The following is a 121,896-nucleotide window of genomic DNA, read 5'->3' as shown; positions in this document are numbered from 1 at the left end:
GAGACAAATTCTCCTGTAAAACAGTAGTTGTATTATGTAGTTTAGTTTTAAATGTGATGTTTGGCGTGTAAGGGCAAAATGCACAATATCTGTTACCTATTAAGCAAAAATAAGTTGCTTCAGAAAAAATTAGGCATCATTCAAAATGTCATTGTAACTGCAGTGCTCATTACAAACATAGTGGAGTAAATACATATACTTCAAAAAAGTAGTGAAGTAGAAAGTACAGTAAAAGTTGCTAATATCTTTCAAGAACAGTACATTTATATACAATAAAAATATGATGGAACAAATAGGAAAAAAATTACTTTTACTTTATGCTAATTATATTTAAAATTTTACACCAAATGTCTCATACTGTAAGTAAGAACAGATCAAAAGTACTAATTTCTTTTTACAAACTTTAATCCTGTGATTTTAAAGGCATAGTTTATCCTCAAAAATAATTATCAGCTACCATTTACTCACCCTTTACCTTTTCCAAACCAGTTAAATTAGTTTTTTACTTAAAAGAAGGTATAATTAAGAATGTTGGAAACATCGTCACCTTAGAATTATAAGGTCCTATTTGGAAATGTTGTCAAAATTGAGTTATTCACAAATTCTTATTAAATGACAACATATTTCCATTATGTGATGTTTTTATAAGTTGACTTTTCATTAAAACAAAAACAAACAAAAAAAAAAACAGTTTATCTACAAAGTTGATAGCTTGGCTCTATAGGGTCTGTGAGCCTATCAGCATTTTTAATGCATGCACAAGAATCAATCAGGATCAGCTTTCTTTGTCATTTCGCCGGACTGCTCCATTGACAGCTGGAAAGACCAGAAAGACAAAAATCACACAAAATTAACAAAAAAAATAAATAAATAAAAGAAAAAAAAAAGAGAGAGTCGACTAAATAATGCTGCACCACACCACACAAAATTGAGAAGAAACCTGAAACTAAAAAAAGATGTGTGTAAATGTGATGATTTAGAAGCATTTTTTGACATTGAGATGAAATGTTAAATTTTACACTGTTGGAAAAAAAAGGTAATTAAAAAAGTTTTATTTGTGTTTTGTATAGTTATTGAAACATTTTTTTCAGTGTTTATTAAAATCATTTGCTCATTGTCTTTAAATTGGATATTAAGCCTTGAAGGGCAAATACTTAATTTTATTCATGGGGCATATAATTCAATAAATATAATTCAATAATCCATATAAAGCATACAATTTAATAAATGTTAACACATTAATTAGATAAGATGAACATCTGCACTGGACAAAATACTTAGCCCAGCCTTGTATGATTAATTTGAACAAGAAAAAAAAATATTCCTCCTAAAACTATCCTGTTATAGAGAGCAAAAATTTACTTTCTCAAGCATCAACATATTGTCACAACACCAAATTATATATATGTTTTATTGTATTTCTTGATAAGTAATGCTTCCACGAATGATCTGCCAGATAGAAACTTACAATTCCAAGTGGAAAATGACTTTTCAGAATTAGAAGGTTCTATCTGCATTTATTGTTTTTTTTACTCAAATTTGCAAATGTAAGAGAACTTTGATAATTTACAAACTACATTTAGTGTCTCTGTCATGTTAATGTATAGAAGAGAACTGTTACACACATAGTGTTTGCTATATGGAATGCAAAAACGTTGAAGCCCAGTATCTGGGCTTATAATAACTTATAATTTCAAGATGACGACTAGTACTATGAACGTCACTGGTTACAACATCCTTCAAAAATGTATATTTTCGTGAAGATTAAAACAATCTCAAAACTAGAAAAACAACACCAACAACCTCAAACTGGCTTGGAGCAAGTAAAAGAATGAATAAATAATGACTGGATTTTCATTTTTGGGTTAATATCCTTCTAAAATCTGGTGAAATCTATCCATTGCAGACCAATAAATAAAGTAAAAGACCAAACACCAGGTTGAAATTTCTTCCACACACTTCTTTTTTTATTTGGAAATAATAAAAATGAACTTTTTTTCTCCATTTTTTAAATATAAAACATACACATCGTATGAGCCACACCTGTATACAAACAGAAATGTTGCAGTGAATACTTTTTCTTTTTCATCATCTCAGTGGAACACATACTAGAAGTTGTAAACAGTCAGCATTGTTTTTCTCCTCTACTCGAGAATACTGATCAAGTAAAACAAACAAACCAAACAAAAAACCTGTCTCTCATGAAGAAAAACAATCTTTTTTTTTTCAGATTTTGTGTTCATAGCAGAGGTGAAGAGGTTTGGCTCGAACAAAAAAAAGCACAGAGAAAATGAGGATCTGGCTACAGCTTTAGAGCGGAGTGATCGAGCCCTCTAAAAGTGACAGTGAGAGCTCTAGATTTGGACCCATATGATAAGAAAGGTGTCCGCTCAGCGGTCCCTTATATCGGGATGGTTGTTCTCAAAAGTAAGCCTTGGCCCCTTTGCAAATATGGCTTAACCACACGGTTATCTCATATTTACAACACATGCGCTAGTAAGTCTCATCTGCATCTACATTTATATTCGACATGGATACTGTTATGTATGTATGTATGATATATTTCCTGTTTTGAATAACTTTATGGGACGTATACACATTTTATAGGTTAATTTCTGTGGTTTTGAGGTAAATTATGATACAGTAAAATCTGTAAAAGAGGAGGGAGGTTGGTTTTTGTTCAGTGTTACAGTACAGCACATTTGCCCCAAAGAGATATGTATAAAAAAAAACAATAATCTGAAGAAAACAAAATGTATGGAAAGTAAAAATGTTGCAACATTCAGCACCGAATGGAGGACATGGACTAGTTGTTGTTTTTTTTTAGCTGATCTGAAAAGTCTGAGTGAAAGCAAATGGCTTCTTTTTCTTGATTTATCTCTTATATTCAAGTACAAGCAAACTGTACAGGTACATGCAACATACAAGCTGGCCTACAGTATGTTGAACTAACACATATCTATTTCTGTTACTTTTTAACATCTGTGTAGTCTGTTTTACAAAAAAATGTGCATGCAGCTGGGAACTGATCCGAGTCATGCTGCTCCGTCGCACTGGAGGAAAGTGGCCTGATAGATGATCGGTGGTCATGTTTGCGATGGCTAAATCTGATTGGTCACTTCACCATTTACTGAGACACACAAGAGGAATTTGCATGACTTTTTTGTTTTCTGTAAAGTACACAAAGTGGAAATTAAATTATGCTTGTTGGCTTGACTTTTTAAATATATATAGATTTATTTTTTATTTTTAAAATCAAGCTTTTGTGCTTGTGTTCTTTATTCAAAATAAAGACTCGTGTGCAAGGGCTTGTCGCAGAGTTGGTGGCTTTTTCTAAGCCACGTTAAAAAGGAAATGTACGTCTATTCAAACACTTACCATCAATGAAGTCAAAAAGTTACACTGCAAAAAAAAAGGTTTGTTCTGTATTTTGTCATTCATGAGTTTTCTTCATTTATTTATGCTTTTACATTACATTATGCAATCTTGATCTTTACTTTAACAACTTATGATGTTGAAAAGTATGTAAAAGTGACTTTTATTTAAACGTTTTAATAGTTTGAAGTAGGCATGGGCCGGTATAAGATTCTGATGGTACGATAACCTTGGATAAAAATATCCTGGTTTCACAATATTGTGCTCTTTGCTCTAAAAGATATTCTTTTTAAATGTCTGGGTAAAAAACTAAAACGCTTTTCCCCTTTGAACACATTATATTTTATTTTGAGAAACGTTTAAAATATTTTGGAGCAGTAAACATGTCAGGCTAAATAATTCAAATGAATCATTGACTTCTGCTAACTTCATTAGTTTCAAAAACACTGATTTCTTTTACAATTTTAAATGGCTTCTTTGCATATATTTTCATCTGGAGATACTGTTGTCCTAAAAACTTAAAACAAAACGGAAAAAAAACTAAAAACTTACATATACCTTAGGGACACTATCGTAGAAAATTTTGGCGGTTTTAAAACCTTGACTGTTACAAACCGCTGTACACCTTGAAAACGGTTATCGTCCAATGCCTAGTTTGAAGTGATACATTGTCTAGGTTGGTGGTGTCGTACAAAGACCTGGTAAAAAACTGCCAGTACTTTTTATCTGTTATTTTACATAATTATATATACAGTTGAGGTCAGGATTATTAAAGCCCCTGAATCATTGGCCTCCCTTTTTATTTATTTTCCCCAATTTCTGTTTAACAGAGAGCAGATTTTTTCAGCACATTTCTAAACATAATAGTTTTAATAAATCATCTTTAATAACTGATTTATTTTATCTTTGCTATGATGGCAGTAAATAATATTTTACTAGATATTTTCAAGACACTTCTATATAGCTTAAAGTGACATTTAAAGGCTTAACTAGGTTAATTAGGTTAACTAGGCAGGTTAGGGTAATTAGACAAGTTGTTGTATAACGATGGTTTGTTCTGTAGATTATCGAAAAAAAATATATAACATAAGGGGGCTAATAATTTTGACCTTAAAATAAAAAAAATAATAATAATGAGCTTTTATTCTAGCTGAAATAAACCAAAAAAGGCTTTCTCCAGAAGAAAAAATATTATCAGACATACTGTTAAAATTTCCTTGCTCTGTTAAACATAATTTGAGAAATATGTAAAAATGAAAAAAATTCAAAGGGGGGTAATAATTCTGACTTCAACTGTATGAAGAGTTTAGATGAAAAAACCTCTAAATGCCATCTGAAATTTCTTTCAAAAACAAGCATTTGTCCTCAACCTCCTATATTTATGTTCAGTTTTTTTTACTTTACAATGCAATGGAAATACCCTATTCATCAACATACATGTGAAATTACTGAACCCACACACAAGAGTCTGAGAAAAATGCTCATTCTAAAAGAAAGCATTTAGATGTTTTTGCATCTAAACTCTTCAACATATAGTTTCAAGCCACGTTGTTAAAAAGCAGTGTCGACTGTTTTCAACATCAAAAGTTACCAAATCAGGGTTTAAGGTCCCATAATGAGATTCATAGCAATAAATACACAGAAAACACATGTAAATAACTAAATTCAATCATTCATTTTCTTTTCGGCTTAGTCCCTTTATTAATCAAGGGTCACCACAGTGGAATGAACCGCCAACTTTTCCAGCATATGTTTTACGCAGTGAATGCCCTCCAGCTGCAACCCAGCACTGGGAAACACCCATACACTGTCATCCACACACACATACACTGTGGACAGTTTAGCCAACCCAATTCACCTATCCCACATGTATTTGTGCTTGTGGGGGAAACCGGAGCACCCGGAGGAAACGCATGCGAACACGAGGAGACGTGCAAACTCCACACAGAAATGGCAACTGACCAAGCCAAGGCCAGAACAATTTACCTTTTTGCTGTGAGGCGACAACGCTACCCACTGCATCACCCTGAATAACTAAATACAGAACAGAATTTTTTTGACAGTGTAGTTTAGCATCTGAAAAACTCTATTATATATCAAGATTTATGAAAACAGATTATCTTTACTCAAATCTGGAAATTGCACAAGTACAGTTTTTTTCGTGAACTAAATCTATACTTTTCAATAGCATTTAATGATAAGTGTAAACATCTAAAAATGGAACGTACTGAATAAGATTATGTATTGCAACGTACTGTAGGATAATGAAATAGTTTAAGTTACTAAATGTGCAAAGAAACGTGTTTTTCCAGATACGTCTTCAGTTTAGCATTTCCTCTTTTTTCACAGTACACTGGACAACACAAACCTTTTGTTTTCAATAAAACGTGCTAGACAAGTTTCTTTTTTTAAAAAAGGCAATAAATAAACGTAAATAAAAATTAATTTGGCCTCCGTTAGCGGTCACAAACATTGAAAACAGAGGAACTACATGATCTTTTTGTTTGTTTGTTTTAACTAAACTGACCATGGCTTTGGGTCCTCCAGGTTTAGGCACCAAGAAAGGCCCTGCCCTTCCGGACAACCTCCCCAGGGGACACCCTACATCTTTCCAGTGCCTGACCTTTGACTTTCGATACAAACAGGGTTTAGACAGGGCCTCAACTGAAACCCCACAATCCCTTGGTCAGAGGTCACCTTTGTTTTTGGGTTAATACATTCTGAAGCTCTGTTAAAAACTAGCTAACGTACATTATTTCTATAATGAAGACTTCATCACCTTGGAATTATAAGGTTTTATCTGCGTTCTGAATGATTCAGAGATATTGAGCTTCAAAATATTTGCATTCCATATAGCAACAGTATATGTGTAACATTTGTTTTTTAAATAAAAAGTCTTAAAATGTAAACAAGTTATAAAAAACATCCCATAATGTAAATAAGTTATCATTTAATAAGAGTATGTCAATAACTCAATTTTGACAAAAGATAGAACCTTATAATTCTAAGGTGATGACCACCCTGCTTTCTAACGTCGCCCCCAAAATCGGTGCTTCCCACGTTCTAGTGAAGACAGCCCTAAATCTCAGTGAGAGAAACGAATGGTTTTGTTTAGGACAAACAAATTTGGCAGAACACGGGCTACCCACATAGAGGAGACATAAAAACAAAGTCACAGGAGTGATTGTCAGATTTGAACAAAGCTTTGTGTTATTTCATCGCATTTTCTGCCTGGCTCTTATTGTTGTCCCGTTGTCTCTCGGCGTGTATTGAATGTGCTTTATTTTTGTTAGTCCACTATGATCGGACCCCTGCAGGTGCCGGTGAATTGTCCTTGTCCAGGGATGACTGAGAAGCACGTCGAGTTAGAGAGGCAAGAGTCGGGTCGACTAGGGAAGAAGGCGGGAAAAGTTTATACCAGCCAATCACGTTGCTGGAGAGGTCCAGCTCTTCTAGTAGGATTTGTGCAACTCCCATGAAGGATTTGTGGTCCATGCGTCCATAATCTCCCCAGACTATTACCTAATAGGATGAAAATCGACACATTTGTTTATTGATTCATCAGTGGATGCTCATCTCGGTTCACATAATCAAAGATAATGATATCTGATCTTGCCAATGTGATCTACAGTGCAGGGTGGGTGAAAAATAATGACTCTCATGAAAAATACAACAGTTTAGTAATGTATCGTAAATACTATATCGTTTTTGAACCATACTGTAGGGGAAGTAACAACGTACAATTACTTTGTTAATGCACTTAAGTAGATTTTACTGGTGTCAGCACTTTACTTCAGCGGTTACCAACCTGGCCCACAAGGGGGCCTCAGCGAGCTCTGTGGGGGTCGCGTCATATTTTAAACAAATTTTAGCTGTTGACAATTAGGAGAATGATTATGTTGCTTTAGTTCATTTTATGCCATAGCTGACCAAAAAATTGACAAATTTGTAATTCATCCTCCACAAAAAAACAGTCTTACTGATTCGCCTTCAGACACTGGACCCATGTGATGAAGCTCCAAACATTTTGGGTCACATCGCTAGCAATACTGGAAAAACGAAATGCAGGAAGTACCAAGATAGTTACCTGAGCTAACATTTTATTCCCCTTTCTCTGAGCATGAGGCCATCCAAATTAATAAGACATTTGCAGACGACTCATCCCCAATACCGCAAGGTGTACCCAATACTAATGGCCTACTGATGTTTTGCTTTTATATTTTACATTTGGCTATTTTTTGTGCATAAATATATCATTTGTTTGAAAACAAAAATTGTTGTCATACCTACTGCAAAACTTATATGAGCGATAATATCATTAAATGTGGAGGGGGCCTTACAATATTTTCCAGCAAAAAAAAATTTGGGAACGACAGCTTTACTCCACTATTTACAAACGTGTAGTCAGTACTTCAACTTTTACCAGAGTCGTTTTCGAACCATTACTTCTACTTGAGTAAAGGCTGTGTGTGCATCTCTGCTGTAGTAAAGTACTTGAATTAACCTGTTGTGGTAATTGTATAGTTGCTGTGGTAGTAATAAAATACTATAGTACATAGTAATAGTATATTAGTATATCATAAGTAAAATACTATAGCATATTATACTAAAATACAATCAATACACTATTTTCTGTAGTAAAATCTAAAGTAGCTACAGTATTTATTACAGTTTATCAATTCAATATATGTAGTTAATAATTCAGTGTGTTCTAGCAATCATTAATGCATGGCTGTCTGGAATACTTGACTGTGATTGGTCAGTCCTGATGTTATAATGTATGTTATTCCAAGATGAAAACCGCTAAAACTAATGACAAAGGTTCATTCAGGTAAATAATTCTTTGAATTATTTAGTGAATATGTTCACATCCATATTTATATGTCTGTCTTATCACTGATTTTAACTTGGTGCCATCATGTTAATGATTTATATGTAGGTTAGTGTATGCTCCTTTCAGCCGTTTTCATTTCTGTCAGCATTTAATTAAAGAATTAATAATCTATTACAATGTGTTGTGTCTGATTTTTAGGTTTAAGTAAGTAAGTAGTATTTATGTAATAAGTGGGATATACTGTACTACACCCAGTGAGGAATTTACACAGAATAAAGCACATTAAACTTTGTGTCCATCTGCTGATATGTTTATTCTTCAATAAAAATAAAAAAAAACTCCTGGATGCATTTTATCCTTTACTTAAAGAGTTGTAAATATAATAAAACATTCAGTATAATACATTTAACTGAAGTATGGCTAATAAAACACTGTGGTATTTACTATAAATTACTATTTCGTTATGTGGGTAGGCATTAAAAAAATTATAATAACGTCCATATTTGTAATACTTCCTATCATAGCCAATGCACATACTAGCGATGCAGGAAATACTGATTCCTATTTACTATTGGCTATTTAGCGGATGTTTTTATCATGACTTGTTCTATAGCCACTACATTTGGCCTACTTACTTTTCACCCACCCTGTATTTAAATGTAGTTTTCTTTTTCAAACAGTCCTTGAGAGATTCAATGACATTTTCTCACACCGGATTGAATCTCTAGAGCTGTGAAATTAAACTAGAAGTGTAGAACAAAAAGGTGAATAAACTCAATGACTCACTTGTAACACTTTTCCCTGCGGACTTTCTTCAAACTGTAGCGTCTGCTGGTACAGTGGGTCGAGTGTCTTGCGTGCAATTTTCGTCTTCTTCTTAGCTACATATGCCCCGTTGTGGAGAAGATAGACTTTGACGTATGGAGCTGTGAATCAATTTAGGCAGTTTTGAATACAGTGATGTTACTAAACAACCAGACTAGCTCTGTTTTGTTTTTGCTTGATGAGTTATGTTGTGACTAAGTAATATGATACATATGGAGTTTGAATCACAAGCAGTGAGTTCAGAATAGAGCAGAAGTGACTCACCGGGCAGGGATTTGGATCCTGGTTTTTGGATTAGACCTCGTGCTCTTATCACCTCCACCTCCAGCTGGCCTTTCTTATTCACCATGCCAATCTGAATGTCACCTGGACACCACATAATAAACAAATATAATATGTCAATTTTATTTATAATTAATTTGCTTAAGGGATTTGCTCAAATCGTTCATGCTGAAAAAATCATCTGACATACTGTTGTTTCCCTAGCCTAGGCAGTTAACCTTACATTTTGTACTGAATATCAAAGCGTGCTTTTACATCTGTGGTTCGGTTCATTTGGTCCGGACCAAGGGCAACATTTTTATGCTGTTTTGGGGTCTTTTTCAAACCACACTGATTGCTTTGGTCCGAACCAATTGAAAAGAATAAAAAATACAGTCATGTGACAAAATCCACATCACTCATTGGCCAGATGTTATTGAACGTATTTCCTAAATTGCTTTTCGATTGGTCAGAATTAACGTGCGGGAAAATGCCAAAGGAACTCCCACAAGTAAACAAACCAGCAGACACAAAATGTCGCTTTTTACTATGGAGGGATGACTGTGCTGGCTGACTGTATCCCTGGTCATAGTATACTTTTTAGTTAGTATACATCACTTTAGACAAACTATACATTTTGAGATTGAAGTGCGGCTGCGACTGGAAAACAATGTTTTTATGCATTGCAAATGACAAAGGCGCATCGCAAGTCACTTTAGGAGGAGACATGAATTAATTTAGCTAAACTGCGACATGGTCATCTTCCGAAAATATTACCAATGATCCATCAGGTAATGTTTTCCCCTCTCTCTCTCTGTGTTTAAAATTGTTGGTAAAGCGCTGTTAACAAATATTTTTCCTCCACATACTATAATGCACACCGCATTGGACTATCGCAGCTGGATTAGTCCAAAAAGGCACAGTACTTTTTGCGGTTTAGTCTGTTCTAGTTCATATCATGTTCTTGCTACAAAGGAACCACTACAGGGTTCGTTTGAAAGCGTACTAAGGCCACCTCTTCAAGGAGGTCTCGGTACACTTTTTTGGTTCACTTTCGGTGCGCACTTAAGTGCGTCTGCTACATTCACACCTACCCAAACGAACCGCACCAAGAGGGAAAACAAACTCTAGTGCGATTCAAACGAACTAAATAAGGCAAGTAATTTAGGGTAGTAAATTTGATATATTTTGTAAAATATAGACAAAAACATGACACTGCATTTAGAGCACGTCCGAATTAACTTTTGTTGTTTTAAGGATAGGAAAAATGGTTGGCGTGCCCAGCACATGGTCTAAAAGGGTTGTTCTTATGCTCTTAATGAGTTATGGGTGTGTTTTGGGCATCAAATCAATCAGAGTCTCATCTCCCATTCGCTTTAAGAGTGAGTTGTGGTCATGTCATTGTTCATGTGATTCATATTTTGTACTTCAGAACTTCTGATAAGGGAATATAGTCAGAATATATATATATATATATATATATATATATATATATATATATATATATATATATATATATATATATATATATATATATATATATATATATATATATATGGTCTTTCAAACCACCCGAATCCCCCTGGCTACAGGCCTGATAGTGATTCCCTGATTTTTTAGTCTGCATTGTGGGATGAAAAGAAAATGAATAAGAATAAATAAGGAATAAGAAAATGTAGAAACTAAAGAAATAATTTGCTAATTTAAGAAATTTCTTATAACTTCAGAAATTAATTTTAACGGTGGTTTGTTTTGTATCTTGAGTGTTTACATTTTTTTACATATACTATTCCAGCCAAACTCAAATAATTATGAATTTGTCCAGTAAAATATAATAGGTAATCATTGGGAATCTTTTGGACCTTTCATTTGGGAAATACAATATGAAAATAAATTAAAAAAATAATTCCTAATTAGTTTGTCTTCAACCGTAAACAGTTATTACGTAAGTAAGTTAAAATTTGTAACTGATTAACAGCAAAAGAGATATGGACTTGAATGCTAAAAAAAAGCTTTAAAAGTTTCACAAATAAGCCAATCTTACCAATTGCTGGTGTGGCAAGGGTTTGTCGACCAACCAGTTGAGCAGGGCCCAGGCCATCCAGAAAGTCACTGAATTGAGTCTCAACTCGAACTGCTGGGAAGATTGGACTGACCAAGACAAATATGAACATAAAACACTGTAATCATTGTTATTTTTGTCTTATAGCAGATTAAAAAGTAATGGAATCTGAGTGTTACAGACATAAAATCCACTGTTTAATTGGTTTTGTCACAATGATCCTGCATGACCCAAGGCAGGAGGATTTTCCCCCTGGACACCAACAACAGGCACTACATCATAATCACACCCCCCAAGAGCAAGCTCCCGATTGGTTAATGCGGCGCGAATGTCCGCTGAAGTTCAGATTTTCAAACTCGAGCGAATCATGCAAAACACTGAACTCGCGCCGCTTTATTCACGCAAATCGCGTCATTTGCACTGCCTCATTTGCGCGTATCGCACCACAGGATGTCTATTTGCGTCTTTGCATTAACTTAAAATGTAAATCACTCGCACTTGACGCTTCTGCCGCGTCTGGTGTGAACGCAGCATTAGCCATTTTTTTCCTGCACAATCAAATTTAAAATCGCTCAATCTGGCAACACTGTTCATGAAGTTTACAGTAATTCGAGAAGGCTAGGTTAGGTAATTTCTAAAAAAAAGATAATAATAAATAAATAAATTTATCAGTTAACCTGTTCAAGAAGTTCATAAATTACACAAATTTGATCAATTTGAGAACTGGACTGAGATCTGTTCACGAGTCAACAACTCAATTCAATTTAATTCAAATTCAACTCAAATTATCCATTCAGAACGAATTCCCAGTAAATGATTCATAGATTCAAACAATCTGTTCAATTAATCTCCAGTGAATGATTTACAGATTTTATAATCTGTAATGTTCGCAGATGTCTTCAATTAAATGATCATTAATTATCAGTGTGGTTATTGCAGCATTACAAGTTTTAGGAATTCAAATGAAACATTGATCAGTAAGTACATTTACTACTTAAGTCAATTAAAAATCAAGTATTTTCCCGCTTTGACTCAAGTAATATTTGAAAGGAGGACTTTTCACATTTTACATTAACTCCATCAATGTCACAAACTGGTCAATCTTTCTCAGGCATGTTTATCCATAGTGGCAATGCATGACTGACAGTTGTCACGGTAACAGGAACTGCACATAAGCTGGCTGCTATTTCTAGACAACAATAATCCTGGTTTTAGATGGGAAATTCTATAATGAAACAAAACATGCAAAATGTAAAAGTATGCTGGATCAATGTAAACACACAGCAACAGGAAATTGCTCCAACCGACCCCTGGTTTGGAACAAGCACGGACACACAAGAACTGGCAATTGGTAGGAAATGATAACAAGAGCAAATCTTTCAGTGTTGTTTTTAAAAATGCTTAACAGATGTTTGGAGAAGCATGCGACCAATGAAATGCACACAACCAAAAACAAACATTTATGTAACGGCACACAAATGAGAAGTATATTTACCTGCCCTCTGAGTTGTAGCTATTCGTGCTTCCGTTGTTGGATTCCCGGCTTGGCTGTCGACTCATATTCCTCTGCAATTCCACAGCCATTCCAGTCTCCTGACTGCGCTGGATTGTTCCTTGACTGCCTTTCGACTTCTTATTAGACGCTTCTGGAGGTTTCAGAAACAGGTTTTTTTAATCTGTCCTACATAATTGTCTTTTTAAAGAGTTTTAAAGAATCAGCTCAAAGTCTTCTCTAAACAGTACTTGGTCAAACTATCAACTACCATTCTACATCTTTTTTGATGTTGGAAGCAAAGAGCGAAATAATTTGACAATGTTTTTAGCTCCTGCTGGGATGGACACTAGTCATAGTCTGTTAACCACCCCCTCTTTATCCCTCCTAAAAGACAAGAACATGTCTTCTTATCTTGAGTCTGCTTACATAAAACTGAGAGAACCAAATGCAGTTTCCCCGCAGGTCTCAGACTCCTCTAATGTGCTTTCAAGATTTTTTTTTTTTCAAAAGGAACAAGCTCTGTCGCCTGATGGGAAGTCATATAATATCAAACAATGCAGAGTCAGTCCTGATATCTGAAAGTACTAAAATGGCCACAGGTGCCTCTTTTTAAAAATATGCTGTTCAGGTTTTATGAGGACAAACTTGGGTTAAAAAAATAGGCTTTGACTTGTAGCGGGATACTGATCGAGAGGAAGTGAAACAGGAAAGCTGGGCTTAATGTTTATGGCACTGCATGTTGAGTGCCCTCTTGTGTTGTCAAGTGAAAACACTTAAAATATCATGGAAAAAACACTCACTGTGGGAATTCTAAATGAAGTGGTAGGAGGTAGAAATGTAATGCAACAATATACTTTACAGTGATTTGGAAAGCATTTTAAGCTTTTTTTATTAAACTGTTAAAAAATAACAATAAATTCTTTAAAATACTAATAATGTGAAACTATTCTAAATCATATTATCATTTTGAAAAAAAACTTAAAAAGAATATTTAAACATTTACATAGGTTACTCATAAACAACTCATATATGACTCACTTATAATATTTTATTGCATTCATTTCAACATTAACTTGTTGAGCTTTTTCTACATTGATAAACAACACAATTGAACATACAAATCTATAAAGAGTTTAAATAAGCAAATAGGTAAGTAAATAAAATTAAGGACTGTTATGTTCTGACAATACACTACCATAACTATAAAATAACTGTACACATAACTGTATATAATCAAAGCAAAATCAGAGTAAACTCCCTAAAGTTACAATTGCCAGTCAGTGTTTTTATACTGTATTTACTGCATTATATATATATATATATATATATATATATATATATATATATATATATATATATATATATATATATATATATATATATATATATATATTATATATTATATATTATTATTTATTTATTTTTTCTCAGTAAACTCACCACAGCTCAACAAATATTGCAGCTGTTAGACTACATAATGTACTTTTGAGACTTTTTTTTAGGCAAGAATGTAGTTGTTTAGATTGCATCTATCCAGTTTATTTAAAAGGACAGTGCCTATTTTAAATATTACTAATTTCAGAGATACAGTGAGTCAGCATCTATTAGCCTGTCATTAAGCGGAGCAAAGACGGTTGACGTTGTCCATCCACATGGCGACAGAGACTGCATAATAATCCCTTAGAGGAGAAAAGATTGGCGTAATTTCAAACTGCAGCTGATTAAAACATTATAAAATTAGTGAGTGACATTTCAAGTCGATCTCTCTCTTTTCTATGTTGCAGTGCTATATTTATACTACAGTAATTGTAGTGTATTGAGTGTGAGATGGGACTTGCATATCAGGAATGTGTGTATTTTGTGCTGGCCACTCTTTGTATATCTCTGAGTTACTTTTTGGTTGGCCATCTGTTTGTTTTTAATGAGTTTCCTGTTTTTGTTACTGCAGACTAGTTCAGTAAAAAGAAAGAAAGAAGAAATGCCCGCATGTGTTTAACATTTTTCCTTATCGTAAACACAACAGTAATCTGGTAGTGTTTGTGTTGCTTTGGCTTTTTTGGGGTTAATTATTGTGATATCCTGATTGCAACAGAGAAATACTTGGAAATCTCTGTAGACTGATGACATTTCATGCCGTTCAGCCTCATAATTTTAAAATGTAAGAAAAATCACCTGTTTTGTCATCATTTTAAACATTACACTAGATAATCATTCAAAAACTAGCTCTAACGTGATGTTTGTGACGTAGCAACGGTTTCTGCTGTTCTGACGTCAGCTGCAGATGTGAATGAATGGCGGAAGAAAGTAAATCCTCATACAAAAAGATTTTTAGACTCTTCATGTTTTTCATTTTTTAAAATGCACGATTATGCCATCGAACTGTTGTATAAACACAATATCACACTCGTAGCAGTCACTGGTGGGACACCTAAGGCAACCCATGCCTCCCACCTGTGCCGATATACAGCCATATCGCACTGCTGCTCGTGTGATATTGGTCATATACATAATATATATATATATATAGTTGAAGTCAGAATTATTAGCCCCCCCTGTTTATTTTTCCCCAATTTCTGTTTAACGAAGAGCGGATGTTTTTTTCAACACATTTCTAAACATAATAGTTTTAATAACTCATTTCTAATAACTGATTTATTTTATCTTTGCCATGATGACAGTAAATAATATTTTACTAGATATTTTCCAAGACACTTCTATACAGCTTAAAGTGACATTTAAAGGCTTAACTAGGTTAATTAGGTTAACTAGGCAAGTTAGGGTATAGGCAAGTTTTTGTTTAACGATGGTTTGTCTGTAGACTATCGAACATTTTTAGAGCTTAAAGGGGATAATAATTTTGACCTTAAAATGTTTTATACTATGATCTTTCATGTGAAGCTGCTTTGACACAATCTACATTGTAAAAGCGCTATACAAATAAAGTTGAATTGAAAATTATTAATCATAAAAAAATTAAAACTGATTTTATTCTTGACAAAATAAAAGAAATAAGACTTTCTTCAGAGAAAAAAAATATTATCAAACATACTGTATAAATTTCCTTGCTCTGTCATTTGGGAAATGAAAAAAAATTCAAAGGAGGGCTAATAAGACCTTTTTTAACTAGTCATGTGTCAAGGTTTGTTATTATAAATATATTTGTCTTATTAACAGTTAAAGACACAAACCTGTTTGACTGATTTGTGAGGTGCTTCGGCTGCGACGGTTTCCTACAATAGCCACGAATCGAGCATTAAGGCTGGACCGGCGTTTTTTGGCTCCGGTTCCAACTGTTCCCAGAGCAGTGTCAGACTGGCTGCCGTCTGTTCTTTCAGATGTGTTGATGTCACCGCTAACACTTGTGCTCTTCAGCATACTCCGACCAGAAGAGGCTCTGACTTGACGACTGAAGACAGAAAAAAGAAAGAGTAAAACACAGATGAAGAGTTGACATAGTGTATTCTTTATGAACATAGCAGTGAGGCACTAACTATTGAAAACTATTTAAGGTGTTAAATGCTTTATTTTTATTTTATTAATTAAAAATATATATATATCTTATTTATTTTATTTTACAACAGAACTTATAAACTGCTGATTCTAAACTTTTCACAAAATCAAAGCTGATCTTCAGTCTAATCAAACTATTTTTACAGTCTAGTATAGAAAAGAAAATACACAAATCTGTTGTTGGTAAACAGCATATATTTTATTGTATATAAAAGTGGACTGAATCATAACACTGTAAGAATGAGTCAGACAGACTTAAGAACTTGTCCATTTCTCACAATAGCAAGCATCCTTATAATGAATCATCCTTTGCTTCAATTATCTCTAACTGTCCTGAAAAAAAAAAAAATAATAATTCCATTCATTTTTTTTTCTACAGGACAACTGATATTGAATGATGACTGTTTTAAAATACACCACGAACTATGAAGTTACTAATTGATTATGTAAGCTTATGTTGAAGCTATCAGCCAACATTATAACAACATACTGTGTTAGTTTTGTCAAAAAACAAAATAACCCTTATTCTGAAGAGCAATCTCAATCAATCAGATTAATCACTTTATTGCTCACTAAATCACTTCACTCTCATAAAGCGCTCTCAAGATTCAAAAATATTGCGACTTTGATAATATGCATATTTGACAAACTATTTCTAAACAGATGATCAAACATCTTTAAATAGTTTTAAATCTACATGTTTAGTGTTATGTTCGTCTGGTTGGCATGGGTTTTATATATATATATATATATATATATATATATATATATATATATATATATATATATATATATATATATATATATATATATATATATATATATATATATATATATATATACATACACCATGCAGTTATTGTATCTGTATTTTGGGTAAATTACCATGAATTTTTGCTACAGCAAGCAAGATGACACTTATTTGACCATAGTAACACATTTGTGCTTGAAATCTGTTTGAAAATGTTAACAAATAAATCAGGTCATTAATCAAGTTAATATAACTCATAAATTTGCAGTTTGCGCAAATGTTGCAAAAGTTAGCTAAACATGAATAAGTTGTTTGGGATAGAAAATGTGTAAATGTAGCTTTGAATTAATCAGTTGTGTTTGTGTGTGTTTTTTTTTTCTTTAGCAGTAAGTGTTTGTAAGGCTGTTTACATGCTAATTTGATTTTACACTACAACCAGGGTACAAATTACATGGGGGTTTGGGGGTGGGGGAGGGGGTCTGACATCCCCCCCCCTAAATAATGCTTGATTCCACCCTAAAGAACATCAAAACAAGATATAATAGTTTGCTCTGATCTTTATTTTAAATAATATTACTAATTAAAATAATACATAACGTAAATATACATTTAACGACCCCTATAATGGTTCATACGAATGTGAATGCATGTTTGCGCCAAAAATATTAATTCAGCGATTTAAAACCGGCAAACATAGAGCACCAACAGTGTGAGTGTTCCAATACATGTTTCTTGTATTATAGGCATTTGGACTGTAGGTGTACATATAACTAGATGCATAGTTTGTATTTTATTAACCACTTGCTCGCACATGGAAGTTAAATAGTAAAATAAAAAATGCATGTAGTCTTTCATGGGCATCCATTAATAGGTACAGGAATGCAAACCTGTCACTGTTTATGTAATATCCCAAATGTCATTAAGAACCACTCAATATCCCTCAAAACAAAAACAAAAGTTTGATTAATAAATTAGATATAATTGAATTAAAAATATAACTTTGGTTCACTGAGGCATATTACCGAACACAACATAACCACTGATCGTCAATGTATAATTCGTATACCCTGACTGCAACAGTAAAAAAAACACCCCCTCCCCAAACAAACAAACAAACAAAAAAATTGACAAAATAAAATTTATTACTAGCAAGGCATACCTAATAAAGTGTCCGAAGAGTGGCATAAACTTGTCTAGTAGTACACTAGCATTTAAGAAAAAGCCTCAAAGCTAACAAAATGACTACAAGCTACTAAAGTGTCAATTTGATTCAAGAGGTTCTTAAGACTAGCTTTATTCTATTGTTTAAAGTAGCAACATGTCCAATTTAGATGTTCAAACAGTCTGAATTATGGCACAGCAGTGCACTATTACAGTGCAGCCATGTCCTCTGCTGCCCCCTGGGGGTTCGGAGGAGCTGTCGTGTATCTGTCTCAGACTGAGTCAATGTACTGCAGGACTGTCCCATTGCACTCTCCCCATCACCTCTACACCCTAACTTTCTATCTGTGGGACGAAGGGTGGGGATTGGGAGCATGGAGGTGGGTCTCTCTTCCACAGGCTGAAGAGCAGACAGGACTCTGGGTTTGGGGGGATCCAGTGCTGGCTCAGTATTCAAGCAGGGAAGGTATGAGGCGAGGCATGCAAAGATGGCTCTAACACACACAATACAATACACAGGACACACATAAACACAAACACACAGAATTGTATATGAATGAAGCAGAATAAAAACAAGTGAAATCAAACACAGCATGCAGTCTGTAGGTTGCAGGGTAATTGTAACAAACAATATAAGAGTATAATAGCACAATAGTATACAGTAATAATGGTTAAAGCCTAATTTTGGAAAAAAAAGTTGTTTATTATTAAAAAAAGTAAGACATTGAGGTGCATATTTAAAAAAAACTGTATACTGTATATTGGTAATATTATATTTAGATGTTTTCAGATAGAATATATTATGTCATACTATGTGCATCAACTACCCAAAATGATTTAATGTCAACTACCCATGTATGTTTGAAAAAAAGGCCTTTATCTATAGTAGCAGATTATCTATAGTAGCAAAGTTTCAGATTTAACTGGTTAGTAAAGCCTAAATGCATCAAGAAAGAGACAGGGCCGGAAAAAAATGAATCTGTGTGACTCCCAAATTATTCTGATTAAAGAACCAAAACAGTCCTACTGTCAGTGTGAAGTTTTTACAGCTTTTCAAGTATCAAGTAAAGCTTTTTTTTTGTCTCTCTAGCACAGAGATGCCCAAAGTAGGGCCTGCAGGCCAAAGTTGGCCCATCATTCTGAAAAGAGAGTGAGAAGGGTTGGAACGAATGCCTTTGACCGAGACCGTCATTTTGAATTTAACATAACCTTTTGTTTCTTTGTTTTATTGCTAAGCTACAAAAAAGCCAAGTGAAATTAAATGATTCAATTAAAAGTTGTAAATGAATCAGACTTTTAAAATGTAAATACTGTCACTTGACAGATAAAAGACAATGCACAAGTCATCTGCGAGCAAATCAAGGTGTAAACAGGAGCAGCTCTTCTAGTGTGTTCAGCATTGAACTCCATTGTGTTATAAATGGAATTATGTTTTTACAGTAACAAGTTCATTATAAAATGAGAAAAGATAATGGGTTAGTTATTATGATTTAAAGCAATTTTTCTAGTTTTTTTTATATCACCAAATAGATCAGGAAATTTCCCTTGGCAAATTTATTGTAATATGGTTGGGTATATATTCGGCCCACAGCCCTCAATCAAGTTTGTTTTTTGGCCCTTTACAGGAAAACATTTGGGCACCCCTGCTCTAGCTCTTTTCACAGTTGATGTTGTCTCAGTAAGATTTTACACTTTAAAGATGTAGAAAGGTCAATACAATAATTTGGATGTTTAGGTTGTGTAGGGGAAAAAACTCTAACTATAAGAGAAAGCACAATATATTCACTAAAAGGGAAAAGTTTTATAGTTCACCCAAAAATGCTAATTTCCTCACCATTCTCTCACCCTCAGGAGTTTCTTTCTTCTGCTAAACACAAAAAAAAAATATTCTGAAGAATGCTGAAACAAAAAATACTATGGAAGTCAAGGTCTCTGCTGTCCAACATTCTTCTGCTATCTCCTTTTGTGTTCAACAGATTAAAGAAACTTAAACAAGTTTGAGTGGACATAATGACACAAATTTCATTTTCAAGCCACACGAAGCCACACAACTGCTTTCTAATACGTACAATAACAACAGAGAAATATAAATAAATTAAGTAGTAAAACGTTTCGAGCTCTACTGTGTCTAAGCTTTTTAGTCAAAGTTGATTAGTTGTATTTCTAAAGCCAAAAATATAATTATTGCTTTGTCTATGAATTTACTGTATTAAACGAGAGGCGCAAAAAAGAGTAAAGCACATTTCAGATGATCAATTGTGATTATTTACTTTCAGTCTTTTCTTTATCTTTTATTTTGACTTTAAAGCGAATTTGAATGCACTTTGTCAAACTAGGGCAGAAAAACTGACATTGGTAGTCCACATCAAAGTACTTTACAATTCTGGATGGTCTTTATTATGACAAGTGGTCTAACAAATGTATTAATCACCAAGAGTGAGAGTCGTAGGATTTTAAAGAGCATCATAGTCAGGCACTCTGGATGGTTGCCAAAAGGCATCGCTGGTGTGTGTAAATTTGAAAGAAGTACACTAATAGAAAATCTGTTTAAATGCATTCACTGAAAATATGAAAAGATTTAAATCAAAGATTTTTTTTAAAGGCAAACTTTGAAAGTCCAGGGTAATGATTAAATAGACAGATTAATAATAAATAACATTGTTTTCTTTTCAAGTTACATTTATATTGATGCATTTTGCACTATGTCTAAACTAAATGAATAAAATGTATACATTGAGGCTATAAACTTAATTTTATAAACTTAAACTAAATTTAAATAAGTCTTATCATAGAATATGCTATTAACACAAAAATACAGGGATTGTTACTTAGGTATTACATGATTATAACATATGGTAAGCAAGAGCTAAAGGGAAGTTGATTTAATAGAGATTTTAATAGAGATTTTCAGGTGGTCGTGGCAGCTGTAATTCATCAACTCAGGATCAAATGCCTGTAAAGAGCGCTATAGCTGGGCATTTGTCCAGATGTGTGGTGTAATCGAGCGCACTTTTTCCATTTTAAAGAGCTGGCTATGATCTTGACAGATTGTGGTTGCGTGCCATCCTGTAAGGTGAGGAATTTTGTTAATCAATGGTATTGTTTTTCTGATCAGCACTTTTGTAGTTCAATCAAAATTCATTTGATTCATTTAATATATAAAAAATAAACAAATAAATAAAAAAATCACTACTCAGATGTGTAAGTATCTGACTGAGGACACATAAAACATAAACTGATTCTTATTGTTCGTTAGTGTGGACGCAAATATATTTATTGTTATGTTGGTAACACAAAAAAATCATTTAATAAATAGTTTCTTTATTTTAACAAAACGCTCTTTACCATAAGAAAAAACGATTGTTTGAAAATAAAAAAATAAAAAAAATTCAACACTGCTGTAAAACTCCTTTAATTTTAAAAGAGAGTTATTTTTGTAGAGGTTGTTATCTTGTTGTTTCAGATATTAGGTAAGGATAACGTTTTATCCAGTGGTGGTTGAGGTTAAAACTTGGACAGGGGGATCTGGTCCATGTTACCTCACATCTCCAGCCACCGTATGCCTTCTGCGTTTAAGCTCCTCAGAGAAGCGTCTCTTTCCCAGACTCCTCCTGTTGTCTGTTCCATTCACCCCCCACGAAATCCTTCTTTCTTTCTTTTCTTCTCCTTTACAACTTTCCAATGACTTTGACCTTTTGACCCCCAATTCAATACGAACGCATGCAATAGAGCACAAGCCGTAATAGCAAGAAAAGTAAATCATGCAGAAAACAATAAAAGAAAAACATGCAGAAATTAATTAAAGGATTTTAACAGCAGCAAGCCATGCATAAAACAGACATCTAGCATGCAGAGATCAAGCTAATATAAAAAACTTAACACTACAACCTCAGCATACACATAACCTTTTTTATATTATATTATTATTGTTAGAAAGGGAGATAAATAAGCATTGCAAAGGAATCATATTAAGGTGATTGAACAGAATTAGATTTTTTATGAAAAAAAAAAAAACCCAGAAGAGAATTAAAGAAAGTGAAAGTTCAGGAATTATGCGATATGAAACTTGAATATCATAAACTATAGTTGAAGTTAGAATTATTAAACCCCCTTGAATTATTTGCCCCTCTGTTTATTTTTTCCCCGATTTCTGTTTAATGGAGAGAATATTTTTTCAACACATTTCTAACCCTAATAGGTTTAATAACTCATTTCTAATAACTGATTTATTTTATCTTTGCCATGATGACAGTAAATAATATTTTACTCGATATTTTTCAAGACACTTCTATACAGCTTAGAGTGACATTCAAAGGCTTAACTAGGTTAATTAGGTTAACTAGGTAGGTTAGGGTAATTAGGCAAGTTATTGTATAACGATTGTTGGTTCTGTAGACTTTTGAAAAAATCTAGCTTAAAGGGGCTAATAATTTTGAACTTAAAATGGTTTTTAAAAAATTAAAAACTGCTTTTATCCTTGCCAAAATAAAACAAATAAGACTTTCTTATTTAAAATAAAAATATTTTAAAAAGAAAAAAAATGAGGTTTAATAATTCAGATTTCAACTATATTCATGCATTTTTTATTAACTTTGTTTTAAGGTATACATTACAATCCACCATATAAAAGACCTACATTTGAGCCTGCTAACATTTTTTAAATGCTTCTGAACTTATTAAAAAACATATTGTCAAGTATTTTTGCAATGTGAAAATGTTTGCTGTTTCAATATGTTATCAAAATGTAATTTATTCTGTTAATGGCAAAAGCAATTCTCTGTTTTTTTGTTCCTCTACAGTGTCACAACATTAATAAAAATGATTTCCAGTTAGGTACATATTTAATTGTCCTCATTTGTAAGTCGCTTTGGATAAAAGCGTCTGCTAAATGACTAAATGTAAATGACTAAATGTAAATTATATATTTTTAATATTTCTTATTATTGTTGATGTTAATAATAGCTAAGATGCTTATTTTTTATATGAATTTTATAATTAATGAACCAAAATTATTTCTTTACAATAAACTTTAATTAATGTATAACTTCAGGAAAAAAACACCCCTAAAGTTACTAATATTTTACCATACTATATATGTCTATACACTACTGGTCAAAAGTTTAGGGTGGGTTTTTTTCATGTTTATTTTTCAGAAAATTCTTCTGTCCATCAAGGCTGCATTAATTTAAAGTAAAAAAATGGTTAAATACTTTTTTATTAACTATTAAATTATTACTTATTGTAGTTTCAAATAAAATTATTAGTTCAGTCATTATTGCTTTAATTACTATTACCATCAATAATAATATTAATAATAATAACAATAATAATTATTGTTGGAGTGATTTCTGAAGGATCACGTGACTCTGAAGTTCTAAAATTCATCTTTAAAATCACTGGAAAAAGTGATTAAATTAAATTATAAACAACTTTTGAACAGTTATTTTATGGTGCAATAATATGTCACAATTTTACAAAATTTTTGATGAAATAAATGCAGCCGTGGTGAGCAGAATAAGCTCTCATCAAGATATATAATAATAAATGACAATCATCACAGGTTGTGTTACATTACGCTGTTACTAAGTAGCTTCCTTACAGTTTAAACCATGTACTATGTAATAGTTTCTTCTACAAATTTACTAGTTAACTTCAATGTTCGTTCATTTTTACAAAGTTGTGTAAAAACTGTATAGTTTCTGTTTCCAGGCTCACCTGATTCTCCCGTGTGGCCTTTCAGACTGAATGGACATGTAGCTGGTGGCGCTCAGCCGTGAGGCACTGCTGGCATGAGAGATGGCCGATACGTCGCTCATGTCACTGTCTGATGACCTTGCAGACATGTTGTCACAGCTCCTCCGCTGGTCCTTGTACATCTAAACAGTGGAGGACGAAGTACACAAATCAAGCACTTGCATACAAGTACAGATAGCCTACTAAAATAGTACTAAGATAAAAATGATTAAGTATTTTTTCCCAATTACACTCGCGCCAAGGTACAATAGCTACAGTATCTGCTTAAATATTAAAGCGATTAATTATTTCAAATGTTGGTACTCCACTTTACTTTAGGTCACAGTTCACAGTATTAACAAATCATTAACCAACACTACTAGTTTAATAATCTACTAATTAGCTGTTTATTAATAGTTAGTAAGATAGATGGTTTAGGTTTTGAGTAGCATTAGAGAAGCAGAATAAGATCATGCTTTATAACTACTGATGAACAGTTAATATCTTAATATTTGGCAGGTAATAAGCCAGTATAGTTAACAGCATGTATTGTGGCCTAAACGAAAGTGTTAGACAAATGGGTATTTGCTTGGAAAGAATATTATTGATTTAATTACCAAAACTTGGCATGCACTGATATACACAATTAATAACAAATAAAATAAAGCATATAATTTAGTACATAACAAAAAAGAATAAAAATGATCAGCCTGAAAGCGATTTTTTTTAAGTATACAATCATTTTTTATTCTTTCACTTTGCTTAATGTATGAAATGCAATGCAGTAAAAATACAGTGTTCAGTATAAATGAATCCAGCCCTCACAGTTGTATCTTTTAATTTGGTATTTTCTATAAGATGCTTTACAACAATATAAGTGTGCTCATACATTAGATTAGCCAGGCAATACAAATAAAGTTTAATTGCATTAAAGGCTGCAGTCAAAACATTAGTATGACTAAATAATATGTTAGGAAAAAATAATAAATAAAATGTTAATAAACAGGAAAAATCAAGAGAAATAATAAAAAACATATAAAATTTTGTTGAAATGTTGTGGCTTGAATTTTATTTTGCAATAACGCTTGAATTTAAATGTATTTGCTTTCTATTCCTAAAGGTGTTAGGTGACAGAACTCTTACTTTAATGAATGTAACTGCTGAGCACGGTACAATATTTTGCCTTGAAATGTGTTTTGTCTTGAAAGAAAACGTAAAATTTTCATTTACAGTAGTAAAATAAATATACTTTAAATTTAATTATTGCAAATAAAAGATGGCAGACACAAAATATTTAGAGGCATCCATAACAGGACAGCATATCAAGCCAGGTTAAGACTCACATCTCTCCTGTTCTTGAGCTCTGCCTCTGGATCATGAGCAGAGTTGGCAGAAGAGCCCGGCCGATATGAGTGCACTCTCATCTGCAACTGACGAGCTCGTTCCTCTACTGCTAGAGCTGCACAGAGACACACAGAAGCAGAAAATGAAAAATGGAGCAGGAGATAAAGTGGTGTTCTTTAAAGTAGAATAAAAAGAGTGTTCATTCAAATTAAATAAGAACAAGTTGACAAATGTATCTGAAAAAAAAACTGTATTTCAGGTGGAAATGCATATAATTTAAAATCTCCAGTGCTTAAAAATTCAGCTCAAAGCAAGACAGCAGGCAAAGTCATTGCTTTTCATGCATTAGATTAGTCAGTTTGGTAATATCTTGTATAAGAGTGCACACTATTATAAACATTTGATTATTGCAAAACATGTCTTTTTCACCACAGAAAGGTTCATACAGATTCCGAAGGCAGATACTGATAAGATCAGGACCTGGTTAATATCTGTGTGGACTTCGGGGGTTTTACGATGTGGATTAGTTTGTATGTCTATTTGGGCTTTGATCACATGACCAAGAAAGATACAAAATAGGTGGTTAATTTTGCTCTTTTACTGCTCTGCTCCTCTCCTGCTCTAGAGTCTATCTTCTCTGACTCTACTGCTATCAGGGTCTCTTTGGGGCCTACTCTCTGTTCTTTGTCTCTCTCTCTCCCTCTCTCTCAGGTATCTTATTTTACATTTAAGCTAGGTACAATGAATATCATATGTTTTTATTATTTCATATTTTATCACTTTATACAGCATTAAATCATTTCATTTTCAAATATTCAGTGAATTATTTTTGATTTATCTTAATAGTTAATTGCTCCATATTGCAATATAATACAATCACATAATAGCAATGCTCTCCCACATTTATAGCTATTATAACTGCCTGTATTTTCATTTTTGGTATAAGATTGCAGAAGGATGGTTTGACTAGACACCATCATACTGATAACTTTTTAGTCATTTGGCAGAACTACAGTTTGAACCGCTGTAGGTTAAAACCCATCACTGCACTTGCTTCCATAATGTTTTCGTTCAGACAAATGAAAAACATTCAAAATACACATAAGTGCATTCATGTGATTAGACCCTATCTATATGCATATTTAAATCATTTCTAAATCATTTTTTAACTCAAAATGTGTGTTTTTCCTCCAGTAATGTTTTTTACAGAGTAGTTTGTTCATTGTTCAACGTTTCATTTTTGTATTTTTTTTATAACATTTAATTCCAAAAGCATAGTGATTTTTTTTCTGAACTTCTTAATTTAATAGTTTTAATAGTATAATAGCATTATTGATTTATGGAGTGACTTACAAAATAAACATCCAACATTTCTTCTGTACAACACTATCCATAACAGTGGTTCCCAAAGTGGAGTTTGGAACCCCCTGGGGGGTCATGGGACAATGACAAGGGGTCACTTGGTGATTTCCAAAAGTCAAATAAATTTTATTAAACAATTTGAATTACCATATTTTAACCATAACCAACAGAAAATAACAATAGTAATTTTAATAGCAAAAAACAAACTTTAAATTGCTATTTTTAATAGGATTGGTGTGTTTACGTTAGATTAACAAAACAGCAATAGCGTGAGCTGCAGCAGATTGATTTTATAGCACCAGGTTAAACTTTCTGACATGGCAATCAAATACATTAAAAATAAATACAGGCCACAACTGAATGTTGAGGATGATCTCTGATTGGCAGGCTCAAAAATCAAACCAAGAATAGACTTGGCCTATAACATGTTACCAAAAAAAAACAATTTTAAACCTGCCTTCCCTTACAGATAAACCACATGAGCTTCACATTTGCATCCACATGTTAAAATCACATGTAAAATACGTGGAACATATGTAAAACATACGTAGAATGTGATTTTGGACATTTCCCTTTGAAAATTGTATGATCCAATTCTGGACATGTGTAATCACATGGGTTAAAACCTTACAGGAAAGAAAATAAATGTTCCAAAACTATACTTTTAGATGTGTTTCACATACTACATGTGTGATTTTAACACCGGACTGCACTCGAGGCTCGTGTTTCTTTTTTCTGTAAGGAATTATCCAATGCTAATTTTTTGTTTTAGAATTTTTTAAAAACTTTTAATTAGATTATATAATAAGTCTAACTGGTCCAAGCAAGTTATTATCTTTTTCAAGTTACTAAAGGATGATGGACCATTAAGACACCAGCTAAAGATTGTGAATCTGAACAAAGTTTCTGGTACACAAGCCATATTTGATGTCTCAAATATTGTGGAGATGGAACAACAACACACTACTAATTAGGTTCAATCTATTTAGACAAGCAAGTGATTACATTTATGGCAAAAATCTGAGGATGGTATGAGATACCTGAGTTAGGTTTCTCCTCAGGTATACGGTTGACATGGTCTTCGTGAAGATGGGGTTGAAGTAATGAGGAATGACATGAAAAGAGACAGAAAGGAGTAAGGTAGAAAGATCTACATGAGTGATCTTGCAGAGAACATGAAAAGAGGCTTCGGACAGAGGAGTCATGAAATTATCTGACATATATAAAGGCAGCTAGTACTGAAATACATTCATGAGCTTGAGTGTTTGATTTTGAATGGTAATACATTTTCAGATTTGATGCTGTTTGATTTTGTGAGTATATTGAGGGAAATGTTGAAAGTGTGAATTGCTTACCTTGTTCTATACTGCTGCTCTTTGCAGGGAGTTGTGGCAGCTGTCGTCCCCTGCGCCCTAAAGATGTAGTCCCTGCTGGAGAATAATGTCCACCGTGTGGAAGATCTCTGAAAAGAGACAAGAAAAAAAACTTTTTAATTCAGCAGGAAAACTGATTGGTTACTATTCTCTGATTTGATGAACCCCACTGTAAAAAATGCTGTCCAATTTACAGTGTTACTGGCAATTTTGGTTGCCAGTAATACTGTAAAAATTGCCAGTAATACTGTAAAATTTACAAGCGCACTGTAAGTTAATAATTACAATAGTGGTGTAAAACATTTGTAATTGTTCATTTACAGTGTACTTATCAATTTTACAGTATTACTAACAACCAATAACGCCAGTAATGCTGTCAATTTTAAAGCATTTTTACAATGCAGGACTTCATTCAGATATATTTAATTTTGATTACCCTTCCTATTACTAGAAACTTTTTCACATCCTGACATCATAAAATAACATCATATAAAAGGGATCATTTAGATAGGTGTTTTTGTATTGCAGTGAGAAATGAGAAAAGCAATCTATATAGTATTTATTATACTCTGTTGAAAAAAAGTTGTTCGGAACATGTCAAGGGTGAGTAAATGATGACTAACAGTAGCTATTTATTGCTAACAAATGATACATTATTGTAAAGTTTAAGGCAAAGTTCACCCCCAATTGAACATTTCTTGATTATTCACTCCAGGTCATCTAAGATGTATATAGCTTTCTTTCTACAGCTCTAATAAAATTAACATCTTGGATGAAAACATTCTAGAATTTTTCACCAGCTAATGTAACCAAATGGAGCTCAATATAATCCAATTTTATTCAATACATGTTCACCCACTAATCCACACAACAACAGCTAACAAATAAGGATCCATTCTAGTGAAATAAATCATAAATACAGAGCTCAGCAAAAATAAGTACACGCCTTACAGATCTCTCTTTTAATTTAATATTTTCTATAATTATTATATACATATATACACACACATACACATTTATATATATATATATCTTCTTTTTTTTTTAAGACAACTTTTTGATGTCGAAACAGATTTTGGACCTCAAATATGATTCATGTTGCATTAGATTGAGAAAATCATGTTTTTTTTTTTTTTTTTTTTTTTTTTTTTTTTCAAAAAACTTAAATTTCTCCTTGACTGAGGAAATATATTACATTCTGGTGGGCCTGGGAATGTTTTTTGCACTTTTATGTGGACTATTCTTTAACATTGTCAATTAAATAAGCTAATCAGTTAATTGTATCAGTTAAATCAGTACAAAATTCTGCAAACAACATTTTACAGACAATTAAGACATCAGAATAACCAGCAGTTCTCAAGTGAGCTTTGTCTTAATCATCTGTTCAGAGGGTCTCCAGCATGCACCTGTCAGCTCGAGGAGAGTTTGGGCAGGAACCCCCTAAGCTGGTTTGGCCAAAAGGCCTGAGGGTGGGCTCTCTCCTCCTCCTGCTGCCTCTCAGGATAGAGGTGGGCTGAAGTCTAAACACAGCCACAGCAGAGCAGGCCAGGGGCAACAAGAAATTAAAAGAAGATGATGTCATGCAATTACCCAAAAAAAAAAATACAAACAAAAGTGAATAAGCAAAAATAGATGTCGAAAATAATAGAGAGATAAAAGAAGATGTGATACTGAGATGTTTGTTATGAGATCTCACCTGTCACCATCAATGGTTTTCTTGTTAGCTATCTGACAGCTTGGCCTATCCAAATTGCCAGAATGCCTGTGAAATGGAAAATGACTGTTCCGGAAAACAAAGGAGATTGGGGAAAACAAAGAAAAGAATGTGACAGCTAAATGGAAAGTTATGGAATTCAAGGCCAGGATGGATAGAAACATTAAAAGGCTGAGATTGCACAAAAGAAAGCTGAAGAACACTGGTGTTTAAAAGTTTGGAGGAGGTAAATATTTGTAATATTCTATAAGGGATAGTTCACCAAAGAATGAACATTTTTGTGGATTATTTACCCCTCAGAACAGAGCATATTTAGCTGAAGATGTGGTACTTGGTGATTCATAAAATGTAAGTCAATGGCTACTGCATTCCAGTTTTCTGAGATTAAGGAAGAAATGTAATAGTGTTATAAATAATGTTTAGTTTCCTCCACAGACCAAACAATTAATTTCATAAGACTTTTGTGTGTATCATCAGGCACATCAGACACAGGTATTTATTTTGTTTTGCCTGAATATGTTTTTTGACTCTCAAATTTGCAGTAGTCATTGATTTGTATATTCTCAGTCCACCAAGGACCACAGTTTCAGCCAAATAAATAAAATAGCAACAAAGGCACTTAAATCTTAGATTACATCTGAGAATGAATGAATTTACTGCAAATATTCGTTTTGGGGAGAGCTATCCTTTTAAGTCTATTCAAGGCTGCATTTATTTTATCAAAATACAGTAAAATTATGACTTAATAATTTAAATATTTGTTTAAATAATAATAATAATAATAATAATTATTATTATTATTGTATTATTATTATTATTAGTAGTAGTAGTAGTAGTAGTAGAGGCAGTAGTAGTAGTAGTCAGCAGCAGTAGGTTTATCAATACATTAATAATTAAATAATCTATTGTTGTTGTTGTTGTACTTTTGACCAATTAACAAATAGTTTGAATAATAAAAATACATAAAATAACTTGTTTTAATAATAAAATTTTAATAATAAAATAATAATAAAACATTTTACCCAGATGTTTAAAAGTTAACCAGAGTTGGCTGTGCAGTGAAATGAGTCTGCAGTATTTGTGAGAAATTCCACTTACCTTTCAGGTGAATGAAACTCTGGTCTCAAACAAGTTGTGCTGGCACTTCTTACTCTGTCTAATGAAGGCTGAAGATCACTGAAAGAAAGAAAGAAAGAAAGAAAGAAAGAAAGAAAGAAAGAAAGAAAGAAAGAAAGAAAGAAAGAAAGAAAGAAAGAAAGAAAGAAAGAAAGAAAGAAAGAAAGAAAGAAAGAAAGAAAGAAAGAAAGAAAGAAAGAAAGAAAGAAAGAAAGAAAAATGCATGATTAACCATCATGGTAATGTCAGTGTATACTTTGACCATGTCTCTTCCTCCTCCTCTTTACTTACAAAATCATTACATTATCCTATTTTGGTTTCTCCCTTAGTCTTAACACTACCTGAGGGTTGGGAGTGTCATCAGTATTATGTCAAATTACTATTACTAATATGATAGTTTGTTTGTTATATATGCTTGTTATTTTTCAGTCATTTCTGCTTTCATTTTTGACTAGTTCACTTCTTCTCACAACTTATTGGTTGTAGAGTTATATCTTTGGATTTAGTCAGCTGATCATGGGCCTCTTACCCAGAGCTGACCTCGTCTGTGAACCTGAGAATGCGCTGTGGAATGGCACTAAGAGGGACAACTTCATCCCTCTCTGTTCGTCGTGGTGCTTTGCTCTTTAAGCATGCAGGAAGGGTAGAGCTTAGCATGGAAACAAACAAAGAAATAAACAAAAGCATGCATGCAAACTAAAAATCTGCTAAAAAATGTAGTAAAACAAGAGAGATGAGTGGAGAAAAAGTACAAGAAGGGGGATTACCAAAGCTCTAAGTTTAGTAAATGATAAAGAATAATCTCAGCAATGACTTTAGCAATGGGGTGAAAAAGGGACACTTGGGTGAAAACAAGAGACAGTATAAGAGTAAGAGTGTTAGTAGTGTAGTCAACATTTATTGAATGGTTGGGAATAGTGAGGGTGATGAGGATGGACCAATATACACTTAAAAAGCAGAAGGTTGTTTTATCACCCATATTTAGGGGGACATGATTTGTTCATATAGGAAATAACAAACCCCATATTTACATCCAGTCTGCATTTAATGCACATCTTTGTCTCATTTCAAATTAATTGTGTTGGTGTATGGAGCCAAAAATGTTAGAATTGTGTCAATGTCCAAACATTTAACATTTAAAAAAAGCACAATGAAAGGGAAAGGAAACAACCTACAGTATATAATTAGAGGCGTCATGTCAATTCCCATAAAAAAATCTGTGTATATATAGAACTGTTTTCATGTGTTACTAAAATTATTGATGTCATATTTACAAGCTGATTGGATTTTGAATGCAACTTTTAAAAGATAAAATGTTCGTAGTAACATTTCATAATTAAGTTTTATGATTGCTGAAGGCAATCATGTCAATATATTATTATATTTACAGAGAAAAAATAAAAATAAACCTGCTCACAGAGGTGTCTTATAGAAGCGTTTATAGCATCAGTGAAGTTTGCTGTTGCAATGTAGCCTACAACGCAATGGTATAATTTTTTTTTTCTCAAGCCTTTTCTCCATTCACATCCACAAAAAACAAGGTGTCTGTCTTTGCAATAGTCACCCACACTGACGAGTGCTTGTGTGCGAGGGGATTAAAAGATAACAAATAAGCGAACACAATCTGTGTGAGAGGCACGTTGCTTTGAAGGTCTACAGAGAACCGCCTCTGATTCACACTGTGCTTGTGCTGCGTTTGTGCTGTCAAACACACTGATACAGTATGGAGTGTTACAGTCCTATTTTTTCTATAAATACAAAAAATAAAAGCAAGCGCATGACGCCCCATCTGTAATCACTAAAACAGCACATAAATCACACAAAGCAGGAAAATTCTGCATAATTTCAAGGGTCTGAATGGTTTCACTAACAGCAGGGGAATTTGCACAACACTGATCCTAAGATAGTTTCAACCAGCTTACCTGTAAATATCTTTATGTATACCATTCACTAACAACGGCATCTTTGGGGGAAGTGTGTTACAGTGCCTAGTTAATTTCCTAATTACAATATCACAAATATGCAAGCATAAAAAAAGAGCAAAGGAAAAAAAAGAAATTATTACTAAAACAAACACACTTGCGCATGCATACACACATATTTAAAATTATTTATCATGGCAGGCATAGACAGAGATGGAAAAAATGTGTAAATTAAATTAAAAAAATACTTTAATCAGACATAAAATGAAAATTTAATTTAGTCAGTTACTGTACATTCCAGAAAATAATCATAACCAGGGCTCTACAATAACACCCGCCAACCCGTCAAATGCGGGTAGATTTCAACGGTGGCGGGTAAGACGTACACTCCCATTAGCCACTTATGCTGGTTGAAAATAATTTTCCCAGATAATAAATCTTAAAAGCAGGGTTCTACAATAAGGATGGTCCAATATGCATGCAGTGCATGACTGTTTATAATGCATGTGCTTTCCCGTTTCCTTTTGAGAAGCAACTGTGTCTAGAAACACAACTGATGCGATGGGTTCCCTTTCAAATAGACTAGATAAAAAGTGATGAACATCACCCACAGTCTTGATGCTTTCAAGAGTTCCAGAGTTGACTTATTGTAAGCAGCGCCAGTTGCCTTCGCTTTAATCATTCTTTGACCAGATTGTTTATGGGTCTAACATTACCCGTGCGTGTGATCATCCTTTCATTATCACACAAGATGTTTTTTACCTACTTTCTTTTGCGTTAATATGGTTTAATTATCATTTTTTACAATAACATTGCTTTAATGGGAGATTAACTCCCTATTTATGTAATTAACTGGTGATCTGGAACCTTTAGCCAGGACAGATTACTGTGCATATGTTTTGTTAAATAAAAAGTATAGTATACAGCTCTATTTTGCTTGTTTTGACACATTTAAATTTTGTGGCTAAGAAATAATCTATTGTTTATGTTTGGTGTGGTCAGAGATAAATTTTGTAAATCCTTCATTTTGAGCTCTAAAAATTATTTGAAATAAAAACTAATTGTAATACTATAAAACGCTGACCCATTTGCGCATGATTATTGAGCAAGCTCATACACCACACACAAAAAGTTAAATAAATGAGGAGGCATGTGAAGATAACGCAAAAAATCTAAATCAAGTAATTTTAGCATGTCAAAGTAATTTGTATGTGTATAAAATATATTTTCCCAATAGTAAAATTGTGGCTAGTGAAAATGGCGAGTGGCTAGTAATGTTGGAAAACTACTAGCCACAGTGGCTGGTGATCAAAAAAGTTTATGTCAAGCCCTGATCATAACTAAATACAGTTGAATTCAGAATTATTAGCCCACCTTTGATTTCTTTTCTTTTCTTTTTTAACTATTTCCCAAATGATGTTTAACAGAGTAAGGAAATTTTCACAGTATGTCTGATAATATTTTTTCTTCTGGAGAAAGTCTTAAATGTTTTATTTCAGCTAGAATAAAAGTGGCTTTTAATTTTTTATAAAATATTTTAAGGTCAATATGATTAGCCCTTTACGTTAAATTTTTTCGAATCTCTACATACAAACCATTGCTACACAGTAACTTGCAAATTTGCTGAGATAGGATGAGAATGTGCCACTATATCAAGTGCATTGTAGATAGCCAGGATAAGCAAATATTTACAGCATTTTTAAACAGACCACAAGTACAGTCACAGAATTAGTGATGCAAATATGGATAAAACTCAATGCTAATACTTTTGAAAATGTTCATATGTCATATAATTTTGAAGTCTAATCTAATGGTTGGAAAAATATATGTAAACAGCCAAGAACGTACTGTAGGGCTGGGCAATTAATCGAAAAGTAATCGACATTCAGAACCTATAATCAATCTAATTTTTCCAGGTTGATTTTTTTTTCATTTACTTTCACTACTGTGTGTAGAGTCTTGTGACCCCACTCTGTTAGCTACACTTTGCAGACACATCTGATCTCTGGTCAAGTAGGATGATTCTTGAGCCTTACTTTGCATTACATTGACGATGAATGGAAGCTGCATCAGAGATGCCTTGGGACAGCATATTTTCTATTACATTAAAATAATTATTTACATGAAAATATGCACTGTTTAAAATATTATTTACAGGTTATACAAGAGTTATTTTATTTAGAAGAGATGCTGCTTATTTTCTTCTTTATTTACTTAAAAATAATTTATTTTGTCTCCAAAAGTGCGAGTTATTTATTTTCACTTTTTTATATAAGAAAAAAAGACTGTTGGTTTTAGGCAGTGTGTGTTTTAATTTCAGTTGTATATAGTTGATGTTAATAATCATAGATAGTAGATAGTGTGTGTTTCCTTCAATTATTTTAAAATCAAGTAATGCACCCTTCATTCAGAAATCTCTGACTTGTAATATATAATATTTTACTGTACTATATTTACTGTACAAAAAATTGAGGGCCCTAACAAACTGTAGAGGAAACTGATTAATGTCAAGTAGCACTCACTGTGAAACTAACAGATAAATACTAGTAACTTAATTTAGCTTAATTTTGCCAGTTTTCATGCAACTGAGCCGGGGCTAAATTCAGCCAACTTGAAAATTCCAGCTTAATCCCATATCTTGCTTTTGTGCGATATCCCTCTGCATTATATAAATAAATATATACATTAAATTGGTCTACAAGTAATTATTTAATACTGAAAGATTATGAAATAGGCAACATTATAAACCTGTATCTCTGTTTCTCACACTCCACATCAAATTCTGTAAATTCAATGCTACTCAGATGCTAAAATTAAACGTGACTATAAACAGACATTATAATTGAATTGAAAATTGGAAATAACCTATTTTCAAGTCTAAATGTATTTATTTAAAACGAAATTCTCTCAGTCGGCATCGGTCCAAATATGTATGCGATTTATGGATGTTCCGCTTGCTTTATGCTTTATTGCATTATATAATCTTCTATGCATTTCATATCATAAAAAAGATGTGATTTATATTCTTGTATGTATATATGTCATTAACATAAAATTTGCATGCTATAATTAGCAAGACATAACTGCAAAAAACTAAAGAAGACTGAAATATGGTATACAGCTAACAACACAAGATCTACAGAGGCAGTCATTTTGACCATTATTAAAAGTTTAATAACTTTGTTGTTATAACTATAATAACTTGACTTTTCCTAATATCCTGTGTGTATTTCATTCTAACATTGTTGGTTTATTAAAATTACAAAACACAAAAGAGCTCTGAGTATTTCTACCTTGACTGCCCATAACAGTCCAATTGACTAAACAAATTTCAGCATCTGCTACATTTTCCCATTCCATTGAATGTGCTGGCCTATATGAAATGGTCATTCCCAAGGTTGATGTGGATACGAACTATATTCTATAACCATATTCATTATAGCGTATAATAATAATAATAATGGAACTTTGCCACAGTACCATGGCTGCAGCATGCAGGTGCAATGATATTACGCAGCACCTAAAAATAGTCCCTAGATAGTCAACAGTGCTACATATTATCATTGTGCCTGCTGCAGTCAAGGTATGGTGGCAAAGTTCCATTATTATTCAGTCAGAATGAGACTATAGTTCCTAACCATATTGACCTAAAAAATAGCAACTTTCCATTTTACGTCGGTCTTAGTACAACAATGTAAAAGAGTCAAGCTTTTAATAGAAAAATTAAATCCTTTTTTATTTAATTTATTATTTTTATTTTTATTTTTTTTGAGTGAGATGCTAATGATCTAATCTAATTAAATGGTTTATGCTAAGCTAAGCAAAAGGTTCTCCCGCCAGACCCAAAGATTTGATGAATGGATTCAAAAATGGTAAAACTCAACTGTTTAACTTAATGGAAGTTGTAAAATGAACCTATTTCCACCCAGAAATTGGAAATACAAAATAAATAGATTTAATATTTAATGTCTTATAAATGGTCAGAATGATTGCTATAGCTAACGTAATAGTTAAAGAACATTAGGTAGTTCCAGTGTTAAGCTTACATTATTATTTGTTTATTTATTTTGTTTACCTGTTTGTATGCAGGCACTCAGCACTCCCACCTCGGATTGATCTGTGCATCTCCAGGACCTCGCTGTAGTTGACGGTTGATGGAGACACATTGACAGTTTGACAACCAAACATAAAAGAAAAGTAAGAGGATGGTGAGGAAAACCAAAGAAAAGAAAAAACAAACACGTGTAACAAAAAATAAACGACAGACATGTATTTAGCATTATTTGTACTTTTATTAATGGGAATGAACTAAAAACCATGACTGTTAGTCATATTAGTAGTATTAGTATTTAGTAGAGTAACAGCATAAAACATTTTGTTGGCACAGTATAAAAATCACATCAAACTTCCTTAAACATCCAAGATTCCTCATGCTATTTATCATTAATAATAAAATATGCTAAAAAATGATACAGTCTGATATAGAAAGTACTCTTTTAAATAAACTGCAAATATGCTAAACGACACACTTTATTTAAAATGCAGTTATAGTGGTTAAATAGTTATACCTGTCCTCTGAATATTCATAGTCGGAGTCTCCGGATCGATGTTCCTGGTGGGAGTCGTGGTAATGGGAGGGAGAGTAGGAATGATGGCGGTTCTGGTGGATCTCATCCAGACTCCTGATGAGAGGATGAAAGGTGATGAGTCGTACAGAACACATAAATCATCCTCTAGAGAGGCAAGACACTTCACAGGGCCGGTATCACCCCTGGCATTAAATTCATACATTATAACACTTAGGAAAGAAAGTACGACCTCTGCATGATAATGCGTCCATGAATAGGCCCTATGAAAGAGATGGACACTGTACAAAAATTTGAGTTATTATAACATTATGTTATTTAATTTATTTGAGTAAATTTATTTGATCATTTCTGAGCTTTTGTGTTGCAACTTGATTTTCTGTATCAGTAATACAGTTCATGTAGTGGAAAAATTCCATTGAGTTTATTACCTTATTATGCTGAAGTTAATACTTTGGCACAGAGTTGATTTTACTTAAAGTTTTAAGCAGTAACATTATTATTAATGCTATTATTATAATCAATAATAATAACAATAATTTTATTATATAAATAGAATAATATTAGAAGTCTCTTCCATTTACAAAGTATGCATTTAGCTGAAAAAAATACAATAAAATTCTTATTATTATCAGTGTGCGAACATTGGCAATCGGGGGAGTCAACTTTTTTGGTAATGTTAATTTGTGATGTACATGCATCAGTGAATCAAATGTATGTGTTTATTTGAATTACATCTAATTTATACATAAAATTTATTTAAGTTTTCAGTGGTTTTTTTTTTGGGATAGGCTATTTAGTGTATTATGACCTGATTAGCAATCTTGGCTCACTTTAGGACAAACTATGCAAACAATGCATATAATTTAATGTTACCTTTAGGCAATACATAGAAAAAAAACACCTATTTTATGAGAAAACATGTTTTTTTCCACGTCTTGTGAATTTTTACAGTGTCTACCAGTGCTCTAAATCCGCCAGTGTGAGACTGTTGAATGACTTTTTTCTCACATAGACTAATTGGCGCGATTATTTACAATGGTAAGATCCAACCGTTTTAGGGGTGGTCAAATGGATATCTATTATTTTATTATTAACATTATTATTAAAAAAAAATTATTAAAAAAACAGATCAGAGAGAAATTTTTTCTCAGTTTCGAAGGGCTGACCACCCCACAAATCATGTTTTGACATCCTTCAGGGGGGATCAAGCCTTAATTAGGATGGTCAATCCCTCCAACCCTCCCTGTAATTCACACTCAGATTACTATCGTATATTTTAATATGTCATTTATTTCTGTTATGGTAAAGCTGAACTTTCACCAGCCATTCACTCCACACTTTAGTGTCAGATGATTCTTAGGAAACTAATATTTATATGTTCAGGGACAAACAGTTCCCGTTTCTGTGTACGTGATGTCATTTACTTCCCCATTCTTTATATTTTTTAAGGCCCGTACTGGCCCAATACAGACCTATGATTTCCAATGATCACTGACATGTGCAGGAACCACCAAAATTAATTACAGCAACCTAGACCACACAGAACCTAAAAGGTACACTTTCAAATTTGAGTTTACAAAAAAAAAACGCCTTTTTTGAGAAGTTTATTATAACACAGACAACATATACAATTATTTTAATCACTTTTAACAGTATTTTATGAAAATTTAAAGGGTTTTCTTTAAAATGATACCAATTTTTTGCATTTATACCTTTGCATGTGGATTTAAGGAGCTTTTTATTTGAGTAGGCAAAATCCAGGCGGAAACCCCAAAATAGCACTTCACTTAAAGAAAATATTTCTATTCAGTAAAAAATTATGTTGGAAAAAATATCACAGTTTAAAAAAATAAGCATGTATAACATTGAAAATGATAACTATTATTAATGACTGATCATGAATCTAAACTGATAATAAATAAACAACAGTAGAACATTATAATATATTCTGAAAAAATCATTTAATGTTAATAAACAAAAAAGGTATTATGCATCATAGAAGAATCTCACCTCTGCATAGGGATGTGTGCGGGTCGAGAGCGAGCTCTACACTGGTCTTCCCTGTGCGGAGAAACTGACCGCGAGCGATGCTGTATGGCCGCCTGTCTCTCAGGTACAGTCAGTGTGCTTGACCTCTCTCTGTCTCTGGAGTTCCTCTCTGCTGCTTTAATACACAAACACTCTGTGTCATACAGTGGTTTTATTCAAAACTATAACTACAGTTTCAGACATTAGAGAGCTACAGTAACACACACATCCACACATTTCTAAAACTACTACAACAATTCATGCCAAAAGATTGTGCTGAAGCACCAGCACAATTGCTACTCATCTACACATGCTAGAAAAAAAAAACAAGTGAAAAAAGCAGTGTGATTGTACTATTACAAAAGTTAATCAGATTTTATTATTAAACGTGTTCATTATAGATTGGTTCGGATTTAATGCAGAACTTAAATGTAAACTGGACTGTAAGTGGTACAATATTTTTGTGACAATCAAGTGAATGTTCTGTAAAAAATACAAAGTGGATACGGTAAAGCTAAAATTATTAAATTGCTCTTAAATATTTGCTTTTAGACAAACTTTGAGAAAATTTCATTCTTCTGCACGATTTGTGTGCGTAGCCCCCGATTCGAATGTTATCACTCGATTGAATGGGCATTATCAGTGGTTATTAGCTGATATATATGGGACAGTAGGGGCCTTCTACACCTACCGGTAGGCTCAGAAGGCTGTTTTAATCCATCCACATGGTTAATCAGCTATACCAATGGAGATGACTCCAGATTCAGATCTGTTTTTACATTACTGTGACGATTGGTTTTAGGGTTGGGGTAGAGGTAGATATTAATAAAATACAATTAATGGAAAATTTAATAAACAATATAAATAATTCTCGTTAACTTCCAGCCGCAGCCGTATGTGATCTATAGCTGATTAACCATGTGGATGGATGATAACAGCCTTCTAAGCCTACTAGTAGTTGGCTTCTACTGGCCCATATCGATTATCTGATAATCACTGATAATGCCCATTCAATCAAGTGATAAAAAATCGGCCGACGTACCTAAAAGTTTTACATTCTAATTTTTGCTCCCGTCTAAAATTTTTATCATCATTTACAGTATATATATATATATATATATATATATATATATATATATATATATATATATATATATATATATATATATATATATATATATATATATATATATATATATATATATATATATATATATACGCAGTTAAATCTAAAATGCAGATTTTGTAAGGAAGTGATCAGTCTCCCAGTCAGTGTTGAAAAAATTTTGTGAGTGGATAAACAGTGGATTAAGCACTATTGTGACACTACTATCACCCATCCAAAGTTTCACCCAAACAAAGTTTTAAATATCAAAATACACAATTGATGGATTACTAAAATGGCTATTTTTCCCCGAAATAAACAATTAATTCTAAATGCCTGAAATGAGCCATCAGTAATTATAATGGTAAAGGAAAATAGCTCACCAAAACCTTAAAATCTGTCATCATTTGCTCACTATTCACTTATTCCAGAGCTGTTTGACCTCCTCCATTTTTCCACAAAAGAAAAAGATGCGCATACGTTTTTAAAAAGTGCAACAAAAAAAAAACATATGCGCATAACTGAGTAGGATAAACTTTTTATTTGATAAGAAAAGATGCACATAAACTACAATGGAAACACTTTTACTGTTTCACTTTTACTGTTACACTTTTACAAATTCCAGTATGCGCATTAAAAAAAGTCATGTGATTATCTTATAAGAGATCATGTGATGATAATAATGTGTGTGAATGGACAAACCAGCAGACTGAACACATTGTAAAACATCTGAAATGTTGTTTTGGTCATTCTAAACTGCCTTAAACATTTCAGTATTAGTGTTAGGCCTATTATATTATTAATTACCCCCAGAATCAAGAGCATCTGTGCTCTGCATCTCATGCCTTCAAACGCCACCACACGTTCATTGCAGAGGCAGAAAAGATTCACGCTTCTCCTACCACAGCAAATTGCGTTTTTACTTTTGATATTTGGTGCCAGATCTTTTATGCGATATTCATGTTTTGTGCATCCAAATCAAAATTTTGCATCCAAACCTTTGGATGAAACATATCTAATGGCTACCAATTTTCATCTATCTTCAAAATACCTTCTTTTATGTTCTTTTGGGAAACTCATGAAGGTTTGGAACCACTTAAGGTTGAGCAAACAGTGACTAAATGTTCAGTTTTGGGTGAACTAATCCTTTAATTCCTGCATAAACCTATAAAGTTTGTAACAAAACATGTTGAGATGATGCTGCTTCTGCGCTGCAAATGTAATTCCACTTTGCATTCAATTCCAAAGGATGAAGTAAAACTGAAACAATTGTTACAGTTCATATCATCAGGTTTATAGAACCCAGTCAAAAATCCCAAGTTCAGTTATTGGTTCAGGCAATTCAATGTTTACCAAATCCATCATTCCAACAAACATTGGCAATTGATGGAACTACACCCACAGACACATAATCAAATCCTCACTATTTACATGACTGCTGTTTATGAAACAACTATATTGGTGCAAATATGACAAAATATCAATCACATCGATTGTCCAAACATCAATCCTTGGATTTTATCTTGGATATCCAAGATAAATGGCAGTTCACAGTGTTTCCTGCAGGTCTGATGACTTGCAGTACTCTTGTGTTCAATATATGCATGGAACACAGTAGAAAACATCAAAATATCAGCCACAGCATTTTTATCTTCTACACTCTAAATACTACAGCAAGCTTTTCGGGCATGCAAAGGAGGTGACATCCATTGTCATAAGACCCATATTAATCCTGTTACATGCTGTCATACGTTAATATAATCTCTTTATAACCACTTTCTGTTCCAGCTTGACAACAAAATTAAACAGGTCTTATGATAAAAAAGTGTGTTTTCATAGAAAGTAATTGACTTACATAGTCATTCCTCCACAGTGTCCATGCACAGTTCATGTGAGGTGTTTTTGTGGTTCAGTTTGACACTCTACAGCCCAGCACAGGGGGAGAGAGACTCCTTTGTATACTTCAGAACCTAACATAACCTTCTTTCATAACTCATTATTCTATTTTATTCATACACAGCCATTTTGAATTTTTTTTTGATCTTATGCTTTCATCTTTGTGCCAATTAAGAACATGTATTTGTTTAAGAATGAATAAGCTTGCAAACAACAAACAGGATTAAAGGAACAGTAAGAAATAGATGCAAAAACAATACAGTTCAATTAATGTTAGCTTTGATATTACTGTAGCTTTCTCTCTCAGCCTGTGTTGAGTTTCTACTCTTCATACAGAGTAATCATTGCCCTCACCCACCTGAGGACACTACTGTTAAACCATCATCATAATCTGTTTCAATGATGCGATGAGATCCTGAGACACACACACACACACACACATACACAGCATACAATTCAACTGCTGAATATACAGTACAAGAAAAACATATAATTGTAATGTAACTGGCATTTCAATTTGACCTTTTTTCTTCATCTTATGAAGACGCAGCAATTCAATTTGGTTTCTTTCAACATTTTTGCTTTGTTTCATTGCTTTAATAGCAATTGTATTTCTGTGTGTGTGACAAACTAGCTCTGTAATCTCATTTAGTCTCTTCTCAGTGTCAATGAATAATTAATATGGTTGTGATGTTTAATCACTTGCTCGATTTATTTATACAGTAGCTGTTGATTTTGTTCTTGTGTTTAGTAACATCTTGTTTAGTGATTTCACTTTATTCCTTTCCTCTAAATGATCTGTTAGCTGCATTGCTGCATTGAGATTGATTACAGTGACCTTTTTAATTAAGATTAAGATTATCATTTAAAGTAAATATTGCAACAAAAGCCAATCAAAAACACAGTTATCATTCAAAATGAGCTCACAACATTGTATTAGAATGGTTATTATAATGCAATTATAAATATGCTTTTTAAATAATATATAAAATGTTAGCTAAAAATAACATTAGTTTGAAATTATACGGACTAAATAGTCTGACTGGTGTTTATTAGATGTTCACTCATGTGAAGTTGTTAATAGTTTTAAACAAACACTTGCCTCACATTTCAAATGAATGAAACAGATCACATAACACTGACCAATGAATGAAGGAAAATAGTAGCATTTTAGAGCATTGGGAAATCTTAAACACACTTTATCTAAACTGTGAAAATAACGATTGGATGAATAATAAAGGTCATTTAAACTGGAAGTTTAAGACACTGGCTATTAATTGTCCATTAATTTACAGTTCAATGTCAATGATACTCACATAGTTATACGACAGGGAACATCAAAAGTATAATCTGAGCAGAGATCAAGGTTCCATAATTCAATTCACAAGCTAGGAGTGTCAACCGCATTTACAATTTCAAACAGTGCACAACCAAACAACTGGTTTATGACATATCTAAACTTTTACTATGGTGTAGATGTGACTGTATGTAGAGTGCAAGAAATCACATGAGGTGAGATAGGTGGAGACTTGTTAGCATCTGTAGATATTGAAAGCTATTTTAGACAATTAACAATTGTATTTAAATGTGGTTTAAAGTTTACATGCACCCACTGTAAGCCTATTATTTACTCGTTATTAAAATTATTACATGAAAAAAGCCTAGCAAAATCTAGCCTTTAATCTATATAGCCTATCAACTCCCTTATCATTCTTTATTTCTACAGTTGTAAACAATTGATTCTTTTTGAAGAAAACATTCCAGGAATTTTCTCCATTTAATGAACTTTAGTGGTGCCCATGAGTTTAAACCTTACCATTTACATTTTTAAAGCAACTTCAAAGAGCTATTTTTTTGTTTTTCTTCTGTTTCAGAAATAATGTCTAAAACACAGAAACATGAAAAATGTAAAATTGTGAACATGATGCACATTTGGCTGGACCGCACTGAAAGTCGGAATGGGTACATTTCACTGCTGAAATTGATTCTCACCTTTGATTATGTCTGGAAAACAGCATAATATTATTTATATGTTTCAAATAATGCTTCCAAAGCATACAGATGGACCATTTAGAACAAACTTAAAGTCTTAAGTGTTCCTTTATCATTTTAAAAGTTGGTCTGCTTTTCTGTTGATTTGTCCTACCTTGTTAGTTTGTCCTATACCTCCCATCTAAAAATGTAGGTAGCACATTTTGATGACGCAATATGCTACCCATCAGATTTTACAATCTTTTAATGTGGAGTAGTGTGATATGAAGCTGTAATATTGCCCTAACCTACCTAATCCCTAACCTAAACCTCAGAACCATTCAAATACAATGTTGGCAGCATAATCTGATGGGTAGGATAAAATGTCAGGACACCGGCCGTGCTGAACTACAACAAAATCACTGGCAACAAACAATCAGTAACTTAAAAACTGAATCGATTTTTAGAAAATGACCTACTATTTTGCTAGGCGAGACCCGTATTCCCAGACTGGGATCTTTTACAGCTTTTACAGTATGTTTTGAAGCTGTATTTAAACTGCAGTTTAAATGCCACCACTGAAGTTCACTATTTGAAGAAAATTTCTGAAAAGTTTTCAGCAAAAACCTAAATTTCTGTATGACTAAAGAAAGAAATTAAAGTCTAGGGTATTTTCAAAGAGGTGTGTAGGTTATCTTTCAATTTTTGTTCTGGAAGTGAACATTTCAATTCATCAACCACCTTCCTCTTCCTATTGACACACAAACACACTACTGGCACAAATACACCAGCTCACACTTACTTTGCAGTTTTTTACTAGGACTGTCTCCATGAACATGTCTGCGCGGGAGGCAAGGGGATGGTTGGGGCAGCGGTAACGACGACACGTCATGGGTCTGGAATTTGTACCAGTGTGCCTGATCATCCAAAAGAGCTGTTTCCAGCTCAATCAGAATCTAGAAAAAGGAGAAAGCCAGAAATAAGGATTTGAACTATGCAAGAATAATTATTTGAAGGGCAAAAGGACACAAAGTCTACCAGAAAATCACTATACCCGAAAAATAAGACAATCTTAAAAGCATGCAAACACAATAACTTCAAAAAACATATTACTTCAGAAAATGCTGTGATAAAACTGCCTTGCACATGAATACTTGAACTGCATTAAGGTTTTACTTTTTGAAATAAAATGAATCCTTTCAAGTATGGGAAACCAGGGGGCAATTTTTTTACATTTTCCTACATAATTCACATATTATTTGTCATCTTTTTATACAAGATACAAATACAGGTGCACTATTTAATAATACTCTTGATATATTTCACTAATGAGGAAAAGACTATATTAAATGGGATGCAAGAAGTCAAGCTGTTACAATCACCTCCTTGGTGAGCATTGTTTTGGGGCAATTGTAACACTGAAAAAAATATGCGATATTCACTACCTCAAAGTAAATACTGATGTAGTGTCTAATAATGTTACTTGAATTTTTATTGTTATACACTGTAAAAAATATCTGTTCATTAACAGCTTCTATCTTTTGTGATTCACAAGTGTTTTCCTTTTATTTACAGTTGTGAATTGCATTATGGGACCCTTAATCTAGGCTCTGTCGACTTTTGATGTTGAAATTCAGCTCTGCGGTTTATCAAAGTAACTTTTATTGACATTCTAGTAGTTTGAAATAATATAATGTATAATAAATTATATATAAAGAAATAAGTATGCAAACTAAAAAAAATGTACTGGCAGATTATTACAAGGTTTTCGTGCCACAATATATCATGAATCACAAAATATTTTTTTTAAATTACGGATATTTTTACAGTGTACCTTGTTATATTTGAGCTATATTTTAGTTTTAAACATATGTTTTGCTCAATACATTGACATTAACACCACAAATGAGATCACGAGAAGGTGATGATTCCGGAGACCCGGAAAGAATGTGATGATGTATGTGTGTGTGTGTGTGTGTGCATGGGGGGTGGGGGGGGGGGGGTAAATGGGTGAAAGAGAAAAAAACAGAGTGACAGGAAAATATATATTTTAAAGTGTTTGCGTTCCCTCGCAAAGATGTTTTGTGATATCTCGCAAAAATATTTTGAATTCTCTCGCAAATCTGTTTTTCCACAAACACTTCCTGTTCACTTCATACATGTCAACCCTCCCATTTTTGCTGGGATTCTCTCGTAGGCTATTTTATCCTATTATCTCGCTATCAGCCTATCATTAAGTATTTTCCCATATTTCTCATATATTTTTAATCTTGAAAGCACGTTGAAATTAATATTAAAATGTTTGTGGAAAAACGGTTTTTGCGAGGGAATGCAAAATTGAAAAAAAGATATAAAGACTATATTTAAAAAAAGATATGTTTTTTTTCTCCCACCCATTTTTTTTCCTGCACCCCTTTTTTCCCTCCACCATCACATCCCTTCCTGGTCTCTGTAATGATGAGACCAAACTGAAATAAAAAATATTTAAAAAATAAAGGAATTTATTAGGCTCATTAGAAATAAACGCATTCAGCTTACACTTTTGTGAAACTGCAAAAACATACTTGAATAAAGGTTTGCCTGAAGTTTCTAGACAAAATGAATGCTATGGGGCAGTAAAAAGAAAACAACTTTTGTTCAATATCACAGTAAGGATATTTACAGGGACATATTATCATCAACTCTATGTATCTATGTTTGAATATGTACAAGAAGGATGTGTATCGTACAAAATGTACAAGAAAAGAACCCTAAGTAACATATTTTAGATTCATAAAAATATAGACAGTGCCCTCTAGTGCATTTGTCATCTAAAACATGCAATGAAATGTATCTGAAGTAATGTATTTTACGTTTCACAAAAATGTAGGCTGACACATATATTTTTAATGAGCCTGACTTGAGGAACTGAATGCGTTACAATTGCCCTGGTTTCCCCAACATATTGTGTGGTTTAGAATCTCGATATAGATACGCTGATCATATCACACCTCTCCCAAAAAATCACTCTCTTCTTCCTGGGCTCTGGGCTGATCCCAAACTGTGATCTCCAGCATGCGTTCTCTGAAGTCTCTGCGATGGACGTGAGAATACAGAAACGTCTGGTTCCACTTTGGCTCTGCACTCTTCTTCACCGTTTTTGTCCGTCTCTTGCTTTTGTCACTAAAGGAATGTAGTACGTTTACAAAAGAGTTAACATACTGCTACATTTCACTGATTTATTCCCAAAATAAGCTTTGAAAATATAATAAAATGTCCGCCTAATTATTATGAATTCTTTTAGCCCAGAATACATTTCAAAAACTCAGCAATTTTACACTGCAAGGGGAAAAAATAAATTAAATTTTAATATTCCAAATACCTCTATAACAGTGTTTTTGAGGGCACCAATCTACACCTTTACTATTAAAAAAATCTAAATGATCATAAAAGGCTGCATCTATTTGATCAAAAAACACAGTTAAAATGGTAGCATTGTGAAATATATTACAATTTGAGTTATTGCAATATTATAAAATATCAATATTAATTTATTGAAAACATTTGTGTTGCTTAATATGTTATTTTTTTTCAAGATTCTTTGATGAACAGAAAGAAAATAATATTAAAAAATACACATTTTGTGCAACAATGCAAACATAAAACAAACATAAAACAAAAGAGGTAACATACTGCTACATTTTACAGATTTCTTCCCAAAATAAGCTTTAAAAAGGAAATTAAATGTCCGCCTGCTTATTATTCATTCTTTTAGCCCAAAAAACAGTTTAGAAACTCAGCAATCCCTAAAACAAAAACAAGTGCAGGTCATATTCTTCAGTACAGAGCCAGTGCTAGGGGGAACAAATAAATTAATTAAAAAAAATTCCAAATACTAATGTTTTTGAGGGTACCAATCTAAACCTTTTCTTTTGAAAAATACTAAATGATCATTTAAGGCTGCAACTACAGTGCTCAGCATAAGTACACCCCTCAAATCTTTAAATCCCTCACCCCAGTACAAATCTTTAAGTCTTAAAATCTTTTAAATTCATATTTTTAATAGGAAGCTATACAATATTATATTGTGCATAAACATTAGATTAGTCAGTAATGAAGCCAAATCTGTAGCTTATCTAACAAAATAACTTACCATAACGGTCCAAAAACTAGTACACCCAAATTTATATGTTATAGGAAAATATTAAATACAAATTTAAAAACAGCAAATATCAAGAGAAGCAAAAACATTTTGTTGAAATTTTGTAGGTTGTAATTTTTTTGCAATAATTTCTGTGAATTGATTTGTTTTATCTCTCAATTTTTAAATATGTTTGGTGACTAACATTTTATTTTAATAAATACATCTGTTTAATAAATATGTTTTGTTTAAATGCACCAAAATACATTGACTATATTTACTGAGAAATTGATAAAAATATTTATTTTCCAAATTGGGGTGTACTCAATTATGCTGAGCACTCTATTTGATTAAAAAACACAGTTAAAACGGTAACATTGTGAAATATATTACAATTTGAGTTATTGCAATAATAGAAAAGGAAATATCAATATTAACATATTGAAAAAAATGTGTTGCTTAATATATTTGTAAAAACTATGTCTTTTTTTTTTTGTCAGCGCCAGTGGTGTAGTGGTTAGTGCGGCGACACATGCACTCCGGTGCTCACGGCGACCAGAGTTCAATTCCGCCTAGCGGTCCTATGCCGACCCTTCCCCTCTCTCTGCTCCTCCCTTTGCTCCTCATGTCTGTCAATACTCTCTACTGTCCTCTCAAATAAAGGTGAAAACCCCGGAAAAAGATATTTTGATGAACAAAGTAAAGAATACTGAAAAATAAACATTCTGCAAACTCAGTAAAAGCATAATTCTTTATAGACCCAAAATTTTGCACAGCTTTGTATGCAAACCAATAACTCTTTGAAAATGCAAAAATATAGAATATGTATAAAATATAATACTTTCAACACGTTTACCTTCTATCAGGAAGAAAATACATTTTGACGTAGGGATTCCTGGGTCGTCCATCTGGTCGAGGGGGCAGTTCTCGTGCTTGTAGAACATTGACGATAAGCTGATGGCCCACTTTATCATACCATAATTTCACCTTGGTAAAAAGAAATAACACTTCTTCAAAGATCTCAAAGTGTTGGCAGTAAAATATTTAATTGTAAGCAGAAAAAAAATCTAAGTGCTGTCACCACACCACCTTGCTGTTCAGGTGAGAAAACAGGGCTAAATATTTTCATTGCAAAGAGTTTTTTTTCCTCTTTACACTCACCGACAGCTGGCCTGGCAGTACAAGAGGGAGGTCTCTCAACATCCCGGGACTAGTCGGAGACATTACAGAGATAGATGGACGGTCCATCTTTTGAGATTCATCTATAGAACTTGAACCAGCTGTAAAATTAAACAGTTGACATTTTAATATCGCTTGATTATTGGTGAAAAGATTTAATAATGAAGAGAAAAATATTGCCTATTTACAACAAGGATATTTAAAAAAATGTAAAAAAAAATCTAAAAAGTCTATCTAATAAGTAAAATTACTGTATAGTTTAAACACTGCCGAATAACAGGAGTGTCAAAAATAACATAAAACAGGATAAAACAACAACAATATAATATTTTAACAATATGTTATGATGCAACATTTCAAGGTTATTTAGCGATGTTTAAACTGTACACTAATTTTATTTTAGTTAAGATTGGAAAGATTTATTTTTCATTTGAAACAGTTTAATTTGTGTATCTTTAAATGAATAGAAATGAATAAAGTTTTATTTATTTCTTTAGTTTTATTTTTCCTGTTTAGAATATAACTGAGCCTTTAATTGTCATTTATAAGGAATTTACAAAGCATAAATAGTCCTCACTTTAGATTAGCTCACAAAATTGGATGAAGTTGAGTTAATAACGCATTTAATACCATACAAATTAACTATTACTGTATGCCTGAATAATAAGATGTAAAAATGTTAATTTGAATAGTTTATTAATCATTTACTTACGCATTCTAAATAATCTGTAAAAACCAGCAATTTCTTTAAAATAACTGGTTTGTAAATGATGCAATATTTAATTTAGTAATGAAAAAATAATATAAGTCAAGAATAGAGCATTTGTATCTGCAGTTATAAACTGCTTACTAACATCTGTTAATGTAGAGTTAATGCAAGACAGATAATGAATTAACTATTTGCTAATGTTTAACAAATGAATCATAGTGTGTAATAAAGTGCAATCAAAAATATTATAAAAGTGTAAATAAAATAAATAGATAAACAGTTTTACTTAGAACATAGGTCTCCAACTGGATTCCTGGAGGGCCGCAGCTCTGCACAGTTTTGCTCCAACCCTAATCAAACACAGCTGATGCAACTAATCAAGGAGATCAAGATTCTTTTGAACACCTCGATTATTTGGATGATGTGTTTGATTAGGGTTGGAGCAAAACTGTGCAGAGCTGTGGCCCTCCAGGAACCCAGTTTGAGACCTATGACTTAGAATAACAGTATTAGCTTAAAGATTAATCAACATTTGATAAAAATAGTCATTGTTATAAAAGCCCTTAAACAAAAATAGTACAACTGTACACTATCTAAATAAAATTTAAATCTTTTGAATTGCTTTTGCTTTTTATTGGTTGATTGATTGATTGATGAAACTATGTAAACAAAATCATATTATTGATCTTAACAGTTTCTGTACTTTGTGATTCACGAGTGTTTTCCATTTATTTATGGTCATGAATTGATCAGCCAACTCTTTTTCTTTGATGCCACCTCGCACTCAATAGACTGATTTCATGCGGCCACCATTTTTAATAGCGAAATCGAGGCTGCGGTGGGAAGAAACCCAGAAGTATCTTTGGGAGATACATTGGAACATTGTGTACTTGGCTGTATATCTTATCAGGGAAGATAAAGTGACACAAATTTATAATTTCACCGCCTTCCGAGTGACCCGAAGGTCTGTTCTGAATGAACGGTGAAAATAAAAAGGGATATCAGAGCTCATTTTCAGCTAAGTTAAGGAAAATGGCACTAGTTAGCTAAAGTTTTCTTTCCCAAACACACGTTTTAAATGCCTTTTATCAAACTCAAGTTAATATACTGACTTTTTTCACTATATTAGACTTGTCACGATACTGAATTAAAAGAAAAACCATTGATTTTCTGCTAACATTTAAGGCACTGTTGATGGCTTTCTTTAAACAGCGCTGATTTGCCCTTGTGTTCACGTGCTCGACAAAAATGCTTGTGATTGGCCGAGAAGGTCATCAGTTCACCATCAGCTGTTTACCGAGCACAAACACAGATGAGCGATCTGCTTGATGACTTGACTGATCTTCACAGCTGCTTCGCGCTCCAGTCTCCGTGTATCTGTGTTTGCACTGGGTGAAGAGCGGTAAACTGAATGCAAACACAGATACACGGAGACTGGAGCGCGAAGCAGTCGTGAAGATCAGTCGAGTCATCCACGCTCAGCGGCGCTTCGATATTAGCGGGAAATAGACAGGTTTAAAACTACACAAGGGTGTGGTGCAAAGGACGGCAGTGTTTTATCGCTCACCAGGTTACATAGGCTAAAGGAGGAAAGCATCCCCATGGTGTTTAACTGGTGCCATGAACTGAAGCCTAGGTGGACACTTAAGCGTATTACTCTTACCGAGTTTGTGATGTTTTTTGATGCTAAATTGCTTTTAATTGTTTAAATTAAACTTACTTAATGATATTAAAGTGATGTTTACACCATTTCTGCATTTTGAAATCATGGCAACAGCTGGAGGTTTGTAGTCCACAGCATGTTACTGCAATGTTTACAGTGCTGGTCCTATACTTCCATGTTTCTTCCCACTGCAGCCTCACTTTGGTTCTTTAAAATGGCGGCCGCGTGAAATAAGCGTAATTAAGCAAATGAATGCCAGATATTTAGCTCCGCGGCTCCTTAACTATGGAACTCGCTTCCCTTGGACCTAAGGAGCAGTGATAGTCTTCACACATTTAAATCTCCTCTCAAGACCCAACTTTTTAAGCAGGCTTTTTTTTTTATTATCTTTTATGTTATTTTATTCTCACTATGTGTTTGTACCTGCAACACCCTACATGCATAGTTTTATTTGGCAACATTTTATTAATTGTTTAATTTGTTCTGTTTCATGTTTGTCTGCTGATGCTTGTAGTAAGGCAACCTTGAGTGTCCAGAAAGGTGCCATTTACAAATAAAATGAATTATTATTATTATTAATTGCATTATGGGACCCTTAATCTCTGCTCTGTCGATATTTGATGTTGAAAATTCAATTCTACAGTTTAACAAAGTAACTTTTATTGACATGTTTGTAGTTTCAAATAATATAATGTACTGTATAATATTTATTTAATATTTATTTATTTACTGTATAATATATATTCTGTTAAATAACAGAAATTGAACTGGCAGATTATTAGTGTAATATACAACACCTAACCAGACAATATATAACTTTAAACTAATATAAATGTTCATAAAAGTTACTTTTTTAAACTGTTCAAGGTTAAACGTTGTTAGAAGAAAGATCAAGGTCCCATTATGCAATTTAAAAATAATTTTTAAAAAGCTGGGAAAATAAAAAAAATAAAAACATGACAAAATATGGAAAACTGCTAATTTAGAAATATTTTTACAGTGTTAAGACTGCCTCTATGTCAAACAATGAAAGTCAATAAAAACTCTACTATCAGTAAAGTTCTTTCTCTACTATCAGTAAATAATGACATAAAATTCACTTTAGGGTGAGCTACCATTCTTTTAAGCTGAAGTCACAAAACCTACTTGATTCTAGAGGAGGGTGTGATGTCCCTGGAAGTCTTGGCGTTTCTCTGTAGGAAACACAAAATGGAAACACAGAAGAAAAATAATGTCAGTTGACAGATCGCTAGCTTTCCCCTCTGCCAGTTTTTCCACACACATATGCACTGACTTGACTACATATTCCCTTCAGAGATGTCATGGCAAAACTGTCCAGACATAGGAAAGAGTAGGGAAGCGAAGGTCTGCTCTAATGAACTGTAATAGATGAATAATTTGAACTGTGGAAGAAGGGTCTGGAGCATGTGGGGTGACAATGGGGACACTGGCAAGAACAACACTCTCAGTTACTAACTTTACTTACTGATATGCTCTATAGACCTTTTTCAAGAAGTTTTTGGACAGAATTCGTTGAATACATCTTTAACATGCAACAGGAAGAAAAATCATTGAAGTCACTCATATAGCCAAGGGTTTGTTTTCTTTGACTTTATTTCCAAACCAGCTGTTCAATAAAAAAAAATCTTACCCAATTGGTCTGGAAACAACTATTTCCACTTGAGGTGCAGACTGAGACTCCAGAATGATATTATACACTTCCTTTTTAGTTGCTCCAGGCAACGCTTTTCCATTCCACTGCAACACCTCATCGCCTGAAATAAAAAAGAAACCATTTAGCACTCACCAATGCCCTTTAGACATACTGACTGAATAATGAGCTATGAAACATTGCAAATTGTTATGCTACCAAACATACTAAAATAGATCTAGAAGAAACCAAAATACAAAACACTATAAACCTCTTACATAATGCAACCAGTTTTGTAACAGTTTTGAAATTGCATGAAACGTGAGTTTTGTAAACAGATTACTTTTTCAAATATCTAGTGAAGTAACATATTACTTCTTTAACTTTCAATAAAATATCGAAGTAACTTTTTTATAACAACAGTTACTTTGTTTGCCATGTACTGATGACAGCTCTCCTAATCCAGTATTTAGACAAGTCAAAAATGCAGATGTGTCATGTATGATATGTAAAACATAATTACTGTTGATCTAGCTTAAGTGTGTTTGTTCATCTCACTCGGTGTTATGTGATATAATATTTTTGGCAAAAAAATAGCCTTATAATTGTCATGTAAAAAGAAAAAAAAAAAAAAAAAAATATATATATATATATATATATATATATATATATATATATATATATATATATATATATATATATATATATATATATATATATATATATATATATATATATATATATATATATGAGCATAGCCTTGTGTAGGAACATAGACTGACTGCATTACACTTTCATTTGAGCTGGATATCACATGCTACCGTAGCATTGAACATTTGTAGAGGCTAATGTTACTAATGTATGCTAATAAAAAAACCATGCAATCTGTTATACTGGGCCCAAGCATATCAGCAAACAAGTATTTGCTAGGCGGTTTGCTATACAACTTTTTTTTATAAACAGTTGAAGTCTGAATTATTAGCCCCCCTGCTTATTTTTTCCCCAATTTCTGTTTAACGGAGAGAAGACTTTATTTAACACATTTCTAAACATAATAGTTTTAATAACTCATTTCTAATCACTGATTTATTTTATCTTTGCCATGATGACAGTAAATAATATTTTACTAGATATTTTTCAAGACACTTCTATACAGCTTAAAGTGACATTTAAAGGCTTAACTAGGTTAATTAAGCCTAGGCAGGTTAGGGTAATTAGGCAAGTTATTGTATAACGATGGTTTGTTCTGTAGACTATCAAAAAAAAAATAGCTTAAAGGGGCTAATAATTTTGACCCTAAAATGGCTTTTAAAAAATTTAAAACTGCTTTTATTCTAGCCGAAATAAAACAAAACAAATAAAACTTTCTCCAGAGGAGAAGGAGAATATTATCAGACATACTGTGAAAATTGTCTTGCTCTGTTAAACATCACTTGGGAAATATTTGAAAAAGAAAATTCAGAGGGGGGCTAATAATTCTGACTTCAACTGTATATATATATATATATATATATATATATATATATATATATATATATATATATATATATATATATTATTATTATTATTATTACAAATCAGCAAACCCAGTCCAGATGAAAGATATAATATAAAAGTAACATTGCACATTACGTTTCTTTACAAATAACTAAGCAAAGAAGTAACTCAAGATTGTAATGAACTTCCCCAACACTGAATGTAATCAGAATTTTTATTTAAATAATCATGTACCTGCTCGTAAATGTCCAACAATGTCAGCCAAACTTCCTTTCTTTACTTTGGTGATAAAGGCCCCCAGTCTCCCAGACTCTGTCATTTTTCCACCAACAACCTAGACGGATAATGGTGTCAAACATGTTTACTCAGAGTTTCCATGAACAATCTAAGTGCTATTCTTCAGAATCTTTAGATACATCTTTTATTTAAAAGAGTGCAGCAACACTATGGTTACAGGTTCAATTCCTAGAGAACACACAAACTGATAAAATGCATAATTTGACTATCCTATAATATCTTATCTCTTTGGATAAAATGTCTGCAAAATATATGAATGCAGTAAAGTATAGAAGTATGACAAAGGTAACAAAACCAAAGAAAATCAGTTTAACAGTATATGTGTAACAGTATAGGCAAATAATAACAGGAGTACAAAAATGAATGTGTTCCGAACAACAAAAAAAATGACACATTAAATCTGAATTTGTTTAAATCCAACAGTTTTGGTGTGGATTTGTGTGTGCATGTACCATTTGAAAGTTAAGCCAAATAGGTCTGTTGTGTAAGCAGCTTATTATTATCTTAAGTTAGTTAACTTTATTCGACGCGTCCGCTAGTTCACTTGAGTGCATGCGGCGAATGTGACATTATCGCTGTCTTTTTTCGCTTTGGGTGCACGCGACATGATTTCGGCTGGCGGAGCGCATGATTTTTTTTGAGACTCGAGCAAACAGTTCGCATGGTGCCGCGTTTGATTTAAGTTGAATATGAACCACTTTGAAGAGATTTTGTCTGAAACAGTACGACTGTACAAACATCTTTATAATCCGTGATCATATAGATAACCAGATGTTCAATAATTATTGGCTAGAAATTGCAGCAGCAGTGGGAAAGGTGGAAAGATTTTGTTAAAAAGTTTGGAAAAACCCGAAGGATAAGTTTGTTAAAGCCAAAAGAGGCCATAGTAAAAGTGGAAACCCAGGTGGACAATTACAGAAATATGTTTTTCCAACAGTCATAGGTTTTACATTGTTGTATATGTTACAATTTTGAATTTAAAACAATTTAACAGTTACAAAACTAAAATGAAGGAACAAATTATATATTTGACAACTGGAAACGAAGGTTTGAACCTATCAGTTTACAATATACTGATGCCCTGTTTTTCTAGGCTTTATTGGTGATAATGGACAGGAATGTTGGATCATTATTGCCTTTTTAGCATAACTATAGGACAGAAACTAGCCACACAGTAATGAGTGTATTGTGAAGCAGGCTACACATCTGTATTTTTTAGTAAGTGTACTTTTTTTTGCTTTTATTCTGGCCATAATAAAATATATATTTATAGAGCAACCCATGTTCTGTTGTCATCAATATTTTAATAAACTTTAACAGGTAAAACTGTCCGAGATATGAACAAAAGCAAGTGATGCATCAACGTTTGATTAAAAACAAATCTTGAATGGTTATAAAAATCCTTATAATAATTAAAATAATTTATAAAAATAATTAGTTTACAAATATTGAATGATATTAATTATATGATGTAGTTCCAGAAACGTTCTTCTTTGTTTATCCGTCTGACTTTACAGTCATATTCTTTTGACTGCCCCCTGTTGTTTTAAAGAATTTCACAACAGTGAACGCGGCATGTATAAAAGCCTCATCTGTTTCGTGAGGTGCGTGCACAGTCAGCGGAGGTCCGTGATGCGGTGCCAGGTGAAAGTATAAATCCAGTTTTAGGCAGGTCTAACAGGCAATCAATGCAAAATCAAAAATAAATTAATTAATAAAAAGGTAAAACTATGTGTTCATAGTAGACTACCCTCTTATGTTTTCTTTTGAAAACACTATTGGTTGGATTAAAATTTTTTGGTCAATCTGTATGACACAAGCCCTGCCTTCTCATAGGTGTGTACAAAAAAGATCTATAACATACAACAAAATGTAGCCTAAATAACATATTTCAGTTTCACAAAAATGTAGACGTTTTTTTTTTTACATTTTGCAAAAATGTGGTCTAGGGCACATATTTACAATAAGCCTAAGCTGAAGGGCACATTTTTCCTCTATTTGGCAAGAAATGTGAAACTTAGCAATGCAGCAAACCTGAACATCTATATCAGACGAGTCCCTCATTCTAGCAGCGTTTGCTCAGCTTGTATTGCATTACACTGCACTTCAGTTTTATAAAATAAACTATAAAAACTGTTTGGGATGCAGTTATTGAGGGCCGTTATAGTTTGTTGGAGGCAGTATACTATAGCTTTGAGAGTTCACTCACATTTTACTTCAGCTTATTCCATTGTATTATATGGAGTCACCACAGTGGAATGAACCATAATTTTGACAGTTCCTTTTGACTAATTATTTTGTATCTTTTATTGTATCTTTTTGTATCAGTATTTTAAATTATTTGGTACCATTTTCTTTTATCATCATCAACAGTAATTAACCCAACCTAAATCTAGAGCATCCCTTCAAGTGCAAGACAGAGATGTGATGTGATTAGTGTTTTGTAGACAAGCTCACCTTCAGACCCAGTAGTGAACCGGCTTCTCGTGGCATAGTGGATCGCTTACTTAAAGTGATGCGGCCAATCAAATGATCTCCCTCTTTGGATGGCTGCCAACTCACTGGATGCTGAGAGGAACACAATAACACTTTATCAGTAGCATTAATGCTCAACACACATGTGCTGACATGACATGTTTCATGTAGAGTTCAGACACAGAAACATTGCAATCAAACACTGATACAGGACTGAAATATATGATTAAAATATAGCTGAAATACTTACATGCCACACAGTGGGGTCCAGAGGATGACAGTCCCAGTCACCTGCAGAGTAAAAAGTACATTATAATGGATAAAATGTTTTGTACTGTTTTTGCAGTGCCATACAGGAATATTCGGATTATCAAAGAACCTTTCAGAGATATGATCTTACAGTGTTATAAACATTTTTACTTTTAATTTTTAATTAAAAAAACAAAAAAAATCTGCCTTCACATTGAAACCCAATTTGGGACAGTGTTATTTAGGTGTCATTGACAAACTACCATAGTTTTGTTAATATATTAAATAAGATTTTTTTAATGTTACTTTTACTTTAATTAATAAACGAAAACGAAAAGTGCTGATTTGAAAACTATATGAAGTAAAATAACAACAACAACAATAACAATAATATTAATATTAATAATAATAATAATAATAATAATAATAATAATAATAATAATAATAATAATAATAATAATAATAGTAGGGATGCAGATTAGTGTCAGATGAAAAAACGTTCTAAATTATTTTACTTAAAGGGATAGTTCACCGAAAACTGAAAATTATTTCAGAATTTACTCCTTGACTTTTTTTCTGAAACAAAGTAAGTTATTTAAAAAAAATTGGAAAACTACAGTAACCACTGACTAAATTTTAGTTTATCATACTATGGAGGATTCTAACATTCTTCAGAATATGTAGTTTTGTGTTGAATATTATTATTTTTATTATTATTATTATTATTATTATTATTATTGTTGTTGTTGTTGTTGTTGTTGTTATTATTGTTATTATCATTATTATTTAAAATTACAAGTTTATGTGAATCAAGCTTGTAGGGCAAACTGATACTTGTAATATATATTAAAGACATCAACACAAAAGATTTTATTAATATCTCACTTTGCCCATCAATAATTGAATAGATACTGTTACAGTGTTTAAAAAAAATCTGCGTTTTACATGTAAATCCATGCATAATTTTGACAGTCCTAATCAATACATGCAACTATTTAATGTTGTTTGGCATTTGACATTTACCAAACAAGAAGATATATTCTCAGAGAATCTGACAGACTCATGCAGACATCAATGCTAGAAAAACAAAACAAAAAAAACAAACAGAAAACATTTAACTTTGGGGGCTTCAGAAACAAAGTTGGAGATGTTAAAAAACCAAACCCCAAACTAGAAAACATACAGACTAGCATAAAGCATTATAGTCCCACTTGATCATCTTAACTGAATTCATAAAACTTAAATCTCTAATGTATAGTGCCAATTAAGCAGCATCCAAGGAGAGGCTCCACACATATAAAATAATGAGCTATTCTCAATCGCAGACATTATATTATTTCTTCAAGTATTTGCTTGTCCTGGTTATCAAGAATCATTTTAGCTCTGCATCTGCCTTTACAACTCAATGCCATAGAAAATATACTGTATTTACAATATACAATGGCAAGGCACAATAATTAAATAATATGTTTATACTGTAATATACTGGAAGAGTTAGTGGTCCTGGGTTAAACTTACAATCTCAATACGTTTCATTATTTCCTATAGAATTTGCATAAGAGCATCCTATATGAAGCTTTTCACAAAAACAAGGAAAATCCTAATATTAACTCAGAAAATTATTTAATTAATGCTAATGTTTATTGATTGAGGTTGCGTACAGTAGATGCATTCATTCAGTAACCAGAATCACAAACAAAATAGCCGCAATTCATGCTTGGATTTATTACAGTTCATCACTAAGAAGATTTGCTCATGAATTTGTAGAGTCACAGCAAAAAAAATAACCAGCCTAGTGTAGGAACATAGACTGGCTGTATTACACTTTCATTTGAGCTGGATATCACAGTGGAGATTGCTAAACTGTTTCAGAGCAAGTGCATGCGCTACCGTAGATATACAAATACAAAGGGGGGCTAATAATTCTGACTTCATCTGTATACACAATGCACAATGCCTAACACAGCAGGACACGGTTATTTTGGTGCTGAAGAGATATCTAAGAAGGAACACATAAGAACACGCATGTTAGCATGCTAACTGCTTAAGCTAGCCAGTTTTTTGTAGGTTTTGTTTCTCATGATGGTCAACAAGCCGACAAAGTATAGTCTTTGATTAGAAGGCTAATTAGCATGATAAGCTAACATGGCAAAGGACAACAAACACAGCACATCACCTTTAGCACAGAATTCTATAACTACTTGAATAGCGCTTATCTGACTGTTCAAATAGGATTGTACAGAATTAAATTGTTGTCACATAATATTTACATTCAAAGCTTCTATTAAGATTTTAGAAATGAGCTTTAAACATCTGTCATCATATTTTATGAAGTCATCATTACCCTAAAATTACAATATTTTTGTAATATAGCCTATAATTATGTAAGGGGTTATTAGACCACCCCAAAGGTCACTTTGTCTGGCAAGCTGGAGAGAAAATGTTTTCAATGAAAATGTTGTTTTAAAAGACATGTCTGAAGTAAATTCGTTTTTGCTATATAAGAAAGTAATGTTTTTGTTTGCAGAAAGTTGCCAGGCAACAGAGACATCTCTATTTAAAGGCACAGTAAAAAAGTTGTAAATGATGAAAAGATCATTTTGGCCTTTTAAGGTAGAAATATTTATAACTTTTTTGTGTTTTGTAATTTAAATAAAACAACAATGTTAGAATAAAATATACACACATTTAGGAGAAGTCAGGGTGCTAAAGTTATATGGGTTTGTATTTGAATAAAGTTATTAAAATACAAAATTAAAAAATGGACAAAATGGCGGCCTCCATATCTCTTATGTTAAAATGATTACTTATTATGGGCCTCCTAAGGTGTGGCTCAGCAATTCTCTAATTCAGATTGTGAAAATTGGTGTTAAATAAATAAATTGAATAATTTTTTGCTGATTTAAAATTTTTTTTCATCAGATTCACTACTGACAGAGTTACTGTGTTTTGTCGTGCTAGAACAGCACAGGAAAATAAAACAGGAAGTGTAAAATAAAGGATGGGAGGATGAAATTGGTAAATGACCCATGTCAGATTCATGTTGGAACATGTTTGCTATCGGGCCATGGATCCGACAGGGAACATTATGTCTGCACTTTAGAGTAGTTTTTTCTTCTTCTTTTTAAGCAATAAACTCTCTTGAAACACATACATTTACACCTAACATAATTTATATCAAGCCTCATGTAGCATATAAAGCCATTCTGCAGTGAATTACAGTGAATGATGTAATAAATTAGCTTCTTTTCTCGCCAAGGGTAAATTCACAGCTAGCTTTTTTGTATCCTAAATTCACACAATTATATAATATTTTCACATTTTGATAATTTACATAACTTGTCAGAAATACAGCTTAATTAGTTACAACATATTATACCAGAGACTTTAAAAACCATGTGTTCTGAAGCTAAGAGCAATGGGAACAGAAAAAGTATAACTTCACTTTGGAATGGGTTAACCAAAACTGAATATGAAAATATCTCAAAATTGAACATGTTGCATCCCAGGACTGATGCAAGCCAAGAAGTCACTCAGCGGTTTTATGCGAGAGAGCTGCTGACCTAATTCCCAAATCTGGTGCCCTATTTTTTTTTTTCCAAATAAAAAAACACAGATTCACAGCATGAGTCAGCATGGTTTGTTTTACAGACTCACAGTCAGACTCAGAATTAGGTACAATGACGTATGTAAAACGATGCTATATATGGCCTTAAAGCAAAACAAAAATAAAAAAAATTGAAAATTAAATATATATTAATGATGTTAATAACTTCTGTTAGCAACTTTTTAATTTTGGTTCATGATTATTAATTACGATTTTTAAAGACGGATCAGAATATAACGTTCTGTGCTAAAGTGATTGAAGCTGTCTACATAGATTCTCATAAAGGCTTAACATGCACCCTAGCTGAGCATGCATTTAAGAGCAAATGGAAGACAGAGATCTTTAATGGAATGTTAATTATTTGCATTAATCAAAACTAAACAAGTCAAGTTTGCACTTATAACATTTTATAAAGTGCAGACTAGCAGTTTAACTTCTACAATATTCCTGGTTTGCATTTTCTGTGCATACTAATGAAAATTAAGACATGTTGAATCTGCTTATGTGTGTTTCTTGAGGAATCCAGGTATTCTCTATTTTGTACGAAACAAATAGTCCCACAATGATGCAAAAAATATAAATATATTTTTGAGGTTGTCATCTAAATAGTCAATTCATAAACAGTTTCTTTTTTTAAAGAATTGTTTCATTTTAGTTTAGAAACCTGCTACAGAAAATACCCGAATGTCATTAAATGGTACCATCAATTCCTTGATATAATAAAATAGCAACATACACACACGCACGCACGCGTATAATCGCTCACATTCTCACTCACATGTTGATATTGGTGGTTTAAGAGGATTCTTTATTAGCATAAATATTATACAGCCCTGCCCCCACCACTAAACCCAAGCCTCAAAGGAAACCTATGGCAAAATCTAAATGTGATAAATGTAAAGTATGATTTTTAGGAGTTTTGAACCACCTTAATAAAGCACAACAAGTTCGTACCCGTGTCATTATGCAAACATCTGTCCTCGCAAACCATGAAAACCAGTAGGCACACACACAACAATATACAATGCTCAGCATAATTAAGTACACCCCATTTTGAAAATGAATATTTTTATCCATTTCTCAGTGAATATAGGCAATGTATTTTGGTGCCTATTGCATATTTATTAAAATAATATTTTAGTCACCAAACATTTAGAAATTAAAAGATAATACAATTAAATTCAAGCAAAATATTGAAAAAATATTCATTCATTTATTCATTTTCTTTTCGGCCTAGTCCATTTATTAATCTGGGGTCGCCACAGCAGAATGAACCGCCAACTTATCCAGCATATGTTTTACACAGCGGATGCCCTTCCAGCTGCACCGCATGTCTTTGGACTTGTGAACATGTGAACACAGGGAGAACATGCAAACTCCACAGAGAAACGGCAACTGACCCAGTCGAGGCTCGAATCAGCAACCTTTTTGCTATGAGGTGAACATGCCACCCACTGCGCCACCGTGCAGTATAAAAATTCAACAAAATTTTTCAATTTTTTTGCTTCTCTTCCATTATTTTTATACTATTGACTTTATACTGACAACTGACAACATTTTATATCCACTAAACTTACCTTAGCCCTAAACCTAACCCTTACAGAACATAATTCTTCTCAACATAATCAATCATCTATTTCGTTGTTGGGCTGACATCTGATTAAAATTCATCAAAAATTAAAGTTTTACTCTCCATGCACTCACTTTTGTCCTCACATCAACTCAGATTCTCACACACAGAAATACACAAACAATTCAATTTGATTAGACTTATTGCCGACATGATCACAAAAAAAAAATACAGATTTGCCACTGTATATGGATATATTACAGTTTCACAGAGAAATTATATACATGTATTGATGTATTTACAATAAACTGAGTTAAATGATCACCCACCTTTTTCACTAACACTTTCTATCTCCACATCCTCACAGCTGGTGTATTCAGGCGTAGAGCCTCCTTCTTCTTCCGAGCTACTGATGGACATCTGCCTTTTGTTGAGGCCTCGTTTGGGTCTGTAGGCTCTTGGTGGAGGTGGCCGTAATGACTCAGACTGGTCCGAGCTAAGAGAAGAATCTTTACGCATGATTTCTGCAGCTTTTTCCCGCTTGGCCCTGTGCAGAAAAGCTGCAGACCCAGGTTCCAGATGCCCCTTTGGGCCCCAATCCTGTCCATCCCTGAGGTCTGGAGGCCCATTAGGGCCCATGTGAGGGCCACCATGACCCTGTTTAGTGAGGGACCCTTGTCCCCCAACACCACCCCCCACGGTCCTGTCCACTGAATAAGCTCGATGATTTTCTAAAAGGGTCTTGCGGTCCTCATTGTTAGCTACTCGTTGCCTGCTAATGCGATTTCCAGCAGCTTCGCCACCATCTTGCATCAGGCCCACTTCATTGATGGCCAGGTCACTGTGATGACGCTCCTGGCGCATTTTGGAGACTTTGGCATGCATGCGCATTTCTTGTTCCTCCTTTTGCGGTTTAACAGGGTAGCGGGCTAGATTGGGGTCACTCCGGTAACGGGTCTGGTACTCTTCTTCACGTCTTTGCCGCTCTCGCTCTTCCTCCTCCTGCCTCCTTCGCCGCTCAGGGTGGGTGGGGTCATCCTCCTGTGAGTGGTCTTTCTCTAGTCGTCTACCGTCTCGCTTCTCACCTGGTGCTCGGTCTTCAGAGGCCTGCGATGATAACCTGGCTGGAGCTCGTCTTCTCTCTCCACGTCCAATCACTTTTCCATTCTGCTCATGCATGGACACCGGCCGCCTCCTGTTATTAGTTAGACAAAATAGGGAAGACTAATAGTAAAAAATAGTGTTTGGAGTTCACAAGTTTACAAATCTTTTTTCCAAATTGTTATATTTCATTGACTCCATATCAATGAATAGAAGAATTAAGCAATTTCAAAACTGGTCCATTCAATTAAAATCATCAAAGTTTTGACACAGTATTGAGGAATTTATATTTTGTTTATGTTTTGTGTTAATATTTTTTTGTTTTTAATATATTTTATATTTTTAAAAGTTGATCTGAAAGTTAAGATGCTAGATTTACATAATCTCATTGATATCTGAAAGAAACTGTGAGCTTTTAGAAGACTAGATTGGAAAGTGTGAATTTGTGAAGTGCTGAATGTGTCCTTCTCTGGGTCTGTGCCAGATCACAGGACCCAAAAACATGTAAACTCATCGGTTTCAAATTGTGGGAATTCAAGTACAAAAAGGATTTAGCTAAATATGCATCTGATAGGAAGACAGACAACAGACGAGATTTTTTAAAGAGATTATAAGGCAGGAGATGTAGTCCACACATTGCTTGTTGAAAACAGGTCAGTGCGAACAGATTTTGTTGAAATATGCAGCTTAAAATAGAACAAATTGTAAGTTGGCAGTGGAAATGTGTAACACTACATTTAGAAAATTCAGTTCTGGGAACCCAAGGATGTATCGGTCTTAAAGAAGAACTGTATTTATAAGAACTTTTAATAATTTGACGAGTCATGTTAAAAAATATGATAATATGGCTCCAAATAACATTAGACCATTTCAATGATTAAATAATAAGTTGCTTTTTCATTAATAACTCTACAGAAAAAAAAAAAACATGAGACTAATAAATAAAAATCACAACATAGGAACACGTGAAACATTTAGTTACTGAAGATTTACAGAATTTTATATTATTTATTTTTTGAAAACCACACATTTAAAGGTACACTCCAATTTTTGGGGAAATATACACTGTAAAAATATCTGTGAATAGTTAACAGTTTCTGTATTTTGTGTTTATTTACGGTTGTGAATTGCACTATGGGACCCTTGATTCCTGCTCTACCGACTTTTGATGTAGAAAATTCAACTACAGTTTAGCAAAGTGACTTTTATTGACATTTTAGTAGTTTGAAATAATATAATGTATAAGAAATAATATAAAGAGAAATAAATCTGTAAAATAACAGAAAATGTACCGGCAGTTTATTACCTGGTTTTTTAATGTAATATACAACACCAACCCAGAAAATATATCAGTTTAAACTGTTGATAAAAGTTCATAAAAGTCACTTTTTGCTATTTTTTCAAGGTTAAAAGTTGTTGGAACACAGATCAAGGTCCCATAATAAAATTCAAAAGCAGAAATAAATGAAGAAAAAAAAAACGAAATCTGCAAATTTACAGATATTTTTTACAGTGAATGCTCAGTTTACAACTCAATTATAGATATAAATATCTCTATAATAGATATAGAGTTTTTTTATTTTGGATTCCATTCAGCTGATCTTCAAGTCTGGGGGAGCACTTTTAGCCTAGCTTAGCATAAATCATTGAATCATTGAGCATCTCCCATATAAAAATTATTATTTGTGTTTCACAGACTCATGAATACTAACCTAGATTTAGCCATGAGGTTTTGCTGACAATTTGTGCATCCAATGGAGTTATAAGAATTAGTCAAATTTTTGTAATATTTTAAAGTGATTAAGGACTTTTAAAACCTAAAGGGTCAAAATTCGAGGATTATTGATTTAGGATTTACATGTGTGGAAATGGTGTAAACTGCCTACTTTTCTCGTGGTGGTTCGCTGCGGGAGCGTGAGGCGGGCATTGTATCTGCTCCCTTTGGATGGTCACCGGGACCAGCGTTGGGTGGCAGAGTGTCGTTGGCACCCGGAACCTGGGATCTGGAGCGCAACTTCCTCTCCTTTTCCAACTCAGGGCCACTGAGGGGAGAACCCACACTAAGAGGCCTCCCCCCGGCCCCTGATGAAAACCATTCTCCCGATTTAGTAAGGATTTCCTGCTGTTTCCTGCACAGGTTACATACCCACATCACCTGCATAGACAAATGTATCTGTTATTAAGACAGGCAGAGATAAATTATCAAGATTTACAGCATAGCTAATATTTCAGATTTCACAACACTTAAATGAATTGTTTGAAACAATATTTATACAGAATTTTTAAAATACATTTTAAAATTGACAGTATGACACACAGACATAAACACATCAATTACATTCACACAATGAATAAACACATTCACACATACCAAATGTATAGGCAAAGAACATGAGGTATAAATAATAAGCTGTAATATTAGGTAATAATATAACACTAAACAATCAAGATCAATCGGGTATAAAAGTCAGCTCTAATTCTTTACAAAATTTTTCTAAACCTGCGCGATTACTATATTTTGACAAATGAGTCAAAGTTTGTATATCTAGCATCCTCAGTACAAGGTTTTAAAATTGGCAGTACCCAAAGACACCATAAATTAGAACAAATTCTGTACACCACACAGAATTAGAACAAGTACTCAGTTTTTTTCAACATATCGTTCGTATTGAAACAGGAAGATGGGATGGCACATTACCAAGGAACTTTTACAAACAAACTATAAGAATGTGCCAATTTGAAAATATTGGCCAATACTGATACTGATAACACTTTATATTTGGAAGCTGCTATTTGATATATAGACCAATAAATATAAATCTGATCAGATTTTTTTTCTAAGCTTGTATTCAAAAAGTGAATAGCAAACTAGTTCAGTGGACAACTGGTAGTATTTTAAAACCTTATCTGTAACGAATAATCTTTCTTTTCGAAAAATCAACATCAGACTGATGTTTCACTGTAAAAAAAAAAAAAAACTCACACACTGCCAACATATTGACTTTCTTCTAACAAAAACCTTTCTAAAGTGTGAACCTGCTATATGCATCCTGTCACATAATGTGGAAAGCACTAATAAAATACTTAATAAAAACTTGTTGCCAGCAATACACATCTGAAGTTGATTATCTGGTGGAAAAGTCCATATTTTATCTGGTTTAATATATTGAGAATACTGATTTGGCTCACAAAACTGTGCATCTATAACAAATGCAAAGAGAAAGTTTACTAAACAATTTAAATGACGGTATTATGTCATATTAAACCTATAAAATGTCCAAAAATGAAGATGCTGAATATACTGTATATATTTTCATTTACTATATCCAATGAAAGTTCACACAACCAAAATTTCCATGCATGTAAAGGAATTGATCAACACAATTTGCAATCTCTTTTGCAATCTCTTGATGAAGCTTTTTAAATCATCAAAGATTTGGTTGAGTATAAATTCAATGGAATTTCTGTATTTATGTTTCAAGGATGCACATTAGTCTTGGGGGTCGGTAGCAGTGTTGGGTAAGATACTTCAAAAAAGTGAATAAATAAACTAATTACATCATTAAAATTTTATTTAAATTACTTTTACAATAATGTTATCTGAAAAAACACTCAATTACTCAATTACTGAATAAGCAATTTAATTACTTGACTTTTAAAATCCATATAAATCTCAATTTCAATTCTTGTTTCATCAAATTAATAAACTGCATTTCATACACATTAACAAATTTCCAATTTCATTGTTTCTTAGGCATGTGCAATTGTTGGACTAATCTGACATACTTTGGTTGATCAAAATCGGGTTCTTATGCAAAGTATATGAATAACAATATATACATACACTTTTTCACACTTTGCTGAATATATACCTCATGTTTTCTTATATTTACCTTAAACTTCTATTGTTGAAAAATATAAATATTTTGCAAAATATTTTTGTATAACACAAAAATATGATTAATCTTATTCTGTGAATTGATTTACACATTGTCAAAAATACATAATAAAAAAGTCATTACAACTTTTGTTTTTATCTTCAACTTAATTTAGAAAGTTAATCAGGTTTCAACTTATTCTTTTAAGTTAAACAGTTTTAAACAATGTTTAAAAGTCAGCTCAAAAGATGTAAGTTAAAATGACTTGTAAAATTAAATTGGTTCAACTTAAAAAAATTAAGTGAGCAACTTTTATTTAGTGGTGTACAGCACCAGTACAGCACCAGTAAATAATGTTTTTTAAGGCAAGTACATTATAAGAAACTGTAATTAAATTAACAGAAAATTAAAAGTAATCCCTTAATTTACCTTTTAAGCAGAAAACCAATTTTATTACAGTAATAATTAGGTACTTTGTAACTAATTACACCCAACACTGTTTGGTAGGTAATCTATAATGTTACTAAAAATGTGATGTACAGTATCTTCTGAATAAGAAACAGAAATCTGTCATCCTTTTCTTCATCTGTGTAGATTTTTGCAATGCAAATGCATCCGTTATTATATCATAAGCCTCACATTTATCAATCTGCTTCCTCCCATTTCTTTCCTTTTCCCCAATGAAGCCCTATTATTGAGCACTGTAATGGTTCATTCATGAGATGGATGGCTGAGTCTGCCTAAAATACATCAGCCGACACCATATTTCTTCCCTTCCTCCGCCCATATTTCTCCCATTCTCTCTCTCTTACACACTCTCTCTCTCACACGTTTTTTTTAGCTAGGCAACATGACAGGCCTGATGTGACATGATTAGCAGCAATGCTAAATCAAAATAACAGCTCAATGAGTTGACTTGACAATGAGTTCTTAGCTTTAAAAGCACAAAGGTCCAATCTATTGATCTAGCATTAGGCTCTTAAAGCACCTTCAGAACGACAGTAAATTTGCTTCTACTGCAACACATGATGGTGTCCATGCTTTTCCTTCGAAATTATATTTGATTGAGAAGAACCCTGATCTCTGTGATTGTTAGCTCAGGAAGGAAGCCAAAGGTCTGTGCGATACATAAAATGTGTAAATTATATGGACACCCTTCAAACGACGCTGCATGTTTTATCAGCTGGATGAATGGTGAGAACGGAAAAGCTGACATCCTCTGTAAAGCCTGCATCGTTTTAGTCATCTTTAGCACTCGGTGATCAGTCGCAAATGGGTTATGAAAGCAAGAGCTTAAATGATGTACAAAAACAGGATGTTCTGCAACAGGAAAAGCCATGAATGCTTCATCTAAGCAATAACAATCTGCAACATTATAACATTTCATAAAGGTTTGAAATATTGTATGTCACAAACAACAGTACTCACATGGTGGCATCCCTGATGACGGATCCCCTTTCACAGGGTCAAACTTCAACTCCATCAAAATCAAGAATAAATGTCTTTAATTGCCAGTGCCGACAAAAGTGTCGCATTTCGGTTTTGACCTGATCTTTAAAAGAGATGGGAGGCTGTTCTAGGACAGTATGGATATGAGGGAGAGTGAGAGAGAGGGAATGAGAGAGCATCATGGCATGATTGGATCCAGTTGGCGCGACTCCAGTGTAATCTGAGGTAAATCAGATGTGCAGAGGCCCACAGCTGTCAGCCAGCCAGAGAAACACTCTCAGGAAGGATTAGCAATCCCTGCTAATCCCACCGTGCTACTGCTAGCCTTTGCTAACCGTTATTCAATAGAGTGATGAGAAAATGCAGCTCGTGGTCTTCTGTACGATGTAACTGAGAAACTTTGGTTGCCTGTTTGATCTCAAAAAGAGAGATCCCTGGTTTCAATGGTTTATTGTGAGTAATGAGCTCATTTGGGTGAAAACTGGCTTATGATCACAAGAGTTTGAGACACCTAAAAATGCTAATATGTTTTGCAAAAGGATAGATGTGTAGATGGCTGGATTACTCGGCACTAGTTTTGTGCAGTCGAGGATGGGTAAAATAATCCAAGGATTTAATCCTTGAATTAGATAAAATTCGAGCTGCGCACACAACAGAGGATTCACTTTCTCTCCATTTTATTTTGTTGCTTTTTTCCACCGAAGACCGGTTTACAACAATATCCAGGGCAGCTAAAGCCATTAAAGCTTCACATCTTGTGAAGGCTTGATTTTCGCTGTTCTCAACTAGAGAACCTGGGGAGGGTAAAAAACTACAACAACAACAAAAAAATTAAATGTAGGCCTTGCAATAAGGCCATTGTTATTTAAGAAAGAGAGTGAGAGAGGGAGAGATTAAATCTGAGAGAGAGTAAGAACAGTGGTTTCGACGTATTCCTGAATAGCCTGAATAGGATTTACTTGCGCAGGCAAATCACTAAACTGAACTAAGTATCAGAAGACCAAATAAAAATCAGACAGTAAACAAGCTTAATTTAATTCAACTCCAGACCTGAGGTCAGCATATATAAAAGAGGGAGAGTGAAAGAGAGCGAGAGAGAGAGAGAGAGAGAGAGAGAAAGAGAGAGAGAGAGAGAGAGAGAGAGAGAGAGAGAGAGAGAGAGAGAGAGAGAGAGAGGGTGAAAAAGAGGTGGGTTGTTGTATGTTTGTATGTGTGGGTGTGTGTATGTATGTGCGTGTATACATTTAAATGGATGTAAATACATTTCTCTATAAAAGTGTGTTTCAGCCTCCCCTGCTTTAATAAATACTGTTCTCCATGGCAACTAAATCTGTGAAAGAAGTCTCCAAAATAGATAATTATTAACATCACAATTATGTGCATTTATAATTGTTACATAATTCTTCATTTTCATTTGTGAACATCCTAAGGTTGTATTCTCAGTGTTCCTTCATATGTGCCTTTTTTGCATTATATAGATATATAAAGTAAATGATGACAGCAATAAAATTACTGTTAACAACAACAACAACAACAACAAAAAATAATAAAATAATATTTTTTCTTCCGGAGAAAGTCTTATTTGTTTTATTTCGGCTAGAATAAAAGCAGTTTTTAATTTTTTAAAAACCATTTTAAGGTCAAAATTATTAGCCCCTTTAAGGTATTTTTTTGATAGGCTACAGAACAAACCATCATTGTACAATAACTTGCCTAATTACCCTAACCTGCCTAGTTAACCTAATTAACCTAATTAAGTCTTTAAATGTCTCTTTAAACTGTATAGAAGTGTCTTGAACAATATCTAGTCAAATATTATTTACTGTCATCATGGTAAAGGTAAAATAAATCAGTTATTAGAAATGAGTTATTAAAACTATTATGTTTAGAAATGTGTTGAAAAAATCTGCTATAGAAACTGGGGAAAAAAATAAATAAACGGGGTTAATAATTCAGGCTAATAATTCTGACTTCAACTGTGAATATATATATATATATATATATTTATATATATATGTGTGTGTGTGTGTGTGTGTGTGTGTGTGTGTGTGTGTGTGTGTGTGTGTGTGTGTGTGTGTGTGTGCGTGCGTGCGTGTGTGTGTGTGTGTGTGTGTGTGCTTTTTCTCATTAAAAGTCTCTGTTGCATTATGTAAACAAACTGTAATTTAAAGGTTTCAAATATTCAACATTAAATTGAATTAACTTTGTTTAATTGACACAAGGGTTTAAAAAACCAATGATTAATTTGTTGTATCACTGAAACTATGCTAATATGTAGTTAATAAGACCTCGGAGAGGGAACGTTCAAATATTTAATAACATCTCGTTGTTAAACTTAGGTAGTTTTAAAAACCCTTTGCTGTCAGTCAGTTCAAACTATTTGTGTCCATGAATTCAAAAACTACAACAAATCTCCTCATTATCATAAAAAAAGATCATTTTAAAATTCTGTCAATAAGCCTGGAAGGAGAGTGAACATAATGGCATGACTAAATGACATACTGCATGTATGATCCTGAAGAGAAGTGAATGCAGGTGGGAGACGACAGTAAAAAATAAGGCAGACTATTGCTTTTGCAGTGGTCTGGGGAAAAGGACTGGGCTAGTTCAGAAGAAATGGGTTATGAAAAATAACTGCCTTCTTCTCAAAAACTGACAGATCTGCTGACACAGTCTCCATTGCAAACCCCAAAGAGCAAACTTGCCCATACATCACATAAATACACGCACACTTGCTTTCAGTGAAGCACTCAAGGGAATTTAATATTAAAACAGACACCTGTACCAGGCTGCCTAATGTCAGCACTAGTTTAAAAAGCAAGCGGTCACTTGATCTTTTGAAAAACAATTTTCAATTTTCATAATACCTCGTTCTGCTTAAGAAAATACTATATCCGTTTTAAAGCACTTATACAGTAGCTGCCAAACATCAATCCAAAGACCTCATACAGGCTCCTGAAGGACTTTCACATTTGCTTGGCTAAGCTCAATCACTGGCAGGCTAAAGAAAGACTGAAAGGAGGAATAGCATGTGCGTACATCAGCATTTGTGTACTTCATGTTAACAGAACAGGGATAAATAGAGTCCCAAGCCAGCTGCTGGTCAGAAGGGAGGTGTTACACTGGTAAATAAAGCTCATTCCTTCGCCTAAAACTTGACTAATGGCTAAGCTAAGCAGTTTTTGCACTAAAAGGCTGTTAGGAAGAGACTGCTTCTTTATCTTGTTAACCAGCCGCAAGCATGTTGCTCTTCAATCATTTTGCATTAGATTTCCAAAACATTTCCACTAGTGAGTAGTTTTAGCATGTAGTTAGCAGGTACATGCTAAATGCTAATGTCCAATCTGCTCTGTGAATAATCACATTGATGGCACTTTGTGTATAATTGGTCTAAAATGTCATTACAAATAAAAAATAATGGTTCTTTTACTTAAAATATTGGCACAATATTTTAAAGATGCAGAAGCTATATAATATATACGTTATTAACATAAGCGCAGTAGGAACGAGGGCATTTCCAGCCATTTCAGTGTTAATGCCCTACTAAAAAAAAACAGCTTAACCAGCCTAAAACCAGATTTGTACAGCTTAAACCAGGTGGTCAGGCTGGTTTTAGCTGGATTTAACTGGTCATTTTCCAGCCTGGAAATGGCCAAAACCCCTCTAAAACCAGGCTGGTCAACCAGCTAAAACCAGCCAACCAGTCTAGGCTGGTTTAAGCTGGATTTTTCAGCAGGGTGAACAACTTTTTGGAAAAAATTAAATGTAATGTAAACGTAAGCATAGACGTAAAATCGTTTTTTATATAAAACTGCCAATTTCAAATTTATTCAGATTAGCGTACATGATTAGATATTTGATTGTATTTATGTGGTAACTTACTGGCAGCACTGTTGCCAGCAAGTTACTGCAACAGTAACTTACCAGTAAATGTGTTATACAATAGCAGGGCCCTACCGCAATTTCATTTTACAGTAAAATAGCCTTACCGCTACTCAGTGTTGGGCCAGCTATTTGGTAAATGTAGTGAGCTAATCTATTAGCTATTCTACTTAAAATGTAGCTTAACTACACTGAAAGCTACATCCTCAGAAATGTAGCAAGGTAAGTTAAAACTACATGGCAAAAATAGCTTAGCTACATCTAAGCTTTTGGTTTTTTTTTTTTTTCATTTTTAAATAGAACCAACTTGACGCCAAGCCAGTTCTGTCTTGGTGATCAATGAAACTGCCAATGAAACATATGCAGCATAATTGTTAATTTCGGTTATTTACTGCAATTAACATGCTGTTCCAAACAGAAACAAATTTTAATAGACAGCAAAAACAAATCAAGAAATCCTTTTATAAAAATCAAGAAATCCTTTTATACACATTTAAAATACTATAGTATTTTATGGTAAAGGGAAATATATATTTTATAGTAAATGGAAATATATAAAGAAAGATGTATTATATAAACACTATAGTATTATATATATATATATATATATATATATATATATATATATATATATATATATATATATATATATATATATATATATATATATATATATTCATTCATTTATTTTCTTTTTGGCTTAGTCCCTTTATTAATCTGGGGTCGCCACAGCGGAATGAACCGCCAACTTATCCAGCACATGTTTTACACAGCAGATGCCCTTCCAGCTGCAACCCATCACTGGGAAACATCCATACACACTCATTCACACACATACACTCAAACACAATGGTTAATTTTAGCATACCCAATTTACCTGTACCACAGTGCGCCACTGTGTCGCCCTGTTATTTATATATATATATATATATATATATATATATATATATATATATATATATATATATATATATATATATATATATATTTTTTTTTTTTTTTTTTTAAACACACTAGTATTTTAAATAATGTATTTACATTCATTCATTGTGTTTTCGGCTTTGTCCCTTTATTAATCTGGGGTCGCCAAGGTGGAATGAACCGCCAATTTATCCAGCATTTGTTTTACCCAGCGGATGCCCTTCCAGCTGCAACCCATCACTGGGAAACATCCATACACACTCATTCACACACATACACTCAAACACAATGGTTAATTTTAGCATACCCAATTTACCTGTACCACACTGCGCCACCGTGTCGCCCTGTTATTTATATATATATATATATATATATATATATATATATATATATATATATATATATATATATATATATATATATATATATATATATATATATATATATATATATTTTTTTTTTTTTTTTTTTTTTTTTTTTTTAAACACACTAGTATTTTAAATAATGTATTTACATTCATTCATTGTGTTTTCGGCTTTGTCCCTTTATTAATCTGGGGTCGCCAAGGTGGAATGAACCGCCAATTTATCCAGCATTTGTTTTACCCAGCGGATGCCCTTCCAGCTGCAACCCATCTCTGGGAAACATCCATACACACTCATTCACACTCATACACTACTGACAATTTAGCCTACCCAATTCACCTGTTCCGCATGTCTTTGGACTGTGGGGGAAACCGGAGCACCCGGAGGAAACCCACGCGAACGCAGGGAGAACATGCAAACTCCACACAGAAACGCCAACCGACCCAGCCGTGGCTCAAACCAGCGACCTTCTTGCTGTAAGGCGACAGCACTACCTACTGCGCCACTGCATCTCCCTTCTGTTTTATGCCTACTATTATTTTTTCATGTAAGTGCACTTGTGCACATTTGCAGAACAAACAGTGAATAAATTTTAAATCAATTCAACTCTAACAAAAGCACAGGATCAGAATTAACTTTAAAACATGTTTCGAGGTATGATCCTGCTTCAGAAATAATTCCTCTACAGTCATCTTTCCATCAAGCAAGTTTCTCATGTCAGTCCAATGATTGATTGGCAACGTCACCGACCGGAGCGAGAGGTGGCAGTAACTCACCAAAAAGTTTGTTTTCGAGCACCGTCAAACACGAAGAAGGAGAATTTGCCATTCTTACTATCACATGGATTTACTTTCATCGGCCAGACACCAGCTTCACAGCTCCGTGAATGGCGGTGGCTTCACTTAATGATCCACAATCGGTAAATGTAGATGGTGTGTACGCTACTGCGCTACTTGCTTAAAATAATATGCTACTGAAAAGCTATTTGATTTATAAAGTAGCGACACTACCGCCACGCTACTGAGAAATGTAGTTAAACTAGTAGTGTCACTACTTGTAGCAACGCTATTGCCTAACACTGCCGCAACTTATTTTTATGGTAAAATGCCCTTTAACACATTTTGATTTTACAGTATAACAATTTTTACAGTACATTTACTGTGATTTATTTACATTTTACTCTAGCATTACAAAACCTTTATTTTTTAGTATTACTACAGTTTATAATAAATTACAAACAAGTGACTATTTTTTTACATAAACAATCTAATTTTTGTCTTCAACTACAGTAGCAGTACTTGATTACTTTGATTACAGTAGATTACCACAAAGTCCTATTATGCGGTAAGTTACTGGAAAAGTTTTAAAGTGAACCACAATGCAGTGCATATTACAGTAGTGAACTGCATTTTACTGGGTGTTTTTTAGACATAGCATTACACTACAACTTACACTCCAAATTTACAATACAAAGATTCCCTCAAGATTTTGTTATGTGATGGAATCATCTATTAATGAAGTGTAGTAAAGTACTTGCATGTACAGTACTTTGGGCTTAAGCATTAACACCGTTGTACTGTTCAACCATATTTATAATCTTAGCACTTTAAAAATGACAAAATATCACCAAACAAGTGACAGTTAAAAAGTAAGGCAGTATATTTGTCATTTTACCACTATAACACTATTACCACTCATTCAAGAACAGATAACAAACACAAACACAGCAACAATAACACACAGACACCTGACAGGAAACACATCACACACATAATAGTACAAAAACACGCAAGTCGCAAGTGCCCACTGGAGTGCAGGGTAACTTCTTTTCTTTCTGAGTGCTTTCATCAATACTAACAAAGTGAATAGTGAATATTGCATAACCATATCGGGCATGGTAAAACCTTGCATTTTGTCTTTGAACTTTCACCCCATGGCATGCCTATTGCAGTCCCAGGGCACAAGCAGGTGCAGTGAACATGCACAGATAAGCATTCGCTCATCACTGGTAGCACTTAAGTGAAAGGGCAATCCATTCACGGTGTCTACTGAAAATACTCTATTACAGCTGACATTACAGTGTTTACGTTAAACCCATTCAACTAAAGAGCAACCAGTTTTGAGACATCAAAATTCCAACAAATCCAAATAATACCCAATTCCCCTCACCCCCTTGCTGTGAAACTACTTCAGCATCCTTAGCATTAGCAACAAGGAAGGAAAGGGGGATGGGGTTCAGCCAACACATGCTAGTTTCCTATTAGCTGGATCTCAAGAGGAAAGAATCGGTGGCCCATGCAGAATCTACAATACTCAGAATGTCTTACCCTGTCTTTCCCTATGAGACACTTTGCATGAACAGAAGACAAATAACGGGCGCATAATTAGTCCAAATTTGTTTGTGCTCAATAAAGCAGGAAATAAATACAGAAATCAGTTCATGTGAGGTGACAATGCTATTAAAAATGTATTTTCACTGAAATAGACAAAAAGTAAAAACCTTCAGAGCGAATGACCTTACCAAACACCATGAGAGTTATTAAAAAAATTAAATCATGAAATAAGTGTAACCACATTATATTCGTCTTACATTAAAGCATCTCAAACTTATGTTTACTTTTTTCTTTCTTCAAATATAACAATGATTTACCAGCCAATTTGAATGTTATAACTCAAATGAATGGGCATTATCAGTGGTTATCATCTGATATATATGGGCCAGTACGGGCCTTCTGCGCCTACTAGTAGGCTCAGAAGGTCGCTATCATCCATCCACATGGTTAATCAGCTATAGATCACATATGGCTGCGGCCGGAAGTTAGCAAGAATTATTTCTATTATTTATTAAATTTCCCATTAATTGTAATTTATTAACATCTACCCTTACCCCAATCGCAAACCCAACTGTCACAGTAATGTTAAAACAGATCTGGATCTGGAGTCTTCACTATTAATATAGCTGATTAACCATGAGAATTGTTTTATATTTTTATCAAATTTCCCATTGATTGTATTTTTTTAACGTCTACCCCTACCCCAACCGTCACAGTAATGTAAAAACATATCTGGATCTAGAGTCTTCTCTATTAGTATAGCTGATTAACTCTAGGGGTAAGGACGCAACATAAAAGGTAAGACTGCACACATAATGCTGCTTAAGAAAATATATAAAGTTTTAATGTACACAATGATTTTCTCAAACAAAATTAGTCTTTTTCAACTTAAGGAGCTCCCTTGACAACAAAAACAATCAATAAAAAGAAAATACAAAATAAAATGGCGTCAAGCTCCCAACTTACTAAGTACAAATATTTACATCCAGTGAACAAATCCAAAAAGGGCCAAACAGCAGAGTAGTCTGTTAACCGGCAGAGGTCAAATTTTCAGTGACAACAAAGCAAGAGCTACCGCACTAAATACTGTGACAGACTTTCCTCAGATACACTGAAAAACATTATGTCTGCAAACCTGTTGCAAACAATTACATTTAATAATATTCAACTTTATTTGTTCATTTAAATTCAGCCCAAATAAATTGTTTATAACCACTTAATGGAAAATAAAAATAGTAAATCCAAGAAATCATCTTTGGATAATTTTTTTCAGTGTACATATTTATTAAATTTCCCATTAATTGTATTTTATTAACGTCTACCCCTACCCCAACCCTAAACCCAACCGTCACAGTAATGTAAAAAACAGATCTGGATCTGGAGTCTTCTTTATTAGCCAATTAACAATGTGAATGGATGTAGTAGGCCCCTACAGGCCCATATCTATCAGCTTATAACCACTGATAAAGTCCATTCAATCAAGTGATAACATTCGAAGCAGGTCCATTTACTGTATAATTTACAATAAAACAGTAAAAAGATATTCCTATTTATTTATTTATTTATTTATTTATTTATTTATTTATTTATTTATTTATTTATTCACATTAAGTTGATGTATATTACCTTTTCTGTTACTTAGCTAATGATTTGCATTATTTTTGTATTATGTGTTTAATCAAAAACACATTTTGTCTGTTATTATTTCTTAGTTCAATTTAGAAGATTTTTGTAGTTCACTTGCATATAATATAATAAAATATGCAGTTACAAGTTGTCTAATATACATGCTCAATTATTCCATCCCATATCTCTGTAAAAAAAATAGTAATAAATAAATCAGTCAGCCTATTTTTTTTTTTTTTTTGGGGGGGGGGGGTGAATTTCTGCCAACAGCTGCCAAATATAACTATAGTTATTTAAAAGTGTATGAACTCCAACTTTGTTTTGTACTTCTGCATCAATTCAAATCACTCACACAAACGTACATACTCAACTGCTTATATCAGCAACAGAAATGGCATTAGTTCATTCAATCCTGTGATATTGCACATTCAGACATAACACAAGTTTCTCAAATCACATTAGTAGAGTGCACAGCAAAAGAGAACAGAAAAACTCTAACCACTTTATCCTCCTTGAGTCATGCAGTCCAGGAAGCAGAGGGTGAAAGACAAGCAAACAGAGGTAGAGGGGAGAGGAGGGGGAAGTAGGGAGGGTGGAAGGTGGAGGAGAAAAAAGTGTGAAATTAAAATTGAAAATAAATGGTGAGAAATGGAAAGAGAGAGAGTGTGCGAAAAAGAAACATGGGGAGGGAGGAGTAGGAGGAGGGAAAAGGAGGTGGGAAAGTGTTAGTGAAGCAACCACATTTTCTCTTGTGTGTCAAAAATAGCTACCCAGGCTCATTGAAAAAAAAATGTGTCTACCAATATTTTGGCAAAACTCCAAATTCAAACCTACAAGTTGCTTTTTTTGTTGATATGAAAATTAGGCAGTAAACAACTTTTTTTTTCTTTTTCAGGGAAATTATTATCAACGAGCAGATAATCAACTTCTTGCACAATATTACAGCTGTGTTTCATAATTTATTAACATGTTCAGAAATTGAAACATAAATGGTTAGATTTCACTTGTATTTCAACATGTTCCTTTTTCGTATATGTGACCACTTGAATGTATTTTATCAAGACATTTCCTATTTATTACACTTGGAATTAATATGCATTTTCATTGAGCCATTCACAAGTACAATAGACAACCATTAATACAGGTGTAAACAAGGGCTAAAATATTTTGAGCTTGTCCACTCTTGAGCACTTACTGAAGTAGTTGAAAACACATTTCAACAGATTGCTTTTCGTCTTGAGTCTAAGACCTATTCATAGCATTTTGCATAATTGTATTAATTTGCTGATGGAATAATAATAATTGCATAATTGAGGCCTTGTGACGAATAACCGTAAGTCCATATTCCGTCACCTTAAAATTATAAGGAAATATCCCCAAACTGTTTCTGTATGCAAAGTTCACACACACAATTAACATCACATGGTTATCTCTTGTTTGTCGCACAAACTCAGTTGTATTAATTCAATTGAGTTTTGTAAATAATTTTACAATCAGATTAGAAACAAAAGATGCCTCTCTCTGTATCATTATTCTTCTGTGTTTATACACTAATAAATAACTGCATCGTCTTGGAAATACCATATTAACAAATAACTAAGCTACATAAATACAATTTCTGAATATTTCATAAAGTTCCCTCAAAAATAAAAATGTACTCACCATTTACTCTCGTGTTTTCAAATCTTTGAGTTATTTTTTTTTCTTTCTGTTGGACACAAAATAAGATAGTTTGAAGAATGTTGGAAACCAGTGGCCACTGACATCCATACAATTACTATGGAAATAAATGGCTTCCAATATCCAACATTCTTCAAGATATCTTCTCGTGTTCAACAGAGGAAAGAAACTCTAACAGGTTTGAAACAAGTTAACGGAGAGTAAATGATGACAGAATTTTCTTTTTTTTTTTTATTGATGCCGAAAATTAACAAAAAATAAAATCCTGAAAACATCTAAAATCTTTAAGTTTTTTTTTTTTTCCACAAAAAAGAAATTAGTGTTAGGCTAAAAATGAGATTCTCCAAATATAGCCAAACTTCTTGCATTTTCTTCTCTCTTTTGGTTTTTGAGTGTTTATTTTATTTTAAAATTATGAATATGCTGTTAATCAATTTGTTTACACAAAATAAGGTGATTTCAGTCAAGTGTCACATGATCAGTTTTTTTTTTTTTTTGCTTGAAGACACCAGAGGCCTTGCATTAAAAGAATTTGTAAAGGCACTGAAGCTGCATCAGAAATTGCAAACTAGATATAGGTACTATTTGAATTTACTTCACAATAATTAGTACATTCTATATAGTATGACTATGAATGGTAAGAATGGAATTCGGATGTTTAGCATCTGCCAAGTTGTTATTATCTTCCCATGTCAGTTGTGTTGTTTCACACCCTTCATAAATTCTCTCACTTGGTCTCATGGGATATTAAAGTGTTCACTGAACGTGTAGTGCAGAATCACATATGAAGTAGTAGGTCATCTGGATGCTTACTGTTTATTTGAATACTATAAATATCTTATGCGCCTTGTATACTATTTTTCACATATTATTGGGAAGTACACGATTTTGATGCTCCATCGTTATTGTATTGTAAACAATCATATAAATACGTTACAATGCTGTATTAGAAACTGCACTCATTGGAAATAAATATTTATATTTTTATGTATTTACACAATATATAACGTTTTTTTGATTGATTGCACTGCCTTAACATTTACTCAGTGTATTTAATTGTAGAAATGTTCACCAAGAATTAGTACATTATTTTGAACTTGCTTGGCAGCTCACCTGGCATTACATGCGTTAACTAACATCATTGAACACTACAGTCCCATTTATATATTTTTTGAGAAAGCTGAACATGTTTGTGTGCCACTCACTGAATATTTCATTTTTGAAAACAATAGCATACATAAAAAAGCAACATTATATCACTTCAGATGTTTTTTTTTTCATGAGCCTGAGATGCAAAACAGACATATGCACGGAAAAAATTAAAATAAATAAATAAATAAATAAATAAATAAATAAATAAATAAATAAATAAATAAATAAATAAATAAATAAATTAATTAATTAATTAATAAAGGCACTCTGAATTTAAATTCATGAAATATTGGCATATTGAAGTGAAATGTTATTCGTTGAGTGATTAATGGTCGTTGTTTTTTTCTTATGTACATAACACCAAATGGCTAACAATGGTCATGTATGACTCTTTAGTATAAATGAAATGTTAGAACAGAACACTGACATTTTTTGGCATGCTCTCATCACAAAACCCAGATGAAATGGTCCAAGCAACCTCTCGGGATGCTTGTCCGACAGTGTGAAGCCCCGCTGAATCTGTGTGTGCATCATATTTATTTTAAACTATGTGTATCCGTGGATGATTGAGCTTACACGACTTTGTATCTGCAATGCCCCCTACAGGGAAACACAGAAACCGCATGTGAAGGGTGTGCTCTGTTGTAGCCTTGGCCTTTAAGGTATTGATTGATCCTGGGCGTTGGCTGGGCAAATCTGACACATACTGATCTTTCCTATGCAAATTATCAGAAGGGAAAGACTAATTATCAAAAGGACATCTTAATCGTGACCATTAAGAGTAACTGAACTCTGATTAGCATAAAAGTGAATCTGAGTGATTGACTCGAAACCCTTGAACGGCTTGTCAACACATACAGTTGAAGTCAGAATTATTAGCTCCCCTGAATTATTAGCCCCCCTGTTTAATTTTTTCCCCAATTTCTGTTTAATGGAGGGAAGATTTTTTTAACACATTTCTCTACACAATAGTTTTAATAACTCATGTCTAATAACAGATTTATTTTATCTTTGCCATGATAACAGTAAAATAATATTTGACTAGATATTTTTCAAGACACTTCTATACAGCTTAAAGTGACATTTAAAGGCTTAACTAAGTTAATTAGTTTAATTAGGCAAGTTAGGGTATTTAGGCAAGTTATTGTAAATGATGGTTTGTTTTAGTGACTATCGAAAACTTATATAGCTTAAAGGGGCTAATAATTTTGACCTTAAAATGTCTTTAAACTGCTTTTATTCTAGCCGAAATAAAAAAATAAGACTTTCTCCAGAAGAAAAAATATTATCAGACATACTATGAAAGTTTCTTTGCTCTTTTGAACATAATTTGGGAAGTATTAAAACAAATTCAAAGGGGGGCTAATAATTCTCACTTCAACTGTACATACATTGGCATTCACACACTTGTGCACAATACCCACATTAAGAATAAAACGTATATTTATAAATACACCAATATGCCAGGTCTTGCTGATACTGAAACACTTACTTATACTTATTTTAATTGAATCGCTAATAACCAATTGATAATTTAGTGTTGTAAATCCTAACAATATATTATAGATTATAAAATACCAATATTGTAAATAGGTTGAAGTACAACCAGAAATATTATTGAAAAATAATTTATTACACAGTTGTTTTTTTCATCCTATTAAACTTTAATTCCTTTTCAAATATTTTAAAACTACAGTATTCACTATTATTTATTCCTCCGTTGAAAGTCTTGTTTCTTTAAATTTGGCTGGGATAATCATCATATTTATAAATTATTTGTGAAACTGCTAAGATCAACATGTTAAGCTTCCTTTAAGTTATTTATTTATTTACTTAGTTACTTTTTTTGGATATAAGATCAAAAAAGAAAGTTAGTTAATAATAATTTGATGATTTACAGTATATCGAATGATTAGTTGTGTTGATATACAAAGTTGCGGGTTAAAAGTTTATTACATAGTACATTACATTACAAAACAATAAAGATGGTTGTACTTTTTAAAGAGCAGTTTATATACCAGGTCAACATTTTATCCGTGCACATCAAATCACCCTGTCATGTTTGTAAGGATAGCACTCTTAAATTTTAAATCTTTCACCAAAACATTTTGTCATAAGTGACTTCCAGTCAGAATTTGCGAGGGCTATAAATAATTTCTGGCTTAACTGTATATCACTCCAAACCTAAAAGATTTGTATTCATCTTTGAAACACAATATATATGTTTTTTATATAATTTATAATGAATTCTGTCCCTTGTTTGATAGTCACTAAAACTGTCACATACAATCAACTGCACCTCAATCATACATACAAACATCCTGGAGGCATGGTTATCTCTCAGGTTTCTTAAAAAATGTGTAATGTGTGCTCAGAATAAGAAAAAGGCAAAACTGTTTGCTGAATTAACTTTACAGAATAATAATCTAACTCAATAAATGGGCATAAACCACCATAACCCACACTGACCAATTATTAATATCATACCAATATATTGTGCAAGATTTAAAAAAAAAAGCTTACATGTTACATTAACAGTAACCACAAAACACTGCTTTTAGAGGCTTGGCCTTGTTGAAAACCCTGTGATGGACTTTAAATGACAGTAGGGGACTTCACCCAGCTGGGCTGGACGGAACTGAAGCAGATTGTTCCTCAGCAAGCCCAGTGAGACGAGTCCATTCTCAGGTAAGCACTCTAGAGAAGGGGGGCCGTCTTTAGAGACAGCAGCCAAGTATGAGATCCTAAAATAGACCCTCGCATGTTGTGCTGCTGGACACGGTCCCACACATTACCCTGCTGGTGCTTAGCAAAGTCAATGAAGATTTCACTCAAAGAGCCGAGTCTTTATAAAGCTCAGAGTAGCTGTGGGTGGTGTGGACTTTGCAGTCTAAATCTGCAGACTTATATGGTAGAAACTGAGATGAACTGTTTGGATTCAGGATTTAGACTCTCAATTCGAAGGTTTATACAGATTCAGCAAATTCCCTAAAAGGGAATCAATCAAACAACTGATGTGTGGTTAGAAAAGAAAAGGAAAAAAAAATGTTTAGTCTTTTGTAAGTGTAATAAAAACAAATGAAGTTTCAGGTGGGAATTACTCTATGGTGAGAAAGATGATGTGGAGGATGAGGGGAAAAAAAACACAAAAAAGCAATGAAAGGGTCTGACGGCATGGTACTTACGTTATTCGAGCGCAGCGACACTCTTCCCCCGCAGCGGGCACAGAACTTGGTCTGGCAGTAGGAGCACAGATGCCCACAGCCATCTGCAAACTTGGTCTTACGGCAGATGCCACAGGTAGGTGCATCATCTTTATGGACAGCCTGCTGTCGCTTCGTTTCTGCCCCGATCTTCCTCACCTGCTCCTTATAACTCTCAAACTGCTGGTGCAGTGTCCTTGTGGAAACAATGGAGAAAGAGAAAAAAATATGCAGCTGTTGATTTGTGGTAAATAGAATTAAAAAAACAACCTAAAACAAAATGTCCAGCATTACTGCATTACCTACAGTATTTCAAATCATTAGTTTGTCTATAAAATGCCAAAAACTTCCTCAAGGAACCCTGGATTTTTGGAATAAAACATACATTGCAAAAGCAAAGAAAAATGTCTTCTAAAACCCAACAGGGATGCACTGCTCTAAAGTATTGCATATGATCAACAAAAAACTTTCATTTTTTAGATGAAAACAAACATGCTGAATCAACATTTTGGCAAGAGTTATCAGAAGAACATAGTGTGGAACACAAAACCAGTCTTACGTTCAATTGTTTTAATAATCCCAGCTTTCTGTTGATGTATGATTTGTTATAATAGGACAATATTTGGCAGAGAATCTGAGGGAATAGTGAGAAAATCACATTTAAAGCTGTTTTTAAAGCTAAAATTGAGTTTTGATAGATTTACAGAAGGACATTTACAAAACCTCTTCATGGAAAATAATCTTTATTTAATATTTAAATGATTTTTGACTTAATAGAAAAATCTATAATTTTGACCCAAACAATGTGATTCTGGCAAAAAGATACACTTGCAACACAAGAGGTTTTGTGATCCAGGGTCACATAATATATCTGAAATATATCAAACAATGTACATCAGTCTGCATAAAGCCAGAATTCAAACTAAGAATTTTTTTTACCTAACTCCACTTTGATTGTCTTCTCCCTTCACTAGAACGAAAATAATCTGTTAATGAACTGCCAATGAGCCGCTGCTGTCTGCTAAAAAAGATGGAGTTTCGTAGCAGAAACATTTCTCAAAGGAAAAGCACATTAACAGTTCTCTTATAGCAAGTGGTTAGCCGCTCTAATGACCATGGTAAAGATATTTAGCCATTTAAAATAGATTCCACTGGAACAAAAAATAAAAAAGACAAAGCTTGTAAATTGTGAATACACACTGGATATTTCTAAAAGTAAAGTTGCCTCTGATACTACAGGCTGATAATATTCATTGGCACCTCCATACACAAGTTACACACCTAATACGTGTTACAGTATGTGAAAACATGCAGTACATTGGCTACTCTGCAGTAAAATGGATCTTCAGGAAAACAAAACTGCAAAAGCAAGCGCAAAGCATCACCTCTGTTTGTGGCGAACAGCCATGATCTGCAATTTCCTTTCAAAATCCCAAACCTGCATAAAACACCGACTGCGGAATCCACTGAAACTCTGAAACAAAAGCACACTTCCTACAACTTCTGCTCTCCATGGCTGGAAATGCTAGCGTTCTCTCTCTCGCTCTTTCTGGAATCAGATAGCAGACTGCAGTCCCAGGTATCTGGATGGAGGTTGTGACTTTGAGGAGTCTTGGCCAGTGATGCTATATTACGCAGTCAGGATGAAACCAATACGTGGGAAGTCGAAGGCGTGGCGTCAAAGATGAATCATTGGCAGGAGAATCAAAGTATAGAAAAGTGACCTCTTTAAGGTTACAGTTGCCCACATACTATAATGTTTTAGAACCATACTTTAGTGAAATGCTTGATCTAACCTGTTGTGGTAATTGTAGTTGCTGAGGTAATACAGCATCTATAGTAAAATACACAAATCACTCAATTCTGTACCATGCAAGGTTTCTAAACTGTAAAAAAAAGTTGGGTTCCTCACAATTACTAAGTGTTGTCTCAACACAAATTAAGTTAACTTAATAGTTTTTACAAATGTAGGTGGATTGGACATAAAACAATTAAATTGTCCCACTAAAAAAACTTAAGAATTGTGTTGTTTCAACTCATTTTAAATAAGTAGTTTGATCAAGCAGCAAGGATTAGGGCTAGGGTTCTCATTTCATTTTTTGAATGTACATCCATATACAGTTAAAGCCAAAATGGTTGAAATTTTAATTATTAAAAAAAAAAATTCCCAAGTGCTTTTCAACATATTGTTTTCAACACATCTTTAAACATAAAGACATAAACATAGTTTATTTAAAAACATAGTTTAAATAACCAATGTCTCATTAACCTCTGTTTTTTCCATAATGACAGTACATAATATTTTACTAGTTATTTAACAAAACGCTCATATTCAGCTTAAAGTGCAATTTAATGTTATATATATATATATATATATATATATATATATATATATATATATATATATATATATATATATATATATATATATGTCAGAATTATTAGCCCCTCTTTTATTTATTTATTTATTTTTTCAATAAATGATGTTTAACAGAGCAAGAAAATTTTCACAGTATTTTCTGATCATATTTTTTCTTCTAGAGAAAGTCTTATTTGTTTTATTTCTGCAAGAATAAAAGCAGTTTTTAATTATATACTTAAAAAACACCAATGTTTTTTTTTTATAACTCTCAATTTTCAGAGTTTCTACATTTTCAGAGTCCAATTTTCAGCCATGCCTGCATGTATTGAACCGACTTTTGAAATTAAATACGTTATGTTTTCCACTAAGGCAACACGCAGTGCCACAAAGTAACTGGGTAAGCTGAAAGTGAGTGGAGTGAGTGAACAAAACAAAGACAGACATTCCAACATAGGACGCACATTTTCAAAACTGACTTGAGCATTTTTTTTTTTTTTTTAAACAAGTATGTTCACTCATCATGTTTTTAAAATATCTGCAAACATATCATGGCATTAAACTGTTAAAAACTCATTAACTGTTAAAACCTGTTTAACTCATTAAAATAAGATAAAGTAAAAAAACACGTTGTCATGTCTTTAATTTTTTACAATGCATTTCATACAATTTTTTATACATAATGCATTTTACAAAAAAAAAAGGAAATAAATGGAAAACACAATCCTAAAATACTGGAAACTGTTCATTAGTGGATATTTAGTTAGTTTACAGTGTCAGCTAGAAGGAAGAGTCTGTGTATACATAAGGTAAAATAACTGGTTACATATCAGCAGGTTATTAGTCTGTATTTGTTATGCAAAAAGGGAAACTGAAAATAAGACAGAATATATGAAACCATAAGCAAAGTCATGCTTGCTTACCATTTTAAATATAAACAATGTCGATTACTTTCTTCATTCCAGAGAACTATGGACATGAATTAAAAGAATCAGGTAAGATGACATAAAATTAGAATAGCCTTCTCTTGCTGGCTTTTTAAATTCTTGAAGAAAATTCTTTTATCCTTATGCATTGACTCGACTGAAACTGAATAGCCAGTAACAGTTCATCAACAGACACCGATTCAACATTTTCAAGCAGCCAAAAAGATAATAATCGAAACACCACAGATACTAAGTTGCACAGACAAATACTCTAAAATAATTCTAAAATAACAATTGTGAAAATCTAAAGCAGAATTACCATCGAGAAAAATGTGAATAACAGAAAGACTTCATGATGGTTAAGGTAATATAATTTGCGTTTATTTAAATTAAATGTGTAAACATTTTGTCTGGACTGACTTATCAATTAACAAAAAACAAAAGACTCAAAATACTGATTAATGATTTCTGATTCAGGTAAAACCTAATAGAAATTTACAATCACAATTTTATGCGTACATTACATTCCGGATTGTTCTGTGTTTTGGTGATTCTGAGTTGCTGATACTACAGCTAAATCTGGACCCACTATTCCTCTAGACAACTTGGCTGGTTATTGAACCAAAGTAAAAACACCATCAATACATTTCAGTTATAAGAGACTGCAGTTGGCTGTGAGGCTTGAACTTTAGTCTTTCCACACCTTTGTAAAAGGCAAAACTAGTCCTAAAATAGCTGCAAGGCAGCCTCTGATGACATCACTGTGAGGTAAACTTGTAACTTGCTAAACCTCAAGAGCAGAACAAAAAAAAAGAAAATGTATTCGGAACTCCAAAAGCCAAGAACATTATTTTAAGATATCAGAAAACCTCTGAAAACTTTGAGCTATAACAAACTTGCTAGTCAAAGTTTGTTGTGTGAAAGAACATTCCTTGCGGGATAGTAGAAGACAGGGGTGACCTCATTCTGCCAAGAAAGAAAGACAACACAGGGACGCCAAATTCCTGACTAAATAGTAAACTTGTGTTTGTGTGTGTGATGAAATCTATTCTAACATATTCTCTTTACAGAAATAAAAATGTCCCAACCTGATTTTAAAGAAGACTTCAGATGTGAGCATTATTGTAGTGATAGCTACAGTCCAAGAGCAGTGAAACTTGTCATTCACGTCAGTTGTATGTTACAGAGAAACTGCAAATCTTTAATGGGGTGGATTTTTCATTGACAATATTTTGCAGGATATGCCAGTATAAAGTTTCTTTATGGGTGAGTCATTGCACGTTTACATGGACATCAGTAACTATTTGCCTTAATCTGAATAAGACAATAGTATGTATAAGGTGTTAATGAGTTGCTTTTTGAATTTTCCTTTCATGATCCTGTTTTACATGTTACAGCACATTATTCGATTAACGTCATTGTCACCATGATATTCATAGTTCTTCTGGAGTGTCATGCATCATTTTGGGTGTTTCGTTTTTAATTTTTCAGCTTTAACTGCAGTTCGGCAGTTTCACTTTCATTCAGGAGCATTTCAATCATGCCCCTGTGACAAACTGAGGTATTGGTTGCGACTAAGAATTAAGGACTGGTGGAGGTGTGTTGTTTTAATGGAATTTGATACTGCACGCCGAATGGGAGAAAAAAAACCCTCTGCATTTCATGGTGTACAGTTGAAGTCAGAATTATTAACCCCCTTTGATTTTTTTTTTTCTTTTTTAAATATTTCCCAAATTACGTCGAATGGAGCAAATAAATTTTCACAGTATGTCTGATTTTTTTTTTTTCAAGAGAAAGTCTTATTTGTTTTATTTTATCTAGAATAAAAGCAGTTTTTAATTTTTTAAAAATCCATTTTAAGGTCAAAATTATTAAAGCCTTCAAGCTAATTTTTTTACTAGTCTACAGAGCAAATCATCGTTATACAATAACTTACCTAATTAACCAATCCTGCATTGTTAAAATAATTAACCTAGTTAAGCCTTTAAATGTCATTTTAAGCTGTATAGAAGTTTCTTGAAAAATAGCTAGTCAAATATTATTTACGGTCATCATTGCAAAGATATAATAAATCAGTTATTAGAAATGAGTTATTAAAACTGTTATGTTTAGAAATGTGTTGAAAAAAAATCTCTCTTTTAAACAGAAACTGGGGAAAAAATAAACAGGGGGGCTGATTATTCAGGGGGGCAATAATTCTAACTTCAACTGTATGTGTCTATGGTCCTTTACTGACTCGATAAGTACAGAGAAAAGTGTCAAACAGCTGTGTGTGTATGAAATATCCTGTCGCAAAACAGTGAAAAGTCCTACATGATGGTAATAGTTGATTAAGGTGTTTACATGTCTGTGCTGCACTTCAACTAGAATCGGCATACTCCACGTCTTAACCCGATTTCTGTTTAGATCGATTATGACCTTAATCGGATTAAACTAATCAAAAATCACTGTTTACATGGTAGTGTCTTAATCAGAGTATTGTCTTAATCATATTAAAATTATTTTAAAAAATATTGGTGTCCATGTAAAAGTACTCATTGTACCTTTATTGCTCACAAACATCTTTGAATTCTTTTTTCTTTCTTCTGTTGAACACAAATATGGTGGAAACATGTATTTGTTTTTCCGGTTACAAGTTTCTGACATTCGTCAAAACATCACGGTTTTCAACAGAACAAAGAAACTCATTAAATTTGGAACCACTTGAGGGTGGGTAAAAAGTGAGTGAATGTTTGAGTGAGCTATACCTTTAAATAACACTGATTCAAAAGCAGAAAAAAAAAGGTTGTTATGGTGTATTCAAGTCATGTTGGATAAATCTTATTTACAAGTAGAACGTACATGACTCGAAATTTTCTTGAAGCCCAGAGTTTCCAAGTTTGGGGAATTTAAATGAGAAACATGTCAGAATCACTGGAAGCAACATCCAACTTGTCAGGCTTTGTATTCATGAAAAAATAAATAAATAAACTTTTTGAAGCTGTGAGGATTGTAAGATAATAATTTATACACTTAAATACAATTACCTTAAAGTGCATTCATAAATTGTTTGTGAATAACACAAAACACACCATTTGCATTCATTTTCTTTAAAAAAACTCTGCAGTATTTTCCTGTTATGTATCAAAGAAAGGTACACCACCATCTTGTGGTGACAAAAGTGACTTAATTGTGCCAGACATCATAACTATGACAAGTGCCAAATGCTCTCTGCGTGGTTCAAATTAATCACTCAAAAAAACTGACTGAGTTTGAATAAGCACAGTTCGCATGGCTTTCTATTTCTGTACCATTCAAATAACCCATTTAAAAACACTGATTCATCCATAAAGGCCACTACTGTGTAGTTATATTGTGTCTATAACTTAACTTTCATAAAATAATTTATTGTTGAACCATAAAAGCTGTATCACATAGTTTTCATAATTAATGACACTAAATGCTGCTTGAAACTAAAATCTTTAGTGCTTATCCATTTTTGACAACTTCCAGACAAACAGTATCTAAAAACACATTTGAATAGATACCTTTCATAATGGAAATTCTAATATGATTAAAATCATTCAACCAGTCCCAAAAAAGACCACCTATCCTCTGTCTGCTGAACAACCTGTGTATAATAGATTTGTTGTGGGAAATTGCCACAAAACCAAAGCTCCAAAGTCCGCTGTTCACTTTAAAGAAACAAAGGTTTAAAAGAAATAAAATTATCAGTACTAATAGCCGCATTTCCAATGTCGAGCAAGTGCGCCCGAGAGGTTGAGCAGTGAGGCCAAAATCATGTCGCGTTTCCACTGTCGGGCTAGTGGCTCCGAGTACATCACGCAAACCCTGCCCCCAGGATGTCCCCCGAATCAAACATCACACAACTCACCCAGTTCAGCGGAAATCAGGCAGGCAGAAAAAGCACATCATCGCATAATCACAAAACGATTAAATCGAAGACAACCGAAAAAAAACAAATGACATTATGTCTATACGCACAAGTATTTTCATTTAATATATTTGTTTACTCGCCGACGATGGCATTGTGCATTGAGTGGTCTCGCCACTAACAGAGGGATGACGGAGGGAGCGCACCATCCATAATATAAAACCACAGAAATTTTCCGGTAATAACTCTGTATAAAATGTATTTTAAAACATCCCCGTTTTGACAGACGCCATCAAACATTCAGCCCAAATGCTCTGGAGAGACCCAAAACCAACACAATCTCACGGCAATTTGTAACTTTTTGATTTAGTGGCTAATTCGTATGAATTCATACGATCTAATTCGTACAGTTTAGTACGATTTGCTCATCCCCCAATGACGGTTGGGTTTAGGGGTGAGGTTAGGTGCAACGCCTCCTTTTTAAAATCATACAATTTCATACGACTGAACTTGTACGAATTAGCCACTAAACTGACAAAACGTAAAATGCTTGCGTTTTCTCGTGAGATCAGGCTGCCTAAAACATTAATTTTTTTCCTTGGTTATATGACACATAATAGGTAATTCCCCTTTATTTAAGAGAATGATTTAAGGATGTTGCATATTATTCAGTTATCTTAAGTAAAGGAAAGTGTTTCAGGACATAAGAGCAAGTAATAAAATATAGGCTATATTTCGTTGTGCTCAGCAGCTATCCACTAATAAAGCTCTACATTTAAAATTGCATTTTTAAATTTTACCACGTCATATAAAAACATAAACACATGTTTGAGGACATAGAACACAATTTTATGTGCAGTTTTTCCCAACCCGTTTGTAAATCAGTGCTGCAGGACTGGAGGACGGATAATAAGATAGCCTTGTTTCTAATGGTTTTACTCACCCAAAAAATGCTTCGTTTGCACGATTTGATTAATATCATCGTATCCAAATACTTTATAAATACTTCAAAACTCCTTAATTGTTTATTGTTTTTAGAAAATAACTAAAATCTTTTTTTTCAGATAGGCCTTAGTAAAATGAAAGTTTGAAATGGCTTGAAACGGTTTAATGAAATTGTATTATATACCTAAATTGTTTTAGCTTTTGTTTGTTCTATATTGGTTTATTTATTTAATGTGATTTATTATATTATATATAAAGAAAGAAAGAAAGAAAGAAAGAAAGAAAGAAAGAAAGAAAGAAAGAAAGAAACCCAGCCACTCATAGCATCAAGAGCTGTCAAATAAGCAGTCTTTCACCTGGTCTCACACATAAACACACATGCATCTAAACACGCACATTTCATGCACAAACACACCTTTTAAACTTGCCAAAAATTCTTTACAACCTTTACTGGCTGCTGTGTCTTTAATATGGTGTAAAGATTATTATGCGTTATTGAAATATCGAGGAGGATGCAGCTAAGAAATATTCATTCCTTTTCGGCTTAGTCCTTTTATTAATCTGGGGTTGCCACAGCGAAATGAACCGCCAACTTCCAGCTGCAACCCATCACTGAGAAACATCTATACACACTTAATCACACACATACACTACGAACAATTTAGCTCACCCAATTCACCTATAGCGCATGTGGACTTTGGACTTGTGAGGGAAACCGGAGCACCCGGAGGAAACCCACGGCAACATGAAGAGAACAGGCAAACTCCACACAGAAATGACAACTGAGGCTTGAACCAGCGACCTTTCTTGCTGTGAGGTGGCATTGCTACCCACTGCGCCACCGCCCAAAGAACTATCACTTATTAAATTAAAACTACTTTTTTATGCAACACACTTACATTTAAAAGGGAAACATAAGGGCGATCATAAGCAAAAAGACCCCTAGCCTTTAAGGTGCTTTAGGGAATATCTTAAACTGACCAGCTATATCTTTTTCTTTCCCTTATTTATTTATTATTTTTTTTTTTTGGTGCACGTACTCCTGTGGAATTGGAAAACTAGTGTAATGGCAGCATGCCATCTTTCCCAGATTCGGGCAAAGTCCGCCACTCCTTTCACTCCGCCCCGAAGGCCCAGCTGGCCCTATCAGGTCCCGGAAGTGACAGTGGAAATGCAACTGGCCCTGGCTCGCTCGCTTTAGGCACGATAAAGAAAATGCGGCTAATACAGACCCTTTAGGTATATATGTATACCTTTTGAAAATGTGCTGCTTCAGAGACAGATTCTGTATATTTATTTCTGAGAGTGTTGCACCAAAAACATGGATTACAATCAAAACAAATCAATTTGTTTACTGTCGGTTGTTGTTCACATCTATTTCAGTTTCCAGCTCACTCTTAATAAGCCGATTAACATGAGATCCTTTATTCAATAGAACATCTCACTTAACTGAGGAAGGTGACGTAGGAGAAATAATCAAACAAAGAATTGTTCACAAGTCATGCATTTAGACACTCATCGATACCAAGTAGATACATGGCCTAAAAGACACAAAGCTAAAAGTAATATAACTAAAAAAGGAAAATCCCACTCTAGTTTGTGTGTATTCTCAGCAGATTTCCTCATTGCTCTAGTTTTTATGATCCCAGCATGGCCTTAAAATGCCCCTCAGACATCAGAATCTCTCTCTCTTCTCTTTCTTTTTCGTAGACATGGCTAGTAATTATCACTCCTTGATTAAATAGGAAGAGTAGGTGTGAGCAAGACAGAATTGAAGGATAGACAGATGGATGGATCTATAAGGGAGAGAGAGAGAAGAAGGGCAGCACGGAAAAGGGAGGAGAACAGAGAAAAAGGACTATTTCCGTCTCGCTTGCTGATCCCTGCTGCCGCCTTGCCTGGGTGTTTCTTTATTTCTACTATTTTTTTCTGAAATTAATTGAAAGTGCCTAGTTAGATCGACACTGAGGACACACCACATACACACAAAAACAATCACACAATTATGATTTATCACACATTTAGGCTTTAAATTAGGGCTGCACAATATATTGTATCGGGATTGATATCGCTATGTGCGCATCTGCAATAGTCACATCGCACATCTAAATGTCAGTATTATAAATTGACCAGGAGCAACATTTGAAAACACTCACGATTTGTGGAGTCATTGAAACGTTTCAATCATAAAGTTATTAAAATAGTTTTCATTTATGTGTGTTTTTATCATTTAACTCAGATTAAAGTATTCAGGCATAAGAAATTATATTTTTTACATACTTTAAGAAATATTAATTATATATGTGTGTATATAAACTACTTGACAAAAGTCTTGTTGTCTATCCAAGTTTTTGGAACAACAAATAATAACTTGACTTCTAGTTGATCATTTGGTATCAGAAGTAGCTTATATGAAAAGCGAAGCCTCTAAACTACGCTTACTTTTCCAAAATAAAATATGATCATGCCTTGATTTTTAATTATTTAATTAGGACAGTAAAGTCTGACTTTGCTAAGACAAAATCTTGTCACTTAACAGAAATAATGTACAGTATAGAATATACTGAAGACATGGTGCAGTGGAAAAAGAATTAATATCATGTATGACTCCCATGAGCTTGGAGGACTGCATCCATACATCTCTGCGATGACTCAAATAACTTATTAATAAAGTCATCTGGAATGGGAAAGAAAGTGTTCTTGCAGGACTCCCAGAGTTCATCAGGATCCTTTGAATTCATCTTCAATGCCTCCTCCTCCACCTTACCCCAGACATGCTCAATAATGTTTATGTCTGGTGACTGGGCTGGCCAGTTCTGGAGCACCTTGACCTTCTTTGCTTTCAGGAACTTTGATGTTAAGGCTGAAGTATGAGAAGGAGCGCTATCCTGCTGAAGAATTTGCCCTCTCCTGTGATTTGTAATGTAATGGGCAGCACAAATGTCTTTATACCTCAGGCTGTTGATGTTGCCATCCACTCTGCAGATCTCTCGCACACCCCATACTGAATGTAACCCCAAACCATAATTTTTCCTTCACCAAACTTGACTGATTTCTGTGAGAATCCTAAGTCCATGTGGGTTCCAGTGGGTCTTCTGCAGTATTTGTGATGATTGGGATACAGTTCAACCAGTGATTCATTAGAAAAATCTACCTTCTGCCACTTTTCCAAATGGTCAACTAAAAGTGAAGTTGTTATTTGTTGCTCTACAACTGGCATTGACGACAGGACTTTTGTCGGGTAGTGTACACAGTACGGTGAGGATTATACCGTTTAATTTTACTTTAATTAAATAATTCAGTTTAATTGAATTATCAAAATTAAGTATCTGAATATTGTTAGATTTCCAGAATATTATAAAGTGCTGTATATTTTATTTGTACAGTATCGTTGCTCCACTATTTTTCTCAATGTTTGTATTAATAATAAAAAAATATTTTTAGATGCACTCCCTTACAAAACCATCCCAATGTATCTTAAATAATGAATTCTTCCCAAATAGATCATTTAATTTCACCTGGTGAAATTATACTCCATGTCGCAATATATTTCATAGAAAAAATAAAACATTGCAATGTCACTTTTTTCCAAATTTTAAATGATTTACAGTTGAATGGTAGTTATACAAATCTAAATTACAAATATCTACTGTAATATAGTTAGTATGGAACTACGGGTATTGCTATTTTGTTGACTATGATTTGCATTTCAATCACATGCCCACTCATTCTCAATAGAGTATTAGTAGACTGTCTGCCTAATATATGCATATACTATTCAAGCCATCTTTGTTTATATGGTGCTTTTACAATGTAGATTGTGTCAAAGCAGCTTAACATTGACGTTCTAGTAAATTGAAACTGTCAGTCCAGTTTTCAGAGTTGAAGTTCAGCTTAGTTCAGTTCAGAGTATTTTAACTTTCACTGAAAAGCCAATCTATCGATGCGCAGCACCACAAGTCCCAAATATGACACTACTGCACTAACAAACATTCAACTGACTATAAGATCTTAAAGTACAAGCAAAGTACATGTCAACTTACATTAAACCTAACAGCCTACTAATACTCTAATGAAAATTAGGTGCCATGTAGTTTAAATTTGTTAAAGGGACCATGAAAATAAAGTGATACTGAATTGTGTACAAACAGTGACATATTTATAATTAATTATTGAAAGAATTTATACCCAAACATGAGATTATGTATATTGTAAACTTCATAACAAGCAACGTTCATTCATAAAACTGAAATCTATATTTATCCTTTTGAAAAAAGATAAAGAGGAGCGGAAAGAAAGACAAGTATCGATCAGTGAATCAGCTCATAGCTTTAGAGCTATTATTATCCTTCATAAGGGAGGGGAAAAAAGAGTGGAAGTGATAGAGAAATATAATGTTACTAAAGGAGAGGCCAAAGACAAACAGAAAACAGTTTTGCACCATTGTTTAGAATTGTAGGTTATATTAAAAATAAAAGTACTCAAAGTGGAAACAAAGATGTTGTTATGGAAATGGTTGCAGTATAAGTCAGTGATGAGAAAATGCTGAAGTATTCACGTAATTAAAATGATTTGTGCTTGAGTATAAGAAAATTATGAATAACAGCCTACTTTATATAACCTTTCAGATTCTACAAAACTGAATTAATCAGAATAGCTAAACAATAAATTCTCTTCTTATAAAGCTGGCAATTAAATAAGCTTCATTACTGACTAAAAATTGTACCAAATAATTTAATGAAGAAATCAGAATAGTTTACAAACACATTTCGGAACTGATTGAAAAGAATGATTAAATCAGTTTAGTTGAACCGAAAGAACAACAGGCAAGGAATTGCTGATTGTCAAATATTCAGATACTCAGCTTCAACACAACTTCACATACTTATGATTCAGATTGGTCAGAAGATTTGATTTGTTCATCACTATCACATGATGCAGCTTTGAATTTATTGTTTAGTTTTTTTCTGAATGGTCTGGAGAAGTATCAGAGTATATTTTCTCACCAAAATAGTTCAATTACACAAACAACTATACCTCAAGTAAAGCAGAAATATACCACAAAACAAATAACACCTGATTAAACATCATTTTACTTATACTACGGAAAACAGCATAGCCTATCTGCCAACATTTAAGAGAAAGTACGTGCCTGTTAACAGGATCATGTCCACTATTTGTAAAAAAAAAAAAAAAAAAGAAATCCGGGAAACTGGAGCACCCAGAGGAAACCCACGCCAACACAAGGAGAACACGCAAATTCCACACACAAGTGCCAGCTCACCCAGCCAGGGCTCGAACCATTGACCTTGCTGTGAGGCATCCCACTGTGCCACCGTGACACCCTAGTTTAATGATTATATTTTATGTATTTATTCCAGTAAAATACCTAAAATAAGCAACATTACAATTGCAACTCAAATACAGCTGGAAAAAGACAGCACCGTTTTGACTTTGCTGTTTGTTGATAGTGTTTGTTGCTGTAGGGAACTTTTATGTATTTATAGACTAAGTGCCTTTAGTGCCTTTTGTAATGGACCTTATATGCCTACTCACTTATTCTCTCTCTCACTCCTTCTCTCTCTCCTGCAATTTCTCAATATTCAGTTACAAGACTTCCTGTTTTCTTATCTGATTTTCCATTTTTAAGTTGTTTAAAAATATCCCTCATACAGTTTATATAGGCTTAGGCTATGTCTTTGTGTACCCATATATGAGTGTGTATATTTAGAGCAGAAGCAGCCATTTGTGCTTGGATTTGTGACCAATACTCCCTACTCCTAAACTCAATCCTCACAGGAAATATTTATCAGTTTTACAATTTCAGAATATTTTGTTCTCTATGATTTATTAGTTGCTTTCCTCAAGAGGAAAAAATACAAATGTTTATATAAAACAAATGATTATGTATATTTACATATACTGGTATTGCAGTATCACTGGGAACATTTGGTCCCCACCACATGAGAAATACAAGGTATACACACACACACAGGTGTAATGATATTTATAGTTTACAGACTGTACATTCCATCTCCCTACGCCTGAGCTCAACCCATACATAAAAAAAGTGTAGAATATTTACATTTTACATTTTTAGAATGTTTCATTCTATGTGATGTTTGGGTCTTTTTCCTCATAAGGAATGTACTTTTTTTTTTTTTACAAATGAAAAAAAAAAAAAAATCAATCAATATAAAACATATATATATATATTATGTTTAACGGAGCAAGGAAATTTTTACAGTATGTCTGATAATACTTTTTCTTCTAGAGAAAGTTTTATTTTGGCTAGAATAAAAGCAGTTTTTAATTTTTTAAGAACCATTATATGGCCAAAATTATAAGCCCCTTTAAGCTATGTATTTTTTCGATAGTCTACAGAACAAACCATCATTTTACAATAACTTGCCTAATTACCCTTACCTGTTTAGTTAACCTAATTAACATAGTTAAGCCTTTAAATGTCACAATGTCACTTTAAGTTGTATAGAAGTGTCTTGAAAAATGAAAAATTTCTAGTGAAATATTTTGTACTGTCATCTCGGCAAAAATAAAATAATTCAGTTATTAGAAATAAGTTATAAAAAATATTATATTCAGAAATGAGTTAAAAAAATCTCTCCGTTAAACAGAAATTGCGGAAAAAAATAAATGGGGGGGGGGGGGGCTAATAATTCTGACTTTAATTTTATATATATATATATATATATATATATATATATATATATATATATATATATATATATATATATATATATATATATATATATATACATAATAATAATGAAAATATTCAATAATATTCAATCCAATATCTAAAAAATATTGTTATTTCAGTACTTGTGGTGATATTTGGTTCTCACAACGCAAGTAATACCAGGCGTAATACTATTTATACAGAGTGTACACATTCTATCTTGCTACCCTTAAACACAACCCCCACAGGAAACATTTAGCGTTTTTATATTTTTCAGAATGCTTCCTTCTATGTGATGTTTGGGCTGTTTTCCTTATAAGGACCAAAAAAATAAATAAAATAAATAAATAAATAAAAAATTAATATATAAATTGCTGGCAGTGTAGCTCAATGTATGGAATACACACACAGAAAGAGAGAGAATTCCCAGGCAAACCATGCAGAATGCTTCTTCATTAAACTTTCATGGTGTTGAGTGCTAAAAAGGCAACTTTTCTCTCCCTTTTCACCCACACTCTTTTCTCTTTTCACATCATGTAAGAGAATACCCTGTTTTTATACTCTTAATTTGTAAACATGAACCTAATAACAACCCAGTCTGGTTATTACCAGACACCTTCAAGACTATGAATTTCAGCTGATAAGTTTATTGAATCACCTGCTTTCTGGGTGTCCCCAAGGAAGTCAAATGATCTAAGCATTTATGTGCAAACATGAAATGGCTACTGGCTGGCTGTAATTATTAACTAGTCTATTCAGATCTTAATGAGGGCAGTTTAGTGCTAGAAAAACAAACGAAGCCATTTCCATCTCAAAGCAAACCCCCAAGTGCCACGCACCAACTCTTGCTCACACAAAATTAAATGTAAGTACGAATTCATGAGGGAAGGTAAGAGAAATAAACAGGTTTAAAATAGCGCAGGAACATCAACGGAAGCCTGTGACGAGTTCAATTTTTAAATATTTCAGCGAGGACTTCCAACTGCGAGCTATTTTCGGCTTCGATTCATTATTTAATGCTCACGTTTTCCCTCTCAGAAACCTGCCTTATGATAGGGGAAAAAAAGAGCTGAACGATAGAAGATGTTACAGTGTTTGCCATTGCAACAAACTGATCTTGGTAAGATGCATTATCTTTTTATAGGGATGTTTATTCCATAGCCAAGCTACTGTTCTGAGATGGGAGTCTGCCAAGAGGCTGCCCTCAGCAACTGAACCCGTTTCATAAGTAGAGGAAAAAATGGCTGACAGTGTTTTACTCTTAGTTGCCCCGGTGAAACAGAAACAAAGATGGCTAGCATAAATCCTTTACTAATATGATGCTAATTAAACTTACTTTTTAATAAATTATCTTACATTCTGTTGGTTATGTGAGAACTAGTGGCGGATGTTGACCACAGTATAACTTGCGAGCCAGACAATGTGCCATATTTTAAGATTTACTTTATTCATATCCTTAATTGATTTCATTTTCAATGCAATGCAACACTCCGCGATATCAAGAAGCAACCTAGTAATGAGCCCTATCATACACCCTGCGCAATAATGTGTTTTACATGATTTGTTGCCATTTTGAGACCAGCGCAACCGTAATTTTCATGTTTTGTGCACGTTGTTTAAATAGCAAATCCATTTGCATCACTTTGTGGACTCATGGGTGTGCTGGTCTAAAAGGGAGGTTTGTTAAGGAGCATTGTTGGCGCATTGCTATTTTGAGGAACTGAAATAGACTATGGCATTGTCCAACTGAAAGCAGGTCTAAAGTCCAGTGTAGAGCACGTTAGTTGTGCACCTATGCATCCAAAGACTTACACATTGTTTAATACACACAGGATGTACAGCAATAGACAAATATCTTTACATATGAAAAAAACTAAAGAATTAAAAAGTTACAAAAATTATTTTCTACATTAATATAAAAACCACTGCCTCCATGCCTTCATCATCTCAGATGGACTTTTTTTTTCAGTTTATCCATGACAATTTGCTTTTGTTTAATGTTATAAGTTTAAATGTGTCCACCTGTCAGGTTTTGTACCATATGTGGCATAAGAATAGGACGTGTGTTTGGATATAAGATGATATAATGATGATATAGATGATATAACATATATTATTGTTCATTTATTCATTTTCTGGAAATTAGAACAGAATTTAGAAATAGTTTAGAAACAAATCTTTGCGTTTAACAAGCCAAATTAAATATGTAGGCTAATGGATGTCTCCAGTGGAGTGTGTACAACACCATTTCCTTATCCACGAAAGTAAAGAGTTAAAGTAAAGAAAAAGTAAAGAGGCCAGATGGAGGAGGCTCCTTCTTTATCCTTGTGCAGATGGTCTGTTTAACTGTTTTCTCACTAGTAAAGCATTCAGTTTTTCCACTTACAATGTTCTTCATGTAAATAGCAAATGCACCATGGCCCGATGCAGCTTTGGAGTAAATGCCAGTAAATACGTTTGGAGAAAACAAGGCACCCCTCATTACCAGGTTAAAACCATCCCTACAGTGAAGCATGGTGGTGGCATCATGATGTGGGGATGTTTTTCAGCAATGGGGGAAAGTTGAATGCAGCAATGTACAGAGACATCCTGAATGAAAACCTGGTTCTGAGTGCTCTTGACCTCAGACTGGGGCAACGATTTATCTTCCAGCAGGACAATGACCCAAAGCACACCACCAAAATATCAATGGAGTGGCTTCACAACAACTCGATGAATGTCCTTGAGTGGCCCAGCCAGAGCCCAGACCTAAATCCTACTGAACATCTCTGGAGAGATCTGAAAAAGGCTGTACACCGTCGCTTCCCATCCAACCTGATAGAGCTTGAAAGGTACTGCAAAGAGGAACGGGCAAAAAATCTTGTGGCATCATATTCAAAAAGAGGCTGTAATTGCTGCCAAAGGTGTATCAACAAAGTATTGAGCTAAGGCTGTGAATACTTGTACATGTGACTTTTCAGGTTTTTTATTTTTAGTAAATTTGCAACAATTTCAAAAAATCTTTTTTCACATTGTCATTATGGGGTATTATGCGTACAGTTTTGAGGAAATAAATGAATTTAATCTCTTTTGGAATAAGGCTGTAACATTAAAAAAATGTGGAAAAAAGTGAAGCACTATGAATACTTTCCGCATGCACTGTACTTCAGACAAAATAATTCATAAGGCCATGATTATAACTTTAACGTGTTTTCAGGATTCAATCTCAAGTGCCCAGCCAAAGTTACCATTTCCACTTGGTATAAACAACCATTAAACCAAGCAAAGACTCACAAAAGCCTTTGAAAAACAAGTTAGTCGGGTGCCAAGACCGAATAAAAACTCCCAAAGAATAATGTAACTGGAAAAGACAAAAAGACAAGCAAGATGAAGATGAATAAGCAATTTAGTTAAAAAAGCAAACATTTCAGAGTCAATGCTAAGCTAACTATCTGAATCTATTAAAATGCACTGTTTTTATCAGAAGTGTACAGATTAAGAAAAATCCTTCATTCTCTTTTAATTCATTCATGCTCCACATCCTTTTTGTTTCAAATCAAACAAATGTGAATGATGTGGATGAAAACTAGGGGTGGGAGAAAAAATAGATTTATCTTGATTCTTTCTCTAGCAATTCTGGTTCGATTCTCAAAGGTTCAGAAGTGGTTCTGTATACAAAATAGATTGTGATGGTGTATATGCTGCAAAAACCACTTAATTTGGACAAACTGAGGAACCGGATGATGAGGTTATGCGTTCCCACGGTGCTGCCAGCCACCGCGTCATGATGAGCTGAGATGGCAGCCACGTAAACCTTGAGTGTGGAGGGCGACAGCCTGCTCTCCAGCTTCTCTTGGAGGAAAGAAAGCACAACGCGGATCTGGCGTTTCGGGCGTCTTCTCTGCGAGAGACGCACCATTCAGTGAATAGACTCCACTTCAGGGCTTAGGTGCGCCTCAGTGATGTAATTAACCACCGCAGTCGGTAAGTTACCTAAGTCTTCCTCGAGTCTAAGGACCACACGTGGAGGTTCCAAAGGTTGAGGCAAGGGTGCCAGATGGTGCTCTGTCCCTGAGAGAGTAGGTCCTCTCTCAAAGGGATCTGCCAGGGGAGGGCCATCATGAGGAGGGAGAGTTCTGACATCGAGGTCTAGGGGCGCAACTAGCAAGACCTGCTGATCATCCTCCCTGACCTTGCACAGTAACTGCACGAGCAGGATCACTGGGGGAAATGCATATTTGCGCATGCCCCGAGGCCAGCTGTGGGCCAGTGCATCCGTGCCGAGAGAGCCCTCGGTCAGGGAAAAACAACTGGCAATAAGCGTTCTCGGGGGAAGCAAACAGATCGATCTGGGCTTCCCCGAATCGTGCCCATATCAGCTGAACAGACTCGGGGTGGAGTCTCCATTCTCCGAGACGTAAAGGCTGCCACGAGAGTGCGTCAGCTGCACGGTTTAGCTCGCCTGGAATGTGAATGGCAGTGATTTCAGCCACGTATGACTCCAGAGGAGCAGTCGGCGGGCCAGCTGAGACATGTGGCGAGAGCAAATACCCATGCAGTTGATATCCGCCACCATTGCTGTGCTGTCCGTTCTGACCAGCCCGTGCTGCTGCTCCAGCACCGGAAAAAAAAAAACGGTGGAGAGCGAGGAATACTGCCAACAGCTCTAGGCGATTAATATGCCAATGCAACTAGGTTCCATTCCACAGGCCCGCAGCTGCATCCCCGCAACACACAGGACTTTGTATTGCCAAGCTCGACCTTCGAACGCAAACCGCAGAAACTGACGGTGGCGTGGAAGAATGGAGACATGGAAGTATGCGTCCTTCAGGTCTATCGCTGCAAACCAATACTGAGGACAAACGCACCGGAGGATGCGCTTCTGCGTGAGCATTCTGAACGGCAGCTTGTGCAGACAGCAGTTCAAAACATGCAGATCTAGGATTGGCCGTGACCCACCGCTCTTTTTGGGCATGATGAAGTACGGGCAGTAAAACCCTCTCTCCATCTCGGCTGGAGGGACCGGCTCGATTGCATCCTTCTCCAGGAGGACAGCAATCTCCTCTCGCAAGACAGGGGCGGACAGGTGGCTGACCCTGGTGAAATACACACCCGTGAACTTGGGGAGCCATTTTGCGAATTGAATTGCGTAGATGAGTCTGATTGTGCGTATAAGCTACCGCGAAGTGCTGGCCCATGCCAACCAGGCAGGCAGAGCTCTTGCTAATGGACTCATCGCTACAAACACTGACGTACCAGCAGTGGGGCAGCGCGGAGTGGGTGTGCTGATCCGGGAAGCATGAGGGTCCCGCAGAAGAACTAAAGGCGAGAGATTCACTCTCCCCTCGCACCCAAGCTCCGGAGGGGGGGCTCGAGGGGTTGGAGAAAGGAGACCATCCTCCCAGCGCCTGTGAGCGTCACAGACTGGCAGAGATCGGGCTGTCACATCTGGGGAAGTGGAAAAGTGCTCTTTCACTGATGTTTGCGAGGCACTGAATAGTGGCGTTGAAAATGGGGCCCTCCAGCGGGGAAAGAGCAAATTCCCTCTTCTCCGGATGACCTGTCTCAGGGACTCTTCGCGGTCCGTTTACCGGACTTATTGGTGCCCTGGGCAGGGGGGCTGCCTACTTCCGAGGTGCTCAATGCGCCTGCTTTGCCGGAGGCGGGGCAGCTCTCGTAGGCGGGCGCCCTCGGCGAGGAGCAACAGATGTGGATGGCTCGGCGGGCGGAGCGGGCTTACGGTTCTGCCGATAGATGACATTACCCATCGCATCAGACTGCTTTCTCACCGCCTTGAATTCCTGGGTAAATTCACCGACAGTAACGCCAAACAGGCCAGCCTGGGATATGGGGGAGTCAAGAAAGCGAACTTTGTCAACTTAGCGCATATCAGCCAGGTTTAGCCAGAGGTGGAGCTCCTGGACCACTAATGTGGACATCGTCCTCCCCAACGCACACGCAGCAGACTTAGTGGTCCGGAGAGCAAAGTCGGTTGTGGTGAGGAGCTCGTGTAGCAATCTTGGGTCGGACCCACCCTCATGCAACTGGGCCAGCGCCTGCGCTTGGTTCCTCTGGTAGGTGGCCATAGCATGCAAGGCGGAAGCAGCCTAGCCCGCAGCCTTGTAAGCTCTAGCTTCGAGGGAGGCAAATAACCTACAACCTTAGGACAAGAGACGAGGCGGACCCCGCCAAGAAGAGGCACCACGCGGACAAAAATTGACCGCAATGGCTCGCTCGACCTGAGGAATCGCCTTATACCTGGCTGCTCCACCGCCAAGAGTGGTAAGGGAGGAGGAACACGCAGCACGGGCAGAAAAAGGTGCCCTCCAGGACTGCGTGAGCCTACTGTGCACCTCCGGGAAGAAGGGGACGAGAGGCTTTGAAGGCTTGGCCCTCTTTTCCTCTACGTAGCACCCATCTAGTCGGTCCGGCCGCGGAGCTGGGGGATAAACCATCTCCAACCTCACGGCCAAAGCAGCCCAGGAAAGCACAGCTAACATGTCCGTTTCAGGATCCGTTTTGACACCGCTCACCTGACCGGAGGGGGGAAGCGGGTCTGGATCCTTGTTGGACAATGAAAGCCCATCCTCTGATGCAGCAGTGGATGTCTGGTCCCTGGTGTCATCAAGCGTAAGGGCTACCATCTGGTTAGACGCATCGCTTCCTCCCTTTGAAGCTTGGATGGAGCGCTTGGAGGAGCGGGAAGTCTGCGGGCCTGGAGGCGGCTGATAATATCTCACTGGAACCCTCAGACCTGCCCGAGTGCCCGCTGCAGTGCAGGGGACATCCTGAGAAGGACATGCTGCACGACTGTGATGCTCTTTTAGGAAATTTGCAATTTTATACGCACCGCTCTGGAGGACTGGACCCAAAGAACTCCAGGCAAGGTAGAAACCCAGCTTGACTGTCTGTCACCACGTGTGCACACTCTGGACCAGGAGACCACTCTTGTTCGCTCGAAATCGCTGGATAACAGCAGGAGGAACCCTCATCGACTCTCTCAGAAAGCTGTAGAAGTCTCTGAAGTGAAAAGGATGACTCATCTTGCTTTCGCTGTGCTTTTATGCGAAATTGATTGCAACAAGCATCATGTGCGCAAGCTGACGCTGCCAATTTATTTGGCATTTCATTGGTCCGTTTACATACTCTTTCAGATGATTGGCTTTCTGAACGAATTCCCTATACATGGATTAAAAATCCACTATAGCATTGAAGTTCCCCATCCGAAGGGGAACCTTATAATTCCAAGGTGACGACATGTCCCATAATGATCGTTTGTTACTCGAGTAGGTGGAGAGAAGGTGTTCTCTTGGGATGTTTAAACACATTGTACTACATTTACACTACAAAAGCAATCACGCTGAACTCAAAGATTAAAAATGTGTTATTCCACTGCATCTGCACTCAGTGTTATCCACTTGTGATTGGATTGCCAAAAATCCATCTTAATATATATAGTATAAATGGGAGCTAAAAGGGACATTAGACAATTAATAACCCTAAAATCTCTTTTCTGGTTTTTCTGAAAAAGCACTGGTGGTATTTATTTTCTCCATTCAGTCATTGCAGAGCCCAGCAAGACTCACTGTTCTGAACAAGCTGTTCAACTAAGAACAACTCCTCAAGGGAGGAGCTCTGTGAGCTAACAGATTTGCAGGAGGACCTGTCCAAATAATTTCTATCATTTCGAGTTGAGTTTTGGCTCATTTATTTTAGCATAAACACACAAGCCAGACTAATTTGAGGAAACATTCATGCAAAATATGTTGCTTCTTGCATGTTTCATGGAACTTTTTGAAGTGAGGGGTGCTAAAATGTGCTCAATTTTCTCCAAAACAGTTGCAATGTATAACTGTATTGGTTGTATGTACCGTGTAATGGCAGAAATATCTGGTTATTAGCACTAATAGGTTCAAGTTTTATCAGGTTTGAGACATAAACAACCAGCACCTAAATTGCAAATGGTCATTAATCAGATCAGACCTGCAGAGAGCAAACAGCTCTCAGACATGTTTCTCCAGCTCCCTTCTATATCAGAGGTTGCCACACATAGGAATTAACTGTCAATTACAGCTGCATTAGTCATTGCCTTGGTAATGCAAGTGTAAATAGCAATATAAAAGATGATCAGAAATTTTTGGACAAATAATTACTTTGTTGAATGAACCCTTTCAGGAAAAAGGCTATGATGTGTTTAATGGTCATCAGCATTATTTTTAAACGTATGTACATTTTTATGTATTCATGTATGTATTATATCATCTTTGCATCAAGTTACAAAAAAGGCAGTTTTTGTAAGGCATTTGAAACACAGTGTCTATGGGCAGGAAAGTAAATGTGTAAATGTGACATTGTTCTCTATTGACAATTTTTTTTCTGAAAGTCTTGATAACACCATTGTCAAGTTTTTCTTTTATTATTTCAGCAAATATATTTGTAAAAAATAAAATAAAATTTGAACTCTCCCATTCACTGCGCTCTAAGTTTACCCAACTATGATGACTTCCGCTACTGAGAAAGCCGAAAATGTAAAAAGTGTCTATAACAAATAAATAAATAATAGCGTGCTTCCATCTATCCGGAACTGACAAGACGGGCAACAGAAATGTGACATCATGCACGCACACGCGTGCTCAGTCGGTATGATGATAAAAAAAGAGGCTTATCACACACACTACAACCAATTGTTCAATTCACATACACTGCATGTCTTTGGACAATGAAGTGCAACCGGAGCACCCGGAGGAATCCCATGTGAACAGAGGGAGAACATGTAAAGACCTCACAGAAAGGTCTCCTGGCTTTGCTTGAAGCACTTGAACCAGAGGCCTTCTTGCTGTGAGGGGACAGCTAATCGTGCTGCTAACCGTGCCACTGTGCAGCCCCCAAATTATTTCAGTATTACACAGAAAATCAGTGAAACTACTATGCCTTTCGTTCAATGCAAATTTTTTATTGGATTAAGTGGTTTCTGGGTTTAACCCCTTTTATTCATCCATTCATTCATTTTCTTTTCAGCTTAGTCCCTTTATTAATCAGACGTTGCCACAGCAGAATGAACCACCAACTTATCCAGCATATGTTTTATGCAGCGGATGCCCTTCCAGCTGCAACACATCATTGGGAAATAGCCATACACACTTATTCACACACATCCACTACGAACAATTTAGCTTACTCAATTCACCTATAGCACATGTCTTTGGACTGTGGGACAAACCGGAGAACCTGGAGGAAACCCTTGCAAACACGGGGAAAACATGCAAACTCCACCAAGAAATGCCAACTGAACCAGCTGGGGCTCGAACCAGCGACCTTCTTGCTGTGAGGCGATTGTGCTACCCACTGCACCACCGCGCTGCACCCATTTTATTCATTTTGCCTTACTGCAAAAAACAACCCCGCTAGAAAAAATTAAATATATAAAATACATATGTTTTGCAGTAGTTTTTGTACTTCAAACCAACGTTCATCATGTCATGTGACTACTTTTTTTGGAATTCAGAGTTTGATTATCAACTTGTGTGGCATTAATAGCCATACTGAAAGCACAAGCAGATAGTTTACTTGATATCCCACAAATATAATATAATTAGCAGTAGCATAGCCTTATGTTTTTTCCAGTGCTGGGTTGGGACTGGAAGGGCATCCGCTGTGTAAAACATATGTCAGAGTAGTTGGCAGTTCATTCCTCTGTAGTGAGCCCTGATAAATCAAGGACTAAGCCAAAGGAAAATGAATGAATAAGTTGCCTTGTTACATGCATTTAGTTTAGTCCAAATTACAACTTTAATTTATAGTAAAATTTGTTTGTTTTTTCCTAAATAAATAATTAGGATGAACCAGTAACTCAGAGGTAATTCAATTAATTCATGTTCTTTAAAAAACAATGTTTTATCTTTGAGTGAGTGTAAAATGTTTCCTTGGGCAGAATAATAATAATATTAATATTATAATAATAATAACAATATAGATTATATTATAATAATAATATTTTGATTAAAATTAAATTACATTTTGCAGTTTCAATTAAGTCAAATCTATAATTTGAGGAAAAATCATCACTTTAGCTGTAACAATTTTTCTTTCTTTGTCCAAAGCAAAACTATATTATCTTGTACGGGTAAACAAAAATAAATCCAAAATAAAAATCTACATTTTACCAAAGTAAAAAATAATTAGTGGTTTGTATAGTAAACAATATTTTATTTTGTGTGAATGTCATTTTCTCTTGACCACAACATGTTAAATGTTGACCCAAAGTTAAATTATACTTTGAAAAAACTACCAATTGTAGCTGTTACAATTTACAATATTTTTATGTTAGTTTAAAGATATATTTAAATATATATATATATATATATATATATATATATATATATATATATATATATATATATATATATATATATATATATATATATATATATATATATGATCAGACACACTCAATGTGAAATGGCTGCAGGTGTGACATAAAACATTTATTTGTAATTTACAGGTCTGAGCCCTGAGGGGGAAAAAATTTTTTCGTTAAAAGGATAGTTCACCCAAAATCGAAAATTCTGTCATCATTTACTCGCCCCTTCGCTTCTTTCAAACATGTCTGATTTACTTTCTTTTGTTGAAGAAGAGGCTGGAAACCTGTAACCACTGAATTGCATAGTATTTGTTTTTCGCATGGGTGTCAATGGTTACAGGTTTTCAGCTTTCATCAAAACATCTTCTTTTGAGTCCAACACAATAAACAAACTCATAAATCTTTGAAACCACCTATGTGTGAGTAAATAGTAAGTTCATTTTCATTTTGAGTGAACTACCCTTTTAAGGTCTTAGCTGAAACTGATTTGGAGATGTTTGAGTGATTTCATTTTAGTTGTTCTTACAAAATTATCATTAACTTTTTTTATCCTAACTCTGCATACTGACATACAAATGCAACATGAACATGTGAGCATCTGTTTGTGATTGTATATGAAGGCACATAATTCATGACCTGACCAGGTGTTGCATTCGCACATCACCTCTAAATGATTAGCTCTGACATGTTCTCAAGGCTTCCTGAAACCGTTTGAACAGCTTTATTACAGGGTTTATCTGCCCCAGCTGCTCAGTTCTCAGCAAAAAAACTAAGATAAAAAAGCCTTTCATCAAATACCACTTCTGACAAAAAAAAACTAAAGGAAAAACATATAAATTACACATAAACAGTAAATCATCCACCATTTATTACAAGGAAAAATAACACAAAGGATGCAGAAATGACCAGAACACTACTATCAGGCACTATCTAAACAATCTCAACTAAATAGTTATGTGCATTATGGCTTTAAGTGTAAAAGTTAAGCTAACTGAGAAAATAAATGGCCTCTGTCATGTATAATTGATGTAGTGTCTGAAATAACACGCTGTATAGGTACTATGAGTCTTTGATTATATGATAAGGTTTATTACAAAAGATCATTATGAGTGGGTGAATATAATATAAAATGCATGCAGTTTGCCATGTACTGTATTTGTATGGGAACATTAGAATTCAGGGTCCCACTTTATATTAAGTGGCTTTAACTGTATTCTATAAAAAATATATGATCAATTAGTCCTGACAGTGTGTTTTTAGGTCATTATAACTGATTAAAGTTAATGGTGTTCTAATTTAATTAGAGTTAAGTAATTAAGTTATGCAAGCTGTTTTAAGTCAGTTTAACATAGTATAAGTTCAATGGACTCATAAGGTTAATTTGATTCAGCTTAAACAATTAAGACAACCAGGATTTTTTTTTTAAACTTATATCAAAATATGTACAACGTACTTATTGATGTTGAAAATAATAACAGATGTAAAAGCATGGAGGTAATAAAAAAAAAAAAGTACAACGTATGCAATTAGCAGGGATGGGCAGTTTTTATGATACAAATATTTCAAATACATATTTCCAATATAAAATAGAATTTTTGTAATTTGTATTTGATATGATTTATGAAAATGGCTTAACATTTTGTATTAAAATACTTTAGTGTCTTGTATTTTTTAAATACTTTAAAATACTTTGTAAGAAGTCTACATGATGACATCATAAAAATGTGGTCTCTGATTGGTGCTTTCTTTGTTATTTGCCTAAGCTTGAGATCAGAACAAAAAAATTAACTAATATTAAAGAAGGTGGTCAATGCTTGGAGTATGGTTGGAAATTCTGCAACACACATAAAGAAAAACAAAGACAAATGGAATGTTTGGGAGAAATTCCACTAATTGAAAATAGTACACCACACAATGCTAAGACCAGTAATATGTAATGGCAGTATAGTGTACAATTCATCAGCATCTTTGCTTAGGAAATGAAATGGAATAAAATATTGTTACAAAAACAGGAATATGGAGCCTACAGTACATAATCATCCTCAGTCTTAGTACTGCAGATGGAAATGCAGAGAAAAATAAAATAAAAAACACCTAAAGATGGTGTACTAGTGTTCACTAAGGGGGTAAAACTGAGACACTTCCTGTTAAAGAAGAACTGAAAAATTATTTGGAGAATGAGTAAACTGCACAAATAATAGTAGTTTTAGATGGATTGATGTAAATGCTAAGAAAATAAGTCAAATAACATTAAAATAAGTCCTGCAATACTTTATTGGCAGTTTCAAATGCCAATAGTTCATCTGTAGGTTGTGCATTAAAGAGTAGAATTGCAAAAACAGCATGATTTATAGAAATGACTAAGATTGAAGGTTGTAGTAGTTTTCAGAAATCATGTTTTTACATTAAGCATTGAAGATCTCAATAGCAAAAATAAATAAATAAATAAAAACAATTGTAATATTTAATATTGCAAAAAAACTAAAATAACCTCTTCACCCTTTTAAAATATAAAACTTAAGGAAAAGTGTTCATTTTACTGGCCACGCAGTGGATGGAAACACAATGAAAAGATATAGTACTATGTTCCAACTCATTATCTGCATTACATGGTTTTTACAGTGGTTAAAGAAATCATCTTCAAGACAGGACTTTCTGCATGTCAATCATTGTTTACTTCACTAAGTCAGTTTAATGGTGAAGGGACTGATCGAATATGTCTAACGATGGAAGGTTTGCAAAGAAATTAAATGCTCCCTTTTAAAGTATTTTGTAGTATTTTCAAAATACAAAAAAAAAAAGTATTTTATTTTGATAATTTGTTGTGACTGCTGTATTTTGTAGTTTATTTAGATACATGTAAAACTAAGGGTATTTGGTATTTTATTTTAAAATACATTTCAATGTATTTTATGCTCATCCATGGCAATAAGAACATACAAAAGTGGGACCGAATTCAGGAGTTCAAAACTCCTTTACTGTGGCGTAGTTTGTCATCGAGGTACTTTTTGCCCACTGTTTTTAGAAATCCAGAGCTAGCACTCTTTGGACTTTCGGTTATTTTGTATTGTATACAAACAGCCATATTCAAATGCAGTGTGACTTTTGTGTATAACACATAATGCATGCAAATATGGTGTACTGTCAGTCTTTTTAAGCTATGCATTAACATTGATTTATATTCTGTATAGGTCTAAAAATGGAAACTGTTGCATAACCCACCTTAGAGTTTATACTTTCTATTTAGCATGCTTCAATTTATGCTTAATATATTTAAATCAGATTTAGGCTTACTGTATGTGAACAGAGCAGTTGCTTATTTCATAGAAAAAGACTACACATTCTTTAAAAAAGGGTACCACATATTCCATTTTCGAAAGCACATGATCCAATAAGCATGTAAGATTAAGATTATGGTAAATCTGTATCCGTATTTTCCACATCTGTTTGCTTTAATATTGTTGACGTGAACCACAGAGAAGGTGACATATGGACAAGCACTAGGTCAAAGGTGGCTAGTAGTAAACAGATATTGAGACAAATGTTCTTTTTGAACTACGCTTTTCCTTACAGCACAGGCGAGCACCAATATACCCCACTGCCACACATTTCCAGGGTTGGCTGAAGTCGTGATACAGTGGTGTCTATGACTCAATCGTGGCATGGTCAAAGCTATAGATTACCATTTCCGTTGCAGATTAGTCGTCATAGGAAAAAAATTACATAACCTCGCCTCAATTTTCTGTCACGTCACTTCCGTCTGAAGTGTAACTGTGAGGGAATACGCGAAGAGCCATCACCAGAGCTCGACGTCAGGTCCTTCTTCAAATCATTCAAGCTGACAAGAGGGAGTGAGAGACTGCTTTTCACACGAGGAGAACTTGTATTTTAGATCTTCAAGCACTAGATAATCACTACAGCTGCAACTTTCGATCGTCTTTGTATCTTGAAGACACACATTTTACTTTGCAGGCATTCTCATGCATCAGTTAAGAGCCTGTAAGCGAAATAATCGCGAGCCAATCACGAACCACACCCCGGTTGTAAAGCGGCTACTGTAAATTCACTTTCCTTGTAGGTGTCTGTATATATTTACAGTAGACATGACACGAGACATTTTAGCTTATGTAGTTTTAGGTGTATCAGACTAGCTGTGCTTTCTTTCTTCACACACCAGCTTGCACGCCTGATGCAAGCCTTTCGGCAAGTTAACATTCGCCGTGTGTTGTGGGTGAAGAAGAGCACCTTGTGTTGCCCCTGGAGGTGCATCGGGTGGAGTGGGGTGGCACGCCGTTGCGAAGTATGATTCATCCTCGCGCTTTGTCACGCCCCATCTCCCCGTCTGATTTCCATGGTACACCTGTAACTCGCCTGACCTCAAATCTGGCTAATTTCAACACGCTCACATTGCAAAGACTGTTAAAACCAAACTATAAAAGGCTCATCTGTTACATTAACTCCTGCTCTCCATGCAGTGGAGGCCATTACAACCAGACGCTTTCATCCAGCTGAAGATGCTTGGAGACTCGCGCGTTTGTAACCTACAAAATCATTCTTTTGGAGAGTCATGTATCACACGGTACGGGTAGTCAAAAGTCAATGAAACCGATCTGGACACACAAAGGAAATCGTTCAGCCCTTACTTTAGCATGGCTTGTTCCTTCTCCTCTTCTTCCCTTTGCCGAACCATCACTGCCATGATGACTTCTCTTTCCTCCTCCGTGAGGTGGCTCAAGTCCGGCATATCAGGCATGGGAGCCGGCACGGTGGGTGGGCGAGGGCCGCTTTGGGGCCCTACCGAGGCGGACATCTTTTGCCCCGCTCCCAGGCGAATTTATTGGCAGTATCCCGAGCGCTGGAGCCACACCTCACGACATGGTCCACGGATAGAGCAGCGTTCTATGAGAATAGTGCAAATCTCGCATGGTTTCAGGCACCCACAACTGTGCTTTTGTTTCTCTTCGTGTTTTTTTTCCAACCCACCCCTCCTCTTTTCTCGCTACCCCCACCCCCCGCCTCTCCCCTCCACCTCCAGTTACGGGAAGCCCATCATCTCTACGCCCGGAGACGACGCAAACAGAGGGACTCCGGCATTAGCTAGCAGATCTGTGATTTCCCCCTTCACTGAACCGGGGGCTCGGTATTGGGCGAAGGCAAAGGCGGAGTCCGTTTCTCTCTCTCTCTCTCTCTCTCTCTCTCTCTCTCTCTCTCTTCCTCTCAGAAGAGAAAAAAATAAGAGTCAATGGAAATGCAGATCCGCGGGCACATATCGCATCGATCGTACGCTTACTCATATGTGAAATGGGCAAACAACACAAGTGTCAATGTGCGAGTTATACCAGATTCTTTTTTATATCGGTGTGTTTGCTCGACAATTTCACCATCACAGATCTCACGCATCCCTGTATTTTTAGGAGTAGCCTATCTGACAATAGTTCGGCGCGCGTTCTCGTCAGGCTATTTTTAGAATCGCTCCAGCGGACCTCTTAAATGCAATCAATTCGTCTGTTTTGTCTGACTGAGGAATGCCTGTAATGAAATTATGCAAGAAAGTCGAATGTGCGCATGGCGTTAATATATTTAAGCATTAAAAAAAAACCTACTGGATATCCTTCCTGGATATTTTTTTTGTAAAACTGTAAAATTTGTACAATGGATTTTTTTTAATAGGTTCGAGTAGGCTAAACCAATGAAGCCAACAAACTGCCGATTAAAAAGCCGGTGGAGATGATATACATGCAGTTGTTAAGTGCAAACTGCAGACGCTTTCAGAACCCTGGACAGCGACACGTGACGCAGAACCACCGCCACCCCTTTCAACGCAAAGTGAAGTGAAACTGCTTTGAATTGTTTAATTTTACTGAATTTTATTTCTTCTTTAGTGCGTTTCTGCCAATGTTTGTTATTTTATTTTATTAATTTTCCTTAACCTTAAATATCAAATAAGTATATCAAATGTTTTACAATGTTACATTAATTAATGTTAATGTATTTACTAACACGAACTATAAAACGAACTATTAATCATAGTTTAGTATTTACTAATGCACTCATATCCAAAGTTTTGCTTGTTCACAGTTAATACACTGTGAGTTAACATGAACTAACAATGAAAACTTTCTTTTCATTAGCCAACGTTAACAAATATGAATAAATACTGTTAGTTGTTTATCAGTGTTTATGAACAATACTGGTGTTACCAAGTTAACTCCCACTGCATTAACTACTGTTAAGCAGCACAACTGTATATTTTAATAAGGCATTTAACTGATTAATGGTGTACAAATTTTTTCTTAAATGTCTACTTAATGTTAGTAAATACAAGAATGGACATTATTTTAAACTAACATTTTAATGTGTTAATCCTTTTTGTTTTTGGATTGCTATTTTCATTGTATTGCTATATTTAGAATTTTGAATAATTAATGTATACCCTTCACTTGTTCCAAATCTGTACTGAGTTTCTTTATTTTGTTCAACACAACAGAAATTAAAAAAAAATGCTGAAAACCAGTAGCCATTGACAGTTATTTAATTTTGTACTATGGATGAAAATGAAGTTTCTTTTAACACACACACACACCAAAAAAAAAAAAAAAACAGGAAAAAAGAAATGGGGGGGGGGGGGTTGCTATGTTGGCCTAACTTTGAAAATTGGTATTCGGGGCACTGTTGTATTGTGTATCATTTTTGTTTCCTTGTATGGTTGTGAAATTGCAGCAATAAAGACAACTAGTCCATGCCCAAAAGTGGGCTTGCCTTGAATGTCTAATTATTCATTTATCAGTCTGGTGGCGACTATTCAGTCCAAACCCACTGCTTTTTAAAGTTTTGTTTTCATGTAGGTTTAATATTCGAACCGTCCCACCGATATAAGACTTTTCTGAAAAGATACACATTCGTTCGAACTAATATGAAGACTGTCAGGAAGTAGCTAATTGAATCTTCAAGTTTATGGTTATATTTTAAGGTTATGTCGGAACTCGTCTACAGCCTACTGCCCAGTGTAATGGTGTAACGTTACTGCATATCAAATTAGGAACAGCAGAGTAGTTTACCGGCGCTTTTAATAAATCCCAATGTGGAGCGACAGAAAAACAAAAGTGAAAGTGGACATTCCGCGCCCTCTGTTGAGACGAGACGACATTACACTGGGTTTTCCCTGGGTTGGTAGTGGGCACACTAGTTTTTACCTTACTACATGAAACATTTGTAAGCGTACATTGTCTTTTTTATTTACTCGTGTTAAGCTTTGCCAGGACAACAGGCCTACTTCATATAGTACAGTGACGAAGCATCATAGGAAGGTGAGCAATTAAAAACCTGCATCACTTAAACACAGCAATTTCACTTTTTAAAAATTTCACTTTTTATTGACATTTTTTAAAAAGCATGGTCACAAATACACATTCCCTTATTCCTGAAACTTCATTAGCTACCCAGCACTCATTTTATTTCATTATTTATTTCATTTATTTCATTATTTATTCATTATTGATTTACCTGTATAATTAATTGTAGAGAAATTTGACTTCTTGTTACACGGTGATGACTGTAGGGGGAAAAAAAAAAACACAATGATTGAAGGGATAGCTCACCCGAAAATGTTGTTCCAAACCTTTTATGGGTTTCTTTCTTCTGTTGAGCATAAAACAAATTTTGAAGAATTCTGGAAAGCTATGGATATCAAAGGCTGCTTTTTTAACATTCGTCAGTATATATTGTTCAACAGAAGAAATTCATAAATGTCATTATGTATTCAGAATTATTATTATTTTTTGCTTGAGGTATTTATATTATATATTAAGTGTTTAATTAATTATAAATGTATTTATTTATAAGCTTCATATACACTACAGGTCAAAAGTTTCCACTCAGTTTTTTTTTTCAAGAAATTTATTCTGTTCATCATGGCGGTATTTATTAAATGTAAAGTTGTAAAATATAAATGTAAAGTTGTTAAATATTTATTACAATTTTAAATAACTGCTTCTTATTGTGTGTAGTTTCAAATGATATTACACCAGTCATTGTTGCATTTATTACTATTACCATTAATAATAATAATAATAATAATAATTAATATTAGTGATATCTAAAGGATCATGTGATTCTGAAGACTGGAGTTATGAAGCTGAAAATTCATCTTAAAAATGACAGGAATAAATTAGTAAAGTAAATTATAAACTACTTTTGAGCAGTTATTTTATAGTACAATAATATTTTACAATATTACAATTATTTCTGTATTTTTGATGAAATAAACGCAGCCTTGGTGAGCAAGAAAATCTGTTTTTAAAACATTTAAAAATCCTACTGACCCCAAACTTTTGACCGGTAGTGTAACTGAGAAAATGGATTTGCTATTATTTGTTTTAGCCAAATACATCTATTACACTTGTTTTTTGGGACAAATTATAAAAACCTCTTTACTAGATCGACAAATCAGAATCAGAGACAATAGGTCACACAGTGTATGTTTAAAGTGGATTTAATTAAATCATTTATGAATTCATATGATCATTTTTAACAAAATGTATATACAAAGTTAAACAAAAAGCAACACAATTAAAAAGACATATGCAGTCTAAGTGGTGGACCTGATATGTAACCATTATTGAATAGCAATAAAAAACCCATAATGGCCAAGCTATTAAAAAATTTTAAATAATAAAAGAAATATACAATGAGTTACTAACAAGCATACATAAAACAAAATCTGACATATTCAAATTAGATTCAGAGAAGTGCTCTTTAGATTCAAAAGAAGTTTTCCAGACGGATTTTATTGCAGTCCTCTGGATGTCGCATCGCAATTCCATTGCGAAGAAGCATCTCTGTGTAAGGTGGCCAAAAAGTGTCATCAATAGTCACATAAGGGTCATGAGGAGTCTCTAATGTTTTATTGGTCAACCTCTGCAATAAATAAATATGTTTTGTTAATTGTGTTAATAATGAAAGATTAGTAAATTAAGCACCTTGGATCAAGAAACAAATTAATTACCAATGTTTTAATTCAATAGCGCATTTCATCCCTCTTAAGAAGATTACAAACATAAGGTGGAGATATAAAAAGAAAGGGTTTATTGTGATGGGTATCTGAACATACCTCGATAATCTCACTCAGTGAAATCAGGTTAATCTCTGCAGCATCATATGCAGCAGCCTGAAAATCCAAATCCAATAGTCATATGAAACAAGAGAGTTAAAGTAAAAAAAACAAATCAAATCCAATATTGTCTGACCTGACGGCACTTACTCTTTTTTTCTTACTGCCGTTTCCTTGAGGATCAGGAAGTGGGAAGTGCTCAGCTAACATGTCACTCAGCATTTCCATGAGGCTGCTATGATATTCCTTTAACTTATGGATTTTTCTCTTCATATCCTGCGAAACACTGAAAGTAAATAAGAATTAATTTGCTTATTGATGTTATTTGTAAAAAAATAATAAATAATAAAATAAAAAAATAAAAACTACACCATGCATATACTCACCGGCCACTTTTTTAGGCACACCTGTCCAACTGCTTGTTAATGCAAATTTCTATTCAGCCAATTTCCTGGCAGCAACTCAATGCATTTAGGCATTTCTGCTGCAGTTTGTTCCGAGCATCAGAATGGGAAGAAAGGTGATTTAGGTGAGAGTTTGAAAGTGGCATGGTTGTTGGTGCCAGATGGGCTGGTCAGAGTATTTCAGCAAGTGCTGATCTATTGGCATTTTTTTGCACAACCATCTCTAGGTTTTACAGAGAATGGTCCGAAAAAGAGAAAATATCCAGAGGCAGCAGTTCTGTGGCGCAAATGCCTTGTGGGTGCCAGAGGTCAGAGGAGAATGGCCAGACTGGTTGGAGCTGATAGAAAGGCAACGGTTACTCAAATAACCACTCACAACCGAGGTACGCAGAAGAGCATCTCTGAATGCACAACACGTCCAACCTACAAGAGGCTACAACATCAGAAGTCCACACCGGGTGCCACTCCTGTCAGATAAGAACAGGAAACTGAAGCTAAAATTCACACAGGCTCATCAAAATTGGACAATAGAAGATTGGAAAAACGTTGCCTGGTCTGATGAATCTCGATTTCTGCTGCAACATTTGGATGGTAGGGTCAGAATTTGGCATCAACATGAAAGCATGGATCCATCCTGAATTGTATCAATGGTTCAGGCTGGTGGTGGTGGGGGATATTTTCTTGGCACACTTTAGGTCTATTAGTATCAATTGAGCATCGTGTCAACGCCACAGCCTACCCGAGTATTGTTGCTTACCATGTCTGTCCTTTAGGACCACAGTGTACCCATCTTCTGATGGCTACTTTCAGCAGGATAACGTACAATGTCAAAGCGCAAATCATCTCAGACTGATTTCTTTAACATGACAATTAGCTCACTGTGCCTAAATGGCCTCCACAGTCACCAGGGGCCTCATGTATCAACACTGCGTTCACACAAAAACTTTGCATACGCCAGATTTCACACTCACGTTTGGATTTCCTAACGATGAAATTAACGTGAGAATGTGCGTTGGTCCACGCCAACTTCATGTCCGGTGTACGTGTATTTCTTGTGTGTGTTTGTTTTTTTCTATTGGCGACTCCTAGAGACAATTATGTTAAATTGCACACTACAAAGTATCGCACCAACACATGTGGAAAAAATATTGCTATTAATTTATAATTGATAAAATGGGTAAATTTTTTTATTATTTTTTTAATTTTTTAGAACATAAAAGCATTTGCAAATGATTACAACCCTTAGTCAATGGCAATGGCAGTGTTGGCCTTATTAGAGGACATTCGAGGCTCCAAGGTGGCAGGGTGTGCGATGAGTGGCTTCTTGGTGAGTGATGTATTTAAAGATATTATTAGACTTTTCCCCTCCATTTCTGTGTCTAAGTCTGTTTTAAAGACCTATCTATTTTCTCTTGCTTTTAATACTCCTTGATCACTGTTTTATTGCTTTTATTTGTTAAATGTCTCTTTTATATTCTGCTTCTGTCTTTAGCACTCCTATGTACAGCACTTTGGTCAACCTTTTGAAATGTGCCTTATAAATAAATATTGTTGTTGATTATTCCAGCAATTTTCTTTTAGCGTAATTATTTAACTGCATATCAGGAGACAGCAGTTATCCATTAAAGACGTGGCTGTTAACCCCCCTCAACAACCCACAAACTGACCACTCTCGCACTTGGTCAGCGAGCGATTGGGCAGCGGAAATGCCTGTGGCGCTGCCTTGTTAAGACCAGAAGGGTGCTGCTCTACCGCCCTAACAAAGTGTTCCTCTAATACATCTGTGTCTTCCACAGACACGGACATTACTCCACACAGTAAGGTGTCACCCACAATTGAGGCAACTCTCTCCTCAAAGGGTGTTAGTTCAGCATCCTCTGTTCCCCCGCCTGCTCGGTCCACACTTTGACGGTACGCCACTGTTCTCCTCTTAAACCTGTACCTTTACATCGGACCATTTCTTTTTTTAATTCACTCACAGTGCGATGTTCAGACCCCACTGCGTTAACCGCGTCAGCTAAACTCTCCCACTCTATTTTTTTTCTTTTGTTATTAATTCTGGAGGACAAACTTGCAAATAGCAGTTTTTCTCTGGTCTACCTCCAATAGGAGCACCTCCAATTCACATTCTGTAAAGTTTCTCTTCTTGCTTGATTGCTTTTGCCATTGCTTTTTCATTTGGATTTGCCAAAGTGGAGTTATTACC

General features: G+C 34.3%; 2 protein-coding genes across 2 annotated transcripts in view; both read right to left on the bottom strand.

The window, feature by feature from the left end:
- Window positions 1-5,200: 5,200 nt before the first annotated feature.
- rims1b (regulating synaptic membrane exocytosis 1b) lies at window positions 5,201-115,145 on the bottom strand. Its single transcript, XM_056458421.1, has 33 exons — window positions 114,821-115,145; window positions 85,017-85,230; window positions 66,432-66,700; window positions 63,774-64,639; window positions 58,269-58,309; window positions 58,001-58,111; window positions 55,481-55,580; window positions 53,750-53,873; window positions 53,245-53,291; window positions 49,709-49,827; window positions 49,404-49,534; window positions 47,418-47,589; window positions 45,230-45,383; window positions 42,815-42,871; window positions 39,438-39,588; window positions 37,407-37,520; window positions 36,914-36,976; window positions 32,839-32,916; window positions 31,446-31,565; window positions 30,899-30,976; window positions 29,783-29,866; window positions 29,493-29,606; window positions 28,069-28,175; window positions 27,754-27,792; window positions 25,351-25,466; window positions 23,990-24,150; window positions 21,814-21,966; window positions 16,041-16,258; window positions 12,853-13,003; window positions 11,340-11,446; window positions 9,299-9,400; window positions 8,996-9,135; window positions 5,201-6,897 (listed from the first exon to the last, which is right to left on the bottom strand). The coding sequence occupies exons 1-33, from the start codon at window positions 114,985-114,987 to the stop codon at window positions 6,673-6,675; spliced, it is 4,893 nt and encodes a 1,630-aa protein (XP_056314396.1). The 5' UTR covers window positions 114,988-115,145; the 3' UTR covers window positions 5,201-6,672.
- A 3,340-nt stretch (window positions 115,146-118,485) lies between these two features.
- Window positions 118,486-121,896, bottom strand: part of cenpk (centromere protein K) — an 8,173-nt gene continuing 4,762 nt past the window's right edge. Inside the window, exons 8-10 of the mRNA XM_056475912.1 lie at window positions 119,437-119,572; window positions 119,287-119,343; window positions 118,486-119,093 (exon numbers count right to left, since the gene is read on the bottom strand). Of these exons, the coding sequence (XP_056331887.1) occupies window positions 118,938-119,093; window positions 119,287-119,343; window positions 119,437-119,572 (349 nt within the window). The 3' untranslated portion in view covers window positions 118,486-118,937. The remainder of the gene's footprint in view (window positions 119,094-119,286; window positions 119,344-119,436; window positions 119,573-121,896) is intronic.

The sequence above is a fragment of the Danio aesculapii genome, chromosome 1, assembly GCF_903798145.1.
Source record: "Danio aesculapii chromosome 1, fDanAes4.1, whole genome shotgun sequence".
NCBI classification, from domain to species: Eukaryota; Metazoa; Chordata; class Actinopteri; order Cypriniformes; family Danionidae; genus Danio; species Danio aesculapii.
Note: the sequence above shows the minus strand (reverse complement) of the source record. Positions and strands in the feature narration are given on the sequence as shown.

Bases quoted from the DNA above. Each gene is read 5' to 3' on its own strand.
- rims1b (XM_056458421.1), bottom strand. From the start codon at position 114,987: ATGTCCGCCTCGGTAGGGCCCCAAAGCGGCCCTCGCCCACCCACCGTG. The intron at 32,917-36,913 runs GTAAACAAAATA...TATTGTAATTAG, and splicing joins GAGTGCCTGCATACAAACAG to GAAATTAACTAGGCACTGTA. The intron at 29,867-30,898 runs GTAAGTGGAATT...TTTCCGGAACAG, and splicing joins GAGTTTCATTCACCTGAAAG to TCATTTTCCATTTCACAGGC.